Below are 132,761 nucleotides of genomic sequence, written 5' to 3' on the forward strand. Positions count from 1 at the left end.
ATATTGAATATAGTTCCCTGTGTTACACATTAGGACTTGTTATTTATCCATTCTAAATGTAAGAGTTTGCATCTACCAACCCCAAACTCCCAGTCTATCCCTCTCCCTCCCCCACTGCCAACCCTTGGCAACCACAAGTCTGTTCTTTATGTCTATGAGTCTGTTTCTGTTCTGTTGATAGGTTCATTTGAGCCAGATTTTAGATTCCACATGCAAGTGATATCATATGGTATTTGTCTTTCTCTTTCTGACTTATTTCACTTAGTATGATAATCTCTAGTTGCATCCATGTTGCTGCAAAAGGCATTATTTTGTTCTTTTTTATGGCTGAGTACTATTCCATTTTATAGATGTACCACATTTTCTTTATCCATTCATCTGTTGATGGACATTTAGGTTGTCTCCATGTTGTTTAAAAAAATTTTTATAGGCCAATTGTAGGAAATGGGAAAAACAGTGCAAATACAATAGAAAATTCTTTTTAATGTTACTGCCCAGAGAAAAGCAGTCTTGTTATTTTGGTGTACAGTGAGCCCTCTGTATCTGCATGTTCTGCATCCGTGGATTCAACCAATGATGAACTGAAAATATTCAGAAAAGGAAAATCCAAAAAGTTCCAGAAAGCAAAACTTGAATTTGCCACACGCCAGCAACTATTTCCATAGCATTTACATTATATTAGGTATTATAAGAATCTCTCTCTCTCGGCTTTCCTGGCAGAGTATGGGGTACTTCTTTGTGTCTTTCCATCACATGGAACATGCCTCTGTTAAGCTCCCTTCTCATGCTAAATGCTAGTTTACATGTCAGTTTCTCAGCCTAGGCTGAGAGTTCCTGAAGGGCCATGTCTTGTCCATCATTTTATATCCAAAACCTTACACAGTGCCTGGCAATTGTCAACTGCTTGAACAAATAACTAGTATCATGCTGTAGACACTACAAGTGTGCAGACTTTGCTGAGCAGCTACGGGAGTGGCATTACCCACATGGTTGTTCTAAAAACTCAGGTCATGTCATTGGTCTCCAAGTCCTTTGGGTTTTAAATGTATAGAAACATATTGGCAATTTGAACATACCAGCTCTGATGACAAACAGATGGTTCTTTACTCATAGAGCACAAGCAGCATCTCAAAAAATCTCCTTTCAAATGATTGCTATCACAATGGATAAACTTCCATGCTTTTAAGACAGGAAACTAGTAATTTCTCAGCTAGTAACGACCTCCCTTTATCAGTATGCTAGAGCAAAAAGAGGAAATCTTTTAAGAGTGGTGTAAATCTTACATGAGCATTTAATAGAATTGATTGTGGAGGTCAAGTATCATTTATATTGTATGCATTTTTGTATGTATTGTTTTACCTGGACTTCAGTTGGCATTTTAAATGTAGTGATCATTTAATAATTTTGTTCCAGGGAAGTTTGCCAATTGCATCTAGCAATGATGGGATAGGAGTGCGCACATGTAGCTACCCTAGTGATGCTTGATAATTGTGGATTAATTTATCTGAGGAAAACCTTGCTTTCACACATACTACCTAAGTACTATACTTAAGGAAACAAAAACTTGTTCACACGCCATTGATAATAACTAATATTAATTATAGCTTGGTTCACATCTCAACTCTATTTTATTTTTGTATAGACATCTTTTGAAGCCAAGTTACTTGCCTCCCTCAAGGAATGTTGAGAGTAAAATTTATAGCTGTTTAAGAAAGAATAGTCTATTATTAGCAAGGGTGATGCTAAGGAAGATTTATTCATTCATTCATTCATTCATTCATTCATCTAGTTAGCTGATGAAAACTTTTCAAATGCCTACTGCATGTGAGACATATTTAACATGGTGATGTTTACAGAGAAGTATGTCAGAACTCCAGGGAGGGAACTAGTGGAAAAGCTGAGCTATGTGCAAAAATTACAACACAGATATGGTAATTATAATACTTTGAGTGTGAAACACCATCACCTACTTGATATATAATCTTAGAAAATACATATATAAAAAGGAAGAGACTACGTATTTCTGACTGATTGGGGGAGAAGCTTAGACAATAAAGACACATTTGGTTGGATCTTTAAGAATACATAGAATCTTTTTTTTTTTTTTTTAAATTTTTGGCTACGTTGGGTCTTTGTTGCTGTGTGCAGGCTTTCTCTAGTTGCGGCGAGCGGGGTCTACTCTTTATTGTGGTGCACGGGCTTCTCATTGTGGTGGCTTCTCTTGTTGCGGAGCATGGGCTCTAGGCACATGGGCTTCAGTAGTTGTGGCACATGGCTCAGTAGTTGTGGCTATGGGCTCTAGAGTGCAGGTGCAGTAGTTGTGGCACACGGGCTCAGCTGCTCCATGGCATGTGGGGTCTTCTTGGACCAGAGCTCAAACCCGTGTCCCCTGCATTGGCAGGCGGGTTCTTAGCCACTGTGCCACCAGGGAAGCCCAAGAATGCATAGAATCTTTATAACTGGAAGTAGCAGGAGGTCTTCAACCCAGAGAGATGGATGGTGGAAAGTTAGAGTGAGTGATATATCCTGGTAGTCAGGGACCATGAGAGAAATGTGAATAGGTGGAAGATTTGATGGAGCAGAGCAGTTGAAGAAATTTGGGAGGGCTTTAACCATGAGGCTTAAGGTTGGACTCTGTTCAATGGGAAGTCATTACCTGAGCATATCTGAGTAGGAAATAAACACAAACAAACCAATATTCTCTGACGATTCACCTGGTACCATTGTATACAATGGGTAAGGAGATCAGGAGACTGGAAGGCAGGTACAGATCCTAAGAATGAGATAAACAGTCTGGTGAGATGGTGAATGAAAATGAACCTGATGGAGAATGTGAAGCTCCCAAGTACAATGGAAGATGTTCTCTTTTTTCTAATGAGAAGGGAAATTGGGTCTGGTTAAATATGCAAGAAGTTTGGGGTAGTGAGGGAAAGATGTAGATTGAGGGCTTTTGTGGGGGAGTGGGAGTGAACTTGTGAAAATAGAACTGGGAAGAAGATGCTATAAACCCAGAGGGAGTGGGGAGCCTAGCGTCCTCTCTGAAGACAGAGCAGCTGAGTGGGGACCAAGGAGAGGCTGCAGGCCTACCTTCCCTCTTGCTTTCATTTCTCATTCTTTCTCCTCCTCCCCTTTGCTCATTTTGTCAAACTCTGTCCTCTGAGTTTTTACCGATGATGAAAAAATTGCTACAGGGATTCTGGCTCTAGAGTGATCCCAGATTCGGCTCAAAGGCATCAGCTTCAGCAGCTTAATTTTGCTGCTGTTTGGGACTGGGGGTAACGGGAATGGAGAGGAGGGGAGACCCAACAAAGCTGTGTAGAAGAATCACTAGAACTGGGTGACCAATTAGATGTGGAAGGAAAAGGAGAACCAGGGACAATGGTGACCCCATGATTTTGAATCTGGGAGACAAGGAAAATTTCAAAAGGAGAAACTGGTGTGGGGGAAAAGTAATAAATTATAGAATCTCATTGTTGTTGGGACCTTGACTAAGTTCATTAAGTCCAACCTCACATCCAGTGTTCAGATCTTCTCTATATCAATGTGCAAAGGGAAAGTTCAACCTAGGATAGGCATCTCCAATAATAGGCAAGGTCTGTCTCCTCCAAAAGCATCTACTAACTTTGGAGATTCATTTTAGATTTCTTGAGTTTGTGGTCAAGAGAGGCTGTTCAGATGATTGGAAATGAAGGATTTTAAATCAGTAGAGAGACCGGAGTTGGAGATAAAGATCTGGAGCCAAGGAGATGAGGTCATTTTGTGACTAGTAGCGAGGAGAAACAGTTGATGGAAAGAGATGAAGAGAGAACCATGATTGGCCTTTGGAGGACAGGGCAACAGAAAAGGAATCGTAAGGCAGAAAGAGACCAAGGGAGGAAAAATTAAGTATATATAATACAGTATCATGGAAGTTAAGGAAAGAGAGTTTCAGAAGAGGGCAAATAATGGCAAATACTGCAGAGAACAAGCAGAAAGGACGGGATCAGGAAACTCTTCCCAGATTCTTCTGGATCAGGTCTTCAGAATGTGACTTGGTTATCTTGTTAGAAGTCATTTCCTAGAATATCAGACATAATCATGTTTAAATTTCAGCAGAACATCATATTCCAAATCCAAATATAAATGGCTTATTCTTTTCAAATCGTTTGAAATTTGTGCCTGGACCAGGTTCAATCGTGTATTGTATAGCAATTATACTGGATTGTGTATTTGTCTAGTGCATTGTATTGGAACCAATAATATAGCTTCTTTCTTCTCAAAGATGAACATTTGAATATTGAGCTCAGGGAACCCTGAGATAGTACATTGTATCCAATAAGAACAATACCGAGGGTTTGAGTATCCTGTGTTATGTTTTTATTCGGATGCTTCCCCACATTATTTTATGCTATTTTAGTGGACTCCAAGGTGAAGTGGTCTGAGTTATGAATGTACTTTTGGAGAGATGGTTCAAGTCTGTCATAGGTTGTCAGTGTGGGACCGTAAATGATTTCATTTTAATCCATACTGGACGTTTCTCCATATCATAGACTCACTGACCATGAAATTTGGCAGAAATGGCAATTTTGTTCACTGCAGGTCTAGCACTACGAGGGTACAGGATATTACAGGTCACACATAAAATGTTTTATTGCTGTTCCCTGGGAAAGTTCCCTGGTACCTAAAGCTATTTTCTACAACCTGTAACCTAACCTATAAACCTGATCATCGTGGCTAAATCATTTATTTTGTTTTATGTGGATAAAGATGCTGTTGAACCACAGGCCTCATCTGACTAGGAGGTATAATTGGAGGGGTTCAGAAAAGGAAAACAGTTCACCTAAATGACCTTGCTATAAAGCCTTGAAATTCACACATCATTTACATTTTTGTGGGGTTGAGTTACTGCATTGGCTCATGAATAAGTTGATCTGATTAGTTATTTTCGCCAAGAAATGTTCCCCACCACGGTGGGATGTAGGATGGGGACATTTTGATGGAAAGAAAGTTTGGGAAAGACCTAGGGTTTAGGATGTCATGTGGAAGGCATGCTGTGAACACCAAGGTGACGGTGTGAGGACCAGAGGGCAGTGAGGACGTGGGGCTCCTGGAGAGACAGTGAACCTTAAAGAGAGGAGGCGCAGGTGCGGTTAGGGAAGCACGCAGTGTGCTATTTCAGTCGAAATACTCACCCACTCTTTTCTTTTCTTTTAACATCTTTATTGGAGTATAATTGCTTTACAATGTTGTGTTAGTTTCTGCTTAACAAGGTGAATCAGCTATACGTATACATATATCCCCATATCCCCTCCCTCTTGCATCTCCCTCCCACCCTCCCTATCCCACCCCTCTAGGCGGTCACAAAGCACCGAGCTGATCTCCCTGTGCTATGTGGCTGCTTCCCACTAGCTAGCTATTTTACATTTGCTAGTATATATATGTCCATATACTCTCACTTCGTCCCATCTTACTCTTCCCCCTTTCCATGTCCTCAAGTCCATTCTGCACGTCTGTGTCTTTATTCCTGTCCTGCCCCTAGGTTCATCAGAACCATTTTTTTTTTTAGATTCCATATATATGTGTTAGCATACGGTATTTGTTTTTCTCTTTCTGACTTACTTCACTCTGTGTGACAGACTCTAGGTCCATCCATCTCACTACAAATAACTCAGTTTCGTTTCTTTTTCTAGCTGAGTAATATTCCATTGTATAAATGTGTCACATTTTCTTTATCCATTCATCTGTCACTGGACATTTAGGTTGCTTCCTTGTCCTGGCTGTTGTAAATAGTGCTGACAAACACTCATCCACCCTTTAATTTTCCTCTTTCACTCAACTGAATAGGTTTGTCTCTAGTGTTAAGAAAGGGTGCTAAGAATAGGCTTTTCTGAACCTATGGAGACAACGGTGAGGGCAAGATTTGGGAGAAGCCAGATGGGGATTCAAGTCCAATCTCCATCACTTTTAAGTTGTAAAATTTGGGAACGGTGTTCTGTTTGAGTTTCTTTTCATCTGTTAAATTGACGTACCTTCTTTGGAATGTTGTTACAGGAGTCCAGTGCAATAGCAGGTATTAAATACAACCATCCTGTGTCATGCGAGATGCTGATTGATGCTCCTCTCTTCCTCTGGACCAGAGGTGAGGTGGGCTTCATGTGCACGGGACCTGAGCTGAGACAGGGCCTGGGCTTGGTTTCATGGTCCACTGTTGCCACCTGGAAATTCTTAATCATTTTTGAAATAGGGGCTGGTGTTTCATTTGGGTTCGGATCCCACACATTACGTCTTGGTGGAGGATGCTCCCTCGGTGCAGTGTTCCGTCCCCCGTGCACGCATGTGCACTATTTTCTCCACTTTCTAAGAAGATGACCCATGACTAGACCAGTTGCCTGCTGTGGGGAAATGAAGGAGGAGGGTGAGAAAGACTCAGGAAATCCTTTTTTTGGAGTGAAAGCATTTTTTTAAAAAGGAACGAACGAAGCATCATTCCTACTAAGGTTTACTTGGTCAGTGAAAGCATTGTGGTATGTCAGGATGAATATTTAAGGATATTTCTTCTCTCTCTTTTTTTTACATTACGTATTTGGAGCCTTAAAATATACATATTCACATATTCTAAAACACAAACCAAATAATACAGCTGCCAAAGGATTTTGATATTTTAGGACACATTTGTTTCTCTTACATTTTGTTGATGTCTAAACACATGCCTTCAAAGTGAAAATTCCCTCATCTAATTTAATTTATTCACATCTTTACATTGACTCCCTGAGCGGTTTTGAGATGGTTTGTGCTGAAGCTTTGTTTTCAACCTCTGAAAGCAAAGACAAAAACCCTGTAGAGTATTTCCACTGAAGAGACGAGACATGGGTGGTTTTCATAAACTTGGCCATTTACTGTGCTGAACCGGGGCCCAGCCTACCAGAAAACCGCTCCCTGACTGAATGAACAAAGCCTAGGAAACACTGTGCTGTTGCAGCCTGCAGCCCCTAACACTAGCCCAGGATTTGGGAGTCAAGTGGAAGGTGGTGTGGAGTGAACTGTCAAGAAGGACCCGAGTCAAAACTAAGACATTAACCACTGAACACAGCTGATGTGGCTCAGAGTGGTGTTGACAGCAAACGTCCTGTAAGATATAAGGAGATGCTTTGTCAGAGCCTCTCTTTATTTTCTGTCTGGAGAAAATTTCAAAGGCCTTGGATAGGCAGAAAAAGGCATCAAGATAAGGGTGAGCCCGGGAGCCTCTTCAGCTCGGCCGCTGTCCTGGCAGCTCTGTGACACTACTTCCTGTCAAAGACCCAGAGGGGCTGGAATGGAAGAAGCAAGAAAAATGGTTTTTTTTCCCTGGCCCACTACCCCTGACCAAGGCTCATCACCTGTAAAATGGAGCTCTGTGTAATTTTCCTCTAGATTTCTGACCAGGCTAAGGATGGAAATGCCAGCATTACCATGTGAAAGCCTAGTCATAGACACTGTCTCCTAACTTAAAGCAAAATGACCAAAGACAGCGCCACGAACCTCTTTCCCATGGTTCAGAGTTTTCTTTTTTTCTTTTCTTTGGCATTATGCGGGCCTCTCACTGTTGTGGCCTCTCCCATTGTGGAGCACAGGCTCGGGACACGCAGGCTCAGTGGGCATGGCTCACGGGCCTAGCCGCTCCGCGGCATGTGGGATCCTCCCGGACCGGGGCACGAACCCGTGTCCCCTGCATCGGCAGGTGGACTCTCAACCACTGCGCCACCAGGGAAGCCCCAGATTCTTTTGAGCATGGCGTCATAAGCCAAGGAAGTTTGGATGAGCATCCCGAAGTTGAATTAAATGAGTGAGTGGACATGAAAGGACTTTGCAAAGTATAAAGTGCCCTTTAATTGCCTGGTGTTATTATTAAGTAAAATCAATTCAATTTCTATTTGAAGCTTGTGTCCTTTTCTGAGAAATAGGCAGATTGTTTTTAGATGTAGTACTTAATTGGAGGATAAGAGCAGTTTTTATCAGGGAAGGAAAACAAACTGGGACCTACTGAGAAAGAGGGAACCAAGATTACTGTGAAATACAGAAAAAACATGGTGATGGTTAAAGTCAGTTCTCTGAAACTAAAAAACCAAATGTTCATTCCTAATTTTAAAAAGGGGGGAAAGTTTTGCATTGGAATGCTGACAAAACCAACATGAGGCTATCAACTGGTTTGGGAAATGGAGAGAAAAGTTAGTACCGTGTTACTAGGCAACAGATCTCCAAGCTGAGTTCTCTTCCTTTCTCGAAGGACTGGTGCAATGTTTTAGTTCTGCAAATACTAACTATTTATTTACTTCTTGTGAATTAGAAGGGTTATTCTCAGAACAAGACTGGCAAAGCCAGAAAGAGACCAAATGCGGGAAGTTAGAATATGATTAGAAAGGCAACATTGGGTACGGAATAAGGCATTTTCTACGCGGGGTGAAATAATGGCTACTCTGACCAAAAAAAAGTTTTATATGACCAAGATGATTCCTAATTAGAGCTTCAAGTCTAAGGGAATTATAGTTGCCCAATAAAAATTTATTGCAAAAGATAAAATGACTGACAGAAGACAAATGGCCAAGTGGCTGACAGTAAAGAAAGTGAAGAGTTGCTGTTCGGAGAAGGATCCAGATGTGTGTTCCAGGGTCAGGTCCCCCAGGGGGCTGTCCCTTGTAGGTCATCGCTTCACAAACACACAAGATTGGTCGCTGCCAGTTCTCAGGTGTGGACTCTGACCCCACAGTGAAGGGGCTCCGAGGGGATGGCTAAGGCACAGCCTGATGGTTTGCTAACCGGGAGATGGAATCTGTGGTCTCAGAGATGAAAGCCCCTCCGAGTCTCCCTCACAACAGAGCCACTCCATCAACTTTCCTAATATGGACTCAGACTTCAAGCTAGAGGGAGGGAAGGAAAACACTCTTGGCGCTTGAGAAAAAGGGGAGGATTGATCAATGTACAGATAGGGAGTGAACCCTTTCTCAGGAAAAAGAATCTTTGATCAGTGGTACGAAGAAGCATCTTTCAAAGGCCCCTCCGATTCCAGCCACTTTAGAAGGAACAAAAAGAAGCGGATTCAGAGCCCAGCTGTTGTGATTAAAACCGAAACCAAACCAAGAAAAGAAAGACTACAAAATATCATCTCAAATGGATTACCTGAAACACCCACAAATGATGTTTCTCATCAGAATTCGCCTCAAAATTGGAGGGGGAATGTTTGGACCACTGTGTTGGAATAAATACAGGTCTTCTGGGAGGGCTAAGGGGGATTTTGCTATCGGTCGTTTTCCTACAGAACTGGGCCTGTGTCTGTGTAGGTGGACATCTTCTGAAAAGAGCAAGTTGACCTATCAAGTAATAGGAAGGAGCCTAACTTCGATCAGTTGCCTACTGTGTGTAGGACCCCCTCACATGGGTTATCTGGTTTAAACAATAATTTTCTTCAGAGCATTCATACTGTATGAAATTCCTGACAGAAAATACGGATCCTCTGTGCTTACATTAGCAACTGATAGGGAGATGCATTAGAGAGAGTGAGTAATCATTACATCTCTTGTGCTCCATGTGTGAGTTTGTCCAAATGGATCATGTTGAACTTAAATGTTAGTTTTTGATGTCAGCTTTTTCTAGAAACCTGCTTTGCTCCTTAATTATTTTCTATTTTTTTTTAACATCTTTATTGGAGTATAATTGCTTTACAATGCTGTGTTAGTTTCTGCTGTATAAAAAAGTGAATCAGCTATATGTATACATATATCCCCATATCCCCTCCCTCTTGCGTCTCCCTCCCACCCTCCCTATCCCACCCCTCTAGGTGGTGAAGAAGCACTGAGTTGACCTCCCCATGAGATGCAGTGCTTCCCACTAGCTATTTTACATTTGGTAGTGTATACATATCAATGCTACTCTCACTTCGTCCCAGCTTACCCTTCCCACTCCCCGTGTCTTCAAGTCCATTCTCTACGTCTGCGTCTTTATTCCTGTCCTGGCCCTAGGTTCATCAGAACCATTTTCTTTTTTTTACATTCCATATATATGTGTTAGCATATGGTATTTGTTTTTCTCTTTCTAACTTACTTCACTCGGTATGACAGACTCTAGGTCCATCCAGCTCACTACAAATAACACAATTTCATTTCTTTTTATGGCTGAGTAATATTCCATTGTATATATGTGCTACATCTTTATCCATTAATTTGTTGATGGACACTTAGGTTGCTTCCATGTCCTGGCTATTGTAGATAGAGCTGCAGTGAGCATTGTGGTACATGACTCTTTTTGAATTATGGTATATTCTCAGGGTATAGGCCCAGTAGTGGGATTGCTGGGTCATATGATAATTCTATTTTTTAGTTTTTTAAGGAACCTCCATACTGTTCTCCATAGTGGCTGTATCAATTTACATTTCCACCATCAGTACAAGAAGGTTCGCTTTTCTTCAAACCCTCTCCAGCATTTATTGTTTGTAGATTTTTTCATGATGGCCATTCTGACTGGTGTGAGGTGATACCTCATTGTAGTTTTGATTTGCATTTCTCTAATGATTAGTGATGCTGAGCATTCTTTCATGTGTTTGTTGGCAGTCTGTATATCTTCTTTGGAGAAATGTCTATTCAGATCTTCTATCTATTTTTGGATTGATTGGGTTGCTTGTTTTTTTGACATTGAGCTTCATGAGCTGCTTGTATATTTGGGAGATTAATCCTTTGTCAGTTGCTTCATTTGTAAATATTTTCTCCCATTTTGAGGGTTGTCTTTTCGTTTTGTTTATAGTTTCCTTTGCTGTGCAAAAGGTTTTAAGTTTCATTAGGTCCCATTTGTTTATTTTTGTTTTTATTTCCATTTCTCTAGGAGGTGGGTCAAAAAGGATCTTGCTGTGATTTATGTCATAGAGTGTTCTGCCTATGTTTTCCTCTAAGAGTTTTATAGTGTCTGGCCTTACATTTCGGTCTTTAATCCATTTTGAGTTTATTTTTGTGTATGGTGTTAGGGAGTGTTCTAATTACAGTTTTTTACACATAGCTGTCCAGTTTTCCCAGCACCACTTATTGAAGACACTGTCTTTTCAACATTGCCTCCTTTGTCATAGATTAGTTGACCATATGTATGTATGACCATATGTATCTCTGGGCTTTCTATCCTGTTCCATTGATCTATATTTCTGTTTTTGTGCCAGTACCAGACTGTCTTGATTACTGTAGCTTTGCAGTATAGTCTGAAGTCAGGGAGCCTGATTCCTCGAGCTCCGTTTTTCTTTCTCAAGATTGTTTTGGCTATTCGGGGTCTTTTGTGTTTCCATACACATTGTGAAATTTTTTGTTCTAGTTCTGTGAAAAATGCCATTAGTAGTTTGATAGGGATTGCACTGGATCTGTAGGCTGCTTTGGGTAGTATAGTCATTTTCACAATGTTGATTCTTCCAATCCAAGAACATGGCATATCTCTCCATCTGTTTGTATTGTCTTTAATTTCTTTCATCAGTGTCTTATAGTTTTCTGCATACAGGTCTTTTGTCTCCTTAGGTAGGTTTATTCCTAGGTATTTTATTCTTTTTGTTGCAGTGGTAAATGGGAGTGTTTTCTTAATTTCACTTTCAGATTTTTCATCATTAGTGTATAGGAATGCAAGAGATTTTTGTGCATTAATTTTGTACCCTGCTACTTTACCAAATTCAGTGATTAACTCTAGTATTTTTCTGGTAGTACCTTTAGGATTCTCTATGTATAGTATCATGTCATCTGCAAACAGTGAAAATTTTACTTCTTTTCTGATTTGGATTCCTTTTATTTCATTTTCTTCTCTGGTTGCTATGGCTAAAACTTCCAAAACTAAGTTGAATAATAGTGGTGAGAGTGGACAACCTTGTCTTTTTCCTGGTCTTAGAGGAAATGTTTTCAGTTTTTCACCATTGAGAATGATGTTGGCTGTGGGTTTGTCATATATGGCCTTTATTATGTTGAGGAAAGTTCCCTCTATGCCTACTTCCTGGAGAGTTTTGATCATAAATGGGTGTTGAAATTTGTCAAAAGCTTTTTCTGCATCTACTAAGATGATCATATGGTTTTTATCCTTCAGGTTGTTAATATGGTGTATCACATTGATTAATTTGCCTGTATTGAACAATCCTTGCATTCCTGGGATAAACCCCACTTGATCATGGTGTATGATCCTTTTAATGTACTGTTAGATTCTGTTTGCTAGTATTTTGTTGAGGATTTTTGCATCTATGTTCATCAGTGATATTGGCCTGTAGTTTTCTTTTTTTGTAACATTTTTGTCTGGTTTTGGTATCAGGGTGATGGTGGCCTCGTAGAATGAGTTTGGGAGTGTTCCTCCCTCTGCTATATTTTGGAAGAGTTTGAGAAGGATAGGTGTTAGCTCTTCTCTAAATGTTTGATAGAATTCGCCTGTGAAGCCATCTGGTGCTGGGCTTTTGTTTGTTGAAAGATTTTTAATCACAGTTTCAATTTCAGTGCTTGTGATTGGTCTATTTATATTTTCTATTTCTTCTTGGTTCAGTCTCGGAAGGTTGTGCTTTTCTAAGAATTAGTCCATTTCTTCCAGGTTGTCCATTTTATTCGCATATAGTTGCTTGTAGTAATCCCTCATGATTCTTTGCATTTCTGCAGTGCCAGTTGGTACTTCTCCTTTTTCATTTCTAATTCTGTTGATTTGAGTCTCCTCCCTTTTTTTCTTGATGAGTCTGGCTAGTGGTTTATTAATTTTGTTTATCTTCTCAAAGAACCAGCTTTCAGTTTTATTGATCTTTACGATTGTTTCCTTCATTTCTTTTTCATTTATTTCTGATCTGATCTTTATGATTTGTTCCCTTCTGCTAACTTTGGGTTTTTTTTTTGGTTCTTCTTTCTCTAGTTGCTTTAGGTGTGAGATTAGGTTGTTTATTTGAGATGGTCTTTGTTTCTTGAGGTAGGACTGTATTGCTATAAACTTCCCTCTTAGAACTGCTTTTGCTGCATCCCATAGGTTTTGGGTCATTGTGTTTTCATTGTCATTTGTATCTAGGTATTTTTTTGATTTCCTCTTTGATTTCTTCAGTGATCTCTTGGTTATTTAGTAGTGTATTGTTTAGCCTCCATGTGTTTGTATTTTTTACAGTTTTTTTCGTGTATTTGATATCTATTGTCATAGCATTGTGGTCAGATAAGATACTTGATTCAATTTCAATTTTCTTAAATTTACCAAGGCTTGGTTTGTGACCCAAGATATGATCTGTCCTGGAGAATATTCTATGAGCACTTGAAAAGAAAGTGTATTCTGTTGTTTTTGGATGGAATGTCCTATAAATATCAATTAAGTCCATCTTGTTTAATGTATCATTTAAAGCTTGTGTTTCATTATTTATTTTCATTTTGGATGATCTGTCCATTGGTGAAAGTGGGGTGTTATAGTCCCCTACTAAGATTGTGTTACTGTTGGTTTCCCCTTTTACATAGGGGAAAGGCTTTTTACAAAGGCCCCATAAGCCTTTGCCTTATGTATTGAGGTGCTCCTATGTTGGGTGCATAAATATTTACAATTGTTGTATCTTCTTCTTGGATTGATCCCTTGATCCTTATGTAGTGTCCTTCTTTTCTCTTGTGAAATCTGTTTTGTCTGATTTGACAATTGCTACTCCAGCTTTCTTCTGATTTCCATTTTCATGGAATATCCTTTTCCATCCCTTCACTTTCAGTCTGTATGTGTCCCTAGGTCTGAAGTGGGTCTCTTGTAGACAGCATATATGTGGATCTTGTTTCTGTATCCATTCAGCCAGTCTATGTCTTTTGGTTGGAGCATTTAATCCACTTATGTTTAAAGTAATTATCAATATGTATGTTCCTATTACTATTTTCTTAATTGTTTTGGCTTTGTTTTTGTAGGTCTTTTCCTTCTCTTGTGTTTCCTGCCTTGAGACATTCCTTTAGCATTTGTTGTAAAGCTAGCTTGGTGGTGCTGAATTCACTTAACTTTTGCTTGTCTGTAAATGTTTTAATTTCTCCATCAAATCTGAATGAGATCCTTGCTGGGTAGAGTAATCTTGGTTGTAGGTTTTTCCCTTTCATCACTTTAAATATGTCCTGCCACTGCCTTCTGGCTTGCAGAGTTTCTGCTGAAAGATCAGCTGTTAACCTTGTAGGGATTCCCTTGTATATTATTTGTTGCTTTTCCCTTGCTGCTTTTAATATTTTGTCTTTGAATTTAATTTTTGATAGTTTGATTAGTATGTGTCTTGGCATGTTTCTCCTTGTATTTATACTGTATGGGACTTTCTGCGCTTCCTGGACTTGATTGACTGTTTCCTTTCCCAGGTTAGGGAAGTTTTCAACTATAATATCTTGAAATATTTTCTCAGACCCTTTCTTTTTCTCTTCTTCTCCTCGGACTCCTATAATTCGAATGTTGGTGTGTTTAATATTGTCCCAGAAGTCTCTGAGACTGTCCTCAATTCTTTTCATTCTGTTTTCTTTATTCTGCTCTGTGATAGTTATTTCCACTATTTTATCTTCCAGGTCACTTATCCATTCTTCTGCCTCAGTTATTCTCCTATTGATTCCTCCTTGAGAGTTTTTAATTTCATTTATTGTGTTGTTCATCACTGTTTGTTTGCTCTTTAGTTCTTCTAGTTCCTTGTTAAACTTTTCTTGTATTTTCTCCATTCTATTTCCAAGATTTTGGATCATCTTTACTATCATTACTCTGCATTCTTTTTCAGGTAGACTGCCTATTTCCTCTTCATTTGTTTTATCTGGTGGGCTTTTTCCTTGCTCCTTCATCTGCTGCATATTTCTCTGTCTTCTCATTTTGCTTAACTTACTGTCTTTGGGGTCTCCTTTTCACAGGCTGCAGGTTCATAGGTCCCGTTGTTTTTGGTGTCTGTCCCCAGTGGGTGAGGTTGGTTCAGTGGCTCGTGTAGGCTTCCTGGTGGAGGAGACTGGTGCCTGTGTCCTGGTGGGGAGGCTGGATCTTGTCTTTCTGGTGGGCAGAGCTGTGTCCGATGGTGTGTTTTGGGGTGTCTGTGAACTTAGTATGATTTTATGCAGCCTCACTGCTAATGGGTGGGGTTGTGTTCCTGTCTTGCTAGTTGTTTGGCATGGGGCATCCAGTACTGGAGCTTGCTGGCTGTTGGGTGATGTTAAGTGGTGCTGGGAGGTCTCTGGTGGTCCAATATGCTGAACTCGGCTCTCCCACCTCAGAGGCTCAGGCCTGACACCAGGCCAGAACACCAAGACCCTGTCAGCCACACGGCTCAGAAGAAAAGGGAGAAAACAAGAAAGAAAAATTAATTAATTAATTAATAGTAAAATAAAAATAATTATTAAATTTAAAAGTAATAAAAAAAAGAAGAGAGCAACCAAACCAATAAACAAATCCATCAGTGATAACAAGCCTTAAAAACTATACTAAGATAAACATAAAAATCAGAAACAGTCAGTTGCAGACAGCATGTCCCAAGTCTACAGTTGCTCCCAAAGTCTGCTGCCTCGATTTTGCATTGATTCGTTGTCTGTTCAGGTATTCCACAGATGCAGGGTACATCAAGGTGCTCGTGGGGATTTATTCCACTGCTCCTGAGGCTGCTGGGAGAGATTTCCCTTTCTCTTCTTTGTTTGCACAGCTGCCGGGGCTCAGCTTTGGATTTGGCCCCGCCTCTGCGTGTAGGTTGCCTGAGGGCGTCTGTTCCCCACCCAGACAGGATGGGGTTAAAGTAGCAGCTGATTAGGGGGCTCTGGCTCACTCAGAACACGGGGAGGGAGGGGTATGGATGTGGGGCGAGCCTGAGGCGGCAGAGGCCAGTGTGACGTTGCACCAGCCTGAGGAGCGCCGTGTGTTCTCCCGGGGAAGTTGTCCCTGGATCACGGGACCCTGGCAGTGGCGGGCTGCACAGGCTCCCGGAAGGGAGTGTGGATAGTGACCTGTGCTCGCACACAGGCTTCTTGGTGGCGGCAGCAGCAGCCTTAGCGTCTCATGCCCGTCTCTGGGGTCCGCGCTGATAGCCGCGGCTCGCGCCCATCTCTGGAGCTCATTTAGGCGGTGCTCTGAATCCCCTCTCCTTGTGCACCCTGAAACAATGGTCTCTTGCCTCTTAGGCAGTTCCAGACTTTTTCCCAGACGTCCCCCCAGCTAGCTGTGGCGCACTAGGCCCCTTTAGGCTGTGTTCACACAGTCAACACCAGTCCTCTCCCTGGATTCCGACCTCTGAAGCCTGAGCCTCAGTTCCCAGCCTTCACCTGCCCCGGCGGGCGAGCAGACAAGCCTCTCGGGCTGATGAGTGCTGGTCGGCACCAATGCGGGCATCTCTTCGCTTTACCCTCTGCACCCCTGTTGCTGCGCTCTTCTCTGTGTCTCCGAAGCCTCCCCCCTTCCCCCCGCCAACCATCCCCTGTTTCCACAAGTGAAGGGGCTTCCTAGTGTGTGGAAACTTTTCCTCCTTCACAGCTCCCTCCCACTGGTGCAGGTCACGTCCCTATTCTTTTGTCTTTTTCTTTTGCCCTACCCAGGTACGTGGGGAGTTTCTTGCCTTTTGGGAGGTCTGAGGTCTTCTGCCAGCATTCAGTAGGTGTTCTGTAGGAGCTGTTCCACATGTAGATGTATTTCTGATGTATTTGTGGGGAGCAAGGTGATCTCCGCGTCTTCCTCCTCTGCCATCTTGAAGGTTCACATCCCTATTTTATTCAGTTTAACAGCCAAGCATGAATGTAAAGGTTTTGGATGTTTGACCCTGTTGTTCCAATCATTTCTATGAAGTATTACACATACATGCAGATTTAAAAAAAAAAAAAAAGCTATTTGTGGTTTGTCTTCAGAAGATATAAAAGCATAAATCCAGTAACGTGGGTACCTTCTTTCTGTGGGCCGAGTTGGCTCATCCATGCCTACCTGCTAGAATGTTCCTGATTTGCTACTTTTCTCTCACTCTTTTGTCTTTATTAAAGCTGGTTGATCTATTACTGCTACTTGCAAAACGTTTAACGAGTTTCAGAGTTCTCCCTCAAAACTGCACAATATTTGCGAAGTCTGTTCTGTGTGCCATTCAGAAGAAGGAACTGTTTCTGCCTTTTTACATACCTGTCCCGTGAAATAAATCTGAGTCTTAACCAGCAGAACTGTAACATCGGGGGGCTGGCTGTGATCTGGACTCTGCCATCCATAACTGTCTGTTGCCACTTGTCCTGCAAGGTGTTTGATCTGCAGGGTGTCTTAGGCTGAGCCCCAATACTTGGGGGGCTGTGGCTGCAGTGATGCTTCTATCCCAGCTGCCAGTCAAAGCAAGCTGTGAGGAGTGAGCACAGAAGGGCAAGGGCTGCGTGTAGCTCATGAGCGTTCTGTGAGCCCACCTCAAGGGCAGGCTCCTCAGCTGGCCCAAAAGAGCCCTGTGCTTCACAGACCTGCTTCGGCCAGATGTCAAGTCCAGGTTTTCTGCAAGGTAGCATGGGCTGCTCCAGGGCTGTGTTCTGTTGGCTTTGAGGTGTGATCCTGGGTCCGTGATGGTCAGCACTTCCCCAAGGATCTCTGGTTGTCTTCATCTGGTTTTCCACTCTGCCTCCTGGGGCCTGGCCTGTCAGTGCCCTGCTGAGAGGGCATAAATCAGGGATGCTCTCTGGTCTTTATCTCCAATGAGGATCTCCGCTGCGGGAAGGGCCCCTGGTTGATAACCAAAGGTATCGATCGGGGGCCTGCTGGAGTCTGGGCCTGACGCTTATGCTGAAATGGAGTTTGCCATTACGTGTGGAGCTAAATAGTTCATTTCCTGCTGCGGGACAGAAGGAAATCACTCAAAGAAGGCTTTGGGATTGATGATCCCAATAGCTGAGAAGCAATGAAAGAAAAAAAAAATTAAGTTTTTCAGAATTGATTGCAATATTTAGAAAGATATTCTTTATCTCTTCCCAAAGCAAACTTTCCATTTGGACTTGTCAGAGTCAGCTTTTAGCGAGACCTATTTTTATGGTTCTTTTTGATTAATGGAAAGGAGCCGTTTTCTCTTCCTTCTCCGTAATAAAAATCAAGCCATCGGAGGGTGCCCTTCAAAATAGAAATCAAGAGATGATTTGAACAGAATATTAATACTGCTCTTTTAAACTCCTGTTTTCGTATTCTGGTTTAATAAACGAACGTTTCAGCCCATCTCTCCTCTAAAAGGCAATCTACATTTTGTGAAAATATGAGTGTTTCCGACAGAACTTGATCACAATCTTTCATACATTCTTTCCTATTTACAGATAGCAGCGAGAAGAAAGGCTGGGACTCATTCTTTTGTGTTTGAATAGGCTAGACAGAACATGTGATTAGATGAATTTGGGCATCTCAATCATTTTATTGTAGCTATTGTTATCGTTCAGAATTCATGGGGCATAATTTTTAATTCAAGAAGATGGAGTGGATTTCTCTCTTGGAAAAGAATGATTTCTCAGTTTCCAGCAATAAGGCTCTTCAGAATCAGGCCATGAGCTAACTGACAACACAGTGGAGTGTACTTTACTATGCATTGCTTTAATTTCACCCCATCCTACAGCCCATCTTAAAACTTTTGCCAATGATGATGTGTTCCAGAAGCTCCGAGACCCCCTCGGAATCTTCAGGAGGCATCAGGATGATTTTAATGGATCTGCCTTAAAATCTCTTTTATCTGAGCATCCTGAGTTTCTTCTGCCACCAAACCTGCACAGCCTAGTTCACTGAAACAGTATCTCTCACCCTTTTCTCATTAGTATCCTCCTACACTACCCTGCCAAGTTGTTTTAGACATTTTTTTCCCCAATCACTCCTTTTCCCCATGAAATTTTAACGCCTCAAATATGCTGTATATCTGTTTATGTGCTGTGGACCGCCATATGACCATAGACCATTGTAAAAGCTGAGATTCTTTTGCCTCCAAAGAATCAATTTCATCACCTTGGGCAATATCCCTGCCCCCCCCATACATGTACTGAAATATACACACAATACTGCCAAGTCAGTCTTACACTTTGTTTCCTTAAGGCACTATAAGTGAAAAAACCTGTTGAAATGGTTGGCTACTGATTGAAATGTAGTGATTATTCTTAATGTATATTTGCACTAAAAGATGATGGGCGTTGAGTATACACCTCTTCCTGGTAATGTCGGCACTGCGGCTGCTGGGCCATTCATTAGGGGCAGTGGGGACATGGCTGGACTCAAACTGGACATCTAAAACTTGGTCTTGGTCTACAGGGGTGTCATCAGAATTCAGCCCAGGCCACTAAGGAAGTGCGAGTGCCTTCAGCCAAGCCTAGTGAGGACGCTACACATTCTTTTGTGGGGTTTTCACAGTAGCGTGGCTTCAAAGTAGCAAAGATTATCTCCCTCCCAACCTCCTCCTAATCTTCTCAACCAGGAGCTGCTTCCCTTTCTCCACTTCGGTCCTACTATGTTGAGTTTTGATTTCAAAGAGGGTAAAACAGAAGAATAAGAATGACAGAGGAAAGGAGAGAAGAGAACTAGGAGGAGACATTAGGAAAGGCATTAGAAAGTGTCTGATAGGAGGGGGATGGATTATGGAAAAGTGTCTGGGAATTGTTCCAAAAACTTACAGACACTCACAGAATCTTCCCAGCAAGGCTTTGCTTACCAACATCCTCCTTTTACAATGGGGGATATAGATTAGGAAGATGGTATTATACTTACCAGGGAGGTTAAGTGACTTGCCCAAGGTTACCCAGCTAGTAACCTGCAGAGCCAGGATTTGAACCCAGACAAACGAGTCCTGGGGGCCATGTCATCATCATGTACACCAAGAACCTGCCCAGTTTCCCAAATGGCTCCTTTTCCCTAGCCCCATCCTCTTGGAATTCTCCAATAGTTGGTGTTATTATCTGGAACAGTGTTTTTCTGATTGTCCTTAGCAGAGTGATGTTCAGTTTCTCCTGTTTCAAAGAGTTGTCCAAGGATCTGATTTAAAATGCAGATTATCATTCTCCATGCCTGAAAGAAGAAGATCCAGAGGTTCTAAGTGGAGCCCAGAAAACTGTCATTCTAATAAGCACTCCCAGTGACTGTCCTTCAGGTGACCTCTGTACCTTCTTTCCTTGGGCCTGTGGTCGCACTTCACTCAGGTCAACTCCTTGTTGTGTCTGGTGCATTCTTGGGCTTCTGCCTAAGATTTCCTTCAAGGAGAGGACTCCAGCTGTGACAAGCCAGAAAACCACTGGTCTCACTGGTTATGTACCTGGAGGTCACAGTGCTCTTTTGAGGACATTATGACAAATTATTTTTGATTAATAAATTACCAACTTTAAGTACAGAAATTAAGTATAATGTATATATTTTATTGGTATTATCCTATTTGCATCCTGCCATATTGGGCTAATTATTAAAATCCATATAATACAATAATGTGTTAAAAGTGAGGAATTCATTCTAAAGAGAAAAATTGGTTAGAAAAACTAGATAAAAATGGGATGCATTTCCGTAAAATATATGCTGTGCAATCCAATATGCTTGCTAGATCAGAAAAAATTGGCCAGTGAACTTTGCAGCAGCTAAAGCAAGAAGGAAAGTTATCAGTGTTATTCTTTGTAGTAAGCCACTTGCCCAGGAGAACAACCATTCCTACGATCAAGACCCCAGAGAGATCACTGCCCACTGTCAAATAGCAGCGTGTGAGGTTCTGGGTGGCATCTTCTCGGTAAACCCAATTGTGAAGTTCATCTCCCATTTCTACACTTCCCTTTGTGTAGTTTGATGGAATTGCAGCAAAGCCAATTCAGTAGACGTAATCTAGCCATGGGCCAAAATGAGAGAGTCAGGCGCTCTGTTCTTCAATGATCAAGGATACATTTGAAAGCATCTAGAACTTAGGGTACGTTGCCAAATTATGGCCTGTGGGTCAAATGGGAATTTTTTTCTTTTTGTATTTATAAGTAGTTGAAAAAAAAGATTTTATGACATGAAAATTATATAAAATTCCAATTTCAGTATCAGTAATTAAAACTTTATTGGAACACATTATATTCATTTATTCATGTATTTTTAATGCCTGCTTTTGTGCTACAACAGCAGTTACACAGTTGGGGCAGAGCATGTTGCTCACAAAGTCTGAAATATTTACTAGCTGGGCCTTCACTGGGAAAGCTTGCTCCTGCTTTAGATTATGTAGAAGGGGTTGGACTGCCTCTCCTTCAGTCTTGTTTTTCTCGCTCAGTTTTGCTCACTGCAGAGAGGCAAGGAGTGAAAAGTTATAGTCCCTGATGAGTAAGCAGAGGGTGTGTGTGCTCTTTTCCTTCTATTAAGGTAAGACAGGTATTTTTAAACAGTCAGTTGAACTGGGGGGAGAGACATGCCCCCGTCTCTGAAACTTGAAAAGCTGAATGGAGGCATGTGACGTGTTTGTAAGACACAACCACAATTATGAGCACACATGTACGTGGGAAAAGAAACAAGCTGTTGAATCAGCAGGATCCACTGTTACTGAGTCTCCCTGACTATTTGCTATTTGTTCATCCACGTCGTCATCGGCCAACATACTCTAACAGCCACGTGGGGAGCTACCATCGAGGCTTTTAAAAAGATACATGTGAGGAAACCTACTTGACAATCATTAACTTCAACTTTTTCCTAGTAATTTTTTCTAACTTTATTGAATGCTACTTGTGGAATATTTTGGCCCAGCTTCTGGAGTGCTATTATTTTAAGGAAACAGTTTGAGAACGACTAGTTTAAAACAGAAATGGACTCTTAACTCCTTTATTGCAAGACTGGCGTCTGAAATTTTCCAGACAGAGAACCTCGAAGTGATGCCATTATCGACAAACGACTATATAATTGTATCACGATAATGATTCTTATACAGTCTGGGTGCCTGGATATGTATGTTCTTACAAGTTCAAAACATGAACATCACTGACAAGCCTGTTTGGGGTTCTTTAGCGTAAGCATATGCCAGTCCCCTGGGCATGAGTCAGTGTGGTAACAAAATTCTTAGGATGCATTTTTTTTATATTGTAGATTAGAAAAGTTGGGTAGGGCATTTGCTCCCTAATCAGGTTCCAGGGGTGACGAGAGGGCTGTCCTGGCTCCAGCTGTCAATCTGTGTCTAGAAATGTCACCAATAATTTGTAACCTGGAAGTGCTTGACTTGTGGACCCCTGGTGCTAATTGGATCCACTGATTCCTATAAGATCCCCACCTGTCATCAGCTCAGCAGAAGGTATGATACTGAAGCTCTAAAGAACCCAGGGATTACTTTAATGAGTCTGTCTGATTTCTTTTGATTTAATTATTGGGCCAAAATTCTGGATTTTTTGGGAGGAAACTTCTTTGATTGTCTCTTCTAACCTTTCATTAGGATCCAAGCTGTTTAAGAAGGAGGTCAGGTTTTATCCTGGAAGACACCCCATTCTTGTGAAAGGTTCTTAGAACTTAAGGACTTGTCAGTCAGGTGGAGCTTGGTTAGAACCTGCAAGGAAAATGAATCCGGAATTCTTCTTAACTAGGAACCGACTTGTTTCACAACAGCAGCAGCAAAGTCCATGCCAGGAAGTGGGGAGCAGGTGACCTGGGGCTCTGGGTTGCTGCTGCCTGAGTTGTTTTGCTTTGGTAGTTATTTTCTTTGGTCCTTCCATATTAGAGGAGGATTCACTTGCAAACCTATTTTATCTCGCCCTGCCAGTTCCCTGTCTCTAAAAACAGAGACTGTCTTGTCGTGGGGTACCGTCCTCTGGGAGAAACACGAATACATTTGGATGGGCTCCAGCCTCCCTGGCTGTGCTTTGATACCACAAATGAGGCTACCAGTGTCCTTTTCTTAGCAGGGCACTCGCACGAGCTGTTTGTGCTGAAGGGGACGTGGGCTGCTCTGACTACAGACTGTCACCACCTTCAGCTGGGCTGAAGCACTGTGGTCTTTGTCAGAATATTCTCCTTACGTTGTCTACATCAGAAAAATATGTGCTTACATTCTTATGTTTAGCTAGATGGATAGAATGTAAAATGCCTCCCTTCCCCAAACATACCCCATCAGCCACCTGAAAACCCCACAAGGACCCAAATGTTCTTTAGAAATTTGTGTTTATGGTTGAGAAGCAGCTTGCTTTTATGGTGATGGAGAACTTGGATGCCAGCAGGGAAAACACGCTTGTATTGTGCTATACTGTTTGCCCAAACTAGCAATTTAACATGCTGTCTCCATCAACCAAGGTCCAATCACTATCAACCAAATGATTGTTCTTGTTCGTGGAGCCCTCGGGCCCTTGCTGTGGCTCTCATCCAGCCCTTGCTGTGGCTGTCATCCAGGCAAGGAAAGACTTGTTAAGTCATGCAGCCCGGTCATCTGATCCCAGTGGTGTGTCTTTCTGATGCCCAGACTTGCCTGGATTTGAATAATGACAGCAAAGGGTCGTCAGCATCTTCCCTTGGGAGTTGATAATACATTCTCTTCTTGATTTGGGCATATTTTTTCATTTTGTGATTTTTTCAATCATTCCTGAGAAGCTGGCTCTCTGCTTAGGGCTCCCTTTCTCCTCCTCTTCTGGTGCTTTTCTGAGATTTATCCGTCTAGGGGATGTGGGATTTCTTAGACCTCTGCTTCGTAGTCATCTTTTTGCTAAACCCTGTCTGCTTCGGATTCCTTTGCGACGCCAGCTCTCCTCCCCTTCACTGTGAGGTTGCTGCATGACTGTACATTCCCTTCGTTTTTTTTCAGCCCCTTCACTCTGTGTGCTGTTGATGGGTTCGTGCGAGAGAACGGGAGCGTGGGAAGAGAGATGTGTGGGGACCAGGGGCACCCCTCGCTAAGGACCCGTTGAGCCAATTGTTGGCTCAGGGCTGATTTGGAGTCAGAGATGCCAAGTGGAGAAAAGACTGAAGATGCTGGTTTTCCAAGATCTGAGATGGAAACTGTGAAACTGAAAAACAGGCTCTTACAATCCCACCACCTGACATTTTTTTTGGATCAGATCGCTGGCCTGGATGTTCAGCAATTGAACTAGTTTCCTTCCAGGTCACTGTCTCTCATCTTTGTTCTCTGTTCTCCCTATGACTGTGCTTCTTTCCTGTAACCACAGATGATGATATCAGGGTTGGAGGAGATCCCTGAGATCATCCCGTGCAGCCCCCTGCCTTCAGTTAGATATGAAGACGGAAGCCTCACAGAGGCAATGACTTCTTCAAGGTCACACAGCAAGCTGGTGGAGGAGCCGGGACCAGCAGCCCAGATCCTGAATCCCGGGCCAAAGCTGTCTTCTCTAATGGATCACTGGTTCAACCCGTGGAATTCAGAAAAGTGAACTTCCGCTGAAGCAGCTGCCTCCGAGGCTGCTCAGAAAGTAATGGTGTGCGTCCATTTGTAAGAGAGAAAGGGCAAGGAAAAGACTCACAGCACCGAGAGAAGAAATATCAGCTAAACCTTCAGTTACTCTTCTGTAGGGAAACTGAAATGAACACAGCATGTGATACCAAATTAAGCGATTTGACTTGGAAGCTACTGTAATTCACATCTTCTGGGTTTTCTCCCCTTCAAAAAATAAGGTATTTTCTATCTTTTTAAGCAATAAAGAGTGGTCTAGGCATTATTTAATCATCCAAACTTTCTTTACCTACAATTCTTGAACCAGGTGGTACATAATTGGATAGTTATAATTTGGAATCTGGAATAAAGTCTTTTAAGTAGATCCTATGGTAGGCAGCAACATGTATGACTAATAATAAGGTGACATCCCCTGGTTGTAAATTCCTTTGCCTCTGATACTGTTTATAATTTGCCCTTGAGCTGTCCTGTGGTCTGTTACCCAGTCATCATTTTTTTTCCACTGGCACGTGCACGTGAGAATGGGCTGTTGAAAATGTGCTGTTTCCTACGTGGAGATGCCTCTCAACCATAAATGAGCTTTTCTAGGGTGTTAATTATATAATTTCCTGATTCTTAACCCTAAAATGTTATCCATTAATGGCAGTGTCTCAAAATAAAGGTGAGAAAAGATACTTATCTTCTGTTTCGGTTCTGAATACTTGAAACTAAGAACCTAATCTATTTCTCATGTTATAAAATGTAAAAAAGAAAGAAAAAATCAACTGAAAATTTCTCCAAAGATCTTTGTGGCTTCATACTCTAGCTTTGTTCCTTGTAATATAAAAATACTGTTTCTAAAGTGATTGAAAGTTGTCAATGTCTTCTGCCTAAGGCGTCAGAGAACTGTAAAGCAGATTGGATCAAGCATCTAGACCAGAAATGTTCTAGTTGTGAGGTGGTGGTGGTGAAGAAATGTTGGGATAACGTGGGGATTTCACCTGAGATGAGGAAGTTCTTTCTAGAGGCTTCGCAGGATTAGATATCAGCAGATATATGTGACACTTTTGCCTTTCGTGTGTCTCAATGCCTGAACAGCTATATGTGTCCTTGTGTACACTAGATATTGACACCCTTCCTTTGGAAGCCATCTTTGGTTGGACTCATATCCTTGTCACTGAGCGTAGCCTCTGTAAGTACTTGTAGGTGTGTGGACGGTGCCCGTCACCCCCCTCCAGGGCACACACCTTGTACATCCTCCTCGATGTAGTGGTACAGAGTTTTATTAAACAAAGATGTATAGCATGATAAATCTGTGAACTGGCTATAGAAACTAAGAACCTTGGCAAGTGGTCTCAGTCTTTTAAAAGTCCGTCTCACTCGGGCTCTCTGTTCTTTGGGTGTTTTCCTTCCTGTTTTGGGTCTTTCTATTTTTACCAAGCATGGTGTTTCTGGTTTGTAGGTACCCGCGCTGGGAAGAGAGCAGCTCAGCCCTTGCAAGGCTCCCCTTGAAAAGACACCCAGATTCCCAGGCCTCACAAGGTACGTCTTACACCGTCTCACTCTTGTTGTCCCCGAGCAACTCTGATAACACTCCCACTTCACCCCTCTTCACCTGAAGCACCAAGATGCTACTTCGGTGCCTTGACCAATCCCATTTACTGAGAGCTAATCTGATTCCCAGCCTAGGGGACTCTGTGGACAGTGGTTTGAGGAATGCTTCCTCCCTCACAGTGGTGGAAACACCCTCACCTGGGAACTGCCCTGATGAGAAGCCCAGAGACTCAGGCAAGGTTCCACCCATGGGGGCCTACCAGCCGTCTCATGCCGCTGGGCCAGGCACACCTATTGGAAAGATAGACTCAGTGGAGTCCTTGAAATTAGCCTCCAGTGATTTTCTTTTTTCTTTTTTCTTTTTTTCCAGTTTTGCTTATTTATCTTTTTAGTTTTTTTTTTAATTTAATTTTTATTTTATATTAGAGTATAGTTGATTTGTAGTGTTGTGTTGGTTTCAGGTGTACAGCAAAGTGATTCAGTTATACGTATACATATATCCATTCTTTTCCAGATTCTTTTCCCGTATAGTTTATTACATAAATTTCCCTGTGCTATACAGTAGGTCCTTGTTTCTTATCTATTTTATGTATAGTAGTGTGTATATGTTAATTCCAAACTCCTAATTTATCCCTCTCCCCACCTTTCCCCTTTGATAACCACAAGTTTTTTTTGAAGTCTGTGAGTCTGTTTTGTAAATAAGTTCATTTGTATCATCTTTTTTTAGATTCCGCATGTAAGTGATATCATATGATATTTGTCTTTGTCTGACTTACTTCACTTAGTATGATAGAGCCTCCAATGATTTTCATTCTCAGACTGAGAGGACAGACCCCAAACCTCCTCTTCCCCAAGGTATTAGGATTATATCAAAAATATGTGTACTCGGGACCACCCCATGTGATCTGCTCCTTATCCTTCTGAGTTTCCTTCTGGAAAGGTTCCATCAAAGAAGGATGTGCTAGCACAGTTGTGCTCAAAGCATGCATCCAGGTGATGTCGCATGAGCTCTTGGGGACTGAGGCAGGAACAGGCACTGACACGTGGCATTTAACTCTTGGGAAAGATGACAATGAATATTTCCATGTCCGTTTTCTGGAGATAATTCTTCATTTTGCTTCTTGTTACCTGTAGAATAAACTACAAACTCCTTTCCGAGAGTCTCTTTATGACTTTCCTACTCCGAAAGCCTTGTTCTTTGACATTGCCCTCCCCCCATTCTATGTTACAGATGTGTAGAACAATCAACATTTATTCATTCAATGAGTATCCGCTGATGGCATACCATAAGGCAGGTCTGTGTTAGAACTGGGGCAAAGCAGTGGACAAATGGGACCCATTGGTCCGTTCTCTCTAGAGCAGGCACATCCCTTCTGGATACTATGTTACCTGCTCACCCTTCTCTGACAGACTCACATACGTCCTAGTGATTTCTCTTATGATCTACCTGCTCCCAGAGATTTCTCTGACCGTGAATCTTAGGCTTCCTTCCTTTGTGCTACTCCACCATGGAAGGCATACCTCTGCCATAGCAACGGTCACTCTTATTTTAGACAATTGTTTACCCTGTGACCTGCTTTCTCTGCCCCTTCCTTCCGTTCAACACTCCACTCGAGTTCAAGTTTCTTTGCAATTTTAAAACAGGATCTATGTCTTATTCACATTTTTTCCTTAGGGCCTTGTACAGCATCTGACATGTAAGTGATATCATATGATATATACTAAACATTCAATAAATATGTTGTAGCATCGCTGAATGATTAACTTACTGAGGCTACTCTGATTTGAGGTTACCCAGTGTACAGAGTCATAGATTGATGTAACTGTAGGCGTGAGAGAAATTTGTAAGACCATTTCTAACCCTCCACATCACAGATGGGGCATTTCTTAGTTGAATCACAGGAAGCAATACAAATACCAAATACCCAGTGTTTGGAGCTGCAGAAAATCTGTGACAGAAATAATAATAACTGAAGTTGGAGGACATACTTCTGTTCAGCAGTCAGTCTAAGTGCTAGTCAGTGAACAGGTAGGAGCTTGTGTAATGATAGGATATGTTGAAGTCTGTTCTACTTTGTTGAGCTCAAGCTTCAGAGTCAAGGACCATAAGACATTTACTCAACTGTGAGCTCAATGATGAATCATGAGTTAACTCATTTGCCATCTTGCAGCCTTGTTCAATGAATGACTCCAAGGTGGGGGGAGAAGAATCGTTCAAGGTTAGGGTAGAATGCCCGGGATGGATTTAAGTGGAGAGGGGAGGGATGGAAATGACTTTATTAGGTGAATGGAGGTGAGACTTGAGTCTGGTATCCGGAAGAGCTGTTCTGCTCAGAGCTGTGAGGCAGGAAGGAAAGGGAGGAGTTTGCTCCTCTAGAGGAATTAATTTTTTCGTGTCCTCTGATGTATCCTCTCTTCTCATTGTCTCTTGCTTTTCCTTTTCTTTTCTCCTTGTGTTTCTCCCATAGAAATTGCCGTTTCTCTTTGGCCACAGTTCAGTTCTTTAAAATGCAGCCACCTGTGTGTGTTGAGGAGCATATGCTTTTCATCTTCTTGTAAGTTGCACTTAGAGTTGGTTAAGTTCTACCATAGTGGAATCTGTCCGAGAAAATGTCCAACAACTTGTGGAATGTGATTTGCTAAAGGCAATTCTTTTTTTTTTAATTGAAGTATAGTTGATGTATAATATGATATAAATTACAGGTGTACAATACAGTGATTCACAGTTTTTAAAGGTTATACTCCATTTATAGTTATTATAAAATACTGGCTGTATTCCCTGCGTCGTCCAATATATCCTTGTAGCTTATTTTAAGCCTGATGGTTTGTACCTGTTAATCCCCTAACCCTATATTGCCCTCCCCTCTTCCCTCGCCCCAGAGGTAAACACTAGTTTGTTCTCTATGTCTGTGAGTCTGTTTCTTTTTTGTTATATTCACTAGTTTCTTGTATTCTTTAGATTCTACATATAAGTGATATCATACAGTGTTTGTCTTTCTTTGTCTGAATTATTTCACTTAGCATAATGCCCTCCAAGTCCATCCATGTTGCTGCAAATGGCAAAATTTTGTTCTTCTTTATGGCTGAGTAATATTCCATTGTATATATGTACCACATCTTCTTTATCCATTAATCTGTTGATGGACACTTAGGTTGTTTCCGTATCTTGGCAACTGTAAATAATGCTGCTGTGAACACTGGGGTGCATGTATCTTTTTGGATAAGTGTTTTTTTCTTTTTCAGACATATACCCAGGAGTGGAATTGCTGGGTCATTTGGTAGTTCTATTTTTAGTTTTTTGAGAAAGCTCCATATGGTTTTCTGCAGTGGCTGCACCAATTTACATTCCCAACAGCATATGAGGATTCCCTTTTCTCTGCATCCTTGCCAATGTCTTTTATTTGTGTTCTTTTTGATGATATCCATTCTGACAGGTGTGAGGTGGTAACTCATAGCTGTTTTGTTTTGCACTTCCCCAAGGATTAGCGATGTGGAGCATCTTTCGTGAGTGATGAGGGCAATTCTTAAGCTAAGAATTGAGTTTTCTCACTGACAATTCATGGCCAGGCCAACTGGGTGTTTGAAGTATGTCCTCCACCTGCTTCTCTAACTGGTGGCTACTGTCCTCGTCAGGCCTTTTAGCCCATCGGCTTATAATTGTTAAAACTGGCCAAAAAAGGAAAATAAAACACCAGTTTTTTTTTATGTCTAGTTAAAACAAAAAACTCCTTTAACACGTTAAGGTCTTGAACCAGGACTGTTAAAAGAAAATACCTTTCAAGATGAAAGTGAGGTGTTAACAAAGCTTCTGACATTTATAAATGCAAAACAGTGACTTTAAGTTTAGATTTTATATCTTCAAGCAAAATTTACAAAGAAGTACTCACCATAGCCTAGATGTTCTTCCTCTGGGTTACAGAGCTCTGTAGGGCTGTAGGGAGTGACTATACCCTTAATCTATTTTATAGTGTGCACTTGTTTATGGCCTATATTCTTCCACAAACTTATAGGTAATGCAAATGAGGTCCTTTTGATAGATAGATATTTACTTTTCATTACCTAGAAATTTGACAAATAAAATATTTTTAGTCTAGTATTTTTATTCCGGTAAAGTGTTTTATCCCAGTAAACATGCTCTTTCATTCATGTACAATTTTAAATGGTTTCTTTTCTCATATTCCTGATTCTCCTTCCTTTATTGGTCAGACCAACCTATTTATTAATAAAAGATTAATAAAGGCCAGGCAACCCCTGGGTCTGAGCTTCGTAGAGGAAGAGGAGGGATGGCAAGGAACTAAGTATCTTCTGTTCAGGAAAGCTGTCATGATTTTTTTCTCAGCACGGGAAGCTAATGTGCCCAGCAAGGAAAGCACTGTAACTCCTTTGTTTCTATATTTCCAACTTTGTGTTAATAATCATCCACTTTATCAGAAACTTCTCATTTCCTTGAAATATGCAATTTTAACAGGATTTGGTACATTCTTAAGTATCTCAACTCCATCTCCTAGCAAGTATTTTTTCCTGCAGCCATGTCAAAATTTATAATAGAGTTTGATAAAATTTTAAATATTTGATGGATTTTTAATTTTTAATATTTGAATAGCTTATATATTCCATAGTAAAATATTCAAAGCATGTAAAGGATATATATGAAAAGTAAACCTTTCCCCATTCCCTGCCTTCAGTTTCCTATTTCCAGTTCTCTTTTCCAGAAACAACCAAGATTACTCATTTCTTATGTATCCTTTCAAACATACATTTATATATGCAGAGTATTTATACTTGCCCTTCCCCCTTTGGAAGAATAGGAGTATATTACACACTGTTCTGCATTTTGTGTTCCTCACATATCTTCCTATCTCAGAAAATGTTCCAGATTGGTATTTACAGCAGTACCGTCTCATTATATTTATAGCTGCCCTTTATTCTGGTGTATGGAAATACCATAAGTTATCCAGCAAATTTCCTATTGATGAACATCTAAGTTGTTTCCAATATTTTGCTATTACCCTCCACTCTGCGGTGACTATCCTTGTACATGTGTCTTTGTGCACACATGGGAAACTATCTGTAGGATAGACTATTAGATTCAAATTGCTTGGTCAAAGGGAATAGAAGCGCATTTCAATTTCGATAGGTGTTGCCAAATTGCCCTTCAAAGATGTTTCCCCAATTTATACTCACAGTAACGTGGCTTGAGAATATGGGTTTCTCTTTAAAATGTGCACCATCTATAAAGAGAGGTAACCTGTTCAGTATTTGCCATTCCATCTTGCAATCAGCAACTAAATGAATCTGCCAGACACTACATGTAATTAAAAGCCCATTACAGTTACTCCTGAAATTAGTCAGTGTGATGCTCTGTGTCACCTTCTGCAGCTGATTAAACGCATGGTTAACATCCATGCCTCAACTTGCAATCCTGCAAGTGTTTAGTGGCTGCACCCAGAGCATTTGACAGCAGTGCTCATTGACAGGAGAGAGAATGTTCTGTGTGTTTTAGAAAAATAAAGGTCAATGTCTTCAGCCAGATGCTCTTTTGTTAGACAAGTATTTAAACTGTGATCTTATATCTCAAAATTCAGCACAATATTAACCGTGATGGGAAGTTCAGCAGGTGTTTGCTCTCCCTGCTGAAAAATGTCTGCACGTTTGACGATGGCTCGTAATAAGATTGTTTAGAGTCAACCTGAAAGGATTCTGTCTGCTTTTTACGTCAATAAAAATAAAAATGTTTTCAACCTCTGATTTTAGAATTAGAAATGTTAGTTTTATTATTATTGGTGGAATAAATATTTTATTTTATTTTGAATTTTATTTATTTATTTTTTATACAACAGTTTCTTACTAGTTATCTATTTTAGACATATTAGTGTATATATGTCAATCCCAATCTCCCAGTTCATCCCACCACCACCCCGCCCCCACTTTCCCCCCTTTGTGTCCATATGTTTGTTTTCAACATCTGTGTCTCTATTTCTGCCTTGCAAACTGGTTCATCTGTACCATTTTTCTATATTCCACATATATGCCTTAATATACAATATTTGTTTTTCTCTTTCTGACTTACTTCACTCTGTATGACAGTCTCTAGGTCCAGCCATGTCTCTACAAATGACCCAATTTCATTCCTTTTTATGGCTGAGTAATATTCCATTGTATATATGTACCACATCTTCTTTATCCGTTTGTCTGTTGATGGGCATTTAGGTTGCTTCCATGACCTGGCTATTGTAAATAGTGCTGCAATGAACATTGGGGTGCATGTGTCTCTTTGAATTATGGTTTTCTTAGGGTATATGCCCAGTAGTGGGATTGCTGGGTCATATGGTAATTCTATTTTTAGTTTTTTAAGGAACCTCCGTACTGTTCTCCATAGTGGCTGTGTCAATTTATGTTACCACCAACAGTGCAAGAGAGTTCTGTTTTCTCCACACCCTATCCAGCATTTGATTTTTGTAGATTTTCTGATGATGTCCATTCTAACCAGTGTGAGGTGATACCTCATTGTAGTTTTGATTTGCATTTATCTAATAATTAGTGACGTTGAGCAGCTTCTCATGTGCCTGTTGGCCATCTGTATGTCTTCTTTGGAGAAATGTCTATTTAGGTCTTCTGCCCATTTTTGGATTGGGTTGTTTGTTTTTTTAATATTGAGCTGCATGAGCTGTTTACATATTTGGGAGATTAATCCTTTGTCCATTGATTCATTTGCAAATATTTTCTCCCATTCTGAGGGTTGTCTTTTCGTCTCGCTTACAGTTTCCTTTGCTTTGCAAAAGCTTTTAAGTTTCATTAGGTCCCATTTGTTTATTTTTGTTTTTATTTCCATTACTCCAGGAGGTGGGTCAAAAAAGATCTTGCTGTGATTTACGTCAAAGAGTGTTCTTCCTACATTTTCCTCTAAGAGTTTTATAGTGTCTGGTCTTACATTCAGGTCTTTAATCCATTTTGAGTTTATTTTTGTGTATGGTGTTAGGGAGTGTTCTAATTTCATTCTTTTACATACAGCCATCCAGTTTTCCCAGCACCACTTATTGAACAGACTCTATTTTCTCCATTGTATATCCTTGCCACCTTTGTCATAGATTAGTTGACCACAGGTGCATGGGTTTATCTCTGGGCTTTCTATCCTGTTCCATTGATCTATATTTCTGTTTTTGTGTCAGTACCATATTGTCTTGATTACTGTAACTTTGTAGTATAGTCTGAAGTCAGGGAGTCTGATTCCTCCAGCTCCATTTTTTTCCCTCAAGATTGCCTTGGCTATTCAGGGTCTTTTGTGTCTCCATACAGATTTTAAGAGTTTTTGTTCTAGTTCTGTAAAAAATGCCATTGGTAGTTTGATAAGGATTGCATTGAATCTGTAGATTGCTTTTGGTAGTATAGTCATTTTCACAATATTGATTCTTCCAATCCAAGCACATGGTATATCTCTCCGTCTGTTTGTGTCATCTTTGATTTCTTTCATCAGTGTCATCGTTTTCTGAGTACAGGTCTTTTACCTCCTTAGGTAGGTTTATTCCTAGGTACTTTATCTTTTTGTTGCAATGGTGAATAGGATTGTTTCCTTAATTTCTCTTTCTGATCTTCCGTTGTTAGTGTATAGGAATGCAAGAGATTTCTGTGCATTAATTTTGTATCCTACAACTTTACCAAATTCAATGTTTAGCTCTAGTAGTTTTCTGGTGCCATCTTTCGGATTCTCTATGTATAATATCCTGTCATCTGCAAACAGTGACAACTTTACTTCTTCTTTTCTGATTTGGATTCTTTTATCTCTTTTTCTTCTCTGATTGCCATGGCTAGGACTTCCAAAACTATGTTGAATAATAGTGGTGAGAGTGGACATCCTTGTCTTGTTCCTGATCTTAGAGGAAATGCTTTCAGTTTTTCACCATTGAGAATGATGTTGGCTGTGAGTTTGTCATATATGGCCTTTATTATGTTGAGGTAGGTTCCCTCTATGCCCACTTTCTGGAGAGTTTTTATCATAAATGGGTGTTGAATTTTGTCAGAAGCTTTTTCTGCATCTGTTGAGATGATCATATGGTTTTATTCTTCAGTTTGTTAATATGGTGTATCACATTGATTGATTTGCGTATATTGAAGAATCCTTGCATCCCTGGGATAAATCCCACTTGATCGTGGTGTATTATCCTTTTAATGTGTTGTTGGATTCTGTGTGCTTGTATTTTGTTGACGATTTTTGCATCTATATTCATCAGTGATATTGGTCTGTAATTTTCTTTTTTTCTGGTATCTCTGTCTGGTTTTGGTATCAGGGTGATGGTGACCTCGTAGAATGAGTTTGGAGTGTTCCTTCTGCAGGTTTTGGAAGAGTTTGAGAAGGATGGGTGTTAGCTCCTCTCTAAATGTTTGATAGAATTCACCTGTGAAGCCATTTGGTCCTGGGCTTTTGTTTGTCAGAATATTTTTAATCACAGTTTCAGTTTCATTACTTCTCATTGGTCTGTTCATATTTTCTGTTTCTTCCTGGTTCAGTCTTGGAAGTTTATACCTTTCTAAGAATTTGTCCATTTCTTCCAGGTTGTCCATTTTATTGGCATAGAATTGCTTGTAGTAGTCTCTTAGGATGCTTTGTTTTTCTGTTGTAACTTCTCCTTTTTCATTTCTAGTTTTATTGATTTGAGTCCTCTTCCTCTTTTTCTTGATAAGTCTGGCTAATGGTTTATCAATTTTGTTTATCTTCTTGAAGAACCAGCTCTTAGTTTTGTTGATCTTTGCTATTTCTTTGTTTCTATTTCATTTATTTCTGCTCTGATCTTTATGATTTCTTTCCTTCTACTAACTTTGGGTTTTGTTTGTTCTTCTTTCTCTAGTTGCTTTAGGTGTAAGGTTAGTTTGTTTATTTTTCTTCTTTCTTGAGGTAGGATTGTACTGCTATTGCTATAAACTTCCCTCTTAGAACTGCTTTTGCTGCATCCCATAGGTTTTGGATTGTTGTGTGTTCATTGTCTCTTGTCTCTAGGTATTTTTCGATTTCCCCTTTGATTTCTTCAGTGATCTTTTGGTTTTTTATTAATGTATTGTTCAGCCTCCATGTGTTTGTGTTTTTTCTGTTTTTTCCCCTGTAATTGATTTCTAATCTCACAGCATTATGGTCGGAAAAGATGCTTGATATGATTTCAGTTTTCTTAAATTTACTGAAGTTTGACTTATGACCTAAGGTGTGATCTATCCTGGAGAATGTTCCCTGTGCACTTGAGAAGAAAGTGTAATCTACTGTTTTCAGATGGAATGTCCTATAAATATCAGTTACATCTCTCTTGTCTATAGTGTCACTTCAAGCTTGTGCTTCCTTATTAATTTTCTGTCTGGGTGATCTGTCCATTGGTGTAAATGAGGTGTTAAAGTCCCCCACTGTCATTGTGTTACTGTCGATTTCCTCTTTTGTAGCTTGTTAGCATTTGCCTTGTGTATTGAGGTGCTCCTATGTTGGGTGCATATAGATTTATAATTGTTATATCTTCTTCTTGGATTGATCCCTTGATCATTATGTAGTGTCCTTCCTTGTCTCTTGTAACATTCTTTATTTTAAAGTCTATTTTATCTGATACGAGTATTGCTACCCCAGCTTTCTTTTGATTTCCATTGGCATGGAATGTCTTTTTCCATCCCCTCATTTTCAGTCTGTATGTGTCCTTAGGTCTGAAGTGGGTCTCTTGTAGACAACATATATATGGGTCTTGCTTTTGTATCCATTCAGCCAGTCTGTGTCTTTTGGTTGGAGCATTTAATCCATTCACATTTAAGGTAATTATTGATAAGTATGTTCCTATTACAATTTTCTTAATTGTTTGCGGTTTGTTTTTGTAGATCTTTTTCTTCTTTTGTGTTTCCCACTTAGAGAATTTCCTTTAGCATTTGTTGTAGAGACGGTTTGGTGGTGCTGAACTCTCTTAGCTTTTGCTTGTCTGGAAAGCTTTTGATTTCTCTGCTGAATCTGAATGAGATCCTTGCCAGGTAGAGTAATCTTGGTTGTAGATTCTTCCCTTTCATCACTTTAAATATATCATGCCACTCCCTTGTGGCTTGGAGAGTTTCTGCTGAGAAATCAGCTGTTTACCTTATGGGAGTTCCCTTGTATGTTATTTGTCATTTTTCCCTTGTTGCTTTTAATAGTTTGTCTTTAATTTTTGTCAATTTGATTACCATGTGTCTCGGCATGTTTCTCCTTGGGTTTATCCTGCTTGGGACTCTCTTTGATTCCTGGACTTGGCTGCCTATTTCCTTTCCCAGGTTAAGGAAGTTTTCGACTATAATCTCTTCAAATATTTTCTCGGGTCCTTTCTCTCTCTCTTCTCCTTCTGGGACCCCTATAATGCGAATGTTATTGCCTTTAATGTTGTCCCAGAGATCTCTTAGGCTGTCTTCATTTCTTTTCATTCTTTTTTCTTTATTCTGTTCTGCGGCAGTGAATTCCACCATTCTGTCTTCCAGGTCACTTATCTATTCTTCTGCCTCAGTTATTCTGCTATTGATTCCTTCTAGTGTATTTTTCATTTCAGTAATTGTATTGTTCATCTCTGTTTGTTCTTTAATTCTTCTAGGTCTTTGTTAAACATTTCTTGTATCTTCTAGATCTTTGCCTCCATTCTTTTTCCGAGATCCTGGATCCTTTTCACTATTGTTATTCTGAATTCTTTTTCTGTAAGGTTGCCTATCTCTACTTCATTTAGTTGTTTTTCTGGGGTTTTATCTTGTTCCTTCATCTGGTACATAGTCCTCTGCCTTTTCATTTTGTCTTTCTGTGATTGGGTTTTTGTTCCACACGCTGCAGGATTGTAGTTCTTCTTGCTTCTCTGGAATAAATATTTTATGATGAATTTCTTATAAGTAATTATTTTGTCATATTCGTAAATTCTCAGTTGACATCATGAGGCTCCTTTTTTCTCTGTGATGTGTTACAGCCAAACCCACCACCTTGTCTGAAACCTGAGGTGAATCCTCATACCTTGCTCTGTCAATTTGGTTCAATGCTCTGACCTCTCTGGACATCAGTCTGCCATCTACATTTGGGATCAGTGTTTTCTTGGTAGGATGTAACAGCCTATAACAGCCTGATGGTGAAAATCATGAATTTTCACTCATGTAAAAATACAATGACTTACAAGGTATTCATTATGAAATATCTGTTCCATTAATACAGATCTTTAACATTGCTGATACTAAAACAGAAGTTGAAGCCATTTTTATTTTTTATTGATGTGTTAAAAGTAATCAGTATTGGTCAGTGAAACTTCTATATTTCTAAGTGTTAAGTAAATGTATCTCACAAAGGAGAGTAGTAACAATCCATAACATACTACAGAAAGGCATGCTCACAATTCTGGTCTTCTATTTCTAGTCTTTATAATCTACTTTCTTTCTTGCTATTTCTTCTCTTAGTCTTACCTTTTAATGAGTCACTCCTCACTCCATAAACACTGTGCTCATCCAAAGCATGTTGGACATGTTCCAAATTAAACTTCTCTCACCCCAAACCAGCTCCTCCTCCAGAGTTCCCTGTGTCAGTGAGTTAGTGTCCCCATGCATCCATGCCACATATTAACACTTTCTCCTCCTCCCTCTGCCCTTCCTGCACAGCCCATCAGTCACCAAATACTGTTGATTCTACCTCCTAAATACCTCTCAAATCTATCTGCTTTTCTCCATCTTTAGTCTTACCTGGACATAGCTTCCTAAATGACATCCCCACATTGACCCTTGTTAATTCCAGGTCACTTTTCTACATAAAGAACGCAAGGTTAACATTTCTATTGTAAACCAAGACAAATTAACATGGACCGGATTTACCCTTTTACCTGAAAAGCTAAGGGACTAGGAAGAATGTATGAAACAAAATTTCTCAAGACGTTGGACTTCAGGCCACCAGGCAATAAAAGACAGAGACACTGAGACAAGGAAACAAGCCACGTGAGTCCCATGACTGACCCAGCCTATGATGTGGGGAAAGGGAAGCCACATGGAGCCTAGTCATCTCTCTGAGTTAAGGAGAGTGGAGCTAGAAGGGCAGGGAGATTGGTGTTGTGGTTAGAGTTCATAGTACAGAGTGCCAGAGAGGAGAGAGCTGCAAAGAGAGAGAACTCTGGAAATCTGCTGGGTTGCCTCCTCAGGTATTCTACTGAAAAGTGACCAGTGCATGTCTGTGAGGAAACTACCCAGGGTTGAGGAAGAACTAGTCAGAAAGATTAGAATGAAAAGTTCCCAGGGCTCAATTAGGGCCAACAATAATGCCCATTCCCAGCAGACAGAGTGGAAAACCTCATAATTTATGGTTCTTTGAGTAAAGTAGTCAGTAGTCTAAGTAGTGAGAAAAACTTTCCATAGATGTAATGCTCCACTGGTCCTGCCTTACCATGCTTAAAAACAAGACCCAGGAGGATCAAAATGTTTCCAAGTAATTTGACCATGGCGGGGAAAAACGCAAGAAAGTTTACAGGAATACAGAAATATTCAACAGCCAATAAGATAAGAATAACAATGTCCCACATTCAATCAAAAATTACCAGGTATACCAAAAAAAAAAAAAAAAAAAGCATGGAAGTACAACACATATTGAGGCTAAAAATCAAAGCTGACTCAGAGTTGATACTGATGATAGAATTAGTAAACAAGAATATTAAAATAGTTATTATAAGTCTATTTAATATGGTCAAAATCAAACAAAAAGTTTGAATGTATTAAGTAGAGACAGAGAAAATATTAAAAAAAGAACCAAATCAAACTTCTAGAGATGTCTGAGATGAAAAATACCCAGGATGTGGTTAACAACAGATTAGACACTGCATAATAAAAGATTAGTGAACTTAAAAGCATAGCAGCAGAAACTATCCAAAATGAAACAAAGAGAAAACAGAGTGAAAAAAAGGAGAGCATTAGTGAGCTCTGGTACAACTTTAAGAGGTCTAATACTGTGTAATTGGGGTAGGACAGGAAAATTATTTGAAGAAATAATGGCCCAAATATTTCCAAATTTGATAAGTATAATCAGACAGATCCAAGAAGCTTTAAAAACAAGAAACATGAAGAAAACTACACTAAGTACATCATATCAAATCATTTAAAACCAGTGACAAAGAGAATATATTAAAAACAGCCAGAGAAAAGGGACACATTAAATGCAGAACGAAGAAAAGTCATTTTCTTCCCAGAAACCGATGTAAGTGAGAAGATAATGAGAACTTTCAAGTCCTCAAAGGCAAAATATGTCAACTTAGAGTGTTCACCAGTGAAAACATCATCTTTGAAAGATAAAGGCACATAAAGACTTACTCAGACAGACAAAGCTAAAAGGAATTTGTTAGTAGCATACGTACACTACAAGGAATACTAAATGAAATCCTTTAAGAAGAGAAAAATGCTTCCAGAGGGAGATTTGTGTCTACACAGAGGAATGAGGAGCCCAGGAAATGGTAACTTTGTAGTTAATATAAAGAGTGTTTTCTTATTATTTAAACCTCTTGAAAAGAGGATCAACTGCTTAAAGCAATAGCAATGTATTGTGGAGTATGTATGATATGTAGGAAAAAATGGATGGTAGCAATAGAATGAAGGCTGGGAGGGAAAAATGAATGTATACTGCTGCAAGGTCCTGGTCCTGTATGTGAAGTGATATAATATCATATGGGGGTAGATTCTGTTAAGGTAAAGATGTACACTATCCTGTAAATCCTAAAACAATTACTAAAATAATTCCATGGAAAGTTATAGCTAATAAGTAAACACAAGAGGTCAATGAAATTGTTAAAAAAAAATACTCAATCCAGGGACTTATGATCTAAGCAAAATGGTGTAGACTCATTTCTCCCTGTTAAGTACAGCTATAAACTCTGGCAGTAATGCAAGAAGCAACCAATGGAGAACTCTGAATGGTAGAAAGAGGAAGGTAACTGATTAGGGGCCTCAGGGCTAGAGGAAAAACCGCATCAGGGTGTCTTTTGATCCCCTTGCCTGACAGAGGAAGGTGACTCACTGACCCCCAACACCAACAGAAGGTAGCTTCAGATAGTCTCACTTGTGCCCTGGATTGAATGCGAGTCCTGCCAGCAACAACAGGAAGCTCAGTAGCACCAGCAGGGGGACTGACTAAGAGCCCTGTAATGATAAGTGACCAGGGGAAGTGCTCTCCTTCCTCACTGGGTGGCACTGGCAAGGGGGATCTCACTGCAAAAAGCAACTGGCCAGGGAAGTGCTCTAATTCCCCTCAAGGCCTGAGATTCCCATCCCACACCCAAAGCCACAGAGTGGCTGGGTGATGCTAAAAAAGTGGACCCAGCACAATCAGAAACTGGTCCAGGATGTCTCTTTGTCCTCCTGGATGGAGAATCCCTTTCCCCACCTAAAGGCACTAGATACCTTGGCTTGGGGAAACTATGTCTCATAACCCCAAGCAGTACCATCAGAGACTAGTGGGACCCCCGGTGGTACCAAAGAAAACAAGTAGACGAAATAATAACACATGGCTCTGAAAAATAAGTTGTCATTGGAACTGTAACCCACAAAATTAGGCCAGGACCTGTATGCTAAACCCAAATGTGGTGACTGCCTACTATCATTAAAGATCTAAATAGAACCCAGAGTCTGATAACATATAAGCCAAATTGTCCAGGATATAATAAAAAAAAAACTACCTGTGCACCAAGAACCAGAATTTTAAAGCAGTGATAATAAAAATGCTTCACTAAGGTATTACAAACGCTCTTGAAACAAGTGAAAAAAATAGAAAAATCTCAGCAAAGAAATTAAAGTGATTTTAAAAGAACCAAATGGAAATTATAGAACTAAATAATGCAATAAGAGAAACAAAAAACTAGGTGGATGAGCTCAATATTAGAGTGGGTATGATAGAGAAAACAATCAACGAAGTTGAGGACAGAGCAATAGAATTTATCTTCACTGAACAACAGAGAGGAAACAGCCAGGAAAAAAAAAAAAAAAAAAGAACCACAGAGACCTGAGGGACAATAACAGGAGATCTAACATTTGTATCAGTGGAGTCCCAGAAGGAGAAGAAAAAGAGAGTGGGACTGAAAGAGTATTCAAGTAAATGCTGGCTGAAACACTGGGCAAAAGACCTAAACCTACAGATTCAAGACACTGAGAAAACTCCAAGGAGGATGAACTCACAGAAGTCCACATAGAGACATATCATAACTAAATTCCTGAAAATTAAGGCAAAGAAAAAATATTGAAAACAGCCAGAGAGAAACATGTTACCTACCTGCCAATTTGAATGACAGTGGATTTCTATTCTGAAACCAGGAATCCCAGAGAGAAGTGGCACAGCATTTTTCAAGTGTTGAAAGAAGAAAACTGTGAACCACAAATACTATGTCTGGTGAAACTATCCTTCAAGAATGAATGGGAAATAAAAGCACTCAGATGAAGAATAATGGAAAGAATTTGTCACTAGTAGACCTATCCTTAAAGAATGACTAAAGGAAATTCTTCAAACAGAAAGGAAATGACAAAAGAAGGTTTTGGAACATCAGGAAGTAAGAACAATGGGAGGAGCAGAAATAGATGTATATACAATAGACCACCCATCTCTTCATGACTTTTATAAATCAAATCTGATGACTAAAAAATTGTAACACCATCTGATACTAAATTATATTTAAAAGTGGGGAAGTTCAAGGGACTTAAATGGAAGTGAGATTTCTAAACTTGAAGTGGTAATATGTTAACATAAATAGATGAGCATAAGATAGGTATGTCTTATATGTACAATACATAGATTTTTTTTCTTTTTTTAACATTTTTATTGGAGTATAATTGCTTTACAATGGTGTGTTAGTTTCTGCTTTATAACAAAGTGAATCAGTTATACATATACATATATCCCCATATCTCTTCCCTCTTGTGTCTCCCTCCCTCCCACCCTCCCTATCCCACCCTTCTAGGTGGTCACAAAGCACCGAGCTGATCTCCCTGTGCTATGTGACTGCTTCCCACTAGCTATCTGTTTTACATTTGGTAGTGTATATATGTCCATATATACACTACCACTCTCTCACTTTGTCCCAGCTTACCCTTCCCCCTCCCCGTGTCCTCAAGTCCATTCTCTGGTAGGTCTGCATCTTTATTCCCATCTTGCCCCTAGGTTCTTCATGATCTTTTTTTTTTTTTTAGATTCCATATATATGTGTTAGCATACGGTATTTGTTTTTCTCTTTCTGACTTACTTCACTCTGTATGACAGACTCTAGGTCCATCCACCTCACTACAAATAACTCAATTTTGTTTCTTTTTATGGCTGAGTAATATTCCATTGTACATATATATAGTTATTATTGTACATATGTATATATGCTCAGCACAACTAATAGGAAAACTATATATAAAGCTCTCAAGAACACTATAAACAAATCAAGATGGAATCCTAAAGTTAATTTGGGTAAGAATCCAAAGGAACCTTCCATGATATAGCTGCTGTATACAATCATCTGCCCAATTCAGATGATCAGAGAATTTTATGGCTGGAAGATCATTTAGTTCACTGTTTCTCAATCATTAACATGTATTTTAATCACTTGGTGATCTTATTATATTGCAAATTCTGATTGATTAGGTTTGGGTTGGGACCAAAAACACTGCATTCCACACAAGCTGCTGATCCAAGGACCACACTTTAATAGCAAGGATTTCTTTCAGTCCCTTTCTCTAGCAGAAGAAGGATGGATAGCCCTTCTCCTGGCTTTTTAGAGCATTGCAGCGACTTTGGAGGACCTAGCACAATTGGACCTGAGTTTTATTAATAGCGGTTTCTCAGAGTCTTATGGAGATCTCTGAGCTGGTCCTGGATGCTGCCCTTCCTGTGTCATGGTTTCCAATATTCCATCGATTCGTGACTGTATTGAAAAAGTCCTTTAATTAATTTCTTCCTTATTTTATTTTATCTTATTTATTTTATTTTTGCTTTAGCTATCCAGAGTCAGTTTCTGTTGTATGTGATCAAAAGAAGAACCTTCACCAATACAGTATAGGCTGTGTGTTGGACTGGGAGTGCAAAGAAACATAGCACATATGTTTCACAAGAAAATAAGTTCTTCTTCCCCTGGGATATAGCAATTGAAATATTTTCTTAAAAGTTTACACAGCCCCCTGGTGACTCTGAAATATTCCTCTACAGCATGACTGTTCCCCTCATCTTCTAGGCTTCTATCCATCATCTTAATTGACCTCTCCATTTGAATATCTAATAAACATTTCAAACTTAACATGTCCAAAACAAAACCCAATCTACTGCAGCAAATGGCACCAGCTTTTGTGTAGTTGATCAGTTAAAAACCTGGAAATCATCCCTGATTTCTTTTTTCCTTTCCCAAATCCAATCAATTAATAGGTTCTGTCAGTTCTACCTTAAAAATATAGCCAGAATCCAACCACTTAACATCCGAACTGCTTCATTCTGCTCTACACCACCACTCTCTCTCCCATGGAAAACTGCAACTGTCTCCTAACTGCACTTTCTGCTGCTACTCTAGGTTTGCCACACAGCAACCAGAGTTATTCTTTTAAAATGTAAACCAGATCATGTTTCTTTCATGCTCAAAACCTGTCAGTAGCTTCTCATCACACTGAGAATAAAATCCTAATGCCTTACCGTGATCTACAAGGCCTTATGTGATCTGACCCTTGACTGAACCTCTTACTTCAGTTTCCTCCTGTCTTCTCCTTGTATACCCTGCTCCAGTCATCCTGGCCCCTTGTTATCTCTCCAACTAGAGGTTATGTCTCAGAGGGCAAGGATTTTTTTCTGTTTTACTCACGGTTATATTTCCAGTGCCTAGAATATTGCCTGCCATAGAGTAGATGTCAATGAATAGCTCTTAAATAAATAAGCAAATTTTAAAAATACTGAATCCAAAAGAAAGCAGAGAAAAAGAAAAAAGAGAGAGAAATAGGACAAATACAAATAAATAGTGAAAATACAGATATAATTCAACCACTTAACAAGAAATAGATGGGACAAATAAAAATAAACAGGGAGATGTTGGATATAACCCAACCATTTCTATAATTACATTAAATCACAAGGGCCTAACTCTCCAATTAAAAGGCAGAAATTGTCAGATGGGAAAAAAAAAAAGCAAAAATCACTATATGCTTCCTGCAAGAAATGCAGTTTAACTATAAAGGCATAATTAGGTTACAAGTAAAAGTATGGGAAAAGATATATCATGTTAATACTAATCATAAGAAAACTTCAGTGGCTATATTAATTTCTGAATAAAGGATACTAGCAGTGATAAAGAAGGTCATTTCATAATGATAACCAGGTCAATTCATTCTAGAACACAACCATTGTAAGTGTTAATGCATCTAATAACAGAACTTCAAAATATAGGAAGCAAAACGAATAGATGGACAAGGATAAGTAGACAAATCTTGAAGAATGTCCATAAACAAACCCACACATACATGGTCAATGAAGTTTCATTGCAAAGGCAATTCAGTGGGAAAAAAAAGATAACTTTTCCAACTAATTTTACTAGAACAATTGGATAACCATACTTATAAAACAACATCAGTTCCTACCTTGCACCATATACAAAAATTCACTCTAATTGGATCATAGTTCTAAATATAAAACATAAAACTTTATTATAAAACTTTAGAAGAATACTTCTGTCTTCACAGGAGAATATTTTTGTGATGTTTGATTAGGCAAAGACTTCTTACATATAAAGTCAGAAGCACAATCCCTAAAAGAAAGAAGTTTGGTAAATTAGATTTCATCAATTTAAGGACTGTGTTCTCTGAAAACACTGTAAGGAAAATGAAAAGACAGCCACTGACAGTGAGAAAATATTTGCAAATCACATATCAGCTAAGGAACTTGAATTCAGAATATATTAAGAAGTTTCAAGACTCAGTCATAAGAAGATGAACAGCCAAAACCAAAATGAGCAAAGTATTTGAGTTGACATTTCATCAGAGAAGATATGTGGATGGCAGATAAACTCATGGAAGTATACTGAACATAGGAAAATGCAAATTAAAACCACAATTCCATGTCGATACACACCGATTAGAATGTGTAAAATTAGAAAGACTGATGATACCAGTGTTGGCAGGGATGTGGAGCAACTGGAACTCTCATATTCTGCTGATGGGAATATACATGCACACAGCCCCTGTGGAAACAATGTGTCAGTTTCTTAAGAAGTTAAAGATACACTTACTATATGATCCAGCCACTCTGTTCCTAGAAATGAAAATATATGTCCAAAGATTTATACACAGATGTTCAGCTTTATTTGTAATAATCCCAAACTGTAAACAACGGCGATGTCCATCAACAGGTTAATGGATAAACAAACTCTGCTATTTCCATGCAATCGAATACTGCTCAACAATAAAAGAGGATAGCTTATCAATATTTGCAAGAATATGGATGAATCTCAATTATACTGAGTGAAAGAAGTCAGACCAAAAATCAATTCATACTATATATTTTTATATATAAAATTTTTATATAAAATTCTAAAAAAATACAAACTAATCTGTAATGAATAAAGCAGATCAGTGTTTCCCCTGTGGATTGGAATGGGGTTTGAGGAGAGGAGTGACAGGAAGAGGGGACTACAGAGGAGCATGAGGAGTGTGGGTGACGGATATGGTCATTATCCTGATTGTGGTGACCATGGGTATATACATCAATCCAAACTTATGTTTAATTATGTGCAGTTTATTATTTGTTATTTATAGCTCAATATATGTTTTTCCAAAAAGGAAAGAGAAGCTGACCTATTTGAATGTCTCACATGCTGCCATTTGACCTAGGAAATACTAACATTTTTTAAAGGCAGTGTCTCTTTGACTACAATACAATTACGCATTCTTGAAGGTATCAGTGGATCAAATTCATAATCTTATAAAATGTACACCAAAGAGAACTTAGGATTTCAGCACTAATATTTTTTAGGTGAAGAAACTAGCCTGGATGGGGTAAATTGATGTGCCCCGAATCGTACAACAATGCAGTGTGTCTAAACCAGCTGACAGAAATGCGTTTTGGTTTTCCTGCCCCCCATAAAGCAAAGGCACAGTGACATTTTAACAAATGGTCAACATGTCATGTTCATGGGATCTCAAACCTGACCTCCTGATGGTGAAATCTACTGGGTGAAAAATTTAAGCAATCTTTTGAATCGTTGTTGAGTATAGCACAAAGTAAGCAAGAGTTTCATCTGACCATAAATCTCAAAATATTTTGGTATATTCTGTAGACCATATCGATGGCTTTAAATGGAATGCATTGAATATATTTAGTATTTGCTCCTGTGCAAATTAGAAAAAGCCATGCTTTCCTCGGGATAACTTTGCTTTCTACTCGCAGAGCATTGCCACAATATGCTGTTTTTGATTTGCTTAAGATCAAGAGTTTAATTCCATTTGCTGGAGAACGGTCATAATAAATACACAAATCTATGGTTTTTTCAATGTGAGGGGCACCCTACAGAGTTTGGCAACAATGGAGGCCCTAGATGTACATTTATCAGGAAAGGGAATGTACCACTAGGTTATTAGAGGTCTAACTGCTATAATTTCAACCAAAGCATTTAAATATTATTAACTCTGAAATTTTAATCTTCCTCAACTGGTAAGCAGAAGTGTATTCTCATAACTGTGTATATAAGTAATTTTAAAATTAATTTTATTCACATTGAAGTTTGGGGGACTTTTGGGAATGAGAGACAAGAATTTTCTCCCTCCTTAGGAAGAAGTGCTTTAGACCCTGTCATTTATGACTTGAATATATGTAAATAAACAAGGTCAATTCTATTTTAGAAAATACTTTCTTGCAGTAATAGTCTTTCTAGTGTAAGATGACTAAGGATGATGTCATCGTGGCTCAGCACCATGTTTTAGTTAAGACTGCACTCAAGAGAATTTGCTTTGCTTCCCAGCTCTACAGTTGATCCAAGAAAAGTAATTACAGTGATTAATAATAATATTTGATTTTCTAGTCCCCGAGCCCACTCCTCAGAGCTGGTATTATCTGGAGGCAGAGAAACAAATTGCAGGAGGGAAATGGGAAGAATGTCCTACCATTTGAATTTGTAAGCATTACATGGTCCCAAAGCTGCCATTGCAAACCCTGCCTGTTTCACCCATGAATTTTTACATGAGATTTTCAGCACCTTGTTTTCCTGGTCACCCCAAAACTCAGGGCAGAGCAGAGGTGGTGTTTTTACTCTTTAGGGACAAATTTTAATGAATACCCCTTAAGGAGCACCTCCTCGTGTTGGTTAAGTGCTGTTAAGGAATTTGTAAGTGGTCATAGAGAGTACAGATTTAAGTGAGTCAGGGCCTCTGCTTGGAAACCCCCAAATGAAACAAAACAAAAATAACGCATCTTTTGCCCTCATCTTTTGTCCTCAAAAGGATCTCACGTTCTCATGTTCTCATCTCTGGCAGGATTTTGATGGCCAATGCAAGGAGAGTTTTAAAATACCCAAGATTTAATATAAACAAGTAAGTGGAGAGAGAGAGAGAGAGAGAGAGAGAAAGAGACAGAGAGAGAGAGAGAGAGAGAGCGAGAAGGCTGCCCAGGGCAGGGCTGAGTTTCAAGACTCCAGTAGCCTTCAGCTCTGCCACTACCAGGAGGAGTTGCTATGGGAACCATTGCAAAAGATTAAATATATCAAGATGATTGTGAGAAATGGGTGGGGAAGGGAATTATATTAACGTTGAAACGATGGTTCTTCTATTTGTGGGGTTTTCACATTATTTTTTTCTAAATCATACAAAAACTCCTTCCCAAACACGGAACTCATTAACAAAGAAGTTTGCTGTAGGCGAAACACAGAGAAAATAAAATGTTCCTATTTCACAGTACACGTTAAAGTGTTATGATTTTTTTGTAGTGCTTGCTTGTTTTCTGACCCCAGTATCACTTTTGGAGTAGACTCTGCCATCTCCCCTTAACTGGTGAACTAACCTCATAGGATTGTTGGCAGAGGGTTCTGGAGCGGGTCAGCATGAGGTTCCTCACTTTTCCTCTCATCCTTGCATGTAGCACATACACCATATTTATTTTGTCTCAAATTGTAGAAAAAAAAAATTTTAACCTCTGTCGCTCATTGCAATGCTCCTTAGAAAAAAATTTCCAGGAAAGTCAAAGCTAGAAGGATAAGTCTCTTAAGAAAGTTTTTTGAAATAGTGTAAATGCTGTGATTTGAATTAGGATTCACCAAGTTCAGAATTTTTCAAAAGAAGCTTTCTCCTCCTCCATCTTATTGTTATTATTCTTACTGTGACTTTTTCTCAATCTATGAGAAGTCAGTTGTTGAATCTCACCTTGCAAGTAGGGAAGCTGGATCAGAGAGTTTCACTAATTGACCCCTGGGGTCCTTGTCACCCAGAGGCAGAACTGAAACCCTGCATCGCCAGGCCACTGTTTTGTCTGTCACCATGTTGCCCCTTTGCCCTCTTGGAAGAATTTATTTATTTTAGGAAGTAAGATTTAAATTAGGAAAGTCCGTTGTTCCTTCATTTTCAATCAACTCGTTCAGATGAGGTAGGTTTCTAAAAAATGACAGGAAAACAGTTCCCTCTTTTGCAATTATTATGGGTCACGGTTCCAAGTAAATCCCTGTAAGGCACATATTGCGCTTTTTGGGTTTACTTTGCCTTTTCCCACCCTTTATTATTGCTGTCACAGTTGGCTGAGGAAGAGCCGTGTGTCTGATAAGATGACGCTCTCCGAAGATTTATTCTCTACACACATTCTGTTCTACAGAAATAGTGTAACAACAAGATACTTATTTTGGAAAACTGTAGTATTCACCACATCTAGATGTATCTACGTTGAAGTGTTTAAAATTAAGAAGTAGACTAAGTAACGTGTCCATGCTTTTTACAATATGGCCTCAAGTTATTTCAGAAATAATATATTTTTCACTTGGAAAATAATGGACAATCAGAAGGAAGAAGAGGCACCTCAGCCAGGTGGGAGCCAGGAGGGAGCAGTGGAATCCGCCCCTTCCTTGACCGGCCCCTCAAGGTTGGGTCTTCAGAATACATTTGACTGCTCCTTCTTTTGCCCGGTGCAGCTCTTTGGCTGTTTTAGAAATATGCTCAGGGTGGCGAGGGACATCGAAGGCTGGGGATAAAAGGTTGGAGATGGTCCGCTGGTGGGATCAAGGGGTAGTATCTTGGGAGAATTTGTATGGAAATCATGCACAAAGATATTTTTGTTGGAATAAAAATGGATCACCAAGCTTTCTTCTATTAATCAATAAATAACACTAAACAACAACAATACCAACAAGACGACCACCTTCCGTTCATGTGTGTAAAGACCATTCGTACGTATAGACTGCATGGCTCATGAGCTAAAGGTGCTGTAAACAAACGCCTCCATCCCACCTACAAATTTTGGGAGGTGGCTGAAAGCAAGGTTGGATAACTGACATTACCTTTATCTAATAGTGATGAGTCTTTGAGGACGGTGGCCAGTGACATGGTCCTCTCCAAGTCAAGCATCACCAGCCCTTCTCCGCCACCCTTTCCTGAGCACTTTTGGTGTTTTCAGCACTACAAACAAGCCCACACTTATTTCAAGATGATGAGAGTTGGGTAATTAAATTAATCTTCCCACCACCCTTTGCCGGAGGGCTTTGACGAGAGCATATTAAGTGTACACTCCTTGTTCCTTTCATAGATTTGCTCCAAGTGATCTCACTGTGGAAGGAAATCAAATGCAAAGTCATATTTTAATGCATTTAAGACTCAAGGTTTATATTCAACATGCTTCTGTTTCATTTGTGGGTATTTTCCTCCTCAAGCGCTGTCAATTGCCACTTGGTTTGATTCTTTTCAAATGCAGCTTGGCAGTAATGCTGACCACATCAATTTCATATTCTCTTTTATCTCACTCGAGGATATCAGAGCCTGTTTCATCTTAATGAGGTCTAGTTCTGTTCTATTACCAGGCGATTTTCCTCTGATAAGTCACAGTGTCCTGTGGTATCACTGCACCCGTAAGAGTAGGCAGGTGTAGAGCGAACCTCCATGCTTCTTGCCTAACTGAGCTATCGCTCTTTGGCAGAGCTGCCTGGTTTCAAGATCTTGAGCAAATTCCTGTCCTGTGCATTTCCCTGTGTCATGCCTCGGCTCGCCCCTCGCAGATGCTCTGATTCGTGGTGGGAAACAAGGTCTCCTTAAGAGGCTACGACATGTGGCTTGAAAGGTTTCGGCTCTCTGTGCAGGGCCACATATGAAAGCTCTTGTCTTTGGTCTTTAAGAAGTGCCAAAGCAGGCCCAAATGACTCTTTTCCCCCGAAAGGATTGTGTTAAATTAATTAACAATAATGAAAAAGTTCTGACTTTCCGGCCTAATGCAGCCAAGAGAAAATTCTGAGATGAACATTCATGCATTCGTTTATTCACTCAATATTAATTGAACTCCAGCCTTGGGCAAGACATTGGTCTAACTGATCTGTGGGATACATAGCTGACAGGCCTTGAACGCCGGGTGGGATTAAGGTTTCATTTCGGTTGGGATCAGAGAGGTATTTCCACTGGAGGAAACAGTGTGAGCATTGGCAAAGAGATGGAGGGGGCAGAATTTGTACGGGATAAGGATGTTTGGAAAGGCAGGGTGAGATCCAAACATGATACAGTTTATTCTGGTAGGTAAAAGAAGACCATACTTCTAAAGTCAGAGGTGCGCTTTAGAAATCTGCGACTTAATTCGATCCAAACTATTTCAACTCTTCTCAAAGTGTCAAGACTGAAGGAGCTTAGAGTTCAGTAATTCCAGGGGAGATGCAGTGATGACTTGACCTAGGGCAGGAGTGGGGAGAAGACGGAGAATGTTGAGATCAGGGGTTGAGGTTTCAGGAAGACCGTGAGGACGACTGCATTTTTAAAGCTCCCCAAGTGAAATGCAGGAGGAGGATTATGTGATATTGTTCAACATTTTATAAAGGCTTGTTTTCAAGATACTAATATCTAGGGATAATTGCCTTAAGTATATGCAATCCATCCATTTTTCTAAATAGACCACATTGTCTTGGATTAAACCAGATGAGGGGACAGCGGATTCTCTGGAAGGCTCTGGAATTCTCTGGACCTCCTCTTGGCATTCTCTGATTGAGCTCTCTTCTGGGGTTGAGCCATTGGCATGTTTTCAGGGATGTATAGAACTGAAGTCTTTTATAAGCTATGATATATCATGTAGGACAGCTGTTGAGAATACAGAGAATTCTCTCTAAACTGACCCAGGTAAAACTTTTCATGCGGGTCTTAGTGCCAGGCCCAATTATACTTCTCTTGAGCAATTGCTTTCTCTTCTAATAGTTTCAAAAAGAGTGTTTCCTTCTTTGGGTTGGCTGCTAGAAAATGAAGATCCCAGTACTCAGCAGACTTCTAGTGAAGTGTACTTATAGCAATTATTGTTTCTTCTTTCCTCATTTTCTTGGCTTGCTTTTAAATGTATTGTATGTACTTATGTAAGTCACAGCAAATCATTTTAGGAGTAAGAAGTGACATAAGTAATAACTAAAATGTGAGTCACAGAAAACACTTAATCTTTCAAATATATTCTGGGCTAAGACTTGAACTTTCTTAGCCATTTTTTTCCCCAAGGGTTGAAGCTCTGAGTCCTAGTATCATTCATTTACTGGAATCTACAGTAGAAAAACAATATTGGACGAAAATTCCAGACTTGTGGAGGGCCAGACATGTTCCCAATTCACATTGTCTTTTGGCGTTGTCTTATGTGACCAATTTCCAAATAGTTATTTAAAGAAAGTTCTCAAACATAAATATGAATTAGGAAAGAAAGGATTTGGCAACTTTGGGACTCAGGAATTCCAAGCAAAAATGAGGATAGAACATTAAATTCTTCAGTTTTCTGATGCAGAATTTCTGGTATCAAGAGCTATAAAACAAGACAGATTTGAAAAAATGCTTCTCTTTTCTCATATACACAAAGAGACATATACTATAGATAGGAGAATAGTTCCACCGTATATATATTTAAACTAATTTTATTCTTTCAGGCCAATTTGGTCAAAATTTTGCCTACACAATTTCTCCTGGAAAATATAGGCATTAATCTCAGAGTCACATACATCTGTAAATAGTTGAAAATCAAACAGTTCATGCCATTTACACTGCCAAAGTGACACCTCATTTAAATTTTTCAAAAATGTTTTCCAGATTTGCAAATCCTCTTTGATGTTTTAAATTTAATGATCAAGTGCTGAAACGGTTTTACAGTGGAAGTGAGGCTTTTGAACCAATAGCTAAAGTGGCTGTCTCACTCAGATCACCTGGGGACACAATTTCTAGATGGCCAAATGGAATATAACTGTCTGGGAGTCACTTTTTCAGTTAAATGTAGTGTGTGTATTACCGTAATTTCCTGTGGAGAGCACCTGAGCCCGTCCCCACTAAGTCAAGTTCAACACCAAACACCCAATGTGTTGAGCAATATCGGCTCTTTCCAGAGCTCATATGATTCTCGGTTCTCTGGGCAGGTGTTCAGATGTCTCCAAGGACTTTTAATAGGCCTGGATACAAACCATTGCTGGTGAAGAAGGGGAGGAAAAAAAATCCTCATCTAATATGTAGGGATTTCTTGGACTGAGAACACGAAGAAGTAGAATCAGAATAACGAGGCTTTCCATTAGTTTAGAGAAGGGCTCGAAAAGCTGTGTATATATTTGAACAAAACTTTCCCCTGTGGCAGAGATGACTCTGTGGGACGGAAACAACCAATGAGCCCTCTCCTTGGTTCTTGGGAGCTTGGGTCCCACTGGACACTGTGGTGCATCCCAGTGGTGAGCAAGTTAACATCATCCTATGCTAAGAGGCCTAACAGAACATGCTGTTGCACTGCCCATTTAAGGCACGTGGACACCAGGTTTCCCATCGTAGTTCTCCATAGTAACCAAGCTCTCTTGCAGAACTTGTCTGTCAACAGTGCCAGGAGCACTGACACCACCACCAGGGCGGTTGTTAGACATGCAGATGTACTGGCCTCATCCCAGACCTGCCAAATGAGAATCTCTGGGGCTTGAGGCCCTACTCCGCCCCCACCACCCGAGGCCTGATGACAGGTGATCCTGTGGATGTTGGGCCTTCTGCTCCCTGGGCTCTTTATGCCTTTGGTGTTGGCCTCTGCCAGTGCCTTGCTCTCAGCTGTCCTCAACGTGGTACCCTCATTCACAGACTATCCCTGGAGGTGCCCTTCAGCTGTTTCCTCCCAGCTGGTATATTTCCCTCGCCCCACCCAAGCCCCACCAACAATGCAATGCATCCTCCATTGTTTCTTCCTAACCCTGCGGCCACTTTATGCATACCTTCTCCCTATCGTGGGGAGAGAAGAACCCTTGACTATTCCTGGAAGTGGAGAATAAAATCCCCCTTTAAAAAAAGGAAACTTTTTAATTTTCATTTCTTTCTCTCCATGCACTTCAGTGGCTTTTTCCCACTTATTGTGTTCTTAGTCATAAAGCTTGAATAACTCATCTTCCCAGAGCTGGCGGGGGGCGGGGGGGCTTATCCAGTTTGAAAACTGCATAAAACAATCAAATACTCTTCCACATTCAACGTGACTGTGCTAGTGACTCACTGGACAGAGGATGCCCTGGTGCCCACAGCTCTCCCCAGGCCAGGGCTCATGTGTATCTGTTTATAGCGGGACTGGCCTCCTGCTACTGGTGGCATGAGTGTATGGGTATGCGTGCCCGAAAGTATACCTGTCGGGTAACAAAATGGAGGAAGAAATAGAAAAACCAGAAATATCATTGTCGGTAAGACTTCCTGAAGTTCATGGCGAGGCTAGTGGTTGAGTATTCAAAGACAGACTTCGGGGTTTGGGTAGGATGTGGTTGGCTGCACGTTGGGAAGTGAAGGCTGTTTCCTGGTCCTTTCATTAGAACCTCAAGTTCGTCGTGGTTACATAGAATGCTTCCAAACATTTTTTTTTTTTTTTTGAGGATCTTAAATAATTTACCTTCCCCAAAAGAAAGTTTGGACAAAGGTCAGAGGGTTAACTGCATTGCCCCTTTTGAATATACAAATTAAAGAACCCATTTCCCCTGAGCTGGCTTTAATTATTCATCACACGGAAGACTTGGGATCCTAACTCGGGAATCAGGATATTACGTAGTCTTTCTATCAGACTGTTCTGAGTCTTAACAGACTGATTCAGTTAATTGCTCCTTCCCACATATTGCTGTCTTTTGGAGGCATTATTCTACCTCTTTTGAACTTCACTTCCTGCTCACCTCTCTACCTTCACAATTACAGACAGATAATCTTTTTTTTTTTCCCCTTCCGCTTTGTCTTGAACTCTTTTGGTTTAAACATCTTTCCAAACCCTTGAAGAAACACTTGAATTGCATAAGGATGTCACCTGTGTGCTGTGTGTCCTAGAAAAAACGTGTTGTTCATTGCAGCGCCAGCGCTAATTTTCTCTGACCATAATTAGTTCATCCACCAAGTACAATTAAAACTGTGGTCTTGGGCTTCCCTGGTGGCGCAGTGGTTGAGAGTCCGCCTGCCGATGCTGGGGACACGGGTTCGTGCCCCGGTCCGGGAAGATCCCACATGCCGCGGAGCGGCTGGACCCGTGAGCCATGGCCGCTAAGCCTGCGCGTCTGGAGCCTGTGCTCTGCAACGGGAGAGGCCACAACAGTGAGAGGCCCGCGTACCGCAAAAAAAAAAAAGAAAAGTGTGGTCCTGGTGGCATCACAGAGCAGCTTAGTAGCCGATCTTACTTCCCTTCCCTTGCAATCTTTTAAACATGCTCAGCCCTATTTTTTCGGACGCGCAGGCTCAGCGGCCATGGCTCACGGGCCCAGCCGCTCCGCGGCATGTGGGATCTTCCCGGACCGGGGCACGAACCCGTGTCCCCGCATCGGCAGGCGGACTATCAACTACTGTGCCACCAGGGAAGCCCAAGAGTTGACATCTCAGTAATACAGTTTATTGGTAGAGAAAGTTTTATTGACCAAGCTCAAAAATCTCTAACATGAAGACCATCTTGTTTTCCATCTACGCTGGTGGTATGACATAGTTCTAAAACCATCCTCAGCTCTTTCAAGTGAGGATGCTGTAGAAATACAAATTGTTAATATTAGTACAGTTCCGCATTTCTTCTCTGCTCCTGACAGTTTTTTGGACACGTACACACACTTATCTTCCACTAACACCCAACCTCTCAAGAAATGAGAAAAAAATCAACTGTTTGAAGAAATAACCATTGTCTACAACTTCACTGCTATAACATCCTGCTAGTTTCAGGAGGGAAAAAAATACCCAAACAAAACTATTTACAGCAGTTGAAGACCTGAAGCATTGTTCTCAATGAGAGATTCAAAAGATTGGACATCCCATGTAATGAGCCACTTCTGGCAACAGGGTGCCTGGATTCTCAGATTCAGAAATACCACTGTTTTCGGAAGAATGCCATAGGTCGATTTTGATTACATAATTTATTGAACAGAGCAGTACTCTTTGGTACCTTAAAAAATATTCTTGGATTTTGTGAGTGTTTATTATAATTCATTAGTGCAAGTTATGCTCTATTATATAATTACATCAAGTTATGCCAATTTTATTAAGTAATTTCTAGATGGCAGGAATGGCTTCAGTTTAACTCAGCATTTTCAGAGCCCCTGCTTCCTCAGGTCTTTTATGCTCGCCAACCTTTATTTGTATCTGAATTTCATTGATTCCATCTTTGCTGTAAGTGGGGCTAATGAATATATATTCGTGTTTTTCTCCCTTTCTCCCTCTCATTCATTTAAGTAACTGATACTTAGGAGGTAAGCAGCACCCTGCCGTTGACCCTGGGCTCCAACATTATGCAGACTCTCCCCCAGCGCCCCCCCGCCACACACACATCACCATTTCTGGTTCTTGGCTATTTTCTCTCCTGCAGGCCTGTGTCTTCAAGGCTGGACTTGGATGTCTGGTTGTCCCCTCAAATGAAACATCTAGGACAGGATCCCCGGGTCCATCCTCGGTGACATAGCCATCCTGGTCACTTGGGCTGGGAACCTCAGAGTAACTCTGCAGTTCTTTTCTCAGCCCCCAGGTTCAACTCATATCCAAGTCTTTGACACATCCTCTGACCCCGACTTCCAGCCCCACTGTCCCCGCTGACTCAGACCTTCACTTCTCTTAAGCTTTAGTGCGCCAGCCTCCCAGCTGCCGTCTGCTTTGCCCTTCCTACCTCCATCCCACCTGTGTGGTCGGATTCATCTTCCTAAGGATCCTGCTCTGATTATGACAATCTCCTGCTCAGAAACCGTCAGGGGCTCCCCTTTGTCTGCAGAACAGCCTACCCACTTCAGCATGGAAGTCAGACCAACCAACGTGAGACCCTCCAGCTGCCTTCCCAGCTTTTCTCCTCCCCCCTCCCCCTGCGGCCACCTCCCCTTTGCTGCTACTATTTCTTCTTCTCACACCCCTGCGTGACGCATCCTTATTCTGCCTTTTCTTCAAATTCTTGCTCAAGGGTTGCCTTCTTCATACAGCTCTTTCCAACTTTCCTGTAACCCATAATATGGAAACAGTTGAATCTATTTTAATTGAAACATTTTTATTTGCTAGAGACCTAACGACACTGTATTGTTCTCGAACCAGCGTGCCGTAGCTCTGTCTAAAACACAAACTCACTTTACATTGACCTCCAACATCCCCTGGCAGGCAGATTTTGACCAGGACAGGTGTTATTCCTTGGTTTGCCCCCCTGGGCCACAGAAATGGCATTCGCTTTGCTGTGGTTACCCACTACATTATGGCAACGTGCTTCGCCACCATCATGAAGTAGCGATGAGGCCACCGTTGCCTGCCTCGCTGTGGGGAGCCTCATGTGCAGAGCAGACCTTGGGGCCGGGCAGGGTGGGGGAACAGAGCTAGCCAGAGGAGGCAGAATCAGGAGGAAGTTGTGCCTGCAAGACTTTATGCAGAAGTTAAAAGGGAGAGCCAGACAAGGACCACGCAAGTCAGATGCCACAGGGAGGATGTCTTCTGGGCAATGAGCTTTGTGGCTACGTTGACCGAAACAAGTCACCCTCTTAACGGGATGACTCAGATCTTCCCTTATTGTTCCATCCAGGGACTTAGAGACCACGTCTAGAAAAAGGAGACTCTCAGCCCTTTAACAAGGAATATAACTCAGTGCGCATGTTGCCATCTATCAGTTAAGGATGAGTAATGAGATAAAACACATCTTGAAGTGACTCTGACTCCACTGCCCTGAAAGATGCCCTGGTAATCAGCACAAGGGATCATCTCCTGTAAATGGTCTGCGTGAGGAACCATACAGAGTGACTTGGCCACCTAGTCGTTTATAAAGATCAAGAAAAGAACCCTAGAATTATGGATTTAATCTTAGCAACAATAGGTAAAAATAAAATGGTTAATGTCTTCTTTTTGTTTGTGAATAGCAACTTGAACTAAGTAAATTGACCAAAGAAAGTCACGGACGCTGTGCGTATGAAAGGGTCACCAGGATTTCCTTACGGATTGTTTATTTCTATGAAACTGTTCTTTCCATTTCTCTCAGCCCTCCTTAGATGAAATACTTGAGTAACGTCTACATATGTTAAGATTGTGTTTTTCAGCTGTTTGCCTCTTAGCGTCCCACGAGCAACACATTTTGCTGCAGACATTTCTTGATACCTTTAGTTGTTGGCTCTAAAGGAAACTTTATTAAAAACGGAAGCTTTTTGCTGAGGAAGCTAAGTGGTCCACTTTTACGAGTGTCACTGGACTGAGTTCTCTTTAAAAAAAACACAAAGGACTAAGCTTTGGGGCACTTCAAACCTCATCCACTGCATTTGATCCCAGATATTATCTAGGCTTATCTTGAATAGGAAAGCGCCAGAGGCTCGAGTGCTGAGGCTCTGAGAGCATTTTCACTCGCCAGGAGGCTGATGAAGCTTATTGTTTGCTGTCCAGTAAGCTTCAGGTGCTTACTGACCTGGACCAAACTTGAAACATCAGAAAGAGAAAAGGAATGTTCTCCTGATTGAAAGCCCCAAGGAAACCACAAAGTAGAGATGGTCCACAAAGTAGAGATGGTCCGCAAAGTAGAGATGGTCCACAAGGTAGAGATGGTCCACAAGGTAGAGATGGTCCCTTCTTGGTGCAGACGGGGGAGCTGAGTTTTTCTGCCAAGAGTCTGCAGCTAGGGGAGGCTCATTTCCCATCACCTACTGAGACCGGTGACATCCGACACCACGTTTACAGAAGCTCAGCCATGTTTTCACACCTGGTTAAGTGTCCATATTTCCTTGCATCCAAACAAGAAGAGTTTTATACATACCTTTTCACTCAAGTGTTTGAACTCTCAGGAGAACCATCCAACAGCCTCGTTCTAGAGTTGCTCAGCCCCGAAGGTCAAGTTTATTCAATACCCACAAAGGATCCCAGTGCTTGCCAAGAAAAACAGCCCAGCAGCTGCATCCTTGCATGTGCGGTGCAAGCTTTAAAATATTATCTTAAAGTCATTGCTTTGGGGAAGATAAAGAACCTTCGGCCATACTGGTATTTTTGAGGGCTAGTTAGTGAAATACCTCCCCCCAAGTTATCACTTTTTTCTTCCATTTTGTTCCATTGGCTATGGTTCTCCCAACTGATTAAACTGTCTAAACTTTCCTTTACATAAATTACTTCAATTTTCCTACAGAAATTATAAAGATCCCATATTTACCAGAAAAAAATTGTTGATGAAAGAATTATTTGAAAGTCACTTCTGGGATAAAATATGCTGTTATTATTTATTTATTTATTTACTTATTTTTGGCTATGTTGGGTCTTCGTTGCGGCAAGCGTGGGCTTCTCTTGTTGCAGAGCATGGGCTCTAGGCACACGGGCTTCAGTAGTTGTGGCTCGCAGGCTCTAGCGTGCAGGCTCAGTAGTTGTGGCGCACGGGCTTAGTTGCTCCAAGGCATGTGGGATCTTCCTGGACCAGGGCTCGAACCCTGCATTGGCAGGCGGATTCTTAACCACTGCACCACCAGGGAAGCCCCTATGCTGTTACTTTTATTACTTTATTCACAATTGGATATTAATGGTGAAAAATCTAATTAACTCAGTGTTGTGATTGGGCAAAAGAGGCTGCTTTATTTTTAAAAAGAAGGGGCCAAATCCTGAATGGTCTGCGGCTGGTATAAATTCCTCTTGTTCAGTCTTTTCGGGGAGTAAGTTTTGGGGAGGCAGCGGTGTGGGGGACATTTAAAGAACGTGCACATCTTCAGTCTTTCTATGAAGTATCTGATGAATCAAAATGTATTTTCTTTCTTTTATTCTGAAGGGTGAGTTTTCTTATCTCTTCTGTGAATTCAGTATTTTTCAACCCAAGTAAAGGTCAGAGATGACATACGAAATTTTAGCAGCCAAGATAAACAATCTTCTATTAAAGCAAAACCTTTTGTGGCACTGGCGAAGCTCGTCAGCTCACTGGGAGGTTTGCTGAGGGACAGTGGGAATGGAGAGTTGAATCAACCAGGGATTTCTAACTTGAGATTTTGCCAGTGTTTCTTTGTATTAAACTGTTACAATTCAGGAGTTTTCGGCCCACAGTATCTTCACTTAAATTATTCCATTATTGAACCTTACTCACATACTTGCATAATTCACTGTGTATCTTTTCCTAGGTTGGTCTTGCAGTATGGTCTCTTGGTAGAAAGAAAGTTGTCAAACAGTTACCCTTCTGCTCATGTCACCTCAAGGTGCTGTACTTTTGCTGTCCTGCCTTTGATATTTCTTCATGTTTTTTCTCTGTCCTTTCACTCCAGAGCGGAAAGCCCCTACATAAAACCAGAAGTTTCAGTGCATGACAGACTTTTTTAGGGCGCTGACATCTTTGCAGTATATACATAAATAAATGAGCTGAAGAGTCCCGAAGGCAAGGGGAAGCCTTCAAAAGAGCAGAGATCTCATTTGCAACCAGAATTCCAATTCCCTCTGCAGGAAGATGATGCAGTACTTAGGGAGAAAGATGGAAAGACACAGGAATGGAAATCGACGCTTTCTTCAGAAATTTGAGTCCCTGTATTCAAAGGTAGATGGGGAGATTGCCAATAATTCATATTCCAGGCAAAGAAGGGATTTTGGCTTGTCGCAACGAACAGCTCCAGGTTAAGAAGGGGAGCAGCCGTCCCGATTTTTCTCCATCTGTGTGATCCTGGACAGAGGTGAGGTCTCCGCGGCCCTCGTGCAGCCTTCCTGCCGTGCTTCCTCTATAAGCTCAGGTCAGAGAGCACCCTGGGTTCTCACCCCCCTGATTTGGACGTGCCCAGTTTTCCTTCACTGCTTGTGTGTGGAATCGTTGGAAACATTCTGAGAAGCCATTGTTTGATCTTATTTCCTTTATTATGTTCCCCTCCACGTGGAGCCTTTTCTCTGAGGAGCTCAGGACCACATGCCACAATTAAAGGACTTAATTTGAAGTTCAGTTATGCCTTGCTGGGTCAGTGCTCTGTGAGCCGAATTATCGAGATCCCGCCGATGACCTGACAAGGAGAAAGCCATCCGGGGCAAGTGGAACCAGGGAGAAGTGAAGGAAATGTGGAAACACTAAGGTGGGTTTGTGAGAGAAGGACTTGCCAGGAGCCAAAGTGTTCACAGGGAGGTCACAGTGTAGTCGGGGGTCTATTAAAAAGTGACTGGAGGAAAGGAACCCAGAGAGTTTGGGGAAAGCCACTGAAAAGGTACAATTCAGTTGAGAGGGAGGAGAAAGAACTTTCTACCCCTGAGCTGTTCAGAGCCAGGCTGAGACACACAAAATATTCCAGGTTCTGACTTTTCACCAATAGCCCTTCTCTTTTTAAATTACTTTAGATTCACAGTGGCCAGAGGACATGAGCAGTGGTTATTATAATAGTAATACGAACTAATAACTTTATTATGTATTAATAATGATAACAATAGTAAAATACTTACCATTATTCAACATCGAGGTGTACTGAACAGGCGTGGTTGGCTGTATTCCCTCCAAAGTGCTTCAAAGCTGACAGTAAATAATTTTAAGAGGTTTAAGATCAAAGGACAGGGACTTCCCTGGCAGCCCAGTGGTTAAGACTTCACCTTCCAATGCAGGGGGTGCGGGTTTGATCCCTGGTCAGGGAGCTAAGATCCCACATACCTCGCAGCCAAAAAACTAAAACAGAAGCAGTATTGTAACAAATTCAATAAAGACTTTAAAAATGGTCCTCATCAAAAAAATCTTTAAAAAAAAAAAACTCAATTATTAAAAAAAAAAGATCAAAGGACAAACAGACTGAGAGATGGCACAGAGGGGACGAGACGTATCAGTGACATTTCATAAGGATGGAAAGCAGAGGGGAAAGGAAAAGAGACTCATCTGAAATTTCTGTGCCTCCAGAGAGAAATGGCAATAAGGAGTCCTTTTATTATCTCATAGGATCTGGGACTGGCTCAAGATTTGGCAGAAAAGGTAATCAGTAAGCTGGAAATTCTGTTTATGGAGTAGTTAGAACCCCGTCTCCTCTCTCTCTCATTCTTCCTGACCTGAGCAGGGGGCAGGCAGAGTCTCTGTAGAAACTGGAGCAGAGACTCTAGTTCCATGCTCACAAGGCAGCTAATGGCGGGTACGTTGCAGAAGTGAGAGCTGGGAGATTCCATGACTATGTCTTACTGAGAGACGTACCTCCCTACCCCCAGCTCCCTCCTCTGCCGAGGTCCCCAGCACCCTTGCAGTAACTAGAGACTGGAGGATTTCTCTCTAGAGAAATTGTAGGTTCCAGGAAAAAAGACTTGTTGATGTTGATATTTGGGATCATCCTTTAAAATTGCTGGTCCTTGTTCTGCCCTCAAATGCAAAGCTCATAAGCCCTATGGAGGCACCCTGAGCTTATAGTTAGCTCTCTAGTTCCTCTTTCTTAAATGAGTGACGGCTAAGAACCACCAGTTCCTTAGGAGAGACTCCCACATAAAGGGTAAAACAAACCAAAAGAAAGAAAAAAATATGAAAAAACACAGCAATGTGGGGAAGAAAAGAAAACTAAAATGAAACAAAACAATGCCCCAATAATTATTATCTTCATATTGAGAAGGAAGATATTGTATTTATGAAATAAGAACAGTATACAATGAGAAAACTAGAAAGAACTTTTAGAAATTAAACAATAGTAAAAATAAAATATTTAATAGAAAGGCAAAAAGTTGAAAATTGTTCAAAAAGTGGAAGAAGAATGAAGATGACATTTATCCTTATAAAAGGAGAAAAAGATAAGAAAAGTAGAGGCTTGATCCAGTAAGTAAAATATCTAATTGATAAGAATTCCAGAAAGAGAAACAGAGAAGAAAGAAGGGAGAAAATGATCAAAGATATGATTCAAGAAAATATTTTAAAACTGAAGGACATGAGTTTCTACACTAAGATTCCAAAATAATAAGCTAAAACCAAAAAAAACCAAAAATCAGACAAAACAAAGCACCCAAGACTCATTATGAAATTCTAGAGCAATAGGAATAAAGAGAAAACCTCAGAAGCTTCTACAGATTAAAAAAAAGACAAGGGCTTCCCTGGTGGCGCAGTGGTTGAGAGACTGCCTGCTGGTGCAGGGGACACGGGTTTGTGCCCCGGTCCGGGAAGATCCCACATGCCGTGGAGCCTGCACGTCCGAAGCCTGTGCTCCGCAACAGGAGAGGCCACAACAATGAGAGACCCGCATAGCGAAAAGAAAAACAAAAAACCCCACAAAACCAAACCAAACACATGCACACACACACACACACACACACGCACACAAAATTGAATTTTAGAATTGCACCAGACTTCTTAGTAACAACAGTGGAAACTGGAAAAACAGTATTACGATGCCTTTAAAACTGTAAAGGAAATGTTTTCCAACCTGAAATTCTTGAGCAAGTCAGATTAGCAAATGAAAGTGAGGATTTTTAAAGACATATTAAAGTCTCAAATAGTGACCTTCCCTGTGTCTTTTCTATAGAAGCCACTAGAAGATTGTTCTAGGAAGACAAAGGAGTAAAGAGAAAGATAGAAGATCAGGAAGTTGTGCATCAGGTGCAAAAGAGAGAGAAAAGAAGTTCCCGGGTTGATGATGAAGAGAAGGCACAAAACTGCAGCCGTGCATAGTGAAACCAGAAGAGATTAGAGCAGGACAGAGAAGGCTCCAGGGACGTGAATCAAAAAAGGGTTAGAATTTATGACGCCTGTGGCCGTGTTAGGAGACCCCATCTCTATCAAAGAATGATTGAGTGATGGGGTATAGAAAACCAATCAAACAAACCAAACAGAGGCAACTATGAACCGAAAAAAAATTATACCAAGAAGGGAAATGTTGTCACAATTCACTGTGTGATTCAGCTGGAAACAATAATTGCACAGAGTAACAAAGTTATTATATAATGTTATGGGAGGATGGTGGGGAACAGAGACTCTGTGTGTGTGTGTGTGTGTGTGTATTTATTGGTATAAAGAATTAAAGCCTCCCCTGTTTTAATAGGGAACTGATACATCAGGTCTGAATTTAATCATAGTATTTAGAAAAATGGAAGCAAGTATCAGAAGAATCAGCTAAAAAGCTGAAGCTCTTGCCACTGGGCAGTAGGACTCAGTGGAAAGAGGTGTGAGGAAGGGAATAACTAGTTATTCATGATAAACTTTGTAGTACATTTTTTGTTTAAATTATGCACAAATATTGATTTCATAGAAACAGGCCACCTACACTCTGCTTGGCGTTAGGCATTCTTTTCCATAACTGTACGTGAAGCACTACGTTATCTCCTTCCAGGCCGTATTTACGCAATGGTTAGGTAGCTTGAAATTGTAATCTTTAGCCTATCAATGTTTCATAGAAGCATGATTCTAGAGAGCCCAGTAAAAATGCTTAATGGCAAAAATTGAAGAATTTCAGAAGAGAAACGACGGGATATGGTTTTAAAGGGGATAGAAATAAAACAAGTCAAAAGTATGCCTCACTGAAAATAGGGGGTGGAGCTGGGGCCCTGAGCCAGGTCTCAGGATCCAAAATGAAGTGCTCGTCCGTGTCACAGAGTCACCCATCTGGGTCACCTGCCAAGCAGAGCACTAGAAATAAGCAGTTCTGTGATTTTGTCATTCTTGCTGTTGGGTGAATCTCAGAAAATAATGACTTCTTTGAAGTCAGGACCATGAAATTGCCATGGAAATCATTCTGTGCCTCTCTGGATGATTTTGAATAATTATGAATAAAATAAGCGAAGAGCAGTGTTAACGCAGAATGTGTCTTAAGTGCAGAGTCAGAATTAATACCTCGTTTATTTATTTATATCAGCAGATACATTATTTGGGGGGGGGTCGATCATTGTGCGGAGTCAGAATTAATACTTTGCTTACTTATTTACATCAGCAGATCTTTGGGGGCGTGGTCATTAGTGAAGTTGAATTTTTTTATTTCAGTCACATGTACTTAATCTGCTTTTCGAGCCAAAAAAGGAAGATGATTGCCTTGATGTTGCAGAATGTTTGCTGTAAGGACAGCATGAAGGGGCAGCTCACAGAAATCCGTCCTTTCTTTGATTTCATAAGAAAACTTAGCAAGATCCCACAGCACTGAAATGTTGGAGGCGAGGCAGTTGCGACTCACCTGCCCCTCTGGTCTCCCTAGCGCCCTGGGTTATCTCTTTCGAACCAGCCCTGATTTTGATATTGAATTTTTTAGGCTTACTGCCTAAGTAATTACCCGTATCAACTTTTTAACCCCTTGTCCCTGAGCAGGTCTAGACTTTCCCCTCACATTCAGTGTCTTCCATTCTGCATTCTCAGCAGAATGAGAATTTACACAGCAAGGATCGTGTTGTCGAAATCAGATTATAAAACTTTATATACTGTTAGTGCCTTGGACTCTATAAAAATCAGTTTTCATGCCCTGCTTGGGTTTGACACCAGACTAGGAAAAGCTGAACTCTGGGTCCTGAGGAATCCTCTTGCCTTCTCGACCACAAACTCACGTCCACTGGAATCTTAGAAGTAGCCTAAGTGGTCTGGTTGTGATACTTGCCAACATTTGCCTTAAGCAGGCCCTTAACTTCTTTCATAGTTCACTTTTAAGATTATGCAGTCTCTGTATGTCGATGAGACTAAACAGTGTCAGCTGCTGGCTTTTGAATCGTTTCTCTGATGGTGTCTTAATATTTCTGTGTTCTCACCTCCTTCCCCTGGAGGCATCATCTCGCATGACTAGAGCTCTTAGTTCCACCCAAGACTGTAGTCTAAGGTAGACCAGACAGATGATGGATGCAGAAGACAGATGTTTCTGAATCCACAGTCACAGCTTTAGACTATGTCAAACACCCAAGGAAAGGGCTATTATTCTGTCTCACTTATACATGCAGCATTTGGGTTCAGGTGGGGTGTGAGACACAGACGAGCTACCTGTCCATGGAAAACGGAATATTCTGGCTTCCCTCTCCCCCCGGTATCTCTCTGTTTCTGTTTATTGCTCTATTTTTCTTTCCCTCTCCTGGGAAGAATAGCTCAAAACTGGGATGCCTCTATTGTGAAAGGTTTTCTCTTTTTTTAGAAAGTTCAGTTATGAGCTCATCTTTTAGACTTGTGTTTTAAATTGCTTTCCTTTTAATCTGGATCTTGGCTTCATTCAGCATAGTAAACCACAGCATTAGAATGGTAACTCAATTCATTTTTAAGGATTTTATTTTTCTTTCCCAAACAAGAACCTAACGCAAAGACACTTCTACATACTCTGCAAAATCATTTGTTGTGTTAAATCTTCCTTTCACCAAAATTAATTTCTAGATCTTGATAATGACTTTTATTAGATAGTTTCAACCTCTGAATATTCTTTCCAACATACGGACAGCGCTTTAAGAGAAACAATTTCTGAGTAGGGGAGATGGAGATTTCTGGATTTTCTTTTGATTTGGGGTTCAAATCATTTGTCTGGGTCAGACTCAGAGTAGAAAACAAAGTTTGGGGTCAGTCATTCTCTGGCAACTCCTCTTCATCTTTGCCCCCCAGCTTTCCCCACAGCAACGTATGAAGGCTTATTAAAGTCGAGAACGTCGAAACAGCTGTGGGCAGCCGTGTGGACAAGGCAGTGGCCTGTTGGAAAATGTCTGCAGTTACATTAAGCTGAGATTCTCCACACTGGGTGATGCTTTCAACAACAGTGCTGTTTACAGACCCACCGGATGGATGAAGGAGGGATGCCCTAATCCTCCCCAGTACAGTTTATTTTCTCTGTGGTTACTGATAAAGATAAAAATCTCTATTGTCGAGGGGTTATTTTCCTCTCATCTCTCATTTCCTCTGCTTAGGGAAACCTCCCTTCTTATTAGCACAAGTATATTTACGTAAACAGAGGCTGGGGGAAGAATGTGTGGTTTTAAAAGATCCACCTCTTGACCTGTTACCACTAAATGTTTTCATTAAATCTTCCCACTGACGTCTGCTCCTGATTTCCAGTTTTGCCAGTTAAGCTGCACTGATGCACCTGCGGGGACAGGTCAGGCCGGCTCTCACTTGAAGACAAAGACTGGACCAACCCGACCTCTGTGATAGAGCCGTTCCTCCTTGCTGCGTCCACTCACATGCTTACGACAGACATCACTACTCTCTAATGAAACCAGGGAGGAGATTCGCACCCTGAGAACCTGGTCATGTGACCAGGAGGACAAGATGTGTATCATCCTATGGGGGGTTTTAGAGCCAATCACCAGCGTCAGAGGGAGAGACTCAAACCAACCATGATGTGTATTTACAAGTGAGATCAGCTAAAAGGAGCCTCTTAAGTAGCCTTAAGTAGAGAAAGAAGTCACACCGGGCAGCCTAGAGAGGTTTGGTGGAAATGATGGAGGGCGGCATCCGTTCTCCTTGGGTGAAGCTGTGTACATTTCTGTTTGTGCACATGAGAAAGGGGAGGTGGATCAGTCGATCCTAAACCACATGGATGTTTCCATCTCATCTCTTTTCCCCACTGGTGAATCGTGTGGGGTGTAGACGGAAGGGAAGAGCCGGGGGATAAACAGTGCAACAGAGGCAGCGGAAGTGGTTCTTGGTTGCTTGGAGCCGCTGATAGGGGCGTGGATCTGGCATGGCTCCTGACATCTCTCAGCTTTATTCCCGCAGTCCCCAGACCCCCGCCCCCGTCTCCTGTGCTCCCGTTCATCCATGTATTGTCCTGGGGTGAAGTCCACCCCCCCAGACAGTACAGTACACACAAAATCCTTCCTGATCTGGCTGTTTCCGTCCTCCAGTTTGATCAGCCAGCTAAGCCCGAGTTGCTCCCTAAGTGCCAAGCACGCCCATCCGGTTCTCAGTTCTCCCTCCAACGTGCTCGTCTCACCTCCAGCCTCCTAGATGTTCTTCGTTGTTCTTCTCCTCTTGGAAACCAGGGTCAGACTACTGCTTCCATGTTTCCTGGGGAAAACTTGAACAGACAGTCCTCTCTTAGAGATGCTGATTTCAAAGATCCAGAGAAAGAGAGAGAGAGAGAGATCCAGGCACGCGTAGTGTCAAAGGCTTCCCTGGAAATTCTGAGAGCTTGGGAACCATGTGTGAACATCACTTCTCTGGGAATCTTCCCTGATCTGCCCCTCCCAACGGAACGACTGTGTCTTTTGATTGCGTATCTCTCCGATAAATGTCCACTTCATGAGGGCAGGGACTCTGGCTTAGAAGTGGTTCAAAAAATCACCCTTGAACGGAATTGAAATTGGAGAGTGTTTCCATTATTCCTCTTCTGCTCTTGCTAAAACGAAAGCAGACTTCTTTGTGGCTAGCTTTTGCTGGTTTTTAGAAAAACAGGACTTAAGAAAAATAAGACCGTAGGAAAATTACAAATCTGGAATAACAAAATTCTTACAAAGGCTGGTGATATTGGTCCCTGGTTGGTGTTTAAATGTGAATGATGCCAGGATCACACTTACTTAAACTTTTTTTTTTTTTTAAAGGTTGAATCCAGTGAAATCCCTGCTTCTCATTTTTTCAGTCTTTCGTACCATGACGTGGAAGATGTCGTCTTCTCAGGAAGAAGACTCACGTGCTTCGTTTGCTTGCATCTCTTCCAATGTATCTCTTCTCTCTCTCTCACTCTCTCTCTCTCTCACACACGCACGTGTGCACATGCACGTGTGCAGTTTTCTGATAGATCGTGCCGGGATTGAGACACCCAAGCTGAACGTTGTGGGTTCCTCAAATTTGCAAAATCCCATCGTCTTCCTTTGCTTCCACACTGTCCCGTTTTCAGCACACCCTTGCTTCTAGAAGTCTCCTGAGGTAAATGTATTTCATGGATGCTGAGAGGAGCAATGCCTGATCCTGACTCTTGATTCTCTGCAGGTCTAGAAGACCCGATTTTATGCTATTAGCTGTTATTTTCGTTGATGCACATGCTATTATCTGATTTAAACATCGAAGGGATTATTTTGTTTTGTTTGTGCCCCAGAGGCTTAAAACAAAAGGAGGGAAGAAAAAAGCCAGCACCATTTTGAAAAGGAGAGCATCCAGTAATTAAATATACTTTCCCAGAGAGCTGAAGAACAGATGTTCTGTCTCTTCCTGGAGTGGGAGGGTGTGGGCTCTGAGAGGGCTGTACCCAGAGCATATTTCATAATCTTAAAAAGTCAAGGGGTTTGAGGAAAGTCCCTAAGCATGGGAGGTCTGGTTGGGGTAAATTCCTACTTGTGCAGCAACACAAAAGGGAATTTACCACAGTTTTTGGCAATCATATATTTCTTGAATTTTTTTTTTCACTGAACTCTCAAGATGAGAAAGATTTTTATCACCGCAAATTAATAGAGTTTTTGAAATTGAGAAAAAAAAAGAACCTTTTAGACTTGGCTAAGACAGTTCTACTGAGTAAATTGTTACAGCGATTTCCTTAACAACCTACTCTGCAGAAGGAAAGTATGGCCATGTGAGAAGTGAAGCAAACTTTGGAGGAAAAATCATTAACAAAATAGATTGAAATGAAGGAAAATTCTTTTTATTCTATTTTCTGTAAAAATGATTCTGAAACAAGTAAGACTATTAGAGTCACCTGAGGAACCTTTTCACACATACTCCTGCCTGATCACCCCTCTCCCACCAGCCTCCCCTCAGACTCTCCCAAAGTCCATGTAATTTATTTTTTACTTTTAATTTAATTTTTTTTTACATGTTGCTCCATTTATTTGGCATATGGAGTATATAATTATCATCATTACAAGTAATGATAAGATGAATAGCTAAACCAGGGTTCATATTTCAAACTATTTTGTTGGGACAAACTCCATAAAATGGAATTATTTGGTCAAAGAAAAAGAATGTTTCAAAGTTCTTGATGTATTGCCAAACTGGAGTCCAAAATAGTGTGCACTGATTTATGCTGCCTATATCTTTGTCAATAATCCTTGAAAAATTTGAGAAGGAAGAGAATATTTCCCTGTCGTCTAATTTTTTTATTTCTTCGATTAGAGAACGAAAGAAAACATTTTTTCGTCAGTTATATGAAAGGACATGTAACTTAGAAAGACTCCCAGGTTAATTCCAAAATGCTCTCTCCACCCCACCTAGCACCCTTGTCCTCAATTTTAGAACCAGCATTACAAAATATAAATTACTGAAGAAAGTACAGCTTCTCAAGGCTCTTTCAGATGGAGGATGACTTGATTTTTCTGATAGCCTGTCCTATGGCCTCTCTCTAAATGGCTCCATGGCGCTGGTCCTTCCTGTTCACACAGATCAGCCTCTGAAGATGAAACAACCACTCCTGATTTCCTTAGACACTTGCTTCAAAGTGGAGTCTCAGCTGATCATTTTGTGTGCTGGGTCCATGATTAAATTCCTTCTGTATCATTTCTAATGTTACTCTTTTCTGATCTCTCTTTCAGTGAACGTGAAATATCTGTGTATCTGAAATCTTCTGGGACTGAAATAAATCTCCAAAGTTATACAATTTCATGTGGAAGTGTGCTTTATTTGGGGAGAGTGCAGTATTGAACCAAATGAAATGCCCTTCTCTTAAGGTCTTCTCATGCTATGAATCGCAGAGAGAGATGGTATGTCCTCCTTCAGTAACTGCTTCTCCTGAGCCCAAATCAAGCTGTCAGTCAGCTTAGGAGTGGAATACACTCCCGTTTGGCAATCACGGACTCCACGCCCTCTGCTGCATTTGATTTTTCCACAGACTCACAATTCTTCTGGTAATTGAGCAGTCCTCTTAGTGACGTTCACATGACCCTCCTACGGCAGTCAGGGCGGGGAAGGGAAACAGGACTGTACTTCTGACCACGACAACCACCTGACAGTTGGACATTTGGGATAATATAGAACAAATACCTGTTCATGGAATTTGTCCACTACCATCTGGTAGTTTGGGCATTACTGGGAAGCAGTTTTAGTTTTTTTGTGTAGAGAAAAGCCATTGGAATCTGGGCTTCTGGGGTCATTTCTCACGTTTCTTCTTCAGAAATTTGTGCACTTGGTAAATATATTTTCACTGCTAAGACTAAACTTGTTCACTTTTCTATTAAAAGTTTGGACCTATCTCCATTCCAAAATCCTAGTCTTCTTAGAAACACTAGGATGGTTCCCCTTCCTTACTAATGTCTGTCACCTAAATACTTGCTTTGTATTCTGTTTATCCTCTTCCCTGACACTTAATAAAGATTTCAGAAACTCTCTACTGCAGTTTCTTCCAAAATTCCCTGTGTTTGAGATTGATGAGCTTCTTGATAAAAAGATGCCACATGGAGACTCCTTTGTCTGTGTCCCGGGAGACACTGTGTAGCCTGAATTCAAGATCAAGATGGAAGGACTGGTTGATTCTTAAAGTAGTTCCCATGTGCACCACGTGACTAATCTAATCAATGCTTTGGGCTTTGAATTTCTTCCCCCGTAAGAGATGTTGAAGTTCTAACCCCAGTACTTGTGAATGGAACCTTATTTGGAACTAGATACATTTATAGGTGTAATCACATTAAGATGAGATTATCCTGGTCATATTGGATTGATGGCATGGGCTCTAATCCAATGACTGGTGTCCTCATAAGAAGAAAAGAAGAGACACACAGACACACAGGGGAGAAGGCCACGTGAAGACGGAGAAGAGATTGGAGTGATGCAGGTAGAAGCCAGGGAGCACTGAGGATGCTGGCACTGCCAGGAAGAGTCTAGGCAAGATTCTTTTCTAGAGCCTTCAGAGGGAGCGCGGTCCTGTTGACAACTTGATTTCAGCCGTCTAGGCTCAGAAAGTGAGAGAATAAGTTTCTGTTGTTTTAAATCGCTGAGTTTTGGTACTTTGTTTTATGGCAGTCCTAGCAAACTAACACAGCTCTCAAAAAGGGCTTTCGGTTTCCTTGGATTGCAGAGGAAGAGACTTGGAACTCCTGTTTGCAGACCTCCTGGTGTTAGAGGCAGAGCCTGGAAGGAAGAGTCCAAACACCCAGGTCTGTGGCTCTGAGCAGTTGTGTACCTGTGACCCCCAGGCTTTTTCACTCACTCACTCCCTCACCTAGCAGGTGTCTGTTGAGTACATCTGAGTCCTGAGATTGAGTCCTGGACCTTAATGAGCTTTCATTCTAGTAGGAAAGACAGACAATAGATGGAAAAATGGGTTCAAAAGTAAACAATGATGTCATTGCATTAGTGTTCAGGGTCAGGGAGAAAAGAGTGTCCCTCGTTCCCGTCATAATTCCTGAAATCTTTGGCATCTCCAGAGTGCAACTGAACCGAACTTGGGTCCACTTGCCCACAAAACCAATCTACTGACACCCAGTTTGGACGAAGAAAAGTGTAGTGTTTGTTGCAGGACCCAGCAAAGAGAACAAGCAGCTTGTGTGCAAAAGACCCGAACTTCCCCATGGCTTTCAGGGAAGGGTTTTTAAAGGCAACATTTGGGGTTGCCGTTCATGGACTTTCTTCTGATTGGTTGGTGGTGAGGTGACAGGGTGATGTTTCAGGAATCTTAATCATCAACCTCTGGTTCCAGCCAGTCTGGGATCTCCTCTGTGCTTGTGGTCAGCAGGTAGTCACCATCCTTCACCTGCGGGTGGGAGGAGATACTAGTTCTTGCAGAACAACTCAAAGATACATGTCAGATTCTTGTGTACATCCCTTGAGGAGAAACTAGGGCTCTGTTTTATCACTGAGCTATTGTTTAAGTTATCATTACTTTTCTTGCTTTACTGCTTTTCCTTTGTGTCTGCTCCCCCACTTCCCTAATTAGTAACTGCTTGAGTCTGTTCTTTGGAGCTCAGGAAAGGCCTAGGAGACTAGAGCCTTTTTCTACAAACAAGAAGCAGGGGACATGGAGGGGCTTTAGTACCCGGAGAGCCCTGCGGGGTCCTGCTCGCTTTTAAGAGGAAGAGTATATTTTGTGTGCTGTCGAGATGGCTTGTGGCTGGGACCAAGGCATGACTAGAGGGCTGACACCTTTAGCCCCAAGCCCCAGCTGGGGAGGGGAGAGGGCTGGTGAGGAGTTAGTCACCAGTGGGCAATGATTTAATGGGCTGTGCCTGCATAGTAAAGCCCCCATGCAACCCCTACAAGCTGATGAACACATTGAGGTGGTGGGAGGGCAAGGTGCCTGGAGAAGGCAGAAGGCCCCACCCTCCCCCCAGTAACTTGGCCTGACGGTCCCCTAAGTAGTGAGAAGCCTGAGCCAGGAGAATTCTCCTTCTCAGGCCTGACCTGCTCCTTCCTGGGAGAAGAGCTCGTGAAGGGAACTCGGCCGTCCCCTTACTGCTGTCCTGGACCCTGGCTCTGTCCTGACCCCTATCCTGGAAGCGGAGAGTCTGGGATACTCAAAGGTGGCATCATTAAAAAGCCCTCGACATTCAATATTCAGCACGTGTCTGCTCTGTGCCAGGCGTGATGCTCACTGCCAAGGATGCAGCAGTGAAATCAGAGGTGGTCCCTCCCTGAAGGAATGCACCGTCAGATAAGGGTGCCAGATGGGCCCCCTGCAGTGTGAACAGCACACACGAGCCGGATGCAGGGACTACTGGGGAAGCATAAAAAAGGGCCACCTAACCCAGAGAGGCCTCACTTTTTCTAAACAGAAATGTCTTCAGGACAACGGGGCATAATCGAACCCACAATACGGATTGTCTCAGCAGAGAGGACTTTGACATGAGAAGAAAAGCTCAGTGATGGAGGTTGGAAAGAAAGCCTAGTTATCCAGGGTGTAGTCAGGTGTCTCTTGCTGCCTTTGTTTTGGAAATGAGCAAAAGATTTCCATCAATCTTTTGAACTTCTAGGTTTAGTCTCGATGATTTGCTTTTGCTGTACCAATGATTTTACTGCTCTGTAATCATTTGCAGGTAGAGTGGTGAAAAATGGAATTTATTCCCCCGTTGTCATGTAAATCCCATATTTGAATATTTCAGTGTCACTGTATTTTTTTCCGCTTAAGTTTCTTTTCTTTTAGGCCTGTGGGAGAGAGTAAGTTCTGATATTATCAACTGAATTTTTTTTTTTTTTAAACTTCAGGCTAATGAATCTAAAGTTTGCAGAAAGCTGCAACTGGAGATTCGGTCCTTATTGTTTGTGTGCAGGTGGAAGGTGAGAATCCCAGGGCGGCAGCTGAGGGTGCTGACTGGGCAGTCCCAGCAGAGGGGCTCGTGGAAGAGCCCAAGGCAGCAACACACGTGCTCAGAGACGGGCCACTTCCCTGAGTTGGTTTGTGTTTCAAATTGCCTTATTATGGGTTGAGAGACGGCTGAGCCAAGGAAGACTGGGAGCTGGAGGACGGATAACTGCTGTTCTCGACAGAAATAATTCCTGGAAGTGGGGGCAGATGAATAGTTAGGTGGAGAAATGGATGACTAAGTGCGTATTTCCCAAAATGGGTCGGCGGCCTTATGTCTTTATTAATGTCTGATGGGCTAGTTATCTTGTTTGAATTTATGAGAGAGTGAGTTCAGGTAGGAAAGGGGTAAGGACCAAGAGTTCGCTTCAAAAGCAAAAGGCTTGGACTCTTAAAGTGACCTTTTGTCTTTGCAGAAACGCGCAGCCCAGATCTGATGTCAAGAGCTTTGGGAGCTTTTGCGAAGCATGTGGCAGATATGGAAACCAGCAGGCGTCTGTGCTGGCCTTAGCAGGACGGGCTTCCATCGGCGCTCAGAGAAGGCACACAGAGAAAGTGCTGATCTCTAGGACTCTGCTCGAAGACAGGCCGTGTAAACACAAGAGTTTCTCAGAAGTCTGGGGGATTTTCAAGGTTAGTATCTCAGCCATAGAGGCGAGGTTAAGCTAGGGTGAAGAACACCCTTTAAATCTCAGTAGTGTGAAAAAATAGGGTATATTTTCTGTCCATGCACTCGTCTGTCTCCTGCCTTGTAGCCATCTCTAGGACCCAGTCTGATAGAACAATGCCAGCTAAAAGAGCAGCCAATGTGGCAACTTGAGGAAAAAGAATGCGAGTCACGTACTGGCTTTTCAAGCTCCCCCTTGAAGGGAGGTGTATCACCCCATTGCCTTTCCTGCCAGAGCTGATCCCAGGCCCACGCCTGGCTAGGAGGGCGAGGAATTGCAATCCTACTCTGTGCTCAGAAGAAAATCCAGGAACATACGTTGGACAGCTCTGATGATGTTCATGGCTATAAGCAATGCACGCAGGCCGACTCCGGACAGCCTGCAAAACTCCAGAGAACCCGTCCTAATTTCCAGTGAGTGTGTGTGCACTTGTGTGTGCATACAAAAGTGAAGAGCTGAGAGTGAATACAAACAACCCTACGGAAAGACAGACGCTACCCCCAGCCCCCCTGGTAAATCTCTTATGCGTCCATGTGCTTAACTAGTAGAAGTGCTTAATTTATGTTCTGAGAACCCCTGTCTGCTGGGCTAGAAAGAAGCTGGGACAGCTTCTGGGTATGGCTGGAGAGCATCTCTGCCCCAGAGAGAAGGAGAGAGGAATCGAACTGTCTCAAGGAGGAGGTGGGAAGCCAGACGTCCACTCAGGTCACTTTTCAGGTAGGGAAGCAATTCCCACCTTCTGGGTTTCTAATCTTGTGTAATGATTTTATCTGGCACAGAAGGAATTGGGGGAAATCGGCATCTTTTAATGTCTGAGACGTACTAACTGTAAGTTTGCCAGTGTTCATAGCCATTTCCTCAAATTTAAGATTTCACTTCCAGGATGTCAATGTAAGCAACTTCTTTTGTGTAAAATCTGAGATTCATTACGTGGGTGTATGAACATGGGGACAAATAAAGAAACCACCTAAAACTAAAAAAGTATTTTGAAACATGAGGCTGACAGAATCTTTTTAATCTGTCAGTCAGATGGTGTTGTGTCCAGGGAGCAAAGCTCTATTGTGCTTCATTTTACCCACACAATTCCTCTGTTAAAAATGGAATAGATTTGTGAAGTCTACTTATATCAAATTTTAATGATTATTCATTAAACATGTTTGAATGAGATTAATGTTAATTTCAAATATACATGAATCAACTCCACCTGATTCCCCCACTAATTAGAAAACTGTTTCAGAGTTCCTGGCGCTAACCTAAGTTGTTCAGACTGATGAAAGCTTCAAGACAGTTTTATATGGTTACGTTCACAAATTTGGCAGCAAATTTGTCATTTTTCCCTTGATAGTGGACATGCTGAGCTGGGTAGAAGGCACTGCTGTAAGGAGGCCTTTAGTGCTGTGATGGTGAGGTTGGGTGTGGCTGGTGAGGAATGTGCTGTGGTCCCAGGATGAGGTCTCAGTCTTGGTGAGCCTACGACTCTGGACAGTGGACTTCACACATGCTTCTTGGCTCTACCGTCTGTCCCTTAGATGGGATAGGATGGGGGGCTGGAGTTGGGTATTTCCACTCCCCCTGGTCCGTGAGGTCTGAAGAAACCTCAACAGATGAGGTTCAGGTTAACTAGTCTCTCCTGAGGGCAGCCCTGGTTAATAGAATGGAGTGTCAGGGATATTTCACGATGCTTCTTCTTCTCTCCCTGGCTGAAGCACTCAGGGACTTTTCTATGATCTTCACTATGAGAACCAGATAGAGCTCTAGGAGGCTAAACTCATCAAAGTGTGGGAGCGCCCTCTCCCCCCCACCGTCCCCTACGCCCCCACCCCTCCCCCCCATGCCCCCTCCCCCCATGCTCCCCATACCTCCACCCCCTCCTCCCCCACACCCCCTTCCCCCCCATGCCCCCCCATGCCCCCCCATGACTGGGCCTCCCTGGAGGTTTTTTTTTTTAATTTTATTTATTTATTTTTGGCTGCGTTGGGTCTTCATTGCTGCGCGCGGGCTTTCTCCAGTTGCAGCGAGCGGGGGCTACTCTTCATTGAGGTGCGCAGGCTTCTCACTGCGGTGGCTTCTCTTGTGCAGAGCACAGGCTCTAGGCGCACAGGCTTCAGTAGTTGTGGCAAGCGGGCTCATTAGCTGTGGTGCATGGGCTTCATTGCTCCACGGCCTGTGGGAGCTTCCCAGACCAGGGCTCGAACCCGTGTCCCCTGCACTGGCAGGCGGATTCTTAACAACTGCACCACCAGGGAAGTCCCCTCCCTGGATTTTTTAACTCTCAGACTTGTCCACACTGAGGCTCCAGCAATTCAGTTCAAGTCCAGTCCATTACAGTTGAGGTTTTCCTGCCCGGCACTGGTTCCCAGGAGGGTTGTGGCTTGTGGGTTTCTCTCCAGTAAGTCGTGATTTTCTGTATTTGCCTCTTAGTATCTCTAATTTGGAAGGCGGCAGTTTGTCCTGTGACCTCACTTCTCTGCTGGCTCTAAGAAGAGCTGTTGATTTTCAGTTTGTTAACCTTTTACTTGTTGTTAGGATGGGGTGGCATCTTCCAAGCTCTTTACAGGTTGGACTGGAAACCATAAGTTTGTCAGCAAATTTGAAATCACGTTTCCATGCCTGTTCTACGTGGTGAACCAGTGTTAAAATCCACATCTATAAATGATTACAGGTCTTGATGACTTTTCCTCCATGAGGCAGACCCCTAGTACTTAGCACTCTCCCCAGTGCAAAATGGTTGTCCAGTTTGAAACACTCTCTCCCTTCTCTACTCTCTTCCTTTTTTCCTCCCACTTTGATCTAGAGTTATATATGTACCCATCTTTCTTCCCCACTAAATATTATACTGTTTGAGGGAAAACCCCACATTTCTTTAAAAATTTTTTTAAAATCTATTAGAAGTACTAATGAGAATGGGATTTTGATAAACATGAAAAGCAAAAAGACACATCTAAGGAAATCATGATTTGGTAATAAGAAATCTTATTTACATTGAACTTAAGGGGTGGGCGGGGGGAAGGCATTTTGAAATGCTTTCTTTTCTGACGAACCTTTGAAAGCCAATTTTTGTTAAATGAGTTTACATCTAAATTTTCGTTCTGTTGACAGTTAACTCAAGGGTCTTTTATCTGTGCTTAATGCCACTAGCTATATCCTGCCATCGATCTAGGGGAAAAACTCCCTATTGCAATCAATGGGGAGTTCTATGTAAAAATCAATGGCAGGATATGGCCTGTAAGAATGGTGGTTACTGTAAGCTTTCGGCTGGGAGGCCTCCATCAATGGTACTGCGGGGTAACCCTTTTGATCCTGTTAAAAACAGCAATGAAAAAACCTGCTATTCTTTAGAAGGGTGAGAAAATGGCAGGAAGGAAATGGCACATGTTTGTACTGGATGATCTGCATGTTCCCACAGTTTAACAGCAGCTTGGCATTGTCTTTTCAAGATTCTCAAAGAAAAATGCATAGAAAAAGTCAAATGCTTGAAAAAAGTCTGTATTCCTTGGATGGGAAACAAGTGCGCATTACCACACCTAATAGCACACGTCAGCCCACGTGAGAGGAACCAAGAGCCCCCTCGTCATTCGTACAGCAGCCCCTGGCTCACATCTTACCCTCTGCTTCAGAGGCAAGCCTGGCTCAGCAGACACGAGAGAAAGAGGACTCAAAGCTGCCAGGATGCTCACTCTCAATATTAAAGCCCTTGTGCTCTCCAGGCAGGAGAAAAGTCTGAAAGCTAAATTCTAGAATCGTTTGAGAAAAACTCTGGACCACACAGAGTGAAAGATGGCAGATTTGCCATTGCTTTTGGGTTATTTTTACTAAAAACGGGAGAGGCCACAACAGTGAGAGGCCTGCGTACCGCAAAAAAAAAAAAAAAAAAAGATTAGGAAGTGGTTTAGCGCTGAAGAAGTTCTAAGTGATTATTAAAAAGGCTGGGTTTGGTGATGACTGTGAGCGTCTGAAGAGTTGTGGAGGTTAAATTCAAGTACCTGTGAGGCTTATATCTGTTGTCATCTCCTCAGCATTTCCCGAGGGCTGGACTGGCGCGGGATGGACAGGCACCGTCTTGACGCAAGCAAGTTTTATTTATTGAACACATCACATCATGTGATATACTCACCATATCAAAGCATAGGGCTATGCTGCATGTTTTAGCCTCTGTGGGGAGAATTACAGTGTAGGGTACTGTGCTTGTTCCCAATTAACTGACAATCTCTCTGGGAAACCAAATGCGGCCTGTGCTGTGAATGAAAAGGAAGTTTGCGTACTGGTCACCAGGAGTCAGCATGGCAGCTGTCAGATTCTCCTCCTGATTCTTTTGGGTACTGACTGGATTGACCTCCTTCAAGTGTGGCCATACCCCCAGGTCTGTGTGCCAGGGGGTTGAACAGCAAGCCCATAATTTTAGTGTTTTTGTTTTATTCTCAAGACGAATAAGGAAAATGATAACGTTTGACAATGAGCTTTATTCCACTAATACTCTTCGTACTGAAGGTAAGAAGTCTTGTGACGTGAGAATAAGAATTAAAGATTGGAAAAGAGTGTGGAGACAGGGTGGACAGCGTGAAGGTTCTGGGGGCCCAGCAGACAGGACTGTGTTCTCCTACTTGTGGCCTGAGGTCTCTGGGCCCTGGTTCCTCCCACTGGAAGGCAAACACACTAACTAACGCCTTCCTCACGGGCTTACAGTGAAGCCCAAGGAGGCCGTCTTGTGTCTGGCATGTAGTGAGACGTGTCCTCCGAAGGCAGCTACATGTACGTGAGCCTGGACGGAGCCTAATGGACTCTTGGTGAAGCCGCCATGTGTGCAAATCCACACTCCACCCCGGGGAATGTTTCTATCTATTGGCCTGAGAAAATGCATTCTTTGCAAAGCGCTGCTTAGACTATAGGCCGGAATTGAATGCCTGTATAATTTATAAACGAACCCCCTTCCTTATTTTTAATTTATTATTAATAAAATATCATGATGACAATGAAGATCTAATGATGTAAAGTACTGAACCCAAACTAGGGGCAGGCCCTCATTCAGCAACATTTTCTTTTGTGTATTTAAAGTGAACTATAACTGGCGGCTAGAAACGGCACAGGGGATGGTAGCTGTCACTCTCGTGGTTGCTATTTATTATTTGGTGATTTCCGTTCACGGCTGGATCATATGATTGGTGTGAAGAAATGAAGCCTTCATCCTGACGTGGCATAAAGTATGTTCTTTCTTTGTTTTTCTTTTGGCTGTGCCGCACAGCTTGCAGGATCTTAGTTCCTCAACCAGGGTTTGGACCCTGGGCCCTGGCAGTGAAAGCACTGAGTCCCAGCAACTGGACCGCCAGGGAATTCCCTAGCGTGTTCTTTCTTTTCTCACTTAAGGGCCTACTGAATTTTTGTTCTCATCACATTTGATCAGAGTTGTACGGGCATAACCCTAGTTTCAGGAAGCTTGCCTTTGAAACTGTGTTGGTGTCAGACATAAAGAATAATGCAGATGGGTCTGTGGATTAATTTTAGAGTAATGAAGAGCGTTCTCATCTGGTTAAAATGATTGTGTTCATGCTGGCATTTTAAGATACATTTGCGGATTCGATTTTATGCCTAATATGTTTTTTATTATTTCCATTTACTACAGAAATCAATGGTGTTATGCTTACATAGGCCCAGAACTCCTCTTCAGACACTGTTTTTGTCAGGCTTGTGTTGGAAGGTTTTTAGAGCAAATTATAACCTAAGGCTGTCTTTGTGATGTTGCCATCTTGAACCCTCGGGGGAGGTAGGTAGGGCATACATAAGTACATAAATACACGCTGTCAAACATCCAAATAAAAATGTGAAAATATTCAATTTAAAAGAATGAGGATTTTATCTATACAGGGCCAAAACACCCAGATTTTTGGCTGTCTTTGAATCTGGGTGGGCGTGGAGAGTCAAAGAGACAGAGCCTGAGCTGGCTTGGTCTCTCTTTTATCTGGATTTGGAAAATAATCCGGAGCTGTGTCCTGCAAGCAAGCATCAGCCCTGAGTATGGAGGTAACTGCACCCCGCTAGATCTTCCGCTCCGTGATTTTCCCCTGCTCCAGGGCTCCCAGGAATTCCTCTCTCTGGGAGGCATGCCTCCAAAAATCACGAGGGCTTCCTGGAAGCACGGACGTTCTTACTTGTCTCTGGTGGCTAGTTTGGTGGTAGGCTAAGCCACTGGTGACTTTTTTCTCACAGTGGATATAGGCAAATGTCACTTGCATTTCACACTAAAATATTTAAACACACACAGACAGATTCAGGATCTCTGATTTCTCTAAGAAAGGGAACAGTTTGGGTAACAGTTATGAAATCAAAAGATGTTTTAAAATGTTCAGGATGGTTATAGTAATAACAGCTACCGTCTAGTGAGGGCTTTGTGGGGCTTGCTTTTTTATGTGCGTTATTTTTTCATAGGGTTTTTCCTGTGAGATAATGACTGGTAAGTAGCCCCAGTTTACGATGATAAAACGGAGGCTCAGAGAGGTTAAATAATTTGTCCAAGATCACACAGCTAAAGGATGGTAGAGCCAAGGGTCTGTCAGATTGCAAGCCTGCTTTTATTATTGTGTTCTGATAGGACCTCAACATATATGACCTCTAGTCAGGTTAACCTATATGTGGTAGTTTACGGAGTGTTCCTGTTGTAACCCATGATCCATTTTGCTTTTTTTTTTTTTTTTTAAAAAAAAAAAGGAATGTCCCTTTCCTTCCATAAGGGATCCAATATGTTCCCTGAAGGAGTACATCCCACCTGCCTGAGAGTCACCTGCCTGTCAGCCCAGGGGAGATTTTGTCGACCTTTGTTTTCTTCAGATAATGTTACCAGAAATCATTTCTCTGTAATATAAAACGCTATTTTATAGCTTTTTGCAATTACACGTAATTCCCCATCCCACATAGAATTCTGATAAACCTCTCCTGAACTCGGAGACCTCATCCCCTGCCTACTACCCACAGTTCATACTACTTGAGACACATTGGTTTAAAACTGATGTGTGAAGTATATCATTGAAACTGTGAGATAAAAGGTAATATAAAAGTCTCTTCTCCCTCCCATGAATATTGCATAGAGAAGATGTTGATTCTGAACTCTAAAAGCCAGCCAGCTCAATTTCACAGTGACAAAGGGAGTGGAGATCAGGGAGTTGGCATCTAACATCCCTGCTAGGAAAGCAAAACATGTACCCTTTTTATGGCGAGTCCAAGGCTACATGGAGGCACCGATACCATGTCACTCGAGGGACAACTGAAAAGTTGCTTGGGACAGTCTCCACACAACTCTAGGGGGCACCACTCAATTTACGTTGTGCAGTGTGCAACGTATACAACTGTACACAACAGTCCTGCTTGCACCAATATTAACTTCAGCTCAGTTCTCTGAGAGGATCTGAGCTTCTGTTCTTCATGTTGAAGATATTGTGTGAGATAATAGAAAATATATATTTCGGTTTCTGCCCCTGATTCCTGGGACGGAGCTTTAAAAACCCTTGTAATTTCCTAAGTGATAAGACCACCAGGAGCATCTTTTGTTCTAACATTTGGTCTTTGGCCCCAGTTCCTGACACTGAGCTCCTAAATCCCTTGGGATTTCCTGGGTGATAGGAGAGTCCTTTGTTCCAAGGAGGCGATTCTGGGTGGACTCCTGAAAGGCGGCTGGTCACCAGAAAGACCAAACCATGATTAGAGGCTTGGAATTTTCGCCCCACCCCCATTCCCCAGAGTGGAGAGAAGCTGGAGAGGGAGAGCATATTGATTTCCCACGTGATGAGGGCTCCGTAAAATCCCAATGGTATGGGGGGTCCAGGAGTTTCCAGGTTGATGAACACATCCACATACCAGGAGGGTGACACACCCCAACTCCACAGGGACAGGAGTGCCTGTGCTCCGGACCCTCCCAGGCCTGCCCTGTGTATCTCCTCTTGTGGCTGTTCTTCTGTATTACTCTATCGTTTAATAAACTGTAAATGTAAGTTGAGTTCTGTGAGCTACCCTGGCAAATTAATAGAACCTGAGGAGGGGGTTGTGGGAATCTCTGACTTGTAGCCAAGTCAGACAGAAGTTGCAGGTGACCTGGGGACCTGTTCCTTGCAACTGGCATCCCAGGTGGGACCGAGCCCTTAACCTGTGGGATTTGGTGCTACCTCCAGGTAGATAGTGTCACAACTGAGTGAAATTCTAGGACACCCAGCTGGTGTCTCAGAGTTGCCTGATGCAGGGCAAACTCCGCCACACATGGTGTCAGGAGTGTTGTGAGTGTGGAGGTGTGAGAATCAAGGAAAGACACAGGGGTGAAGACGGGGGTCTCTCAGTACAGTATGAATGTGCTCTTTTGGAGGAATAACCTAGTTGTCTACTCTTAACTGTTATCCTAGAGAAAGTTCCCGAGTAACAGACGTTGGGAACAGGTCAATTTTGCTTTTGAAGGAGGTCATCTTAAGCTAAGAAGTGCAGACCGAAATCTGGCTCTACGTTGAAAGATCTTGAGGGGATGGGGGTGGCCCGGATCAAGGAGCTGGGAGACCTTAAAAGAGGGAAAAGGGCACGTTTTCCATCGCTGCGATCTCCTTTTAGAATGTGGCCTGGGTCCCTCCAATCAGCCACGTCCAGCTTGCTCCTCTGTACTCTTTCCAAAGCACTGGACCTCATTAGGGTTCTTTTGATGGAACGTTGATATGGCTAGAAGTTTCATAAGCTGAAAACGCAAACACTCTTGGGCTTCAGAAGTCTATGAAGTGGAAATTATTAAAATCCTTCTGGGGTACCTACCATGTGACAGGCCTGGGAGATACAACTAAAACTGGCAGAGACCTGATGCCAGTGAGAGGCGGCCGGCACGCACTCAGATGTTTATATATTTCACGTGTTGGATCTCCATAAATGTAAGAGGTAGTGCACGTGATCTGGGTGTCAGAACACTTCAACATTAAATGAAGGGCCGAAAGATCAACCTTTTCAAAGTATAAATGAAGTTATTATCAAAAGCAATTAAAAGTGATTGAAAGAGTCTTGCCAAAGACAGACAGATATAAAGGACACAGTAGCTGGTATGTGAGCCAAAGAAACAGCAGGAGTCCAGTGTGCTGACTGGTGAGAACAGAAACCACCCACCCCCATGCAACCTGCGGTCCACATGCACTTGAGCTGAATGTTCCATGATATTCATTAGCATAACTTTACTATTCCAAGACTCTCTTTCCCAGGAAAATAACTTAATTGTTCACTATAGGAACAGTTTATGGGACCCACCAGCTCTTCTATAGAAAGCATAGTTTTCATACCAAGTTTGGATTCTTTGCCTAAAATGTCTTCCCTTGTCTTTCCCAACAATCCTGAAGTATTGTATTACAGCATGATCTTTAGTCAGTCCTAATCAAGCATCCCCCTCCTCTGCCCCCTCATAGAAAGACCTACCTTAAACCTGAAGTGATCTGGAATATACCACTCTTTTCAAAGAGATATTTTTTTCTTGAACTCTCCTTATCTGTCCAGAAAACAGAGCCTCCCCAAATAATTCAACCATCATAAATCCCCTCCCTAGGAGTTTTGCAACCAGAGAGTCACTCCTGTCACTGAACGTGAGAAATCAGAAATTGGCACTGGCTAGGACTTCCCTGGTGGTCCAGTGATTAAGACGTCACTTTCCAATACAGGGGGTGCAGGTTCAATCCCTGGTCAGGGAGCTAAGATCCCACATGGCTCACGGCCAAAAAACCAAAACATAAAAGAGAAACAATTTTGTAACAAATTCAATAACGACTTAAAAAAAATAGTCCACATCAAAAAAATCTTTAAAAACAAAAAAAAAGAGATTGGCACTGGTATAAGAAATCACCTAACAGATAGGTACCCTTTTTCCCACTCATCTTCCTTTATTAAGATGGTATATAAAGCCCCCAATTCTAACCATCTTTTGAGTCACAGTTTTCTGTGAACTCCCACAAATTTAGGTGAATAAAAAGCTGCCTTTTCTCTTGCTAATATATCATTTGTCAGTTTAATTTGCAGAGCTTCAATACTGAAACTAAGAGTATAGAAGAAAAGTGTTTACTCTCCAACAAACCAAATTTAAAAATGTCAACAATATTCAATCGTGTCCTTCCCATTTCAAGATGCTATCAAAGCTCTGTGGAGCTCCCCCGCACAGCAATAAACTCAGCTTCGCCTTGTCAACATGGAGTTGGTGATACTTGGACAGTCAGCCCTTGACTCTGCAATTCAAAAAGTGGTGAGAAACTTCTTATATAACAGAAAGGCTTCCACCTAGCCATCATATTACAACTCCACTGGAAATCACAGTAAAAGTATTCCTTTTTGTCAGGAGGCAAGTCTTAAAAATATTTGAAAGAGATTTGTCCCAGAAATGAAAATTTGTGTATGGGCAGAAAGGGATAGAATTTTTCATTAGATCCCACATAGAGATGGAGTGCTGTGCTTTGGTTTGCAAGACTCTAAATTTCCTGTAAGACGTTAATTCTGCCATTAAACAATTAGTTTGAAGACTTAGTATAGCTCATCCCTCACAAACTTGGATCCCAACATATTGAATTCATAAAACACTCATGGCTATAGCAGAGTTCATTAAATAATTTGCCATAGCTCACCTGGTCACTTCATTGGCTCCTGAGATGCTAATACAGTGGCAGATAACAGAGCCCATGTATCGTGAGGGGGGCCATACCCCATCCTCTTCCAAGGGGCTCAGGGGTTTTTAGGAAAAGGTAAAGAGCAAGCCTTAGGAATAGATGTGCATCTTGGTTTCCTGGAAACTAGTCACAAGGCAGTATAATCTTCTTCAATTCTGTGACAATAGCTGGTAGAACATTTTTCTGCTTTTTAGATTGAGTTAAAATGATAGCCCAGATTCGGTTCTTCCCTGTAATAGTAAGACTGTTATTTCAAAGTGCAGCCAAGATGGTTAGACGAGTCCCAGAGCCATGGATTGCTGTTTCCATTAAAGGAATAGTACAATTCAAATAATTATTATTTTTCCATTAAAATGAACATCGGTTACCCAGAAGAAAACAGAGACTGATTTTTCAACCCTGAAGCCTATTACGAGGGGTTGGTACAAAATATGTAAAGAACTTGGTTGTTGACTGTCTTAAACTGAGCAGAAACGTATAGAGTAGGTAACAAAATTGGTCAGAAGACTCTAATTAATAAGAAAAATATAAGGAATGACTATTATGCTTTGGAATGGTATGATTACAGTACCATTTGAAAGAGGGAAGCCAACTCCTCTAGGTATGCTAAAATCATTTTACCAAAATGATTTTAAAATCTTCCACGTATTTTAAATGGCATACGTTCTACTAACTTCATTCACAGATATAATAAAGGCAATACAAACAATGTTAAGAGCTGTTATGTGGCAGGAAATGATATAATACAGATAAGGAAAATGAAATTATGGTCTTGTAAGATTCTATCTCAGGTACCTCAGAGAATTGGCACTCGGACTGGTTATCAGACCTAAGAAAGGATGAAATTGCTCTTAAGGGGTTGGGCTGCATGAAAACCAAAATAACATCAAGCTTCAATAATTCAATTCTAGGGAAGGCTGAGGAGGGTGGGTTTGTTTCCAATAGAGCACAAGAGGGTTCTGGCTGGTGTCTTAATTGCTGTTTTAAAATAATGAAGAGAACTAAAACTTTTCTAACAGCCTCTTCCTATTTGTCCAAAAAGCAAAGTCGAGCGTAAGTATTTGACAGTTGACACAAGGATGCTTTGTTTGGGAAAACATCAGAAGGTAGGCTATTAAGAGCTGGAATAATACCAAGGGACTTCAAAGAAAGAAAGAGAAGGCATGAGGAATAAATAGGCAGAACTGAACTGAGAAGAGATAGCGCCAAGGTGTGCCAGACACAGTGGTCCTTTTCTTCTCCCGGGACATTTGAGATTCTAAGGAGAGGAACAAATCCATCCAGCTCACAGCGCGGCTCAGTCAGGAATGTGACTTCCAGGGAGAACGTGCAATGGCATGAAATCCTTTGCAGAGAAATCTCACGGGCAGTCCTTCGACTCCTGCTGAAATTCCCAGGATCCACAGGGAGGTCTGCTTCTGAGCAGGGAAACCCCATCTCCTGTTGGCAAGGTTACCTTTAAGGCTCCCACACAACTATTCCAGAAGACTGAAGGGAAGAAAGAGTCTTGACAGTATGTTTCCCAAAGCCTTAGGCATTGTCTCCCCCATTAAAGACTTCTGAACTGATTCAATTTGAGATTGAATTTGACTAAACTGTTTAAATGTCAAGCAGAGAGAGCTCCAAGGTGTCCTTGGAAACACAGTATCTTCTGAGCCAGGCTCTACCCTCTGTCTGGGATTAAAGGGGGTGGGGCGAGGGGGCTTGGGGAGCCCATTCTGATCAACAGCTATTTCTTGGGCTCAGGCTATGTATTTGGTTCTGTGGCACAGACCACGATAGAGGCATGATGTCTATTTTCAAGAAGTTTGACTCCAGGTAGAATTAGCATTACTTTACTGTTCCAGCGAGTGTCTTGCTGGGCAAATGGTTGGAATGTTCACTTCAGAAACTTACCAGCAAGATCCGTCACCCCTTCAATGGAAAGTATCAACAGACAGTCGGTGCCCTAAAATTCTTTGAATCCTTGGTTTGAAAACCCTCACCTCATTCTTTTCGTTAATCCTGGACTGTTGTACTGTGATCCTAACTCGATTCGAATCATGGCTCAGCTTTGAAAAACTCACCTTTCAACCAAACTTCAAATGCTCGGTAAGATCCAACCTTGCCCTTTTCCTCCCAAGATGCTTCCAGAACTATTTGGAGGTGGTGCTCTCCCTCACGGCAGTAAGTGGTAAACTCAGCTTTGTCTCATCAAGAAGATGTGTCGGCAACAGGGATATACCCACAAATCAATGGTAGGTAGGTGGTAGAACCAGAATTCCACACCAGTGTTATCTGATTCGAACACCCACTCTCTCACAGCTACATATAGTGCTTCTCCTGAGTGGGGTTGGTACTCAGATTTCTCTGGGATAGAATTTGAACAAAAAGAAAACTTTGTGACCGAAAAGCAAACACAAAACCCCTCGAGTCAAACCAACACCTGAAAGTTATTCCACCCAGGCAATTTTCTGTTGCATTAGACACAAGTCTGTGTGATTATATAACAGAAAATTGACTCTGCAAAATAACTGTAATTGTACCATCTGACAAGTAAACTACATGAGAGAATAGGAAATTCCTTTTAAATGAATACCTTGTAAAGGAATAGAGGGAACAACGACATCCATATAGGTCCCATTTCTATTTTTTTTTTTTTGCTGACAAATACCCTTTGTCAATATTTTCTGACCAGCTATTCATTTGAAAAGGCGTCCCTGTTCTCTTCGTTTGTATCCTGTTTGCTGTCTGGTACGATTACAGAGTAAATTAAGTTGGCTACCACAATATGCATTATGCTCTTCACTCCAGTAGAAGCTGTAGTCGTTAAGACATTTCTATTGTAACTCCACGTTTCATTCCATTGAAACTTTCCAAAACGTGATCCTTTGGGGTTAAATTTTTCCTTGCTTCTTTTGAGGCCAGTTTTTAATTTTTTTTCTTTTTGGAACATAGAAAAAGATTGCCTGCAGCTGCTTTTGAGTTATTGGTGAATTAAATCAAAATGGCTGTTTCCATTGTAAAATACTTTGTTTTGTAATCTCTGCAAAACACAACAGAGAAAGTTATCCCAACAGAAATCCTCATAACACTTTAAGAGTTATGTAAAAGGCAAATTTATTACTATTTGCTGATTAGACTGATTTCCAGGTAAAAAACCCAAACAACCCTACCCTATGAAGATAAGAAAGCAAATTACTAATTCAGTAAGTTCAAACACTTAGCTATGTTAAAAAGGCACCATTCTTCACTTATTGACAAATATTAAGTAAGTGCCTACTTTGTGCTAAATGCATTTAGTCTCTCCAATAACCCCTGTGGACAAAATACTGTTTTGCAGATGAAAGTACAGGAGCATAAATTGATGCAAATTAGAAAAACAAGATAAAATGAACACTTTTAATAAATTAATGGAAACTAATTAATGTTATTCAACGAACATTTATTGAGCACCTACTCTGTGCCATTGGGACTACAAAGGTGAGGAAGACAGACATGGTTCCTGACCTCATAGACCTTGTCCTGTGTAATGTTTTTAATTCTTGGGGCTGTTAAGAGGATTCTATAAAGCAAAGGATATTAAACAAAAAAAAAAAAAAGCATTTCATCTGTAGGGGGCCAAATATCTCTAAACTGAAAAATGTATAATGTATCTCAAATGGGACACCTTCTAGTGTGTAGAGATAGATAATCTAGTTTTGTCATTTTCAAACTCTACTTCTAGATGTCCATACAGGCCTTTCTCAAAGTCCCACATGAATGGGAGAGGTGCAGACAGATGAAAGGAAAGCAGGGACAAGATGGAAGAAGGCTACGTACTCCATTTTAATAAGAACAATCCTATGATCTTTTTACATATTAGTTTCTAATATTATTGGAAGAAAGGACGCTACTTCAAAAAAAGAAAGGGGCTTCCCTGGTGGCACAGTGATTAAGAGTCCGCCTGCCGATGCAGGGGACACGGGTTCGTGCCCCGGTCTGCGAAGATCCCACATGCCGCGGAGCGGTGGGCCCGTGAGCCGTGGCCGCTGAGCCTGCGCGTCCGGAGCGTGTGCTCCGCAACGGGAGAGGCCACAACAGTGAGAGGCCCGCGTAACGCAAAAAAAAAAGAAAAAAAGAGGATGCCATTTCAAAATCATTTTTCTGGTCTAAATACCTCCCAAGAAAACCCTTGTATCTACTATATCATTTCCTTCTGTTTTAGGTTGAATACAAAAATGGGAATAATTAGATTACTTAGATTACTGAATGGTCAAGACAAGAATTTCAGATGTGATCATAATTAATGCAAATTGTCCTCCCACAGACCTTACTCAAGAATTCATTCAATATTGAAGAAGCCAAGAGGACCATACAGTTCAAGAACTGAAGGTTTATTCACGTCATGCACAGGGAATTTCAAATTAGAGATGGATCTGTAAGATAAAACTTCATTTAGGGAAGGCCTGGGAAGAAAGAAACTCCCTACTACAAAGGATGGCCTCCCACACATTCGAATCATTGCACCCGGGATAATCATCTGTCTTGTTCAAAAGCATCAAAGGAAATGAACCAGATCACCTTTCTTCATTTTCCAGAGAAAATCATCCACCGTGTGAATCGAAGCCATTCTGGATCAGAAGCCCCTCTGCTGTCAGATAAAGAGATGTTATCAAACCCACGTATAGAATATCCAGGACCAAGGGACAATTTATCAAGGTTAGGAAAGTTCTTTAATCATCTAAATCCAGATGCTTAGGAGAATCCACACTGTTCAAGAGCTGCAGGCCCTCCTGGCAACAGGGAAATTAGTACTTCCTGCAGCACCTTTGGCAGCTCTGGAAATAACACTAACCCTTTATCAACTTCAGCCATGCTTATTGTTATCTAGTCCAAGCTCATACCTCTCGCCACACGACAGGCCAATAAACTGAGAGACGAGGTGTTAGGGCAAGGAATTGCAACTTTATTCGGAAAGCTGGCAGACAGAGAAGATGGTGAACTCGCGTCCCAAAGAACCATCTTGCCTGGGTTGGAATGCAGGCTTCTTCTAGACTGAAAGGGGAGAGGCTGTGGCTGGTCGTGAACTTCTGCATGCTGGAATCCTTCATTCCTGCAGCTGTCCACATAGGTCTGGTCACAGGTTCCTGTAAACCTCTAACAAGACGAAGGATCTTCTCTACTCTGCAACTTTTTATCTCCATATGAATGGAAAAGTGTTATACCTTTAAAGGTCAGAGCCTTGAGTATGGGCTCTCCTGCATATTTCAGGCTATAGGCAACATTCTTTTACAAAAGGCTCAGAGCCAGCATGACTAAGCACAAGCAACAGAGCACAGGGTTAGAGCTAAAGGAATAGATCCAATATGGAGTCAGGTTTGTTCTTCTCTGTTACGCTGTGACTAGTGGAGACCCATTGTGCTAGTTCTGGGTAACCGTGCTTTATGTCAGATCTGAACCAACCAAGAAGATCAAGAGTAAGAGATAAGAACCCCTGAGAGGACTAGGTCTTCCTCATTGATTGTGTTCAAGATGCTGAATACTTAGGAGAAAATAAATATTTACTGATGAATCAATGAACGCACAGGAATATTACAGACCCAGCAAGTACCGTACACAAAATGAAGGCTGTGGTGAGGAAGTGAGATAGAATAGACAGGGGAACAGAGGCTCATCCAGTGCACTGAAAGCAAGAAACTAGAAAATGAGACAAAACTCATCTCCCATGGGCAGTCTCTCATACACTATACTGTGTGGGGAAAAGCCCTAACAGGCTTCCCTGGTCGTAGCCAATCCAGGCCAGAGGAATCAGAGGCTGTCGTAATGCAGCAATTACCCTGCATTACCAAATTGATCCCAAACGTGAAATAAATCCCCTGTTTGGGGCCACTTGAGTGACCTAAACTCTCACCCTAATCTAGTGATGATTTATAAAGTTGTTTTTATCTAGGTTGTAATCTAGGTCACGTATGGTTTAAGAGACTATACTTGGATTTGGTAAAGCAATATAAAACAGCTTGAGCAACACCTAGAAGAAATCTGGCCTTGGAGTCAACCACATGCGGAGGCTCTCATCTGTGTGACGGGAATAAGGGTGGAATAGGAGAACCCCTTTATAAAACAATGTCTCCCCCCTCTCCTCTCACATAGTCTGAAAGTTCATCACAAGCAGCATGATGAAGAGGCATGAGCATTGGATTTGGCATCCGACCTATAGATTTGCCACTTATAAGAGGTGTAACCTTGGACAAATTCCTTACATCTCTAAACCTTCATTTGGAACATTTGAGAATAATTCCTATTCAGTAGGGTTATGAAGTTTAAGCAAGGGAGTGTGTGAAGCCCCTGACCCATGGTAGCTACTCCACATGTATTGTTATTGTTGTTATTAATTCATTGCCTTGAGCTGTGATGACGATTTTGTACACAAAGGCTACAATAAACCAGTGTAGCCACCATGGAAAAAAGCATGGAGGTTCCTCAAAAAGTTAAAAATAGAGCTACCATATGATCCAGCAATCCCACTTCTGGGTATTTATCAGAAGAAAATGAAAACACTAATTTGAAAAGATACATTCACCGTGTTCGTTGCAGCATTGTTTGTAACAGCCTAGACATGGAAACAACCTGAGTGTCCATCAGTGGATGAATGGATAAAGAAGATGTGGTGTATAAATACAATGAGGTATTATTCAGCCATGAAAAAAGAATGAAATCTTTCCACTTGCAATGACACGGATGGACCAGGAGGGCGTTATGCTGAGTGAGATAAGTCAGACCAAGAAAGACAAATACTATGTGATCTCACTTACCTGTGGAATTTAAAACAAAAACCAAAACCAGCCTCACAGATACAGAGAGCAGACTGGTGGTTGCCAGAGGAAGTGGGGGATGAAGAGGGGGCAAAACGGGTGAAGAGGATCGAAAAGTACAAACTTCCAGTTATAAAATAAGTAAGTTATGGGGATGTAACATACAGCATGGTGACCACAGTTAACAATACTGTATTGCATATTTGAAAGTTGCTAAAAGAGTAGATCTTAAAAGGTCCAAAAAAATCGTAACTACGTATGGTGATGGATATTCGCTAGACTTTTTGTGGTGATCATTTTGCAGTGTGTATAAATATCGAATCATTATGTTATACACATGACACAAATATAATGTTATATGTCAATTATACCTCAGTTTAATAAATAAGTAATAAACAAAGAAACAAACAAGGAAAGAAAGTCGGGGAGAGGTCAGGGCTTGAACATTGGTTAGCACCTTGGCCAGGATTAGCCGTTAGTAACCAGGAAGAGGATGCATCATGGAACCAGGAGAAGGGACAAGGGGCCAAAAAACAGGCATTGCTGTTTGTGTTTTATGGGTTTCCTCTGTCATTTTCTTCTACTTTGCAGGAGTGAGCCCCTTCTTCTCCAGGCAAATTTGCTTCCTTCTAGGCGGCAAGGAATTGCACAGATTACGTGAGAAGCAATTGCGCACGGCTCTCAAGCTGCCCTTCCTTCTACTTGGTGTTTTCCTGTGAAAATGTGGCCACCAGGGTTCGTGCACATCTCAGGGGCCGCAGTTCTAGTTCATGGGAACCTTTTAAACGTAAGTGGACCCCCGAGACCTGAGTGAACTTCCAGTTTAGTGTTTATAAAACCTAACAGAAATTCTTACAAGTCTCCTAGTTTTTCTAGGGGAATTAGAGTACACAAAAGCTTTTAAAGTCTTTGTTTATAAAATGGAATAAATAAAAATAGAGTTGTCATATGTTTCCATTTACGAATCACAGGAAAAGCCTGTTTAGCTCCTTATTCCTCTAATATCAATACCTTATCAAGACTTCCTCTTCTGTAAACTACCTCAGGAATCATGTCAGCTCTTCAAGGCTGTAAACATGTTCTGAGAGCATGTTTCCCAACTGTGTTAGTCTGTAGAAATCCTAGTTGATAGGACTCCTGAAAATGCTGGTCAGAAAGCTTCCAGAGGTTTCATATGGTGGTAGATGCCAACTGAAATGCCATCCCAGATGCCAACTCAGGATTCTTCTATGAATAATTAAATACAGAATGAGTCAAGTGCTACAAAGAGTGATTTTGCTTACATGTTCTACATCAGAAAAAAATTCTGTAATGAAATAAATATTAATTTTCATGCATGGACTCTGTCCAAAGAATTTTCATTCTCTTTGGAGAAATGTTTGAAGTATGATCGGATCATTATACTTAAGGAGACGCTGAAATCTTATCTCAGTGTACTAGATGTAATTTACAGCCTTATGTAAATGTAAAATAGGGTAATTTTATTTTAGCATCTTTATTGGAGTATAATTGCTTTACAATAGTGTGTTAGTTTCTGCTTTATAACGAAGTGAATCAGCTATACATATACATACACCCCCATATCTCCTCCCTCTTGCATCTCCCTCCCACCCTTCCTTTCCCACCCCTCTAGGTGGTCACAAAGCACCGAGCTGATCTCCCTGTGCTATGCGGCTGCTTCCCACTGGCTATCTATTTTACATTTGGTAGTGTATATACGTCCATGCCACTCTCTCACTTCATCCAAGCTTATGCTTCCCCCTCCCCATGTCCTCAAGTCCATTCTCTATGTCTGTGTCTTTATTCCCATCCTGCCCCTAGGTTCTTCAAAACCATTTTTTTTTTTAGATTCCATATATATGTGTTAGCATATGGTATTTGTTTTTCTCTTTCTGAATTACTTCACTCTGTATGACAGACTCTAGGTCCATCCACCTCACTACAAATAACTCAATTTTGTTTCCTTTTATGGTTGAGTAATATTCCATTGTATATGTGTGCCACATCTTCTTTATCCATTCATCTGTCGATGGACACTTAGGTTGCTTCCATGTCCTGGCTATTGTAAATAGAGCTGCAATGAACATTGTGGTACATGACTCTTTGAATTATGGTTTTCTTAGGGTATATGCCCAGTAGTGGGATTGCTGGGTCATATGGTAGTTGTATTTTTAGTTTTTTAAGGAACTTCCATACTGTTCTCCATAGTGGCTGTATCAATCTACATTCCCACCAACAGTGCAAGAGGGTTCCCTTTTCTCCACACCCTCTCCAGCATTTATTTAAAATAGGGTAATCTTAAAGTGAAAATGTTTTGAATAGCTATTAGAGAATGGAAGTGGGGGGACTGTAGCTAAGTAATATCCAGAAAAGCCTTATCTTTTCTGAGTTTTCAAATTTATAAAAGTAAATGACACTTAAAAAATTCCATAAGAATGATATACAAAAAAAAATAGACAGCTTACCCTTTAATTGAACTTTGGAAATGTTGGAAATGAAGATTATTTTAATAAGGCAAATCTCTGAAAAATTTTCAGTTGCTAGTTTGATGTTTGCATGTGCACTTTTGTTATGCATTGTGTGCCATGCAAGAATATGAATAAATTTATGAATATCTTCATTTTAATGGCTTTTATATCTGTTTATATTTTCATCTGAAAATTACTAAGAATGATTGTGATTAATTGAGACTGGAAGTAAAAATGACCACGTGGTTATCTATATTCTGTTTCATCATCATATTGTATAAATATTCATTATTTCATTATAGGCATTTCATTATAGGCATTTCATTATAGGCATTATAGGCATTATTATAGGCATTATAGGCATTTCATTATAGGCATTTCATTATAGGCATACCAAGAGTAATGATGTATCGTTTCATCATGTGGCTTTTTAAAATTTATATTTGTTTGATTTCAGATATGATCTTTTCTACAAGGCTAGTCTTTGAGCAGGTGTTCATTTAAGTGGGCTTCATTGTTTTTTGGGAGGGTTTTTCTGCATAAAATTAAACTGCCAAAGCAATAGACTCTAAAAATGTTTGGCCTCAACATCCTATTTTAATTATACCTTTTAAATAGGTTTAAATGCAGTTAACCAAAACAAATCTTTCAAGAATAAACATTAAGCCAAACTCCAAAAGTCCCCACACCACTTGCTACTGGAAATTAAAATCCTCCCAGAGCACAAAGAAGATATATGTATGTGAACAAAGAAACAACATTTCCCACTATTTATGGAGGGAAAAATGATTTCTTTTAAAAGTAATGCTTATTGTCTCCTTATCTGGAGAGCTTACTGATTTGATATTTTCCTAAACTTATTTTAAAAGGATGTTGAAAAGGATTCTTTGTTCTAGTCTTTGAATGAAAATTACATATCCACAGAGTCTAACTACAGTGTATCTTGAACCATGATACAATGATGTCTTTATGACATTCACAATAAAATAAGAAGTTTAGAATGTTTGATTAATCCTTGTGGGCTTTCATAATCCATTTTCTCACCTGTATGTGTTCCCAGAGTCTGCAAATCCTTTAATCCATTCATCAGACTTGCCTATAAATGTGAAAGTTGGGACTCAGTGAGGTCTGACTATTCTAGAAGGTAACTGAGTATTTGCCTCTTGGCCTGAAAAACAAACTTGCTTTTTGCAGTGGGTGACCTGTAGCTCCTTCATCTCAGGCTAGAGTGCCTGCCAGCGATTTGCTTCATCTGTTTTTGAGAAATGATCCGACTTAAGAGTTGATCTCTATCTCAAACTGGTAAGAGAACCAAAGGGTTTATCAGTTATGAAAATTGATACAAATTGATTTCACATTATGAAAATTCTCCTGAATCTTTATTTTGAGCGTGAAGAGCAAGCAGGCAGCTGGTAGTCATTTGGAACCTGGTGCCAGGCCCTGCCAGGATACTCTGAAGGAGTGACCTGCAATCAGCTGGTAGAGAAATGAAGGAATTAGAACCAGGCTCCTGATAAAGCACAATGTCACCAAAGTTGCAAAACTAAGTACGTCTCATCTGTGCTGAGAAATTACCAGGATACACTGGATATGTATTTAGTCTAGGAATCTGTAGTTCACATGAAAAAAGAACATGGAAAGGGCTATTATTAGCCTTTAGGAAGGAAGTTTCAGGGTTATCTCGGTGGTTGCCGCTTACTTTGATTCTCATTGTTTTTAGGCAGGTGTCTGGCCCCTTCTTGCCAGGCTGGCTGGCATTTTGTCTTATTCTTTTTAATTGGGAAACACATTTGAACATCTGCAAGTCATTTGTAACCAAGCGATCAGCATCAGGTTTCCATGTATCTTCTGCCATTCTTTGACCCACAACAAATACATTGATTTACCGTGACAAACTTGCAAAAAGTTTCTCCCTTTGGCAGTGATTTACAACAAGTTCTACTAACAAAATGCATTCTTGCTGCTCTCAGCTTGAGGGGGGGAGAAAAAGTTCTTCTCCATTTTGCTGTCCCATAGGGTATGGCTCAAGTAGGGACCCAAAGAGTTATTTTAACAGGAATAAGCAGTAACGATTTGCCTAATAAGAGAAATCACTTTTCAGTGGTCTTCAGTTTACGGTTTATTATGTTGTTACTTATGTTTTTCACTACTTTGTAAAAAAGCACAAAACTTTGGTTTTTTTCATTCTAATAACTTACACAATTTCTCTTTAGTGTGTGTCTAACCAACTTTGTGGTTTTGGACCGAAAATAAATCAAGTCAGGTAAAATGGTAGAAACAAGATGCCTCTTTCAAAACAGCCCATCGGGAAGAGCAGACATGGAGGCTGAAGCGCTCACCACGCTGGGCAATTTTCTTTGAAGCATCTCTCTTCACACAACCTGTATCCAAGTGTGTCATGCTTTTCAATGTAGTTCTAGAGTTAAAGGTCACAGCAGATGAGAAAAAAAGTAAATGGAAAATACACACTACTATATATAAAATAGATAACTAATAAGGGCCTACTGTATAGCACAGGGAACCCTACCCAATACTCTGTAATGACCTATACAGGAAAAGAATATAAAAAAGAGTGGATATATGTATATGTATAACTGATTCACTTTGCTGTACACCTGAAACTAACACAATATTATAAATCAATTATACTCAAAAAAAATTTTTTTAATAAATTAAAAAAAAAAGGTAACAGAGAAGGAAAACACTGACAAGTAAATAATTATAGCTGAAGCCGAGCCAGAAAGACAGGAACTGTGAAGTTCTTTGCAAGGGAGTGAACCAAGAAGCTTCAAGTATTGGAGGTGATATGTCTTTTTATACAGGGTCTTGAAAAGATCAAGCATTAAGCGATGAGAAAAACAAAAAGGGGGATAAAGAAAACACTTAAATGCAAGATGAAGTTTGGGCAAAGTAAATCAATGGCTAATGTCTGGAATAATGAGAAGGACTCATTAAACTCTGAATGTGAGGAGGGAGGGGACCCGGTGCTGGGGTGGGATGGCAAGGCATCCAAGCTGAGACACGGGAACCGGGTGGTCCAAGCCTAGAGGCAACAGGAAGCTGGGGATCTACATGTGGGTTTAGATGGGAATGTAAACCCAGAGGCCCAAGTTCTTAGTCATCTTAGCGCCTCTGATATGCCCCCAAAGACTTTATTTTTTGCTAAATGATTTCATCTATTGCTTGCACGGCCTCTAAAGTGGATTAATGTTCTTACCTGCCTCCATCTTCCTTTCCCATTTGGCTTTAAGTAAAGAGAAAGGCAGGACAGTGAAAAGGGGGTCCCAAGTCCAGATCATGAATATCCTTTGAAGCCTCCCATGAAAAAGAACATATTTAGGACAACTAGCCTGCTTAATCTCTCGAATGTTTGACTACACTATAACTGAATTTGCCGTGTGTTGAAAGGATGTGATTAATATCTCACCTCAATTTCCTGGTTATCCTAACTACAAATAAACAGAGTCACACTGCTGATACTAACTTTAGAGATCTTTCTTGGAGGACAGTAAGTATACGATTTTCAGGTGCCCTGAACTAAACTGGAGCTTTGCAAATACTTATGATGAGAAATTGTCATTTTTAATTGCTCCAAGCATATGATGGCAAAAAACTAATCATGTGCATGTAAGGCCCAAAATTCATGAGTTAAATTATAAAAATACTTTCTCCCTCTCTGTCTCACTATATCAATATCTTTATCTACGTATATATAATTAAACCAAACTTTATTTTTCCAGTTGATTGGACCACACCAATAGTATTATAAAAAATTCCAGTCAAGAAATAGTCAGTCACAGCATTTTTGTTAATAATTCCAAATGTTCTTACTCAAGGGAGGAAAGAATGCTTTCCAGCCATAAATCTTTCTACTGTACAGTGAAGCTGCAATTGTTCCTTTTGTCATGATAGTACCAAATGCAAGGAGGAGTCTGATTTCATCCATCTTGACAAAATAAAGGTGCTATTTCTACTTTTCTATTTTTTTCAGTTGGTCAGAGCTATCTGTAGGGGTGTGAAAAAATCATATAGAGGCGCCATGATTTCTAATGGTCTCACCTACTATTGAAAAACGTGTGGACCACCCCCAAGCTCTTAGAACCGAATGAACAGGGCTCTTTGGATATGTCACTGACATTTATTGCTTGTCTGTGGTTTCTAAAAGAGAGGAAGTGTGAGGATTAGAGAAGATTTGTAAACTATATATTACAGGAATCCATTTGGAGTCTCCTATCTGAATGCTAGAACTAATGCAACGTTTTTCTATGGGGCAGATTTTTATAGCATTAAACATTATACATCAAGAATTATTCTGACCCTCTCTGATTTCTCAGTTCATTTCCAGTTTCTCTGTTTAGGTACAAGGAAAGATAGCAGATGGTGTCCACATGTAGTGTGTGAAACTTTCTGCAACCAAACCAGTCAAGAATCACCTTCTGTCAGTTCCATCAAAAGGTCATTAACCAAATTTCATTCTTACCTGAGCCAGGATTTGCTTATCTTTGCTTATGATTCTGGCCAAACTAAAACCTCGATTGTGCTACCCAGGCTCATCAGAGGTCAGAGCTAAATTCCAATTCTTGCCCACTGGTTGCTGATTGAATAATTAGGCACAAATTCACCCCTGCCAAGATGCCGGGGATGAAGAGGAGAAGAGAGCATGGGAGGAAAAGTAGAAGAGGAAATGGTTATGAAACTTCCTTTCAACTTTAAGTCATTGACACCTGGTTCTGGAAGAAATATTGAGGAAATGACATGAACGTTCCTTTGTAGTAAGAGGTAGTGATAGGTTTCATCAGGGCTGCCCAGGGGTGGGGAGACCACTTGCCTGGGGATGGCTTTCCACCTTCTCCTCCCCTGACCAATTCCTCTCATCTCAAAACTCAGCAGGACCTCAGACTTGTGTGCTCTTATAGCACTTCGTATCACTTTCAGGTTTCAATTCCTATCACATGTAAACAGTTGACTATGAGAGGGCCTGTCTGCCCTATAAAACTGTAAGCTCACTGCGTAGGGAGCATGCTTTGTTCAAAGCTGCGTTTCCTGCAGTAAAAAGCACAGAACTCTGCACGTGCTAAATGCAAAAAAAAGAAGGAAAAAAATTCCCCATTCAGTGAGAACGGGGAAAACAGAGATTTAAGTTGAAAAAATGTTTTCAAATAATCTTAAGAATAATAATAATCAATGAGAACATCTTTTTACCAAGATCTCCAAATTTAGTACAAGAGGCAGGCACCAAAATCACAGCACCTCTGTCCGTGTTTCTTTAAAGCCAGTTAGTTATGAGTATTTTCTTTGCAACATTACACATTTCCTCCCTCTTCACACATGGATTCTTTAAAAAAGCTTTTTATTTTGATATAATTTGTGACTTAATGAGAAAAGTTGCAAATATGGTCCAAAGACCCTCTATACACCCTTTAGCAAGAATATCACTTATTGCCCACATTTTACCCTATTTGCTTTATCATTTGTGACCCCCGCCCCATTCCGTCTCTCAGGAGGGATCTTCTGAGAGTGAAGGACAGACACGTCATGGCGAGTCCTAAATATGTCAGCGTATGTTTTCTAAGAACAAGTAAAGTCTCTTACATGTGCCCTCCTTGTACACAACACAGTTATCCAAACTAGGAAATATAACATTGGTGTAATCATACTATTGGATCCACCGTCCATATACAAATTATATCAATTGACCTGATAATGTCTACCTTTTTCTCTGTCCTGGATCCAACTCAGAGTAGTGAATTCCACTTAGCTGTCATGTCTCTTTAGTCTCCTTTTTCTGGAACCATCCCTCACTCTGTCTTTGTTTTCATGACCTTGCCATTTTCGAAGAGTACAGGCCAGTTATTTTGTAAACCACCTCTCAGTGTATGTTTATGTAATGTTTCCTTATGAATAGGTTCAAGCTATGAATTTTTGGTGGTAATACTACAAAAGTGAAGTTGTCTCCTTCTTAGTGCATCATATGAAGAGACACGTGATGTCCATGGTCCCATGCTTGGTGATGTTAACTTGGGTTACTTGGTCATGGTGACGGCTGCCAGGTTTCTCCTGTAGCTTCTTAGAGGTCTTAATCACATAATGTAAAATTTTAAGTTGTAGCCAAGGGAATCAACAATTATGAAGGATAGCTGGAAAGATAAGTGAGCCACTTCATCCTTGTAGATGCTCTAAAGTTAACACTCTAAGACATCCCTAAGAAAGGCATGTACCTGGGCCAGAATAGGCTGGGTGTGTATAGAATTGCTTCACCTGATCCCGTTTGGTTTTGTGTCACTGGGCTCTATACTATAATAAAGAATTTGTCTGGTCTTTATCCTGGGTTCCTGACAACCTTGGAATTTCTCAAGGGATGGGAGTGTCTTTGTTATTCATGACTCCCTTGGTTCCCTGAGTTCATGCTAATGAGGTGTTTCAGGGTGAGGACCAACCATGTGATAAGAGAGAGTTGGGGTTTTGGGTAGCCTGACCTCCAGGGAGGGAAGTGGGATAGAGATTGAGTTCCATGCCTATGTAATGAAATCTTAATTAAAACTCTGGACCTTACTGAGCTTCCTAGTTGGTGATACATCAATGTACCAGGAGGGTGATGCACCCAGTTCCACAAGGAGAGGGCACGGAAGCTCTGTGTTCAAGGTCCTCTCAGATCTTTTCCCGTGAGCGTCTTCATTTAGCTGGTCCTGATGTGTATTCTTTATAACAAAATGGTAGCGCTTTTCTGACTCCTGAGTGCTATCCTAGTGAATTATTTCCTAGGTCATGGAAATCCCCTGGATCTGGAGCCAGTTGGACAAAAGTGCAGGTGGCTTGGGGATACTGCTGCAGGCTGGCACCTGAAGTGAGGGGAGTCATCTGTGCACTGTGCCTTTCCTTGTGAGTCTGTGCTAACTCCTCGTGGTTGTTGCCAGAAATGAATCACAATATAGCAGTTGGTGTTAGAAGAGGCTCTTATAGAAGGACTTTACATAAGTTGGTAATGATACTTGAATTTGACAACAAAGTTTCAGTTAGGAATGTACACATATGTGTACATAAAATGAATTATGCACATACAAGTAAATATGGATGACAATTTTAATCCACCAATGAAAGTTTAAATAAAAAACCAAAGTTGAAACTTTACATGAAAAAAATTAAATTATTACATAATGGTTCCATTTCTCTTTAATTCTTTAGTACAAATACTGATCCAAGGTCACAATAAAAAATTCTGATCTTCCATGTTTACTTTTTAATGAACTTCCAAACATTTACTTAAATAAAATGTACAGTTGGTATTGCTATTTTATTTGAGAAAAATGCTAAGTGTTTGGTAGGAATTGTTCTAAGGAGTTTGATGTGCAAGTTTATTCAACCATGGTTTTCTTCAGCCAGACTGTACTCACGCATGCTAGGTAATAATGTGAGTCCTACCATCTGAGAACGCTTCTCTGTGGAGGAATGAAGTGAGCCCTTCCACACAGGATTTTCTTCTTTTAGGTAAATATATGAGGATTTACAAATTGTTCAAAGATTTCTAGGGAAGGAAAGAACTCAAGAGGTCGAAAGTTTGTTGCCATATCTTAGGTAAGGATTATACTCAAATCATCTCAGGAAGATCTCAGCTTACCGTTAAAATAAAAAGTGTAGTGCGATCTAGAATTACTCACCATCCCTCTGTTGCTCATCTCTTGTGGCTGACCAAGTAAACAAGAACTGGATTCCTTCTTCAGACTTCTCTCTGGCCAAAGGCAGCAACAGGCAGGGACACAGCAGGACTCAGCCTTGACTAGTCACTGTTCAGGGGAGAGATTCTCTTGAACACGTCCTTTCCATAGGGAGGTATTTGCTGAGACCATCCGGGGGTTCTAGAGCTGAGGCAGTGTGGGGCAGTATCTGATTTTATAATCTGAGTTCCACCTCTCCTCAGGAGCATGCTGACCTGGATATGCGTGGTGAACTGGTCAAGTAGTGAACTGAACATCCTTGACCTGCTATTTGTGAAAACTGAGTGGTGGTCTGGAATAGAGAGAGATTTTTCTAGCTATTTTGTGGGGGAAGGAAAAGAGAAAGTATTGAATACCTACTCTGTGCCAGGAATAGTCATCTCATTTAATTCTTAACCCAAGCTCGTGAAGTAGATTTCTTCAATTCCTTCATTCATCCCTTTCTGAAAGTGTTTAGTGAGTACCTACTACATGCTGGCATTGTGCAAAGTGCTGGAACTCGGTGTTCCTTGTCTTCTCAGACCTTTTAATTTTGTGTATTTCATAATTCTTATGACTTGAATCAAATTTTAATTAACTTGGTGATTAGAATAGTTTTGTGATAATATATAGGAAGATTATTAATAAAATATGTAGCAAGTAGGGTGGAAGGAAGAAGAGTAGATGATCTGTTTTCCCTACATTTCTACATGATAAAGGAAGGGAATGTGAAAAAAAGAACAAAAGCCAACTTCTCTGATTTATTTATTTATTTTTATTTATTTATGTTTTGGCTGTGCTGGGTCTTCATTGCTGTGCGCGGGCTTTCTCTAGTTGTGGTGAGCGGGGGCTACTCTTCGTTGCAGTGTGTGGGCTTCTCATTGTGGTGGCTTCTCTTGTTGCGGAGCACGGGCTCTAGGCACATGGGCTTCGGTAGTTGTGGTGCGCAGGCTCAGTAGTTGTGGCTCACGGGCTTACTTGCTCCGTGGTGTGTGGGATCTCCCCGGACCAGGGCTCGAACCCGTGTCTCCTGCATTGGCAGGTGGATTCTTAACCACTGTGACACCAGGGAAGCCCTGATTTATTTTTTTTATTTTTAAAATTTTACTTAATTTTTGAGATGAAATAGATTTCACATATATAGCGACTTCTCTGATTTTTTTAACTGCTCACTGTGGGCCCTGCAGTCACCTCTGTCACCTGATAATACTTGGCTTCTGAGATTTTCCCTTACTCATACTCCAAGGAACTTTATTTCAGGATCAGCCTATCTGTTTCACAGGACTGATCTCCTTCCAGACTTCAGATGGGGAATGTCAGCCTGCCTGTCAACATCCTTAACGTTTAAATTCCTGAGATACCAGAGATACTCAGAGAAAACAGTCAGGAGGGCTGTGTGCACGCATTACTCTCCCAGACGCCATTGGGAAGAGCTGAGGAGAGGTCTTCTCAGCCACTTTTTAATAGCAAAATAGGCCAATGAAAAGATTCTACAAACCACGAATCATTTGCTTGCTTAAGAGTTTAGTGGGCATATATAAAACAGAAAGAAGTAAGGTTGATAATTTACTTGATAATTTCTTATTGATAATTTTGATAATTGATCAAAAATTGATCAGATATTGATAGAAATATTCATTTGACTGTTTTTCAATCCAAAAGCTTAAGGAAGACATCCCTGTGGTCACAGATGGCAGGGACCGACCAGACATTCTGGGCTTCTTCATCAAAAGGACACCAAATTGACTCCTAGGACAAAGGCCACATTGGCCCAAGTTGGGGTGTTTTGAGATGGCCTAAGAGTGACACTCTCCAAAGAGGCATCTCTGCAGAAGTGCGTCCTTCAGCCCAGCTGACAAGGCAGCCAGCACATGAGCATGAGTTTCATGTCAAATGATCCTCTCTATCATTATGTTTGAACGTATGAACTTGCCCTGTGATTTCGCATGCCTGAGCGCCCCACAGCTGCCTCAGAAGAAATTCTTGAGGTTGTTTGCTATGTCAGGAGGAATCATCCCCATTCCGGCCAGCAAACAGGGACCAATGCTTTGATCTGATTACAGAACTTACTGTAATCGGTGGAGTGCTAAAATGAAGCCTGACAACAGCCTAGAGGGGCAGGAGGATTTGTCCCATGGACCAAGGGGCTTCCCAGACACACAGGCAGGCAGGAAACCAGTGAGGCTGAACTTGGGCAGAGATGCCATTTCAGAACAGATACGAAAAATGTGCAGGAAGAGCTTGTGAAGGATGGGTGGGGGGGATGGTGGTGATCTGAGCATGCCATATTATGAAAAGGCTCGGGGGAGGGGGGAGATGTTTTCCCAGGAGATGGAGATCTGAAGAGATTGCTGAAGAGATACTGTATTTGTCACAGCGAGAAAAATCAGTATGTTGGCATTTGGACTCCAGTGACAGGGATGAAAATGAGATTCTGTGAAAGATGTATCAGAGTCAATAGGCAGGGCTCGGCTGTGGCAGGAGGGATGGAACAACCAAATGGAGACAAGTTGCTGCAGGAAGTGAGATGGACGTAATTGTCTCAAACCGAGGGTGTGCCCGTGTGGGGGACACGGGGTGCTCAGCAGAAAGCGGGGTGAGCTCTGAGCAGCTGGTGGGGCCTCCTGGTGAGAACGCTGGGGGACAGTTGGATGATTACTGCCCAGAGGGAGACAGTGACTTTGGGGTGTGTATGGCCATTGGAGCCCGCACCGGGCTCGAGTTTTGTTTTATACCTTTACATAGCTCAGTGTGACCTCCTTACTCTGTACAGCTATTACATGTGACTCAGACGAACCACGGGTGAGAAGGTTTGTACTTGTGCCGTATTTCAGTAGAGCTCTATTAACTAAAAATAGAGTGTGAGCCAGCCGTGGTTTACCCGAGGCCAGCCCGTGTGCGACTCCTGGATCCCTATTTATCAACAGGCTGTGACTCGGTGCATCTCACACAACTCGGGTCCATTCTTATTGGTGTGTCAGCCCAAGAATGCCCGTCTCACACAGGGCCACTGGTAAGTGCTGAATCATGATAATCCCAATCATTCTTCCACCCCCAAGGCAAGTACACAGAAGAACTCCAAAAGCGTCAAGTCATTGCACACACAAGGCTCTAACGAGGGAGGAGCAGGCAGGAACTAGTTCCCTCTGTTCTCTGGAGGGGTGAAGACACAGGTTCAGTGAATCACCGGGAATCAGATGAGAATGGCATCTCTCCATCTCACCTATCACAAAAACTGGATTTTCTCAGCCCTGATCTTATTTTCTGTATGAATAATGTGCCCTGAAATCTGTATTCTGAGACCACTGCTCAATCCAATCTCAGGGAGCTTCTAACAGGCACTAAATGGAAATAGAACCTCTTTCAGGGGCAGAAAGATCACTTCTTAGCGGAAAATAAATCCTTAATGGGAAACACAGCCTGCGGCTGCTGGAGGTCTAAGGAATACAAGGTCTCTGGGGGATTCTTGAATTAGTTCACACACACGTGTACACACACACACACACACACACACACACACACACACACACACACACACACACACATCTTTCTCCAAAACCGTTAAAAAGTTCATACAGAGTTATAAGAGCTGCCAGTCATGTGGAGAGCCCTGGGATCTGATGTCATGAGCTACCTTCAAGATCATTTGAGAGTCAATTAAAAAAAAACCCTGCCGTACGATAGGGGACATCCTTGGAGCAAGGAGAGAAAAATGGAAAGCTCATCACCAGACAGACACGTGAATGTGGAATTTTAGAGAGAAAAAGTGGCCAAGTGCCAGTACTTAAAAGAACAAATGATGCCTTTTAGGCCACGGAAGCCTGGGGCAAAGCTAATGGTTTAGGGAAAGGTCACCTTGCTAGTAACGGCTGTGGTCAAAACTGGGTTCAGTTTAGCAAAAGACAAGATCATTATCCCCAAACCTCTTTAGAAAATAGTACTACCTGATTATAAAGGAAGATGATATTTTTATTATTTTAAATTAGTTTCCAGATACTGTTCAGGCCTCTCTCTTCAAATAGCTTCCTTTCAGCTTCCCCAGCTCCTGCCCTATCTATAATTCTATGTGAACAACGGGTGCTGAGACCTGTATTAAGTGACTCCATGCTTGGCTCATCTCAGAAGGCCTGTCATAGACATTTGGGGCAAAACTACTTCTTTGAGGTGTCAGTAGCTCATTTTTCTAGGAAAATAGATCCATAGTTAAAAAAAAAACCCATCTCCTAATACAGCTGATATTTCCAGTCCCCATTTGCTCTCTGGGGAGAAGACCTCTTGTTGATTATTGCAAAAATATGCCAGAGATAACAGAAATCCTGCCTGTATTTAGTTGCCAGAGAGAAACCTTAAAGCTATTCATAAGTTTTTGTGTGTTTTTGGTCCTTTTTGTTGTTGTTTTAGGCTATTTATGACCAACAGGGATTCCATCACCTATAAGCTCACCATGTAAGAGCTCTTTGCTGTAAAATGCCAAACAAGTGGAAGAAAAGTGAAAACTTAGATCTTCTAGGAGTTTGCCACACCTTTACTTGGCATATAATAGCACAGATGTGGGCCGTTTGCATCATCTTCTGATTTTATACCTCTGTCCCTGCCCACCACTGGAATAGGTGCTCTCCTGTGGAAAGGCAGGGCTGTAAGACCCCCGAGAGATGACTTGGTCCAGTTGTGTCATGAGTCACTCAGATCTCAAGAGGGTAAGGACACACCTGCCTGGGTTTAAGACAACTCAGTCTTCCTGTACCTGGGTGTCTCTGTCCGTAAAACAGGGATAATATTAGTATCTACCTCCTGTGACTGTTGTTGGGAGAGTTCAACAGGCTTTTTAACAAGTGCACAGATGTGCGGGACCTAGTTTGCTGCTATCACCGTCATCACTTTAACTACAATTACTGTCTTACTTAACTACCGATCTATATTTAGGCATCTCTTTCGGTAATTTTCTGGAGCTCTGGAGTACCATGTTGGCCTACCGCTCCCTTTATTGTCCTTGGGAGTCTGTGTTGTGTAGAACATGAGTGCTGCTATGGAAATAAAACAGAACTTCAAAGCCTAAAAACGGCCACTCGTTTGTTTAATATGTAGCATCAACTACTGACAAATAGTCAAAGTTCCCCTGCCTGGGTCAAACTTTGCTTTTCAGTATCATGAACGAGGGTTTCACTGATAAATTATGGCTAAGTCAGAAAGTGGGTATTTGCATAAACACACTTGGCCCAACTCATATGTGAAGATGGCTTCTAAGTGCCGGAAGAGCATCTGAATGAACTTTCTAGAGCAAGTGGACCACAGCCACTTCGAGTGCATCGGCATCCTCCTGTCTCAGTCCCCACGCAGGCGCTGCGGGGACCACAGTTCTTTCTTTCTTGGCCAAGAAACAGCTATAAAGAGAGTGGATTAGAAAGGCCCAAGTCTTTTTTTTTTTTAAACATCTTTATTGGAGTATAATTGCTTTACAATGTGGTATTAGTTTCTGCTGTATAACAAAGTGAATCACCTATATGTATACATATATCCCCATATCCCCTTCCTCTTGCATCTCCCTCCCACCCTCCCTATCCCACCCCTGTAGGTGGTCACAAAGCACCAAGCTGATCTCCCTGTGCTATGCGGCTGCTTCCCACTGGCTATCTATTTTACATTTGGTAGTGTATATATGTCCATACCATTCTCTCACTTCGTCCCAGTTTACCCTTCCCCCTCCCCATGTCCTCAAGTCCATTCTCTATGTCTGCGTCTTTATTCCTGTCCTGCCCCTAGGTTCTTCAGAACCATTTCCTTTTTTTAGATTCCATATATATGTGTTAGCATACTGTATTTGTTTTTCTCTTTCTGACTTACTTCACCCTGTATGACAGACTCTAGGTCCATCCAGCTCACTACAAATAACTCAATTTCTTTTCGTTTTATGGCTGAATAATATTCCATTGTATATAGGCGCCACATCTTCTTTATCCATTCATCTGTCGATGGACACTTAGGTTGCTTCCACGTCCTGGCTATTGTAAATAGAGCTTCAGTGAACATTGTGGTACATGACTCTTTTTGAATTATGGTTTTCTCAGGGTATATGCCCAGTAGTGGGATTGCTGGGTCATATGGTAGTTCTATTTTTAGTTTTTAAGGAACCTCCATACTGTTCTCCATAGTGGCTGTATCAATCTACATTCCCACCAACAGTGCAATAGGGTTCCCTTTTCTCCACACCCTCTGCAGCATTTATTGTTTGTAGATTTTTTGATGATGGCCATTCTGACCAGTGTGAGGTAATACCTCATTGCAGTTTTGATATGCATTTCTCTAACGATTAGTGACGTTGGACATCCTTTGATGTGTTTGTTGGCAATCTGTATATCTTCTTTGGAGAAATGTCTGTTTAGGTCTTCTGCCCATTTTTGGATTGGGTTGTTTGATTTTTGATATTGAGCTGCATGAGCTGCTTGTAAATTTTAGAGATTAATCCTTTGTCCATTGCTTCATTTGCAAATATTTTCTCCCATTCTGAGGGTTGTATTTTCATCTTGTTTATGGTTTCCTTTGCTGTGCAAAAGTTTTTGAGTTTCATTAGGTCCCATTTGTTTATTTTTGGTTTTATTTCCATTTTTCTAGGAGGTGGGTCAAAAAAGGGTCTTGCTGTGATTTATATCATAGAGTGTCCTGCCTACGTTTTCCTCTAAGAGTTTATAGTGTCTGGCCTTACATTTAAGTCTTTAATCCATTTTGAGTTTATTTTTATGTATGGTGTTAGGGAGTGTTCTAATTTCATTCTTTTACATGTAACTGTCCAGTTTTCCCAGCACCACTTATTGAAGGGGCTGTCTTTTCTACATTGTATATTCTTGCCTCCTTTATCAAAAATAAGGTGACCATATGTGTGTGGATTTATCTCTGGGCTTTCTATCCTATTCCATTTATCTATATTTATGTTTTTGTGCCTTGATTACTGTAGCTTTGTAGTATAGTCTGAAGTCAGGGAGCCTGATTCCTCCAAATCCTTTTTTCTTTCTCAAGATTGCTTTGGCTATTTGGGGTCTTTTGTGTTTCCATACAAATTGTGAAAATTTTTGTTCTAGTTCTGTGAAAAATGCCATTGGTAGTTTGATAGGGATTGCACTGAATCTGTAGGTTGCTTTGGGTAGTATAGTCATTTTCACAATGTTGATTCTTCCAATCCAAGAACATGGTATATCTCTCCATCTCTTTATATCCTCTTTAATTTCTTTCATCAGTGTCTTATAGTTTTCTGCATACAGGTCTTTTGTCTCCTTAGGTAGGTACTTTATTCTTTTTGTTGCAGTGGTAAATGGGAGTGTTTCCTTAATTTCACTTTCAGATTTTTCATCATTAGTGTATAGGAATGCAAGAGATTTTTGTACATTAATTTTGTATCCTGCTACTTTACCAAATTCATTGATTAGCTCTAGTAGGTTTCTGGTAGCATCTTTAGGATTTCTATGTATAATATCATGTCATTTGCAAACAGTGACAGTTTTACTTCTTCTTTTCCGATTTGGATTCCTTTTATTTCTTTTTCTTCTTGGATTGTTGTGGCTAAAAGTACCAAAACTATGTTGAATAATAGTGGTGAGGGTGGACAACCTTGTCTTGTTCCTGATCTTAGAGGAAGTGGTTTCAGTTTTTCACCATTGAGAATGATTTTAGCTGTGTGTTTGTCATATATAGCCTTTATTATGTTGAGGAAAGTTCCCTCTATGCCTACTTTCTGCAGGGTTTTTATCATAAATGGGTGTTGAATTTTGTCCAAAGCTTTTTCTGCAGCTATTGAGATGATCATATGGTTTTTCTTCTTCAATTTGTTAATATGGTTTATCACATTGATTGATTTGCATATATTGAAGAATCCTTGCATTCCTGGGATAAACCCCACTTGATGATGGTGTATGATCCTTTTAACGTGCTGTTGGATTCTGTTTGCTAGTATTTTGTTGAGGATTTTTGCATCTATTTTCATCAGTGATATTGGCCTGTAGTTTTCTTTGTGACATTTTTGTCTGGTTTTAGTATCAAGGTGATGGTGGCCTCATAGAATGAGTTTGGGAGTGTTCCTCCCTCTGCTATATTTTGGAAGAGTTTGAGAAGGATAGGTGTTAGCTCTTCTCTAAATGTTTGATAGAATTCGCCTCTGAAGCCATCTGGTCCTGGGCTTTAGTTTGTTGGAAGATTTTTTTTTTTTTTTTTTTTTCAGTACGCGGGCCTCTCACTGTTGTGGCCTCTCCCGTTGCAGAGCACAGGCTCCAGACGCGCAGGCCCAGCGGCCATGGCTCACGGGCCCAGCTGCTCCGCGGCATGTGGGATCTTCCCGGACCGGGGCACGAACCCGCGTCCCCTGCATCGGCAGGCGGACTCTCAACCACTGCGCCACCAGGGAAGCCCCTTGTTGGAAGATTTTTAATCACAGTTTCAATTTCAGTGCTTGTGATTGGTCTGTTTATATTTTCTGTTTCTTCCTGGTTCAGACTTGGAAGGTTGTGTTTTTCTAAGAATTTGTCCATTTCTTCCAGGTTGTCCATTTTATTGGCATATCATTGCTTGTAGTAATCTCTCATGATCCTTTGTATTACTGCACTGTCAGTCGTTATTTCTCCTTTTTCATTTCCAATTCTGTTGATTTGAGTCTTTTCCCTTTTTTTCTTGATGAGTCTGGCTAGTGGTTTATCAATTTTGTTTAATTCTTAAAGAACCAGCTTTTAGTTTTATTGATCTTTGCTATTGTTTCCTTCTTTTCTTTTTCATTTATTTCTGATCTGCTTTTATGATTTCTTTCCTTCTGCTAACTTTGAGGGTTATTTTGTTCTTCTTTCTCTAATTGCTTTAGGTGTAAGATTAGGTTGTTTATTTGAGATGTTTCTGGTTTTTTGAGGTAGGATTGTATTGCTATAAACTTCCCATTAGAACTGGTTTTGCTGCATCCCATAGGTTTTGGGTCGTCGTGTTTTCATTGTCATTCATTTCTAGGTATTTTTTGATTTTCTCTTTGATTTCTTCAGTGATCTCTTGGTTATTTAGTAGTGTATTGTTTAGCCTCCATCTGTTTGTATTTTTTACAGATTGTTTTCCTGTAATTGATATTTAGTCTCATAGCATGGTAGTCAGAAAAGATACTTGGTAAGATTTCAATTTTCTTAAATTTACAAAGGCTTGCTATGTGACCCAATATATGATCTATCCTGGAGAATGTTCCATGAGCACTTGAGAAGAAAGTGTATTCTGTTGGTTTTGGATGGAATGTCCTGTAAATATCAATTAAGTCCATCTTGTTCAATGTATCATTTAAAGCTTGTGTTTCCTTATTTGTTTTCATTTTGGCTGATCTGTCCATTGGTGAAGGTGGGGTGTTAAAGTCCCCTACTATGAATGTGTTACTGTCAATTTCCCCTTTTATGGCTCTTAGCATTTGCCTTATGTATTGAGGTGCTCCTGTGTTGGGTGCATAAATATTTACAATTGTTATATCGTCTTCTTGGATTGATCCCTCGATCATTATGTAATGTACTTCCTCGTCTCTTCTAACAGTCTTTATTTTAAAGTCTATTTTGTCTGATATGAGAATTGCTACTCCAGCTTTCTTTTGATTTGCATTTGCATGGAATATCTTTTTCCATTCCCTCACTTTCAGTCTGCATGTGTCCCTAGGTCTGAAGTGGGTTTCTTGTAGACAGCATTTATACGGGTCTTGTTTTTGTATCTGTTCAGCCTGTCTACCTTTTGGTTGGAGCATTTAATCCATTTACATTTAAGGTAGTTATTGATATGTATGTTTGTATTACCATTTTCTTAATTGTTTTGGGTTTGTTATTGTAGGTCTTTTCCTTCTCTTGTTTTTCCTGCCTAGAGAAGTTCCTTTAGCACTTGTAAAGCTGGTTTGGTGGTGATGAATTCTTTAAGCTTTTGCTTGTCTGTAAAGTTTTAATTTCTCCATCAAATCTGAATGAGATCCTTGCTGGGTAGAGTAATCCTCATTGTAGGTTTTTCCCTTTCATCACTTCAAATATGTCCTGCTACTCCCTTCTGGCTTGCAGAATTTCTGCTGAAAGATCAGCTGTTAACCTTATGGGGATTCCCTTGTATGTTATTTGTTGTCTTTCCCTTGCTGCTTTTAATATTTTTTCTTTGTTTTTAATTTTTGATAGTTTGATTAATATGTGTCTTGGCATGTTTCTCCTTGGATTTATCCTGTATGGGACTCTGTGCTTCCTGTACTTGATAGACTATTTCCTTTCCCATATTAGGGAATTTTTCAACTATAATCTCTTCAAATATTTTCTCAGTCCCTTTCTTTTTCTCTTCTTCTTCTGGGACCCCTGTAATTTGAATATTGGTACATTTAATGTTGTCCCAGAGGTCTCTGAGACTGTCCTCAATTCTTTTCATTCTTTTTTCATTTTTCTGCTCTGTGGTAATTATTTCCACTATTTTATCTTTCAGGTCACTTATCCATTCTTCTGCTTCAGTTATTCTGCTATTGATTTCTTCTAGAGAATTTTTAATTTCATTTATTGTGTTGTTCATCATTGTTTGTTTGCTCTTTAGTTCTTCTAGGTCCTTGTTAAACGTTTCTTGTATTTTCTCCATTCTATTTCCAAGATTTTGGATTGTCTTTACTATCATTTCTCTGAATTTGTTTTCAGGTAGACTGCCTGTTTCCTCTTCATTTGTTTGGTGTGGTGGGTTTTTACCTTGCTTCTTCATCTGCTGTGTGTTTCTCTGTCTTCTTAGTTTGCTTACCTCCCTGTGTTTGGGGTGTCCTTTTCTCAGGCTGCATGTTCGTAGTTCCCATTGTTTTTGATGTCTGCCCCCAGTGGCTAAGTTTGGTTCAGTGGGTTGTGTAGGCTTCCTGGTGGATGGGACTGGTGCCTGTGTTCTGGTGGATGAGGCTGGATCGTGTCTTTCTGGTGGGCAGGATCACATTCGGTGGTGTGTTTTGGGATGTCTGTGACCTAGGTTTTAGGCAGCCTCTCTGCTAATGTGTGGGGTTGTGTTTCTGTCTTGCTAGTTGTTTGGCATAGGATGTCCAACACTATAGCTTGCTGGTCGTTGAGTGGAGCTGGGTCTTAGCATTGAGATGGAGATCTCTGGAAGAGCTTTCGCTGTTTGATGTTATGTGGAGCCGGGAGGTCTCCGGTGGACCGATGTCCTGATCTTGGCTATCCCATCTCAGAGGCACAGGCCTGACACCTGGCCAGAGCATCAAGACCCTGTCAGCCACACGGCTGCTACTGTTGGAGGGTCTCCTGCAGAGGTGGGTGGTGGCTGTGGCTTACGGCAGGGCCAAGGACACTGGCAGCAGAACTTCTGGGGAGTACTCCTTGGCATGAGCCCTCCCGGAGTCTGAGGCCCAAGTCTTGAAAACCAACACTGTCAAGGCAGAGCGCTGGGTACTGCAGCGTCCTCAGAGGCAGCTCCAGGAGCGGCTGGGAAGCAGGGGGTTTGCTCTGGCCTCTCCAGACGCCCTGAAACCACTTCTTCTCTCCTTCTGTGCTGTTCAGTGTCCCCATCTGATGGCCCCTCAGGAAGTGCCCAGGTTCTGCATCTGCTCTGATCTCATTTTCCATCTAAACAGACTTGCTTTCTTGCCTGTCTTCTTATGACTCTGCACTTGGCTAGGAATAACCTGATAAACTCAGTCTAGTTACCATGAATTTTGCACGCACGTGTGTGTGTGTGTGTGTTTGCCCATGTGCATGTGGGGTTTGTTTACATGTATGTGTGTGGGTATGCATAGAAGCACAAGTGCAGGTGTTGCAAAAGATGTTAGTGGTTGAGCTTGTTAAACTCCCAGATTCGATTTAAATTTTAGCAAACGTCAGTGATGACCTAATTCCAAAAAGAGAGTCCTGGGCACAGAGTCAGGACCAGCAGGGAAAGTTGCCCAAGGAATTTGATTCCTCTGTCTCTCAGGTCCTGCAACATCGATATGAGTGGCCTGAATATTATGTTGGCTTTGAAAATAATATTAGAGAGAAAGTGATGCGTAGGCCAAATCCAAAGGCCCTGATTGACCTAAGCTTCACGACTAGTGATTTAAAAAATTAAAATGCTTATTGTTGGAAGAGGACTTCAAGACGTAGGGGAGACACATAGTGGCAGAGTTTTGAAAGCTTTCGATCTTGCTTTATGCATTAACGTTACTGAAGAACATCCTAGCGGCCACAGTGGCTGGGCTGTCTTGCACCTCTTACCACCCGGGCATCTGGCCGAGCCTGAGCTGAGTAGCTCGAAAAGGTACTTGGCCTCCTGCCAACTCCTGCATCTCTGATTAAGAACCGACTCACCTGGACCAAGTGGTGCTGAGTCCTAGTTCTGCCACTCAGCAGCTCTCTTAGTTTCCTAAATCTGTTAAACAGTGACAATACTACCTAATTCGCAGTGTCGTTGAGATGAGTTGACATCACAGGTACATGGCTAGGTGCCTTGCAGGCTTACCTACAATGTTAGTTTCACTTCCCACGTAGTCAGTTTCCTCATGGTAGAAATGGGGCTTTGACTTAATCAAGATTTATTCCAGATCAGCGCAGATATTTCTATGTACCAATACAATAGAAATTGACAGAATTTTACCAATGATGACTGGTCGACAAAGTTAATCCTCAACAAAGTCAGTTTATCATCCCTGCTTTTTCTGGAAAGGCAGAGGCCAGGATTCGTGGTATTAGGGTAGATGTGAGCTTTCAGGCCGTCAGCTTGTAACAAATTATGTCCAACACAAGTATGGTAATTTTGTGACAATTTTTACTCTGCGGGAAGTTGAGATGAGATAACCGAATGTATGATTTTCGTGTTTCAACTTTTCTGCACCACCTTATTGTCTTTAAACAGAAAATAATGTACAAACAAAATGCTTAGGTACTCTTGTTATTCCCACTCTTTTTCTGTGAGATCTCTTCAAAACCTCTTGGTCTTCAAGCTGTCTACAAAGTGCTGCTTTCAAATATTAAGGGCCACGGTTTCAATTGGCCTTCTTTCCCTCGCCTCCCGTTATTTACAGGTGCTGATTCTAAATGCTAAAATTCCAATTTACTAGTGTAATTACCCAATTTATATGCATAAAGCGGTTGCCACTCACAAAAATTAATGCAGCCCGAAGTACTGCAGGTAAGGCCAGTTCAAATGTGATTCTCACTTAACATATTCAGGCCTGGCCGGGAACTCCACTGGCTAGATTATTTTAGTTACTACATCTCTTAATTTTATATCAGTGCCATGATGGGGTCCTGTTCTGAGTGCCCACGGAGGGATCTGGATTGGATCTTGTAGGTGGCGGGGAACTTCGGTGGGTTCTTCAGGAGGGTGATATAATGGAACTGGAATTTTTGCAAAATGAATTTGTTCACCTCTGCCGGGTGATTGGCAGATCCTGAGGTCTGGAGACACAAGAGGAGGCCATCACCAGTGAAACCATGTGGGCTGGAAACCATGGCCTGGGGATCTGGAAGGGAAATGCATCTGGCGGGTAGTGGGTGGATAAAGAAGTTTAGTGATGGCTTCATATTCATGCTGACTGAGATGACTCTAATAGTCCCAAGTTGCCCAAGAAAATAATACAGGCCTTTGACTGGAAGGGGAGGTGATTTAGGAATTCCTGCTAGGAAATAAATAGTAAGCTTGGTAACAGAATGGTCTTTGGTGGCAGGGACCACATCTCCATTCCTGTGTTCCCTGTATTTTATATAGTGTTATGACCTGAGTGCATAGATGCTCAATAAAAACTCTGATGGATAATTGACTGAATAACCTGTGAACATCTGAATTATATAATCACAAGGCAAAGCAGGTCCAGGATGGCTGGTTCAGGGTTTTTGCCATTGAAGGTTTACACAACTGACAATTTTCACTGTATAAGATGGCCAGTTAATAGAAGACATGCTTAAACAGCCTGTTCCAGAAATCTGATAGACTTCTATTTCTCCAGCTTCCTTGATCTGCTGTCTGTATGTGGCTGGGTTGCAGGTTTCCCCCTCACTCTGCTATTAGGCGAACAGTGAGAGAAAGTAGAACTCAGGGTCTCTAAACCTGGGTTGGTGTGGTTGTGTTAGGAGACAGGAGGGAACCCATGTCACCTGGGAGCCACATAGATTGAACGTTCTAAAGTCACACTCATGAAGTCCCCTGAACGCCGTTCTGCAGCTGGACTGTGCTGGCCGGGGCCCAGTGATGACAGGAACCCTGGCTGCTCATCAGATGACAGACAAGTGGATGCCATAAGCCCTGAAGTTATGTAATACTCATATCTGCCCTGAGTTCACATCTATTAAAAGCTGCCTGATACTAGAGTAAGTTCTATCTTTGGACCTGGCAAGCTTTTTTTGAGATCTTAAAATGACTTGCCATTTAGGAAGGCAAGAGTCCAAAGACGGAGGCTTGAAGTGACCACGAGTTTGGATTTGCTTTTCCAGTGTCCTGCAAAGAGGAAATCTCCCTTTTTCTGCCCTCCCCGTTCTCTCATCTCTTTCTTTCTGGTTCACCACCCTGTGGGCCTGGTGCTCATTTATTCAACAATCTGTATAAATTTAACATCAAATGATTAATGATTTCCCTGCCAAATTTAAGGAGACAATTGCACTCAAACCCCTCTGATATCAATGGCATATTTAAAAGTCTAATTTAACAGTAACATACTTGGCTTTTTGATTCCTTTTGATGTGCCTTACCTTTTTTCATCAACTTAGGAGATTTTCAGCTACAGTCTTTTCAGATTCTTCTTGACTCTCAGTGTATGTAGGCGCCCTGGGCACCTTTATTTATTTATCTTTTTTGAAGATTTTTTTTTTAATTGAAGTAAAGTTGATTTACAATATTATGTTGCTTATATATTTTATACATAGTAGTGTGTACCTGTTAATCCCAGACTCCTAGTTTATCCGTCCCCCCTTTCCCCTTTGGTAACCATAAGTGTGTTTTCTATGCCTGTGAGCCTGTTTCTGTTTTGTAAATAAGTTCATTCGTATCATTTTCTTTCAGATTCCACATATAAGTGATATCACATGATACTTGTCTTTCTCTCCCTGACTCACTTCACTTAGTGTGATCATCTCTAGGTCCATCCATGTTGCTGTAAATGGCATTATTTCTTTCTCTGTTATGGCTGAGTCCCTGGGCTGACTTAGAAGGGAACATGGTAGTGAGAAGGTCAGAATGTGCCCTTTCTGCTCTGGCAAGACAAAGATGTTCGCATGAGTGGCGCTGCTAAAAGCAGGCTCCTCTACTGGCCTGTTTATCTTCACGGGTCACGTTTGAGGAATTCTTTCTATCCCCAGTCTCCTGATAGGGAAAGTGAATTCCAAACCCGAGGCCAATACTTTGAAAGGTTATGGGAAAAATAAATACTTTAGTGTCTGCAAATAATCCTTTCTTGCTACAAGAAAAATATATCTATTAATAAAATAAAAATTGGTGTGCAAATATTTCTTCAAAGAGAGGCAATAAAAATGACAAGGCGCTTTACACGAAGGCCTCCAGCCCATGGTAAATGTCCTGAGTTGCTACAAATGCTGTATTAAGCCCAGAGTAAAGTGCTCGTCGGACGTGAGATTATCAGTCGTGGGCTCGGGGAAGCAGGGTTCGAGCAGAGGGGTTCCCAGCTCGTAGAAAAGCCAAGCCAGAGATGGGCCTTCTCAGTGCATTTGCCTGACTCCTAACTCCTTTGCTTCCAGAAGGTCTGAGTGAGAAGGGAATGGAAAGAAATGACTGGAGGGTCTAGGTCGCCCCTGGTATATAAGCAAAATTCAGGGTCGTCAGTACCTCTGGCAACTTTTTAGGCTCTAACAGCCAGAAAGCTTATTTTAAAATCTATAAGTGGGGAAATATGAGATGTTACATATCTACTCTTCATTTTATTTCTTTTTCCTTTACCCTTCCCCCTCCTTCAGGTAGAGGGATATTTGAAACTGCTGAATATTTCAAAGGTAGTATTAAGGGATTAATAAACTGGAATTTTAAATTCCACAGGTGTAGAAGTATCTTCAGACACTTCTAAGCCTTTAGAAAGGCTTCGGCTAGTTTGAGATACTTGGGGTTTGCACTTTTTAAAATAATACAATTAGGAGTCCAGTAAATGTCTTCAGGAGATGTGGAATGATAAAAACAAATCTTCATCTGTAAAACTAAAATTTTTAAAATACATATTTATTTTCTAACTGTAATACATGTGGATTGTAGAAGTGGAAAATAAGAATATGAAGAAGAACCTTTTAATAGAACTATTCGTAATCCTACCACCTTTAATTATTTTGGGAATCTGGCAGAGAAATACACATTCACATACACAAAGAAACTACACTAGCATCATATTAAATATACAGTTACACGCCCACTTCTTTCCATGTAACATTTTTTATCTTGAGCATTTACTATAACATTGGCTGTATATCAGAAATGCCGTTTTTGAAGACCGAACAGATTACTATCTTACAGATATCCCCAAATTAATATTACCTCACTGTATGCCATTTAGTTTCCAATTTTAGTTATTATAAAGTTTACCTCAATGAACAATTGTGTATGTGCTTGTGTGTAAATAGCTGGGTAAATAGATCATTTTCTTAGAATAATGTCTAGGAGAAGAATTACTAGGTCAAAGATTATGAGCATTTTTGCAATCCAAGTTTGGATCCCAGGTCGGGTTTTCAAAGTCATCCGTGCCAGGAGTTACTGATTTGAGGCCAGTTTCCTTTGGCGAGGGGTGGTCCATCACAATGAGCAATTCCAGTTTATGATGGGTACCATCCCATTTGGCAGACTCAAGCCTCTGTGAGCTCGGCAGCAGCGGGTTCCATCCAGGCCTGATTTTACCTCCACCTGCCCAGAGTTCATTTTGGACCCTGGAGGAAGGCCCGTCCATCCACAATGAGCTCATCATGGGCAGAGGAAACAATGCTGGCCATTGAGATGCTGGCCGGAGGTATAAACTTTGTGCAGATGCTGCATCTCTCCTTCAATTCACCAGCTGTCCCTGGAGAGCCAAGTGAACTGCTTACTCCTCAGACGCCCTTCCTATCCATATGAGGGAGAAGGATAACGAATGTCTACTAGATGAAGCAACTTATCTTTAGAAAAATAAGAACTAACGTGGGAGGAGCATCTGTGGAAGGTGCTGGATTCTATTTTTGGCAAAATGTGAGCATCTGTGGGTCAATTGCTTTGTCTACAGCCCATTCAGATTTACCACCTGTGAATTCAGTTGAGTCGGTACCTAAGTACTGGTTTGGGTAATATGCTCACTTATAAAGTTGGTGCCTGTGATTTATCCTTACAACAAAGGGGAGTTGGTTTTCTTTGGATTTTCAAAGTTAAAAACATGGTTATCTTACTTTAGGGTAGTTTAAAGTTTAAAGGAGGGCAGTGACCCAGGGTCATCGGTCACTTTGTGCAAACATCTGTTTTCCTCTGCGTCACAAAGAAACGTAGCCTCCCTGTTTTCAATTATTACACTGTTCTTGGGGCTTCAGGGAGTCCCCGTTCTAGCCACCGTTGGTTCCCCAGGCTGCCCTCAAACAGCAGCTCTGACATGGCAGCCGGTGTGGAAGCCAGGTTTATCAGGCAACAGGGACAATGAAAAGGACGTGCGGGAGTGAAGCAGTTGGCAACGTCCATGTAAAGAACATTCAGGTGATTAATAACTACGATTGCACTGGGAACCCCCATGGGAGGCATCCACACCGTCCAGACATCACTGTTTTGCCTCAGCACGTCAGTCTCTCTGTGGTTTGGGCTGGAAGGTTATGGGTTTTTGGATGTGCGCTCTGTGAAAGGAGACATGGACAGTGCCTCCTTCATCTCCATCCTCAGAGCCCAGCACTTGGCCGAGCCCACACTGTGGCTGGGAATCCATGGGAAAGGGCCTTAACATGACAGATATTTCCTATAGCATTTAGGTTTGTACTAGGGAAAAAAAACTGGGGAGAGGTGCCTCTGCTGATCCCATGGCTAATTTTGTTCCCTCTAGTGAGGATGTGTATTAAAATTAAAGCAAAAATATTTTATAAAAAATATTTGCATTCCAGGAACACTTCCTGTAGAACATCCCATAGAATCCTCTTACTCACTGTCATCGAATCAAGGAGTTGCTGGGGAACTTGAGAGATCTTCTCTCTGATCTGATGCCTGCCAGTAAGTGAACGACCAAGTCACCCAGAACAGACCAGGCTTATACTTTGTTCCTAAAGAGCCCCGTGATGATAGCAAGTATTGGCAAGTGTGGGAGGAAATGTGTTCTCACTAGGCGCTGCTGCCTGTAAGTTGGTACTTTCAGCGTTGTCTGTAATCGAAAAAATTAAAAACAGCTTAAATAATGACAGTAAAGGAATAAACTCTTCATATCCTTTTCATGGAATACTTTGTAAAAGGTGGATCCATATAGACTGACATGGAAAGATAAGCAAGATGAATATTTCTGAAATGAAAAATATAGAATAATATGTATAGTAGGATAGTATCTGTCATATAGAAATAGAATGCTCCCCACTAGATACATGTACTGGGTGTGGGTGTGGGTGTGAATGTAAAGATCTGGAAAAGTACAGAGAAAGTTAACTATTGTGTTGCACACATTTTGAAACAGAAATGAGGTGTGGGGGGAAGAAGCGTGGTCTAGGGGAACCTCAGCTTTATTTGTAATGTTTAAATTTTGGATAACTAGTGTTTATTTATTACTTGTATAGTTCATTTATTTATTACTTTTAATTTACTTTTGATATTACACTATTACTTCATTATAGGATTTACATATTACGTATTTATTATTGTATATATTTTTTAATAAGGTAGAAGACAATCTCTTGAGAGCAAGGTAGACAGCAAGCGCTCACCGCGTACGTGTTGTCATAGAGATCGCCAAATGCGGTACATCATTTCAGCGTGTCGCATCCTGGATCGCAGACCTTCTTCCTTTGTCAAGTTGAAATCTTTCCCATTTTAGCTTGAACGGATGCTTATTTTTCCGAGTTTGCCCTCCTGTTGGGCATTTTGAAAATTCAGAGAACGCGATCAGCATTTCCTGCCTGTGGCCAACCCTCCGACAGGCCTGCCTTCAACTTAAGCCAGCTTTGCCTTCTCCCTGGAGGGCAGAGAGTTCTCATCTCTGCTCGCACAGCTCCTGGAGGGCGGTTGTGTTCACTGGCTGTGCTCACTTGAATGTGAACGCAGGGGCCTGCGCAGTGTTAGCCTCGGGACTCCTGGTCTGTCCACATCTTATCAGTGGCACACAGGAATGGTCCCTGTTGGCTGAGAGGAAAACATTAAGATTTATTTTTCTTTTTGAAGGTGATTGACCCCGGGAAAGAGTGCCCAGTACAGAATGTGAGCTGTCAAACTATCCTGGGGACAATTAGTTCTCTGCGGCTCGTCGCATATCAATACATATGTGCAAATTTAGAGGTTTAACAACTCAAGCCAAACATACTTATCTACCCACAGTGGGGAAAAATGTTCACAGTAGATTATGTGAACTGTCGATCCAAGTTCTTTTTAACACATGAAAACAGCTGTCTTACTTTTCTCACAAGTCAGCAGCCTGTAGATTTCTATTACCTGAGTCAAATTTAACACAATTGTTTTTTTTTAAGTGATGAGCTTTATGATGAGAGACAAATAGAAAATTCCATCTTTGGTTGGTGGCAGGAGGGTGAGGGCAGCAGGATGAATCTATGGGAAACAGTACAACTATTCACAGAGAAGGTGAGGTGCCTCAGTCTTTAATTTCACTCTTTGGCCCTGTTGGGTTCCTCACATCAAATAACGATATTAGTCTCACCCCCATCCCCGCCAATTGAACCCCAGAGTGTTAAAATGATAGCCAGCACCGACAAATTCTAGAAGCTTTCCCTTCTTTTGACAATTTCCGAATATTTAAAAAATGTCTCTCTTAGGTGGTTTCCATCTACACAAATTGATGAAAAGCATATGCTTTACAGAATACAGCACCAGAGGATGACGGAGGAGACAGGAGTTCTGACCTGCAGGATGGACTTCCAGCCCATCGTCCCCTCTACCAGCAGCAGCTCCTTGTGTCCCCATGGGAGCTCCACCACCCCCGAGTGCCTGGCTAGGTGTGGTTTCCTCTCTCCTATGGTGAGAGCAGGGCCACCCACAGACTGGGGGGTCTGCCCTTGTTCCTTCTCTTTCAGGTCCCGACAGAGGGATTCCTGGATGGAATTAGCTCCCTCTCTCCCGTGCCTTCCTTCATCCCGAGGGAGTCTTGAGAAGACACATACCCACCTCTTCCCAAGTCAGGGTCATCTGAACACTGAAGAACTCCTTCTGCCTATGAGTTTTTCAGGGCCTTAGAGTTACTTACAAGTCAGATTCCTCCCCCTAGCAGTTGGAAATATCCCTGTTATTTTGTCTGTGTCTTTTAAGATACCACGTGATAAACATGTAGCCAACTGTAGGTTTGACGTGGCAGAAACAGGCTGTTAGGTCCAAACCCTGGACCTTGGCTCTGTGTGGGATGTCCTGTCCACAGAGCAGCAAAACAGGAGGGATTTGTGGCCTCTCCTCCCCTCCCTGTGCTGGGCCGCTGCTCTGGCCACACCTCCTCTGTCTGAGCTGTTTCAGTGGCCTCTGTCTAGGCTTCCAGGCTTCTCCTCTCTTGCTATGTCTCCCATGTCTTTCCCTGGCTCCCTTGTATTGCCTGCTGAAAAATATTAAAATTATTTTAATAAACCTCGTTTTAGTATACAGAGGCCCTTTACTACAATATGCTTACTGCCTTTGTAGGCTAATCGTGTGCCTCCGTGAGATTCAAGTCCTATTTCTGATACCTGTGAATGTGACCTTATTTGGAAATAGGGTTTTTGCAGATGTAAATGGTTGAGGTGAGGTCATCCTGGAGAGTAGGGTGGGTCCCAAATTCAACGTGACTAGTGGCCTCTTAGGAAGAGAAAAAGAGAGACAGGGCCATTCACCCAGAGGGAGCAAAGCCATATGACTACAGAGACATGTGGTGCAGCTACAAGCCAGAGGATGCCAGAGATTACAAGGAGCCGCCAGGAGCTAAGAGACGAGCACGGACCTGGCTCTTCCTCAGGGCCTCCAGAATGAACCCATCCTGCCGACACCTTGATTTGGACTTCCGACTTCCAGAACCACGAAACAATAAATTGCTGTGGTTTTAAGTCACCCAGTTTGTAGTAATTTGTTACAGCAGCCCTAGGAAACTAATGCATCACCTCACCTGCCTCCCCAACCTGAACCCAGCGAAGCAAACACTCCACTGCTCTCTGCCCACAGCAGCCTCTCCTCAGATACCTGTGTCTCACCAGGAGCTTTTTTATCTTCAGGTCTGGCCCTGGAGACCACAGAGAAGGTAAGCTCAGAAAAAAAAAGGCAGTCAGATTCTGTCCGACCATAATGACCTCTGACTATGAGATGTCTACTCCCCAGGTGGAGAAACTTACCTGGTCAGATAAAAGACTTATAATACAAATACAATACAATTTGCAGCGAATTATAAAATAGACCAGTGCAAATTAACTAGCATGATATCTGTATAGTCCTTCCCCATAGAATTTGAATGTTTGTGGTCACTATTGAATGCAGGGGAATCAGAGGGTATGGGTGTAATAAGACTGGGGGCCCCAGAGGAAAGGTGTCCTCAGAGGAAGCCTGTCTCTGGTCAGGTTACCTAGGAGTGGGATCACTGACACCCAGGCAGGAGGAAGCCCTCACAATAGGTAACTGCTCCCACCTCTACCATGTGCACTGGACCACGTCCATGGTCAAACAGGGCTTCAACCTTTGTGGTCAGACTCTTCTAGCTGCAAGGGAGCTACAGGAAATTTGAATACATTTCCATTTCTTTTAGTTTCTTTCTTTTGCTCTCTTTATCCACAGATACTTTCCCTGACTTCATGAGTTCAAGGAAATGCTGTAAAGTTTAAGTCTTCCCCCCCTGCCACATTTGTAGTGCAAGTGGCACTGTGGATGTAACACAGAAGAACAAACCTGACTCCATACTGGATCTCTTCCTTTAGCTCTAACCTTTGGGCTCTGCTCCTTTTGTGAAAGAATGTTGCCTATCGCCTGAAATATACAGGAAAGCCCATTCTCAAGGCTCTGACCTTTAAAGGTATAACACTTTTCCATTCATATAGAGATAAAAAGTTGCAGAACAGAGAATAACAATCGTCCTGTTGGAGGTTTATAGAAACGCTGTGACCAGACCTACCTGGACAGCTGCAAGAACAAGGATTCCACACCAAGAAGTTTGCAGCAACCAGCTACAGCCGCTCCCCTTTTAGTCTAAAAGAAGCCTGAATCCTAACAGGTAAGATGGTTCTTTGGGACACTAGTCCACTATCTTCTTTGCTGGCTTTCTGAATAAAGTCACTATTCTTTGTGACTCTCAACTTATTGGCCTATTGTGTGGTGAGCAGTACAAGCTTGGACTTAGTAACAAGGAGTCATCCATAGACATGCAGAGATAGAAAGAGTTAGTACACAACTGAATGAATGAATGAGAGGATGGAAGTCTTTCACTAAATTAATATGCTGAAGCTTCTCAACCTGATGTTTTTCACAGGGTGAAAGAGCAGTGGGAGAAGATGCCCGGGTGGGTGGAGCACCCCCGGAGGCAGGCATGCCCTCTGGGATCTGAGGGGGACATTTCTCCCTTACAGGAAGAACAGCTGGTACTTCTTCCACTGACTGGTTAAGAAGAAATTCTTTTCAGAAATCATGAAGGGTTTTGTCTTTATTAAGTTATGGATTTTTTTACGTTTGCATATTTCTGTTGTTTTCTTTTTTCTTTAACTCTAGGCTGTATCCATGGGATTTGTGTAACTAATTGGAAACAAAATTTCTGATATTCAATCCAGTCAGCCTTTTCCCACATGCTTGCTTCTTCAGAGGGACTAGAACCTTCTCCAACTTGTGGACATTACAAATTGCAGCTTCACTTCAGAATCAGAACTAAACATGGTTTCCAGTTGGCTCTGTCAGCCCCAGGCAAAACGGGGTACACTGCCTTCGCACCCACCCTCTTATGATTGCCTCTTAGCTATTTCTGAGCTACGTGGAAACAGCTGCTTGCATGTGTACACACAGGCATGCACACACATACACACATGTTTTCTATAGGGAAAATCATTTATTCCACTTCATGGAATGAGGAGTCTACTGGCACCACTGGCTCAGTCTGGAAGTGAAGGAGCTGAACCCCGTTTCAGCGCAAGGCAGTAGCCAAGGCTGCACAACTGAGCAGCCCAAGTATTTACCGTTGCATTTGTTGTTGATTTGGAAAACAAACAAATGTGTATTGACGTAAAGCAATATAAAAATTCGATTCAAGCATACTGACTTTTTCACACTTAGGCATCAGAGAGTAGCTGAGAAATGAGAGATTCAACCAGTGGTGGATGTGTGCCAGCCCGTGGTTGTAAAGCACATTTGAAGGCTTCTCGTCTCAAGTGTCTATCACTGTTTTTAGCACAAAACGAGTGCTCTGGTTGGTGCTTTGAATGTCTTAAGGGGAGTGGATGAGCACAGATGCTTGTGTTTCAGTACATTTTTTCCTCCTCAAGCCCTTTGCTCTATCAGGATACACACAGAGGGATCTCCACAAGAAATCCATCCCCACCACCTCTGGCTTCACCAGGCACCCAGCAGAGACAAGTGAACTACCTCCCCTGACCCAGGACAGCCCATAACTCAGGGTAAATTGGAAATGGTGGGAAGTCTGAGAAGCCACTGTTTTGGTGCCGATTTCCCAAATACAGATGCTGCTGCTTTTTGACAGATGAATTAGCCTGCGGACTCCCAATCTTTGGGTAACTGCCAACACTCTGTCACCGGGGTTCTGCTATCCTCAACTCTCCTTGTCTTCTAAAAGATTATACTTTAGACCCATGAACTAGAATGTGAGGAGGATTAAAATTATTGTTATCTCTTGAGATAATTTATAAAAATGTGAGTTTTCTGTTATATTCACTGTAATCCTGGGACCACGTCAGGGTGGCCAAGAGCTGACTGCCATCGTTTTGTAGTGCAGGAAGAGCTGCCATCCATGAAAGTGGGTGTCGTTTGATACAGGTGCTTCTTCGTATGTATAGGAAACAGTATGGTCCCCAAATTACACGCAACCGTTATTTCATGCACTGAGTGAACGGAGTGATTATAGGTTCTGAAGAGACAGGGATTGTGGATTGAAGCCGCCTCAGTTTGGGCTTTCTTTTTGTGGAAGTGTTTTAATTATATCTTTAATGGCCTAGAATTCACAATAAACTGAAAAGGCAACACATTGATATTCTTTCTGGGGTTGTATTGGCTGACTGTATTTGTTTTGTAAAATGATACAAGGAAATGGTGAAAAGGCTATAAATACTTCAGAGGAGATGCTTATCTCCCTCTGAAAGGGGCAGATTTCTAACATCAGGGTGAACCCTGATGTGTATGTAGCATTTTAGGTTGTTTTGGGGGAGGGACGTAGCACCCTTTTTCAGTTTTCAGCGTCTGAGAGGTGGATTTCTCATGTTGGTCTTCTAACAAACGTTGATTGTTGTCATCTTGCGTCGCTTCAGTAAGTCTAAGCTATAAAATAAAACAAGAAGGTTTGTACTGTTGGCATTTTCATAACGGGAAATAGTTGAAAAGCATTATCTTTTACCCAGACTTGAACTTTTAAAAATAAATTTAGAAGTTTTTTAAAAGTTTAGAAGGATATCATATTCCTCGAAGGGTTATAAACGTGTTCCTTATTTCTTGAGCCATATAGAATGCATGATTAAATGAACGGAGAAAACATATAACAGCGCTTACAAAATTATTTTTATTGTGTTTGATGCATTAAAAAAGAAGGGATAAATGGAGACTGGTGATGACTTCCTCCTGGAGTCTCCTGTGAGTGTGTTTATCAAATGCCGATCAACCAGGCAAATCTATGACTCAGTCATGTCAGTGCGGGAAAAAGCGGGTCAAAGCAATTACTTGGCCTTATATAGCTAAAAGGATTGGTTAAGTGACCTAATTTTTTCACTGGCCAGTAGGTTTGGCATGATGCCCTGTAGCTATAGTCCACATTAGTTTTGGAGGCAGAGTAGACCCGAGACTGAAAAGACTCTCTGATTGGCTCCTTTGCTTTCTATATGTTTAGTATTATTTTACTGCTTTTCTCTTTGTTGAGGACAATGGGATTCTCCCAAGCTCAGCAGGAACAACTTACCTCCTGACACTCTCCCATAGCCTCACCCATGACAAGAGAACAGAGAAAAAAGTGACAAAATTCCTCTTTATAGATTCATGGATTCTCTTTTTACTTGCTAGAATCATCTAACACCGACTAGGCTATCTCACTGGAGATTGAGTATTGGTTTATATAAAAGTGAAATTCAAGGGAGTAGTATTATTCTGTTCAATTCTTAACACTGCGACATGGTACCCAGTTTGGCGACAGTGTCCTGAGAGTCCTGATGTGACTCTTCTAGGCATCTAGTTGCGTTATGAGGGGAACCCTCCTGGGGAAAGTCTCAGCCTAAGTAAGGTATGTATTGAGGCACGTGGAAGAACATTATTAAGGGCACTCTAACATCTGTGTCTCTAGTATCATTCGCCCAAAACCGCAAAGGCTCAAACAGCAGTCCTAGGAAGAGAAAGCTATAATAAAAACCTCAACGACACAGAAAAGAGCTGTTTTCCTAAGAGCCCCGTAACAAACGCTAGGGGCAGCAGCCTCATGGCCAGCCTGAGAGCACAGCACCAGTGTAGACAGAGGGCACACTCTCCCTTTAAGCCTGTGGCTGGGATGTGAAACAGCTCCAGCAAAGGGCCTTCGCCCCAGCACCGTAGCAGCACAGGTATTTCTGGGCAGGTGCATTTTCATGGGCATTTCAGGCTCTGGTGCCATCTCAGAAGTACCATGGTGGCACTGGAGCCTTTAGACACTGGTGGAAGGATCAGCCCACTGGCATCAACTGTGGCAACTTGGGTGTCTGTAGCAACTGGAAGCATCTCAGCAAGACGCCGGATTAAAGGACAATGGCAGGCACCACACAGTACCTGAGAGGACTCAATCACCCAGCAAATAACTTGCAGAGCCCCCTGGGAGGGAGCATGAGGGTTGGAGGAGCGGGCCTTTCTGCATCTGTGTGGTCAGAGGAGAGTGAGACGGAGAAATCCCACTTTGTCACAGTGAGAGTGACCTTACTGCTGTTCTTAGGCTGGGGGCGGCGGTGTCACCCGACGTGCGCCGTGTTTCAAAGGTTCAGCCTAAGTTGCTCGAAAAGGCTGTGGATTTCTTGTATCCCAATCTGTTGGCAAGAATTACGTTTTGAAAATCCGAAGAGAAACTCTTTCAGTGCAGAGTTGCTGTCAAAACCGTGTTATCTTGTCAACCGGGGTGTCAATTAAACCGGGCTTGAAGAAGCATGTTTGTAGCTCCCAATCACGTATGATCTCTTGGAATTTCAGGCAGCAGTCCTCCACATACAGTGCATGCAGCATTTCTGTCATAATGTGAGAATGGGAATCATATGCTCTGCCTTCCTGAGGGGGAGAAAAATATTCTCTAATGTTTTCCAGAAATGACACTGTTTTTCATTATCTGGTGCATTTCATGTCTGTCGTTCAGCTCAGTACCTTGGATTCGCATCACAGTGGTTGTTCCCAGGGGCTGCACTGGGGTACCAGCGTTTTCCTCTGCTACAAGTTTGACAAGTACGTATCCATTTCTCTTGAGAAAACAAGACTAAATTCTTCTTCCCTGTCTCTCCACCTTACCTTCTGCCACCTCATTTATGCTATGACAAGTGTGTTAGCTCCATCTTGAAAACATATCCCCAGAAATACAAAATTGACATTGAAATAATGGATGTGGTTAAGGTACCACGAACATTTTCTTTGCCATAGTTTACTGTTTAGACATCAACTTAGTTCTTGAAGGGATTTTGCAAAAATATAATCTCACAGTACGTTTCAAGACAGAAGGGGGCCATATGGTCTATCCAAACCCATCTACCTGTCTGTCCAATGTTTATACCATGGAATTCTTTTCTTCCTTGTCCAGCTCTTTGAATACACCCACAGTACATGTTTCATTGTTGCCTTTGGTAGACTGTTCTGCACAATAATTATTCTCTGCATAAGGAAGGTGGGAACCTTTTTTTTTTCTTCCTAAAATCTGAAGGGGAAAAGGCTGACCATGACACACTTGAATCTTATACTAGCAGGTGGGCAGTTAATTGGGAAATGAAAGCAACCTAACACTAATTTGCAGGCGTTTTCAGATTTCACGAGTAATTGCCATGGAAAAGGTAACTTGGGGGCAGGCTCAGTGGAACTGAACAACAGACATTTCTAAATACGGCTGTGGCATTTGTGACATATGTTCCTTGCCTAGAGGTGTAAGCAAAAGAGAAGGGTTGTTCCTAGCGGTAAACTTTGAATCAGAAGATGTAGGACATTTTTCAAAGGAAAGTAAAAGCAAAGGGGGCTGCGGGTCTTCAGTGGAGTCAGACGTTCTTTCTGAGAGCTGCGTGCTGTATTGCAGTGTTGGGTTGATGCAGGTGCTGTTGCCTGAGGCTGACTTTCTCTCCCCAAAAGCCAAGAGAAAGCCTGTGCCTGCAATCTTGAGGGGAGAGTAGGCATTTTACCCTCTAGCAGCTTATGCAAGACCTATGACCATGGCTTGCACCTAACAGGCACTCAACAAACAGGTTTGGTGGAAATATGGAAGGTGTGGGCTTCCAAGGCCGTCTTGAAGGGAGTGTCCAGACTGAGACGTTTGAAGGAACTAAGGTTCTAACTTAGCACTGGTGGCCATGATGAATGGCAAAGAATGTGTTCATTTTTGAATTTCTTCTCCTGTACATCTCTGTCCTCCTTACTGTTGACTCTTCCACCCCAATTTGTTTTTTTTTTTTGAAGTATCGTTTATTTATAATGTTGTATTAATTTCAGGTGTACAGCAAAGTGATTCAGTTATATGTATAAATATGCATATATATATTCTTTTTCAAATTATTTTCCCTTATAGATTATTACAAAATACTGAGTATGGTTCCCTGTGCTACACAGTAGGTCCTTGTTGTTTATCTATCTTATATATAGTACTGTATGTATGTTAATCCCAAACTCCCAATTTATCCCTCCCCTTCACCTTTCCCCTTTGGTAACCGTAAGTTTGTTTTCTATGTCTATGGCTCTATTTCTGTTTTATAAATAAGTTCGTTTGTATCCGTTTTTTTCAGATTCCTCATATAAGCGATATCATATGATATCTGTCTTTCTCAATCTGACTTACTTCTCTTAGTATCATAATCTCTAGGTCCATCCATGTTGCTGCAAATGGCAGTATTTCGTTCTTTTTTATGGCTGAGTAATATTCCATTGTATATATGTACCACATCTTTATCCATTCATCTGTTGATGGACACTTAGGTTGCTCCCATGTCTCGGCTACTGCTGCTATGAACATTGCTGTAAGCAGTGCTGCTATGACCATTGCTGTGGTGCACATACCTTTTCAAATTAGAGTTTTCTCAGGGTATATGCCCAGGAGTGGGATTGCTGGATCCTATGGTAGCTCTGTGGAGAACAGTATGGAGGATCCTTCCTCTGCAGTTTGAATCCTGGACATTTAAGTGCTCTCACCCAAAATGAAACTGCATCATTAATTCATGTTCCTGAGGTAAACCAAGAACCAGGAAGAGTTTTGCTGGATTCTTGGCCAAAGGCTGCCTCCTGTGCAAGACAGCCGACAAAATTAGCCTGAGGATCTGGGATTACGGCCACGGGACCGCTTTGGGGCCCACATTGTCAGATGGCACAGAGGCATATTTTATAACCACAGACATGTCCCTGGGGGTGGAGAGATGGAGTCTGTAACTGACTGGGTCCTAAAAACAACTGTTGTGTTTGGCTGACGATACAGCCTCGAATTCTGCCATATGGTGTCAGAGGCTCCTGACCAAGTCATAGCCGAGAGGGGACACGGCAGCCTCAAGGAAAGACTCTCTTTCATGAGGTAGGGAGGGGGTCACTGAGACTCACAGAATGTGTGTAGACTGAGGAAATTATCTTTAATGGGAGTATTTAAGGCATATGGGGAAGCATTTGGAAGAATCACAATTTGACTGCTGGCTCCCCAAGTCCCTAAGAAAAGAAATTCAGAAAAGGTGTCCTTACCATTTGTGAATTATGAAATAAACACATCTCCAGGGGGGTACCTGGGGATGTGTCCATATTAATATTCCAGGGGTGTGGGCAATATTGACCCCGATGATTTTCTAAGTATTTGCAGTTCCTCCCCGACTGATTCATCTGAAATCAGTGCACTGCAAATCCTTCAAGGCTGCCAGATTCCTTTCCAAAGGAAGTGTTTCTTCCCATTACCTTTCAAATCAGCTCTCCCGGGTTTAGCCAAGTGCTGTATTTCAGCATGTAAAGGAGAGGAAGAGGAAGTTTGCCTCTCGAAAGGGGGAGAGAGGAGGCCAGGAGAGTAACTGCAGCCCCATTAGAGAGGAAATGCGCCTGACGACTTTGCTGGGGCTTTCGCATCCTCACCATTTACCAGCAATTTACTAAATGCCTTTGCTAAACTGCATCCTCGGCTCCCATTGTTCCACGGAACTGAAACAAGCCAGCACAGCCTTGGCATCTATGTCAATAAGGTCACAAAATGGCTTTTGCTCCTTCTGCAGCAGACTACCTGCAACACATAAAAGAGTGCAGGGATGCACTCGAGCAAATTACCCTCCCACGCTCATTTAAATAACATTTTCCCCTCATATATGCAAAATTCAGATGAATATTTACAACCTCCAGGAATAGGTACCACAGGAAGGAAAAAAAAAAAGAACGCCGCACGACCAACCCACCCCAGCCCTGCAAGTGTAATCATTCTCAAGATGCTCCCCAAACAACTTGTTCTGGCTGCCGTTGCCCAGCAACAGTCCCACGGAGGTGTGCAGCCGGGCACATGTAAAGCAGGGCGGGTTCTCTCTGCTGAGTGTGAACCGTCAGAATAGCCGCAGAGATGGAGAGCGAGATGTGAGGAGGGTCAAAGTCAGGGTCAGAAGTGCAGGTGGCCGTGACCCTAAACTCAGTTTGAAGCACCATTTGTGACCTTTTTCTGTGTTCCACGCTTGATGTTCGTCTTGCAATGAACCACCTAATCAGACTTCGGGGACCATGGGACCTTGGGGTTTCCGGAGTGTCAGGTCAATTTCTACCCATTGGTGTACTGCCCCCTTCGAGGGGGGAGGCATACATTATCTTGGCTTTGGAGGATCTCAAGGCTGTAAAGCTCTGAGTAGAGAGAGGATAAAGTGGCTGGGAGGCCTTGACAAAGCTCATCCAGGGCTTTGGCTGGACCCAGTGCAACCCGCCTGTGCAATGGCAACTCCTTTAGAGAAAGCCCACCCTGTGTGAGGGGCGTTTTCCCCAAGGCATTCTTCCAAAGGTAGAGGAATATGGTTTGTTTTGTTTTGGTTTTTTTTTGCAGTACTTGGGTCTCTCACTGTTGTGGCCTCTCCCATTGCGGAGCACAGGCTCCGGACGTGCAGGCTCAGCGGCCATGGCTCACGGGCCCAGCCGCTCCGCGGCATGTGGGATCTTCCGGGGCACGAACCCGTGTCCCCTGCATCGGCAGGCGGACTCTCAACCACTGCGCCACCAGGGAAGCCCGAGGAATATGTTTTTATTCCTCTTTCTAATAGATGTACATGTACAGAAGAAAAAGAGAAAAAGGAAGGACTCGTGTAAAATAATCTATCACCATATGGCACTAATCACTCATCTTAAGAGAGTTACGGAAGTATGTAAGAGTGGGCTACAGTGGACTCAGGCCAAAGCTGGCCTTGATCTAAGGCCTGGGGTGAACTTTCATTGTATTTCTAGATATTTTTTAGGTGGTATGGTAGATCTAAGCAACAGATGACTTAATTTATAATTGAGATTTTACTTATTTATCGGTTATTAATTTCTGATATGATGAAGGAGTTTTATTCAACAAAACTTACAACTATTTTGGGAAGCAATTAATTCATAATTGTTTAATCTATGACCGAGCTAAGCAAAATAGTGACAATACATCCGAAAACTACCACGTGAAATTTCCCCAAGTACTTCTTTGATTAGGAAGGCTCTCCTGCTCAAAGCTCTTTAGTGAGTCTCCATTCCTCAGGATAATATTTCAACCCCTACTTTAGCGAGTTTCCAGCAT

General features: G+C 41.5%; 1 long non-coding RNA gene across 1 annotated transcript; it reads left to right on the forward strand.

The window, feature by feature from the left end:
• The first annotated feature begins 23,443 nt into the window (after nt 1-23,443).
• LOC113628313 (uncharacterized) lies at nt 23,444-89,886 on the forward strand. The gene is made up of 4 exons (XR_003435982.1): nt 23,444-24,462; nt 25,683-25,762; nt 73,758-73,974; nt 88,947-89,886. It is a non-coding gene; the product is annotated as an uncharacterized LOC113628313 (long non-coding RNA).
• Nucleotides 89,887-132,761: the final 42,875 nt, after the last annotated feature.

The sequence above is a fragment of the Aethalodelphis obliquidens genome, unplaced genomic scaffold, assembly GCF_003676395.1.
Source record: "Aethalodelphis obliquidens isolate GAN/ISIS:26980383/991018 unplaced genomic scaffold, ASM367639v1 scaffold23, whole genome shotgun sequence".
In the NCBI taxonomy this organism is placed as follows: Eukaryota; Metazoa; Chordata; class Mammalia; order Artiodactyla; family Delphinidae; genus Aethalodelphis; species Aethalodelphis obliquidens.